The sequence below is a fragment of the Marmota marmota genome, unplaced genomic scaffold (genome assembly GCF_001458135.2).
Source record: "Marmota marmota marmota unplaced genomic scaffold, marMar, whole genome shotgun sequence".
In the NCBI taxonomy this organism is placed as follows: Eukaryota; Metazoa; Chordata; class Mammalia; order Rodentia; family Sciuridae; genus Marmota; species Marmota marmota.
Window position 1 is genome coordinate 17,168,833 of NW_025999960.1, and position 140,185 is coordinate 17,309,017.

At 39.7% G+C, this 140,185-nt stretch overlaps 1 protein-coding gene across 2 annotated transcripts; it reads left to right on the forward strand.

Moving 5' to 3' along the window:
* The first annotated feature begins 20,794 nt into the window (after positions 1-20,794).
* Slc4a8 (solute carrier family 4 member 8) lies at positions 20,795-104,313 on the forward strand. Of its 2 annotated transcripts, none has more exons than XM_015493594.2 (25): positions 20,795-21,009; positions 34,955-35,036; positions 43,351-43,497; positions 43,983-44,118; positions 45,415-45,575; positions 48,870-49,058; positions 50,021-50,112; positions 51,167-51,324; positions 52,238-52,325; positions 55,842-55,988; positions 57,579-57,679; positions 64,134-64,308; positions 64,907-65,040; positions 66,025-66,270; positions 69,893-69,998; positions 70,571-70,732; positions 73,035-73,148; positions 76,034-76,195; positions 77,050-77,301; positions 80,278-80,346; positions 81,456-81,629; positions 83,376-83,513; positions 85,474-85,565; positions 87,148-87,243; positions 88,399-104,313. In XM_015493594.2, the coding sequence occupies exons 1-25, from the start codon at positions 20,965-20,967 to the stop codon at positions 88,409-88,411; spliced, it is 3,279 nt and encodes a 1,092-aa protein (XP_015349080.2). In that variant the 5' UTR covers positions 20,795-20,964; the 3' UTR covers positions 88,412-104,313. The 2 variants fall into 2 exon arrangements, with proteins under 2 accessions (XP_015349080.2, XP_048658707.1); XM_048802750.1 differs by lacking the exon at positions 20,795-21,009 and adding an exon at positions 21,046-21,356.
* The last annotated feature ends 35,872 nt before the right edge of the window (positions 104,314-140,185 follow it).

Below are 140,185 nucleotides of genomic sequence, written 5' to 3' on the forward strand. Positions count from 1 at the left end.
GGAGCGGCTCCTCGCCTTTTCCAGATCTCAGCCCACCCCGGGTGCTGTTTCCGCCGCCAGACTCTCAGCTCCAAAACAGATCGGAAGGTCCTAGACACCCCAAGGGCCACAGTCAGTAGCAGAGCCGTTGGCGGCGCGTGCGGAGAGTCGCGGCGCGCCTGGAGACAGCTGGTTGACAGCGCGGCTGGAGGGTTCAGAGCCCCGAGGCTTGGCGCCAGAGTGAAAAAACGCGGCCTAGCAGGGAGGAGCCCCGAGGCTGTGTCATAGGCTTTGTCCCTTCATTTGCCGCAAGAGTTGGTATTAACTGTGTGCCCTGAGTGGTGCCAGGTCTCAGGTTAAACCAGCCTCAGAAGATACCTACTTATTGTCCGGACTGTACAGGGAGGTGGCTGATCACACAGCTAGTATTTTCTCTAAGTGTGGTCCCTTGACCCTCAGCATCAGCACCTCCAGGAAACTTTTTAGAAATGTGGATTCTAGCCGGAGGCGATGTCGCACGCCTATAATCCTAGCGGGGCTTGAGAGGCTGACGCAGGAGTCCTGATCGCAAGTTCAAAGCCAGCCTCAGCAAAAGCGGGACGCTAAGCAACTCAATGAGACCCTGTCTCTAAATAAAATACAAAATAGGGCTGGGGAGGTGGCTCAGTGGTCGAGTGCCCCTGCGTTCAATCTCTGGTACTCCCCCCCCCCCAAAAAAAATGTAGATTCTAGTGTCCTGCCGCAGAAGACCTAAATCTGAAACTCAGGATGAGACCCAGCGACTTGTATTTTTAAAGTCCTCCAGTTGATTGCGATTCACATTCAACTTTAAGAACTCTTGAACAATAGTGTCAGGGGTGGAATTAGTAACTCAGACTGGAGGTATAGTTTAGTGGTGATAGTGCATGAATGAGAACTTGGGTTTGATTTCTGGCTACACACACACACACACACACACACACACACACACACACGTAAATTCAATTCCTAAACCTATGTTCTGAATCATCCCACCAGGACTACGGGTCTGTTCATGGATGCTCTACAGTTCTAAGATTCTTTTTTTTTTAATTAAATTTTATTGATTTTAATTTGTTTTATATGACAGCAGAATGCACTTCACTTCACATTACATATATGCAGCACAATTTTTCATATTTCTGTGATGTAATATTTTAGGGTCCTTAGTAAGAGAGAGTAGCATGGATGACTCCAAATAGCTGATAATTTGAAAACTTTGTATGGTAGAAACTTGGACTGCTAATCCAAGTTTTTTTTTTTTTAATATTTTATTAGGTATCAACGCACCTTTATTTATTTGTTTATATGCGGTGCTAAGAATCAAACCCAGTGCCTCACATATGTGAGGCAAGCACTCTACCACTGAGCCACAACCTCAGCCCCTCCAAGTTTTGTTTTTTAATGAATTGGTATTTCCAAGTCCCCAAGACCTGGGAGCAGGGTGCATCTAGCAAGAAGTCAGTTCTAAAAGGAACTTGGAAGGGCTGGGGAAGCCACTTGGTGAAGGAAAGTAATCTTGTTTTCTGATCTAATGATAGAGTTGAGCTATTCAGTAGGCCAAAGACATTCCATGACCTCGCCTGGAGAGAAGGACAGCAGAGCTGGGGTTAAGAAGAGCTTGCCCAGCTACACTAGATCAGAGGGATGTTGAAGGATGACATTCCCACAGTTCTAGAGAGGGAGGAGGTGTCACTCAGTATTGGCATGGTCACCCATCTTCCCTAACTCTAAGCAGTGAGGAAACAGTTCTCTCTCCCACCACTCCCTTCCTTTCACACTCTATCTAGGAGGGGATTAATCTTCTAAAGAGATATTTCCCACAGAGCTTCTTTGATCATTCCTTTTAGCTCCTTTCAGACCCTCAGGGTTCATTCTAACTCTGTTCCAGGTGCCACCATTCCCACCCCACCACCCAGGAGTGGTGGTAGTGGTAGAGGGATTTACTGGGGATTTAACCCAAAGATGCTTTGCGCTGAGCTTCATTTCCCAGCTCTTTATTTATTTATTTATTTATTTTTTAATTTTGAGACAGAATTCACTAAGTTGCAAAGGGTCTTGTTAAGTTGCTGAGGCTGGCCTCAAACTTGCAATCCTCCTGCCTCAACCTTTCAAGTTTGTGGTGGCAGCTGCCACATTCTTGTCACTTGCCTTATTCGACTACTGTCTTTCTTAGGATAAGGATGTTTTCTGTTGAAGGTTATGAAATGTTGCCCCTCATTTTTGTCTTCTTGGCAGCCAAATGCTCCCTGTATAGGTATGACCTATCGTCTTTGTTCCATTCTTCTCATTCTGTGCTGTGACCCTCAGGAATTGTGTGATCCTAAATCAGGACCCAACCTGACCTAAGGTAAGTAATCTCAGTTCTTTCCTAGAGTAGGTTCATGACCACTGACTCCAGGCTGGAGCTTGTGAGAGATTCTGCCTAGCTTGCCAAGAAGCAGCATCAGTCTCGGTGTGTATTTCACATTCTAGAAGCAAATTACTCATTCCATCTTACTTCAGCTGACTCTGATTTTAAATGTGACTTTGAGTCCTCAGAATGATTAGCTGCCTAATTTGGAGGCCTATGCAGTAGGCCCACCCATAATGTGTCATGCACTGAGCTGCTCTCTCTTAGCAGGAAGGACAGTCCTGGCTTTCTCCTCTCTGCTCCAAGAAGGTCTGGGGATGAGTCACCTCAGAATGGTGACTGCTACCTTAACCTCCACTGGTGACAGGCCCCTTAATACATATATTTAAATGATATTTTTGTGGTACTTAAATTTAACTCAGGAGTGTTCTACCACTGACCTACATCCCCAGCTCTATTTATCTATCTATATCTATATCTATATCTATTTTTTTAAATCTCACTAAATTCCCAAGGCTGGCCTTGAACTTGTTGTCTTCCTGCCTCAGTCTCCTGGTGGTACCTGGGATTGCAGGCATGTATCACCACACCCAGTTAAAAAGGTTTTCTTTAAATGACAAAGTTTTATACGCATGTGGTTAAAAAGAAAAAAAAAAAAAAACTCAGGCACTACGAAAACGTTTAGAATGAAAGCTACATCTCCTACCTTCCTGGACCTGCAGTCCTTCTCTCCAGAAATCATCCACACATGTTCTGCTTCCACAAGACATGACTGGATTCCCCTAGCTGCAAGAAACCTAAAATGACCCCTTCTCAGGAAGTACTAGGAATTTCATTTTTTCCCTTACAATCTTATTTTTACTTCTGGGCCATTTTAGATTCAGGTTTTGGGTAATCTGAATTTCACTTTTCACATCAGTGTGCTTTCAGGGGGTTTCCCCACCACGGGGCAGGAAACAGATCTGTTGAAACCAGCAAGAGGAGGGCAGCTTTGTAAGGCTGGTGATGTCAGCTCTGTCCCTTATCAGCTGTCTTCTTTCTACCTTCAGTCCCTGGTGAGGAAACACCCATCTCTGGGTGGGGCGGAAGGAACAGAGACCTGCCCTGGGGGAGAGGTGCTGGCCCCACCTACCTGGGAGAGTTTGCAGAAGATGCCACAGAACTTGCCAAGGAGGTCTGGAAGAGCCCAGCTGGCCCGCCTGCCACCACTACCCCTCACCTCACCCCTGGGGGTGGGGCCTGCAGTAGGAATCCAGCAAGTCCCTTTAACCTTCTTGCAGCTTACTTTCTTACCTGTAAAATGGGTTAATGACGCCTAGGGTTGTTGGGAAGCTCAAGTGAGACAACTGATATGAAAGTGTGATGATTCTTCTGAATTCCTTTACCTCTTTTCTTCTGATATTCACACTTCCTCCTTCTCATCTCATTCCTGGGCTCAGAAGAGAAATAGTCAAGCAAGAGATGTTTTAGGAATCAGGCAGAGCTCTTCCAAATTCTGCCATCATCACTCATGCATTATAGTTCACTCAGCTCTGTACTTCAATTTTCTCATTTGTAAAAGAGCATATTATTTTTATTACTCAGCTCTTAGGTAAGTGTTTAGCCCCAAACCTGGTAGACAATAAGCACCCACTAAGGGTCAGAATGTTAGCCATTATCATTAGCTGTTTTCCTTCTTTTATTTTTTTCCTTCAACTAAATGCTGTCTAAGTCAGCCACATGCTAGCTTCTGTGTTAGGTCTAAGATCAGGCAGAGATACAAGGATAGAGAAGTGTCCTCTATCTTTCTATGTCTTCTCTCTCTCTCTCTCTCTCTCTCTCTGGACCCCCATGGTCAATCAGGTGTCACTGATACATGTAAAATGGGTTATGGTAGGGTAGGGCCAGGACTTGAGTGAGTCAAATGAGACATTTGCCTTGGGTGAAAAATTAAAAGGGACACCAAAATATTCAGTAATCGAGATAAATAAGATTTTAATGCAATATTTTAAAAACATCAAAATTAATGCAAAAAATCTATGATGAAAAAAAGATTTAAAAAATCTAAGAAATTGTGGGTGGGGTGCAGTTATGGCTCACTGGTAGAGGTCTTACCTAGCGCGCGTGCGCGCGCGCGCACACACACACACACACACACACACACACACAGAGTGGGCTGGGTGTTATGCTCGAATTCGGGACCCCCAAAAGACCACCAGAGACCAAGATCGATGTAAACAGCAAAGAGGTGTTTATTGCGAGCTAGCTCGGTCCTCCGCGCGCACACACAGCAACTGGTGATGCTGAGAGGCCCTGAGCCCAGGGTTTGCAGCAGTTTTATACATTCTTTGGAGAAGGCAGGGACCCCCACATACATCATAGCATCTCTTAGCAAATCATCACACACCGCGGGAAAATCAAATAACAACTCTAAAACATGATTAGCACATTCACTGGCGGGAACAAGTTGGGTAAGGGTGATTGGTCAGTACAAAAGGGGTATTCATTTGAACTGATTGGTTTAAGCCAAGAGGGGTGTTCATGCTGAATTACATGGTTTCCCAACACGTTATCAACCACCATAAACTACTGGGAGGGTCATCTGGCATCCCAGGTATTTCCCTGTCTCATGCTGATTGGTGGCTGCTAGGGGGTTACTATGGGTCTCCACCTAGCCTGACTGAGTCAGGGACACCTGGCGCAGCAGATCTCTCCTGTTATTTGTAGATAAACAACTTAGCAGGGTGGGAATGTGCCTAGGAGTGCTCTGTGGGTCTTTCCAAGGACAAAGGTCATGTCCCTTCCTTGGACAGGCTTTGCTCTGAGGTAGAGGCTGGTTTTTCACTGGGGATGCAGCTCAGTGATGGGGACATATTTAACATGCCAATCCCTGGAGATGAATAGGAGGAAAGGTAGCTGGAGTGTTTTATCCAAGAGGCCCTTTGTGATAGTTAGTTGATTCTGTGTGTCAACTTGACTGGGCTATGGTACCCAGTTGTTTGGCCTTAAGGGTAAAGACAGGTTTCCTGGGAGAGGATCAATTCTGCCTCAGGATTGCCTGACTTTCCAGCCTGATGCCTGTCTTGAAGATTTTGGACTCAAGATGGCAACATCAACTAACACACACACACACACACACAAATCAATCAATCAATATCTCTCTCTCTCTCTCTCTCTCTCTCCTCCCTCCCTCCTNCTCTCTCTCTCTCTCTCTCTCCCTCCCTCCCTCCCTCCCTCCCACTGAGCTGTGTCCTAGCCCTTTTTGTTTTTTATTTTGAGACAGGTTCTCACTAAGTTGCTTAAGGTCTTGCTAAGTTACTGAGGTTGGCCTTGAACTTGTGATTTTCCCATTTCAGCCTCCTGAGTTGCTGAGATTACAGGCATGTACCACAGCACCAGGCTCAACATTAGCTCTTACATGATTTTCTAGCCTGCTGCACTGCCCTACAAATTTCGGATTTGCCAGTCTCCATGATTCTGTGAGCCAATTTCTTTAAATTACTCCTTATCACTTTTTTTTCAAAACCTGTTGGTTCTGTTTCTCTAGAGAACTCTGACTAAAACAGTACTCCTGCATGAGATAAGACTGTGGACATTGGGACAGATACTCATAGTGGATGTTGCACTAGAAAATGGAGCTTGTTTACAATTTAGGCCCAAATTGTCCAGATCTCTGTCCCATCTGTTGCAGAAAATTCTGATATTTTTATCTTTGATGAAGCCAGGTATAACACAGACTTCATCACAAATTAGTAACTTCCCTTCTCTGGGTAGGACTATGAACTTCTCTTGCTTTCTACTGCAGTGGGTATTCCCATTTTTACAAGTGAGGAGTTTATAAGCACAGCAGTTTCCCATGACAGCAGAGTCTGAGCTCTTGGCCACAATTTTTTTTTTCTTCACGATTCTCCCCATTTATTCAAGTCTCTATTTTATGATCCTCAAAAAAAGTCTTCTCAGATTATCTCTCTCCAATCTGCACATTGAGGAGAGAGAATAATTCTTGTTAAAATCATTCTTTGGGCTTTTATAATACATTTGCTATTGTAAATATTAGACTGGCAATATTGTAAATATTAGACTGACAAAGCAGTCCTCCCAGGTGTGGTAGGAGGAGTGGGCAGAGCCACACAGAGGCACGTCCTTCCCCTTGGTCCTCTCCTAGAATTTTTCCACCTGGACCTATGGATATATCCAGAAGGCTTTGATCTCAAGGATTCCTAACCACCCAAAGATCTAGAGAAGAGGCCAAAAAGGAAGCCCTAAGCTAGAATAACCTTTTCTTTCTCATGGGAAATGAGCTATGTTTGCTGAAAGCTAATTAATATAGATTATAGTGTTTGAAATCAGGGATTTACAGAAACTCTTTGAAAGCCACTAATTATCAGATAGACTCTATAAATTCCCATTGTGGTAGTGGATAAAACAGTTGGGTACAATGGCATGTGTATAGGTGTTCTCAGAGTTGAAACCCATTGCCAGTCAGGGAGTTGGTGGTGTTTGGTGCTGGTGTTGGGTGAGGATTGGCACTAAGAAAACTATGTTTATGAGGTAATCTCCCCCCGTTCCATGAAATTTTATGTTTTAAAGGATGCCCCCAAACATCTCAGGGATTCTGATCCCTTTAACCACTCAATGGAAAAGGTAACTGGGGGTATGGATTATCTAATATGTTTATGACATAACTTTTTTCAGCAGGACCTTAGAGGAGCATAAATAAATTCCTTCACATATTTTTTAAAAATTCCTTTATATCTTATCCTACTAGGAGAAGACAAATCTGAAGTGGTGTCTTGACATATGTGCATTCTGCCAGACTATAGTAAGATATGACAGGCACATATTGTCACAACAAGGGATCTGCATAGTCTTTGAAATGATATTGTCTTTGCTTACTAATGATCATGTCTTGAAATATCCTGGGGTTTAGCTGCCATAAGAGGTTTATGAGAAGCTATTCCAGGCTTGCCAAACTGCTGAGGGACTTATGGGCAGGGAAAGCAAGAATGTCTTGAAAATTCGAGAAGCAAAGCTACACTTTGGTCGCCTTGATATTGGACTTTTGGAATGCTGACAGGCTCTGTCATTAGTTATGCTGTCCTGGCCTTTGCTGCTGTGTTGAACCCACAGGTGCTAAATTGGAAGGTTCCATTGGTCAGGAGGTTGACCCCTTAGCATTTATTGATTCCTTGGTGATTTATAGTCCAACCCAATGATGGGCAAGCAAAGGTCCCTGCTGGGGGTCTCTGGAACAAGTTTTCATTCTATTGAAAGAAACACATATAAGAATAAGGTGGTTCCTCGGGAGCCCCCTGTGATAAAACCCAAAGAGTGAGCAGGGGATGAGAGAATCTAGGCTTTGTTGATATGTTGAGCTGGGGCTCAACATAATGGTCATGAGGTCTACTCCACCTTGGCATCTGTTATGTGAAATAACTCAGTGGGTTGTTTTAGAGCCAAAGGCAGGACCAACGGGGAATGTAGAGTACACCAGCCGAAAAGGACCTGGACCTTCTCCAAGGGCACTGAGACTTTGCTTTGAGTCTGCAAAAACCTAGAAAGCAATAATGAATAATTCTACCTGGGGAGATAAAGAGTCTTGGAGCCATTTCGAACCAACCTTTTTACTCAAGAGGTTGAGAAAGCCATGTCTTGTGGGAGGCTTAGTCTGTTGCCCATAGATGAGCTTCTCTGAGATCTCACAGATGAGGCAAGTCCTGGAGCTTGGATTTGTGCACTTTTTGGCTTTGGAACCAGAACACTAGGGACTGGGGAACATTCTGGAGGTTCCAGTTCACTTCACCTATTCTTCCCAGGGTTATCCCATACTGGATGCTATGGTAGAGGTGTGTCTCGGTATAAGGGTTATGGGACTCTGATAGAACTGACCCCAACCAAAAGAGAAGCTCTGAGAATGACAGTATGAAGTCCCACAGTTAGGTTGCAGTTCCGTAATCATGGGAAAGCTGTTTAACCAGTTTTCTCTTTATTAAAAAAGAGGATATTTGTATTGATCTGTTGTGAAATTTCCATGAGATAATGTATGCAAATCACTCAGAACAGTGCTCTGAACATTATAAATGCTCTCTGTTCAACAATGGTAGCAACAGTAACACAGGCACCCACTCCTTCCTGCCTCCAAGGGGACCCAGGATCATTGAACTACACTAAAGGTGCTGAGATCACTCAAACCTAAATAGAAGCTCAGTAGAGCCAAGGCCTGGCTTGATCTGGGCCTGTAACCCCACCAGAAAGTTTTCCTTACTTATTTTCAATTTGGACAGGTCCCTCCACAGCTCATTCATGAGCTCGGCTAGACCATGAAGTTCAGGGATTGTATGAGAATAGACAAGTATGGCTACTAAGATAGTGCTCAGGGAGCTTTCATTTTAGTTTACTCCCCAAACAGTTGAAAGCAGTGTAAAGAATAGAAATGAGACCAGGAACTATCCAGGTTAGTGGTTGCTGTTCTTCTGGCCTCTGTGTCACGCAAGGAAATGCACTCTTCAGAGCTTGGCCATGTTGGCAATCAGTGGGTGGAACTAGATATCTGCCAGGCTGTTGGAGAGAACCCTAAGTCCAATGTACCACACCCAGACACAATAAGAATACTTAATAAGGCAATAATTCTGTTATTCCAGCCATGTCACCCAGGTGCAAAGCCCAAGCCTTGAAATTCTTCTTTTTTTTTTTTTTAATTGCTTTTATTTTTAAAATACATGACAATAGAATGCATCACAATTCTTGCCTTGGGGCAGTTACCCCTTATCTGTGCCTGTGCTGCAGGCAGGGGGTATTGTTGGCCCATAAGGACACTTGTGTGGCATTACTAAAAGGCACTCTTTGCTCCAGCAAATGCAGATCTATAATCAGGACACTTGGCTTGACCAGCTAAGCTTGTGCAGAGCACAAGTTGCACAACCACATATGGCAGCCATGGGTAGGGCCTTGGAGTTCCCATTTTTGTTTGGGGCCTCTTACAGCAATCTCTGCCTCAGGGTTCATGAGGGAAGTCAGCTTCACACACTTTAGGGAAAAAGTTAGGACCCTTATCATTTAGCCATGGTTGTTCTTTGCTATAACACAAGAGCAAATATATATATGATGCCAGGAGCTATCAAAGGGGATGGATGGATTTGAAACCCTGGGCTGCCTGGTGAACACTGAATTGCCTGTCTGTGGAAACTGACCTATGACCAAATGGAGAAGAGACTGGAGAACTTGACTAGGTACAAAGACAAGGTCAGTCAAGTGTAAAGTACCTGCTTTTTTTCTTTAGCATCTCTTTAGGGAACTTCCTTCCTTCAGTTTTAACTCATCTCACTTCCTAGCACTATGGGTGGACCTATAACCTTTTGGCTATAGTGACTGATTTAGGGGTAGGCATATTATCCAAGCCAGGCACTCAATCATCTCTGAGACAGCCCCTGGAACTAGCAAAATTAAATAAATAAATATAACTCTCTCCCCTGTTCTTCCATCCCATGTCTCCACACAATCACTGATAGAATCATTAGCTGGGAAGGTAGGTGATAGAAGCTTAGAGTGGCTTGTGGCCATCTTTGCTATTACATAAGGAAGGAGAGTCAATTTGAACATTAAGCCAACACTGAGAAAGCAGAGAAGGGGAAAGAGAGGGTGATATCTGTTGGACTCCTGGATCCTTCTGTACCTGAAATCATTTATTTCTAGGTGTCTCCCTTCTTCTATTTCTTTTCCTTCCTTTCTTCCCTTTTCTCTTTTTTCTTCCTTCTTTTTCTTGTTTTGGTTGAAACATGTTTGAGTGTATTTTTGTCACTTTCAACCCAAAGAATCTGACCCATAAATAATAAGATGCACTGAACTAATTTATTGCTATAGGGGAGTTGGTAAAAGGGTTGTCTATATTCTCTTAAACTCAGGTCTGACAGGGAGAAAGCTGAGAGAAACTCCCTGGAAAAACTTAGGAAATGATACTTCTAACTCTCTAGGGAACAAAGAAAGAGAATCAAGGATTTGAATAGAGAAGTGTGGCTTTATCCTGTAAGATGCTCTTGAATCAGGCAATTTCCCAGGTAGGTCTTAAAGCCAGATGGGAGACCAGGAAACTAGAAGAATTTCCATTATGAGAGGAGGTGATACTCAAAATAGAGAGATAAGAGGCTGGTCCAGACTCTGGCCTCCTCTAAGTCCCTCAAGGGCATGCTATACTTCAGTCCCTCCAAACACTGATAAGATCATAATTTCTCTACTCGATTACAACCTTAAGCTCAGGCCTGCTGGTATTCTGTTGCTAACCAAGTCCCTCAGGTTTGCTTTGGAGAGATTGCACCCAATTTCCCCAGTGAGGTCTCTCTCTGTTGTATGTATGTATGTGTATATATATAGTGCCTCTGTAAAACCCCTCTTCACATAACTATGGCCATTTGCTTAGGGTAAACTTATAGAAGCAGAATTTACTGGGTCAAAGACTATGAACATTATTAAGGTTTTTGATTCATATTTGAGGAAGAAATATGATCCTTTTCTAATTAGCTGGGTGTAGTGGTGCATATCTGTGAATCCAGCTGCTGGGGAGGCTGAGGAAAGAGGATTGTGAGTTCAAGGCCAGCCTCAGCAACCCCATCTCAAAATAAAAATAAAAAATAAAATGAGCTGGGATGTGAGTCAGTCAATTGCAGAGTGCCTCTGGGCTAAATCCCTAGTACCAATAAGTAAATAAACAAATATATAAAAATAAAAAAAGAAATATTATCCATATCTCAAACAGAGATGTGAAAAGTTCCAGCTCTTGTCAACTAGAAGAAGGCTGATTGCCAAATAATGGATATAAGAGCTGACCTGTTTTTCAGAAAAACAGAGCCACATCACAATATCTATAATAAATTAAATTAGGACCATAAAATGTGGTGTGAGTGCAGCAGATCATGTGGCATTAAGCAAATTGGATTGCCTGGTTCCCTGGAGACACACAGGACAGAAAGCACTGGAAAGATGATGTAATGGAGTTATCAGGATGCTTCCTTGAGAGTATCCCCAGAGTAAGAAAGTGTGGTGGTAATAGTGGTGGTGGCAATGGTGACAGCAGCAGCTACAGCAGCTATAGTTGCTTTTCTTTCTGAATAAATGGAGTTAGGACGAGGGGAAAGTGAAGAATTTTCATTTCTCTCTCAGGAACTCTTTGTCTAATGAGAGAGATCACTAACTACAAATAAAATTATCCTAAGGGAGAGATTTGGGCCCAGTATAAAAAAGAGCATTTAATAGTTGCAAAGATTAAAGTATTTGAAAGTACTGTAGAGACCATAAAACATTATTGGGGTGGGATAGGACCAGGTACTAGGGAGTCAGACATTATGGACATGGTCCCCATGGCTGGAAGCTCCCTGGACAATCACTCTAGAATGTGGTGAGACCTGTGACAAAGGAGTGTTAATAGACCCAGTAATGGAACTAATAAGAAAGCAGTGTTTAACTTCATCTACTGTTTTAAGAGGATTTAGAAGAGGTAACATGAGCTGGTTCATGAAGAATGAATAGAAGTTCACTGTCAGGTGGGTAATTGGGAGAGACACAAGTAGAGTGAAGGGCAAGCATGGATCATATCAATGGTCCCCACAGTTTGGGGTGTAAATAGCATTTCCCTACTAGTCCCCTGAATTTAGTAGGGCCCCACATAGAGTGACATTAGTCTAGTCTGTGGCCCTCTGAGGTTCTACCAGGATCCTTGGGGTTACTAATGTAGAGGGGAGGAAGTTAGTCTAGCTTGATTTTGGTTTGGAGGAGGGGGTTGAGGATTGGGGTGGGGGGTGTTATTGTAGCAGAGGGCTGTGGCTAGTGAGGAAGAGCCAGTCTAGGCCAGACTGCCCTTGGGGTAGAAGCTGGCAAAGTTTGAAGCCTGAGAAAGGAAATGGCCTTTTATTTCCCAACTTTGGGTTATGAAATTTTTCAGAGAGAGAAGACTAAAAATGAGGATATTTTGTCATATCTGCTTTATTTTATTTCTTTTTGTATCTATCTAGGTGTATCTATTTATATATATATATTGCTGTATAATTCAGAAGTAAGGTGTAGACACCATGATACTCCACCTCCACACTGCAGCATGTATCTCCTGGAACTAAGAATCATCATATAACCTCAATTGCATTATCATCTACAAATGGTGACAGTCTTTTTAAACTCTTCATTCCATTGCTGGAAGTTCTCTTAGTGGCCTAAAGTCATAGAGATGCAAGTATTTGTTGGAGATAGGAATCCTATCCTATCATACCCTGTGCCAGAATAAGGGAGGGTATCAAAACTGGCTGCAAGTATTTGAAGGGCTCTTGTGTGAAAGACTGAGTTGGAATTCCCTTTGGAGCCAGAGGAGTGCAATTGGAAAAAGAATGAAAGTTTCAAGGAGGCAAAATTGAATCTGGATTGGGGCTGCCAGGCCCAATCAGAGTGAGTTCCCTGTCACTGGAGATAACCAGGGAAAATTGGATGGCCCCTTCTCTGGGATGTTGGGGAGTGCCGCAGTCTGGCTGGGCACAAAATCACGAGCCACCACACAGCTTGTAGATTCAAACAGCAACTCTTTTTTTTTTTTAATATTTATTTTTTAGTTTTCCGGTGGACACAACATCTTTGTTTGTATGTGGTGCTGAGGATCGAACCCGGGCTGCACGCATGCCAGGCGAGCACGCTACCGCTTGAGCCACATCCCCAGCCCAAAACAGCAACTCTTTATTCCCGAACTCACACCAGCCGTCTACAATCACGTTCTGGGGAAATCCACGTTCTCTGCCCAAATCCACCCCCACTGGGCTTCTGTCTCCCAAAAAATACTGTCTGAATCCTGTGAGAACTCAAGGGGAACTCAGGCAGCAGGATACGCCCTATTCCCAGCAGGAATAACCTTAAACCTGGATTGTCCTAAACCGGGAACGCCCTAAACCCGGATTATCCTAAACCGGGAACACCCTAAACCCGGATCCGCCCTGGTCCTTGAGCAAGGTCACCTACATGCAATGTCACTGCAAAATGTCCTATTTCCATGAGTTCTTCCACTAAGCAACATGGGGTACGCTGGCAAGGAAATTGTCATACCTACTTGGCTAATGGCTCCCAGCAGGGGAGAGAAATTGTGTTGGGTAGAAACTGATTTATAGGACTTTTAAATCCTTTCCAACAATTCTCAGGAGACAGAAATAAGAATTTCTGGAGAGACCTCCAACTGATATGTAAGTTATAATCTCATTATAACAGTTCTACTCCACTCTGCCTACCCCAATAAAGCTGATTGTTCCTACATGAGTTCTGAGATTGGATTTTTCTCTGCAGTTCATTGACTGACCTTCTTATAGCCTGGTTGATTTTGGTAAATCTGGCAAATGCTCTTTCTTATATTTTCTATTGGCTTGCAGAAAGACTTAGAAAACTCTGCTTTCTTTAGAAAGGAGGCGGCCTTTTCATTTTGGCAAAAGATTAAAGATAGGAAAAGATAAACAAGTGAAATAAATTCACATTCTCTGTCTGTTCTCTTCTGCTCCAACTCAGAGGTCTGAATGGGTCTCTTTTCCTTTTTATTAACTGCCTCAAGGGATGTATCATTAGACGTAAGAGTAGCTTAGATGGAATTTATATCTATGTCGATAATATGCTTCTTAAGAAGCAGCACTAGTTATTTTTAGAACTTCATGGGAGTTTGACTAATGAGTGGGTATCACTGATGAGATAAAACTCAGGTCTGATAGGGTAAGAGGGGAGAAGCCCTGGGCTTTTGCTTGGTGGTGATGGCAGCAGGTATTGTCAGTTCTAAAGGAGGGCCACCTTTTCACTGTTTGATGGAAGTCAATTTAATTTTACTCAGGAAGTGGCTGAAGGGAATTATCTTTCTAAGAAGCCACACATTTCATTGAACTGTGTGTGGCTCTTCTGTTAACTGGCCAGGGCAAGTCCCTATATGTAGCCATTATTTCAGCTTCCTATTCTATAAAAGCTTTGTGTACATTTTACAGACCCATTGAAGACAAATGGGAAAGTGTTAATTCTTTAAAAAGTTGAGTATATAGGATTGGGGCTGGGGCTCAGTAGTAGAACGCTTGCCTAGCATGTGTGAGGCCCCGGGTTTGATCCTTAGCACCATATAAAGAAAAATAAAGGTACTGTGTCCATCTACAACTAAAAAATATTTTTTTAAAAAAGTTGAGTATATAGAATTACACAAATGTGAAGTATGAACTTGCTGCCACCTAAAGGATATCCCAGGCCTACTGGCTAAAAGCAAAGTGAGAACTTCCTACTTGGTATAATAAGCTTGCTTGGGAGGTCTTATCCTCAAGTAGATAAGATGTGAAGCGGAACTACTTTAAACAGACCTGATTTCTAACAAGGGTTTGGATAGAAACAGATTAGATAAATGTATTTAATATAATACAAATGTGTTCAAATCTGGTATCAAACACTTTGGCAAGTGGTCCTTGGTGAACACCTGTTTCAGGTGTTTCAAATTGCTGAATGACTTCCCATCTGGCTTCACGGTCCCCCAGTTCCTTTCCTTTAAGGCCTATTCTTGATTTATACACAGTGATTTTTTTTTTACAGAACGCTTTTCTGTGTTGCTCTGCTCTCTCTGGAAGTCTTTTCCCCTACTTTGGCTTCTGTTAAATATCTTAATTGTGACCATAAAGAAAGCAGGGGCTAGGATTTCTCCTTTTTAATTGTATTCTATCTCAGAGTCTCAGCAAGTGTAAATGAGTGCAGCATAGCCAAGCTCTATGGATGATGGTGGTGGTGGTGAACGAAGGGGGAGTGATTTTTCACACTTAGGAGCTCAGTTCTCAGTTTTTGTGCTGCTTCATATTCTTCCTTGTGATGTGCAGTGTTCCAGGCTGGCAGCATGCTGTGAACAAAGAAAATTGTATTCTATAGCCTCTTTCAATATGCTGGGACTTGGCAAGGGCTGAAAGCTAATCATGCACCTGCATAACCTTTTCATCATGACAAAGAATCATGTCCCTCCCTTCCACAGGAAATGCTCCCAGGTGACAGCATAAACACACCCTAATTAAGTCTTTCCTTGTGTTCCCAGGTCTTTTCCTTCAATCTTTTCTTGGGCTTAGATATGTAATTAAGAGGAAAGTAGAGAAACAAATCAGGTATAAGATTGAGAAGGGGATTGGCTGGGGATGTAGCTCAGTGGTAGAGTACTTGCCTAGTGTGTATGAGGCCCTGGGTTTGATCCCCAGCTGGGAGCAGAAATTTGGGAGCTTGGTAGCTACCTAATTACAAGTAAAGACTACCTATGGTGGCTTTTTTTTTTTTTGGTACCAGGAATTTAACTCAGGGTGCTTAATCTCTAAGCCACATCCTCAGCCCTTTTTATATTTTATTTTGAGACAGGGTCTCGCTAAGTTGTTTAGGGCCTTGCCAAGTTGCTGAGGCTGGCTTTAAATTGGTGATCCTCCTGCCTCAGCCTCCCGAGCTGCTGGGATTAGAGGGATGTGCCACTGTGCCTGATTCTTCAGATGCTGTTGATGAAAAAATCGGTTGCAATTATAGAACATTTTTTCAAATGTTTTAAGTTTCTTGCATTTCTGTCTTTTTGTCTCTGAATAAGGGAATTTCAGTGTCTTTTCAAACAATACAGTCATGCACTGCATAAAGATTTTTTAGTCAAGAACGGATCACATATACATTGGTAGCCTTATAAGATTATATTTTTCTGTGTGGTCTCTGTCTGTATGTCACTGGCGGTGGTCTGAGGACATCTCAGAGAGGGAGACCTCTGCTCAGGACCACTGGGGTCCTTGACCAATTTTACTAAAGTTTCTAGATGCATCAGATATGGAACCACAGAGATTTATTCAGGAAAGCAAGGAATACACATTTAGGGGAGAATGTGGGCTATTTAAAGAGTGAGATGCATGACTGGGGACAGTGGCACATGCTTGTAATCCCAGCGATTTGGGACTCTGAGGAAGGAAGATTGTAAGTTCAAAGCCAGCCAGCCTTAAGCAATTTAGTGAGGCCCTAAACAACTTAAAAGACCCTGTCCCAAAATAAAAAAATTAAAAAAGCTAGTGGGGAGGGGGCGGTGGCAGATGTGGCTCAGTGTTCAAGTGCTCCTGGGTTCAATTATCAGTACCAGAAAAAAAAAAAAAAAGAGTGAGATACAGTTTTGGGTCCTGGGCTCTTCTTTTAAAGGAAATTTGATAAATGATGAAGGGGTGGGCATGGGAAGGTATGTGGGGATGACATGAATATGGTCAAAGCTAAGATGGTTTATGATGGCCTGGCAATTCTCAGTTGACATCGTCTCTTATTATCTGATATTAATAGACAACACTGAGAAAGTACCCTGTGTTATAAGTTTCATATTTCCCTTACTCAATCTATTCTAAAAAATACATGTACTAATGAGATAATTAACATTGCATAGGAAAAAATTTCATAAATGGGTGAATTTCAAGCAACTTTAAGATTGTGAGTGAGGGTCTGTAGATTTTTCAGAAATTTGGGAGTATCAAGCCTGGGAGAGAAAAACAGGCTTGGGGAGTGAAGGTATGAGGAAATTTCACACAAGGCTTTCAGATTAAAGTTAAAGTCTCCTTGTCCTTCTTTTTGTCTTCTTTCCATCTATCTTTTTAATTTCTTCCTTCCTACCTGATCTTATTTTCCTGTCCACTTTCTGCTTCCTTCTAGGCCAAGTGAAGGCCCCAGAAGCTCAGAGTTCAGTAGAGCTGTTTTTTTTTTTTTTTAAATATCTTATTTAGAAAAATAATCCAGTGTGAGATGGTGTCCTTAGCTGAATACTGAATATTTTCTTTCCAGTTCCTGAAGGGGCCCATTTGCTGGACAGACCAAGATTCACACATTTGCACTTTTCTAATCAGAGTAGGGAGCAAAAGAGACCAACAGTCTGGTGGTGCCTGAAAACCCGAGAGTCAGTCTCCTTTGGGAAGGAGAAACCAAATCAGTCCTGGAAAGGGTGGGCCTGTCTCCTGCAATGCCCCAGTTAGCAGCAGCTTCAGGCTGTCGCAGACTGCCTCTATGGCCTACTTCCTTTTGTAATTTGCACAATAGACCAGAAGATGGGGCTCTTGACCCTGGAGTCAAGGGCCAGAGGCTATGTTTTCATATTTGAACTGGAGGAAGGTCAGTTCCAACAGAGCTCATAAAAATCATCTCTATCTCCTCATTTCTCTTACTATACTGTCCACTCCTACTTGGCTGGAACCTATCTTCCAGGGGAATGGGAATGTAGGCATATCTTCCTTTTGGACACCATCCTAGGCACCTCTTGAATTAGTATGTTGCCTGAGTCAGTCTAACTGGGCCCCTTGTCTCAGGTTTCTGCCTCTAATCCATTGTGCCCTCATGGCAGGTTTCAGAGATAGCACTATTTTCATAGAACAGTATAGGACAGTGTAGCATAGGACCAAGAACTCTAGAACTAGGCCCTCAACTCATTTCAATCAGGTGAGGCTTTCCTCATCTCAGAGAAGCTCTCCTTGATCATCTCCCATTCTGGGAGCCCTCTATCACATAACTGTCATTTACTTCTTAGTAGCTATCAAAAATTGTAATAATCTTGTTTGCTTACTTGTTTACTGTCTATCCACCTAACTGGAGTACCCAAGGGGGCAAGAACCCTGTTTGTCTTTTTGCGGTTTCCTCACTACCTAACACAGGGCTGGATACATAAAGTCTCAATAAATGTATTCTGAATTAATAAATGAATGGTCAAATCCTAGCATAATGACTGCCTGAACTTGAGAAAGTTTCTTGACTTCACTAAGCCTTAGTTTTCTTAGAAGTGAATTGGAAAAATAATAAATACAATGACTATTGCAGGAATGTGTTTCCCTAAAACTTTCAGCAGAATTCTACCCCGTGTAAGAAAATAGTCTGAACTGCCAGCTCTCCAAAATTTGACAACAGGCCCCCCCACCCGCTAACTTCATCCTTTTTTTCAAGGTGCTGAGGACTGAACCCAGGGCCATGTGAATGCTAGAAAAGCACTCTGCCACTGAGCCACACCCCAAATCCTAACCATAGCCTTTCTTTACTACAAGTTTGACTTCCTACTGATTTTCTCTTTCTTTATATGTTGACTTTAGCTTATCACAATATCATAAGTTCTTTGATGTTAATGATTATTTTTCTTATTCCTTTCTGTATATTCCACAGAGCTTTGAAGAATGCTGGATACATAGAAAGTAGTTAGCAAATATGCTGGGCACAGTGGACACCTGTAATCTCAAAGACTTAGGAGGAAGGGAGATAGCAAGTTACATACAGGGTTTGGCCCAAATCATAACTAACCTGAATGACCCATATACATTACTACTCTTTAAGTTTTTGCCCAAGACTTGAGATACTTGCCCTTCTTATCTTGGCTCAATTAAATCTTACCCATATTTTTAGACTTAGGTCAAACTCATATCCCCTTCTGAAGTACTCCAAGTCAAAGAACATTTCTGAATTTTCATAATCTTCTAAGTTTTTGTAATCTTTGTTCCCCAAGCACACCTTTCCTTTATCCACCATCCTTGAAAGGAAGTGTTCTTGGAAGAGATGGCTTTTTGACTTAACTTTGAAGGACAGTTATTCATATGGTTCTTATTCTATGTTCTATTTTCTTGTCATTATATTAACATGTCTTCTCTTAGATTGTTAAGCTACTTGGAAATATAGTTTAGATTTCTTTGTATCTTTAGTGCTATATCTACATAGTAGATATTCAATATATTTTTTATTAGATTGAATTAAAAGGACATATATTTGCTAACTACTTTTTTCTCTTGGGGGGGTTACTCGGGATTGAACCAGGGGGGGGTTCTTTATCACTGAGCTACATCCCCAGTCTTTTTAAATTTTTATTTTGATACAGGGTCTCTCTAAATTGCAGAAGCTGCCTGGAACTTGTTATCTCCTTTCCTCCTGAGTCTCTGGGATTACAGGTGTCCACTGTGCCCAGCATATTTGCTAACCACTTTCTATGTATCCAGCATTCTTCAAGGCTCTGTGGAATATACAGAAAGGAATAAGAAAAATAATCATTAACATCAAAGATCTTATGATATTGTAATAAGCTAAAGTCAACATATAAATAATGTACTTAAATAAACACTGCATAGTAACTGTTATGAGAAACATATGAAGTGAGGATTCTGAAGAGGGGGAAATGACATCTGTTAAGGGTGTCAGGGACAATAGCAATTGTCAGGGACAATTCCACCTCTTGGAAGAGGTGGCCTTTGGGACTGACTTTGAAGGATGGTTAAGACTTTTTTAATATTTATTTTTTAGTTTTAGGCAGATAAAATATCTTTATTTTATTTTTATGTGGTGCTGAGGATCTAACCCAGTGCCTCACACATGCTAGGCAAGCCCTTTACCTCTGAGCCACAACTCCAGCCTGACAGTTAAGATTTTTGATAGGCAAAAATGGGGGAATGAAGATGGGATGTGAATTAAGATTCAAGGCATAGGCTTTATGCAGACATGGACAGAGAGTGTGGATATAGACATTAAAACTCAGAAACAGGGCAAGGAGCTTATGCAGGGTTGAGAAATCTGTTGTTTTTTTTGGGGGGGATGGTAAACCCCAACTTTGTTATCAATTTCAGGGCCAGTGTAAAGGATGGTATGCAAATGCTGAACCTTAACATGTTCCCCAAGAGTAGTTTCTTTGGAGGCTGAGAATTATTTGCAATGATTTTTTTCCCTAATAATGTGGACTCATCTACAGTCTGATATGATAAGTGTGTATAAGACAAAAGGCCCCTTTCTTCATCTTAGGGATAGAGAATATGTTGGATTTTAGCCAGCCTTTTCTTTTAAACCCAAATCAAACTGAATACATTCCTCATGATTTTCTAATCTCGTCATAGATATTAGTTCTGTTGTTAAATGATAATTTGCCTTAGATCATTTACTGGAAAAGCTGTGTTGTGTGTGAAACTGCTTCAACAATCATCCCTTAGCCCAACTCTGCTTTTTGAAGCGGACCTGGGAGGGAGAAGACTTAAGATGTAGAGAGCCTGTGGAGCGGGCCTGTTCACTGCCTACCTACTATTCTTTAACGCTTTTAATTTGTCCATTAGCTCAGGGATTAATGATTTTAGAAAGCTGCCTCCCATCATCCTCAATGACTTCCTCCTGTAATCCCGAGGTTCATTTTCTCAGAATTTAAAAACCAACTTTTAAGGAATATAATCAGAATAGACAAAACCGACACTTTCTCAGTTTTCAAGAGTCAGGTGCAGTTGCAAATAGAAGCAGAGATTTTCAATGTCTAGCAAGCAGTTGGAAGGACCTTCAAACCCAGAGGCCCCTGAAGGGAGGGAGGCGGTTTCCACGGCAACCGGGCCCGGGAGCAGACGGCTCCTCCAGTTCCCTCCTCCTCCTGCTCCTGGTAGCCCAGGGTACCGCCGGACAGCGTCCTCCGGTGCTCTGAGCCCTGATTGGCTGCATTGGTCTCTCGCTGATTGGCCGCGGCGGCTGCCTCGCGGGCCGGTGGCTATGGAGGCGGAGGCGGTTGATGGTTGACCGTTGGCTCCAGGGTAGGGGTCGCCGCTCGTGTGATCAGTTCACACACGACCAGGGGGCGAGGGCTGCTGACGTTCTGCCTGGAACCCACTGGGGGGACCTAGTTCCGCTCCGCCATGCCGGCGGGGAGTAACGAGCCGGACGGCGTCCTGAGCTATCAGGTAGGGCTCCGCCTCCCGCCCCTCCCCGGGGCTGGGGCTCAGCCTCCTCATCCTGTGCCCACCCTCCTTTCTTCTGCCCCCAAGCCCGGGCTCCCTGGGCCACTCCCTAAGGACGAGGGGAGGCCAGCTCGGGACAGCAGGGGGCGCTCCGGGCGATTGGGGATCACGCCGTGGCTGCTTGAGAGGATGACCTTGGGCCGAACCCGGAGCCGGCCCATCTCTGCTGCATCCCTTGCACAGCTGAGGAGCCCTGGCGGCTGGCGGGCGGTGACCTCTGTTCTCGGGTCTTCGGGGTGGGAGACGCCCCCTTCTGATCTCTCATTGTCCTGAGGAACATGGACGAAAGGGTATCTAGGGAGCTTGCTCTGGTCTTTGTATTTTTGTTTCTGGGTGCTTTTGGTTTCTCAGTGGCTCAGAGGAAGAGCATAGAAAAGCTGTGGAGGCTGAGAACTGTCCCTGTTAGTATGGCCGGCTTTGTGATTATCCCACCCCATTGCACAGACATTTGACAAGTTCTAGGCAGGGGAAGAACATGGGCTGAGGAAATGTTGAGGGTTCAGAAACAGGTACTTGTTAAATGGAATGAGGAAATCAGGTTTAAGTAATTGATGACAACTGTGGGATGGCTCATGTAATGAAGCATTAGACTAGGTTTTGTGACCTTGTGTAAGTTACTTGCTTCCTTGAGCCTGTTTGATTTCTTAAAATGGAAATGGTGATACTTGCTTTGCTTACCTCATATGGTTGTTTTGAGGATCAAATGAGATGCATTTGTGAAGAGGTTTTGTGAAGTGTTTATAGTGTGATATCCAGTGAGTGGCAGCTTATTGAGTTCTCACTCCTCCTTTCCTGTGCAGTCAGATGGTGTGGTTACTGTTCTGGAGAGAAGGCTCTAAAGGGTGAGGGAAGTCAAAACAAGCGGAGGTCTGTGAAGACGATAATGACCATCTCAGGAAGGATAACAAGTGTTGGAGACAAGTGCCATCTTGATGTGACTCAGGGATAGTTTCTGAAAGGATGAAAGGAAAACATCTCGAATTTGTAGCAAAATGGATATCAGACACTGATTCCTTCCTTTCCTCCTGGTAATAGTTTGCTACTAGAAGATCCATAATTCGTTCTTTGTTCAGTCAAAAAAGGAACAATATCTAGATTTTGAAAAAAATCTTTCAATATCTAATACTTTAGAGGCCTGTTACATGTATTCAACCTCTGTTTGGGATACAATATTGAGCAAAAATAGGCAATGCTCTTGCTTGTCTGGAGATTACCACCATCTTTTGGGAAGCAGGATGAAGTAACCTTTTCTCTTTCTCTGTGTGTGTGTGTGTGTGTGTGTGTGTTTATGGTAATGTGGATTGAACCCTGAATCTTGCACATGCTAGGCAAATGTTCTACCACTGATTTATGTTTCCAGCCCTTTATAATTTTATTTTGAGACAGGGTCTTACCCAGTTGCCCAGACTGGCCTTGAACTTGTAATCCTCCTGCTTTAGCCCCCAACTTGCTAGGATAACAGATGTGCACTATGCCTAGCAGAAATCACCATTTTAAATCAAATAATCACTCAAATGATCATATTATTATAAACTGCGATAAAGGCTTTGGAAAAAAATATAGGAAGTCCCATGAGTGTACATAATGATTTCATTCTCAATCTGAGACTAGAGAAGTTTTGCTATGGAAGAAAATTTAGATAAAGATCTAAAGGATGGGTGAATATCATCTGAGGAAAGAGGGAGATCAAAGGGACTTGGAGACAAAGATAACAGCATATATCAAAGTCCTGTGGCAGAAGGGGTATATACTAAAAGAAGCCTAGTGGTTAGAACCACAAGCAGCAATGAGGGGAATGGTGTAAGATATATTTGGGGGTTATAACCCCTGTTGAGGCTCTTGGTATTTATCTGAGGAACAAGGAGATGCCACTGGCGGAATTTGAGGGGAAGGGGAAGGTTAGGCAGGAGAGAGGCCTCAAGAGAGAAAAAATGAGATCATGATCAGATTTTCCTATTGAAGATTTCTCTGGCTGCAGTGGGTAGAACAGGCTGGAATGAATGTGAGGAGACAGTGTCTTTAACATGCAGAATGTGTGCAGGTTATATTGACAGCATAATAGACCAGGTTTCTGTTAGTGTTCTGAGAAACTGATAATCCTGAGTGTTTCTGGGGTCGGGTAGGTAATAATTATCTCTTTTACAACAGTTTGTGAAACTTTCACAGGTGGTGGAATGAGCAGAGGAAATGGAAAAGAGTGGGAACATTAGGACCCCATAAAGACGAGTTAGGCATTAGGCAAATGGAAACATGAGATACAGTGAGGAAAAGAGAATGAGTGTAGTAAGAGGAAAGGAAGTGGGGTGACTTACGGGGAGAAACAGTCAACCAATTGACAATTACCAATTAAGCCTCCTGTGTGCTAACTAGGTTGTGTGCAGGGGATGGACCTGGCAAAGTGGGTACAAGTTTTATGACTTGTAAACAGAGAGGTTCCAGACATTACTTCTGTGTATCAGAACCTTGTGCTGTTACCTCTGATGTGAACTACTGCCCTAGCCTTCTACCAGTACCCTCTGTTTTCTTTCTTGACCTTCTACAGACCATTCTTCACATGCCAGTTAAGAGGGAACTTTTATTTCTTTTTCTTTTTTCAAGATATTGGGGATTGAACCCAGGACCTTGCACATACTAGGTAAATGCTATATTACTGAGCTATATCCCCAGAGGGAGTTTTTAAAAACAAATCACATCCTATCCTATCCTGAAACCCTTCAGTGGCTTCCTAGTGCATTTTAGAATAAAGTCCAAATCCTTTGTCATGGTTTACCAAACTTTATCATGGTCAGGGTCTTACCCACCCCTGCTCTGGCTTTCTTTCTGTTTTTTTTTTTTTTTAATATGGACAGCTCCTTCAAACCTCAGGAGCTTTGTTATTGTCATTCCTTCTGCCTAGGACACTCTTCTACCCAGGCTTCCTCATGACTTAGTTCACATCTCACTTCCTTGGAGTGGCTTTCCCTGACCTTCATCACTAGCCACTCTCCTTTATATGACACACCTCTCTCTCTGTTTTCTGCTGGGGATTGAACCCAGGGGTGCTTTACCACTGAGCTACATCTCCAGCCCTTTTTATTTTTTATTTTGAGACAGGATCGTACTGAGTTGCTAAGGGCCTTGCTAAATTGTGGAGGTGCCTTCAAACTTTTGATCTTCCTGTCTCAGCCTCCTAAATTTCTGGGATTATAGACATGCACCACTACACCCAGTGCATTTTTAAATTTTCTTACCACATATAACTTATCTGAAATGTTCTTGTTTTGACTTCTTATTTATTATTTTTTCAAATAAAAGCTTCATGAGGGTAAGGACCAGGCAGAAAAATCTTACCAACTAGCACAATGCTTGGAGTAAAATTACTGCTTGGTTGCATGAGTAACTGAGTAATTGTAGTCTCCTGTATCCAAAGCCAAGGTACCTCTCCTTGGGGAGTTTATGGTCTAGACAGGATAGCATAGAGCAATAGATAGCCATTATTGATTACACAAACACTCTCACTTCTTTGCTGCTGTTCCTTTGCTCAGTGTTCAAAGTGAAAAATCTTTCCCTTCCTCTCTACTGAGGAAATTCCATTTGTATTTTAAGGTCTGGTTCCATTTCACTCTATCAGAATTACAGTCTTCTTTACCCACAGAGCTTACCAAGTGCTGTCACCTTCCACAACCACTTGAATATACATGAACATACATGTTTATCTCAGCTGCCCAGTTGACACAGCTCCCTTTGCTTTTGCTGTTGAGTTAATTTTTACTGACTATAGCTAGATGTGGTGGCACACACCTGTAATCCCAGCAATTCAAGAAGCTGAGGTAGGAGAATTACAAGTTTAAGGGCAGCATGGGCATCCCTGGTACTGCAAAAATAAAAATTAATAAATTAATTTTATTGAGTGTTTGCCATGTGCCAGGCACCATGCTAGGTGTTTTCCATGCACTATCCCATTTCCTTTTTCCTCCTTTTTTGCCACATTGGTGAACAAAATCCAGGGTCTTGCACATGCTGGGCAAGTATTTGACCATTTACCATTGAGTTACACTTCCAGTCCCACTATTACATTTAATTCTCTCTGTAACCTTAAAAAGGAATAAAAAAGGGAAAAAAAAGGAATAAAAATAACCCTTTTTATTCTTTTTTTTTTTTTTAACTGGGGATTGAACTCAGGAGAGCTAGTAGAGCTACATCCCCAGCCCTTTTAATGTTTTTTTATTTAGAGACAGGGTTTCCCTAAGTTGCTGAGGCTGGCCTTGAACTTGCCTGTCAGCCCCTTGAATAGCTGGGATTATAATCATGTGCCACTTCACTCGGCTTTACTCCCAATTTTCAAATGAGGAAACTCAAGAGAGGTTAAGTAACTTCTAATAAGTGATGAAGCTGCTTGTGGTTCTGCCAAAACCAGGGCTGCCTCTTTCCAAAGGATGTGTGTTTAATTACTGTGCATTACTGAAGCTTGTGTCTTTGAAATATGGATCAGTACCCGACTCTGAGTGAGTGCTTAAGAAGTATCTGGGGGCTAGGGATATAGCTCAATGGTAGAGTGATTGCCTACTGTGCATTAGGCCCTGGCTTGAATCCCCAGTACTGCCATAAAATAAAATAAAATAAAAAATGTTTGGAAAGATACTGATGGCAAGGTGTACAAAGGCTGTATTAGAGTGGGAGAGGCTGGAATGAGGGAGGCCAGTTAGGGGGCTATTGGTGAAGTTTAGGTTGAGTTAATTAAGGTCTGCATTATTCATTTTGATGAAATATCTGTGTTATTGAAACTTTAAGAGTTGATGAGCTCTTATAAGGAGTAAGTAATAGAGGAAGATGACCAGACAGCTTTAGGGAAAGCCCTTTCTTTAGACTGGAACTGGGAACATCTTGTAGCTTCACATTTCTCCTCCTCATAACTTTCAGAAGTGACCAGATCTGAGGAAGTGCTAAAAGAAGAAGGCTGCAGAATTGAAGGGAGGTTTAGGGAGAGCGGAAGTGGAGGAGGGGGAAAGCAAGTGATTCGGGGCAATTATGAAGGCTTTTATGTGTGCCAGGGCTGCTCAGAATGGAACATTTTGGAGATATCTTCAGAATACCAAACTCTGGTAAATGGTATTAAGATGCATGACTAATGGAAAGAGAGTCACAACCCAGGTCTTATGGTGGATCTGAAAAAATTCCCAGACAGGAGTTTCTGGTGCGTGTTAGCGCTTAGTAAATATTTGCTGAGTGAATGAATGAATGGCTCTGTAGGAAGTGTATCAACTTTTCTGAGGGTCATGCTCAGTTGATGGTAAGCAGTTAGTAAATATTTGCTCAATGTTATTGAATAAAACTTTACCTAGATAGCAGTTTCTCCTCACACCATATTGCAGTGTGCATTTCATGCCCATCCCCCATTCCCAACACAGATGAATTGGTATGTGGGAACTAGGGAGTCTGGGCATTCTCTTTACCAGCCCTGCAGGGAAGCTTCAGGAGAGATGTTGGTTGTCTGTTCTGCCAAGCAGAGACTTGAGCAGAGAATTGGGGGACAATTCAGAATGTAAGTTTACTTCCTTCAAAATCTATAGATAATCATCTTAGCTTTAAGGTTTGCCTTGGCAGTAGTAATCAAGACAAAGAAAAGCAACTGTGCTTGTTGTAAATCTGCTGCTAGGTTACAGTAACAAATCTTAGATAATAGAGTGTTTGGTTGTTTCCCATAAGGTAATAATAACAAGTTTACTCTGGTCTTGGTAGTTAGGAAGTCATAATATTTATAGAGTATCATTTTCCTATTGTTGCCATGACAAATTATCACAAATTTAGTGGCTTAAACAATATAAATTTATCATTTTACAGTTCTGTAGTTCAGAAGTCTTGACACAGGTCTTACTGAACTAAAATCAAGGCGTTGGCGGGGCTTCTTTCTGGAGGTGCCAGGAGGAAATCTGTTTCTTTGCCTTTTTCGTTTTCTAGAAACTGTCCACATTCTTTGGCTCAGAGTTACCTTCCTCCATCCCTTTCTCTATCTACAAAGCCAGAAACCTCATCTTTTAGACCCTAATTTTGTTGTCCCATCTTCCTCTCTGGTTCGACTCTTCTGTCTCCTTCTTCTACTTTTAAGAATCCTTATTATTACATTAAGATTACTTTGTAGTTTACATAATTCATGATCATCTCATTGTAAGATTCCTATCTGCAATCTTAATTCTCCTTCCCCATGGAAGGTAACATATTCATAAATTCCAGGGATTAGGATGTACATATCTTTGGGAGTCATTATTCTCCCTATCATCATGTACTAACCTAGTCATCTATACTAGATAAGAGTGAGTCCAAGTGGGATTCAATAAAAAAAATCACTGAGTGATTTTTTTGGAATTTTAGTTCCTTAACAGGCTGCTGAAGAGTCAAATGGAAAGCTCATGGGTATTTAGGAGCTCATGGCCCTGAGAAGAGGAGGTCTGAAATAGCTGCACAAGTTCTCACAGAAACTTTTTCCTTGCTATTGGGTGTTTGTAGTTAGTAAGGAAGTAACTGAGGGCATTTGAGTTGGTAATCTGAGTTAGATTCAGAGACAGGGTCTATGAGGGGCCAGAAGTCAGATGCTCTGCTGAATGAAGAAGAAGATGGAAATGAATAAGGAGATGGAAAATAATTGGAGTTCTGGTCAGCAAATGCACAATTGGCATATGAGGTTCTGGAGTGCTAAAGATTTAATGAGGTATTAATGTGGATCTTGAACTATTTGTGGGCATTAATCCATGATTCAGCATCCTGAACTCTCTAAAATGACTAGGTTCTTTGCTTTTGACAATATTAGCACATAATAAGAAAGACAGACTTGAGTCTTCCTAGCCCATTCAGCCCTTATGAGAGCTTATTTAGCCTTGACTTAGAATTGTTTCAAGGATTAAGTGAGGTAATACTTGTAGAGAAAATGCTAGGCATATAGTGAGTGCTCAGTAAACATTTCTTCTTAATTCTAATTGTACCAATTTGGTTTGCTGACTTGTAACCCTGGAAGTAGTGCTGAGGATATAGTTCAGTGGTAGAATGCTTGCCTAGAAACCCTGGAAATCATCTTTACATTTGCTGATTTTAAAATGGTTTAATGTATCAGAAGTCAATAAATTTTTTTTCCCTTTGTGTGGGTGTGGATGAGGTTTTTGAGGATGGAAAGGTTATGTAATGTCTGAAAACATTGGATCTTTAGGAGAAAAAAAACAGTGAAAGGGGTCTTTGAGATAAAAAGTCAGAGACAGGGTTCAATTGGACAGGTCCACCATCACAGGTCCAGAGTGGAGCTACAGGGATAATGTGTCAGGGAGAGGGCTGTAGGTGGGCTCTGCCCATGACTTCTTCCTCTCCTGTAGCTTCTGTGGTTGCTTCCAGGAGTTTGGACCATCATATAAGACTCGGCACTGTCCCTGCCTTTTAATTTGTTCATTACTGGAAGTTAGAATCTGTCTGTTACTCAGCCATTAAGTAGCTGTCTGCTACTCAGCTATAATTCATTCATTTTTTAAGACTTATAAGAATGCTTGTAATTTTAGTGTCTTAATATATATTTAACCCTCTTAGTTCTTTTTATTTTATCTAGTCCTTGAAGTAGGCACCCTCAGGTTTACGTAGCCAATCATGTCAGTGAACTAGGAGGAAGCACAAAAAAGAATACTTAGAAATTGGGCTTTTTCTCTATTTAACTCTCCTTTCTGTTTCCCTCTGTCCTTTGTATCCTTTTTCTCCTAAACATATTTAGTATGATTCTCATGATTTTAATCTTTTCTGAGTAACAAGCCCCTTTGAAAATCTGATGAAAGTTATGGAACCTCTGCCCCACAAAATTCACATTCTCGCATGTCACTACAGATCCTCTGAAGCCCATTCATAGGTACCCTAGAAATTTATGGACTCCAGGTTGAGAAATATACTTTGCCATAAATAGTGATGATGTAAGAGGAAATAGTAGCCAACTGGTGAGAAATCTGCAGCAAGCATAAACCAAAGAGACCCAATGTTCCTTTCTTTTCATTTTTAATGATTTCAAACTTTGGATATGCTTGAAATTTACCAAACATTTCAAGCATATATCAAAGTAGAGAGATTTGCATAATGAATCATCATGTACTCATGATTTGGCTTCAGCAATGAGCACACCATCTTGTTTCATCTATGTCTTCATCTATTCTCCAAATACATCAGATCATTTCATCAGTAAAAGTTTGTAACACAAGATTATTACCATAGTTTCAAAAGTAATGATAATTCCTTAATATAATCAAATACCATTTAGTTGTTTAAATTTCTATGAGTGCCCTATAATTATTTTTATTTTTAAATATTTGGTTTATTTAACCATGATTCACACATTCACATTCAACCTAAATACTTTGGCTAATGGTCACTGAAAGTGGCTCTCTTTTCTTTGGCAAGACAAAGAAAGTGGATGAACAATTTATTCAGTGAATTTAGGCTGTGGTCAATCAACCTAAATTAAGAAAACTAACAAAAAACACGTAGTTTTCCAATTCAAATTTTCAGATGATTGACCTTACTCTTCATATTTTGATTTTATAGTCTTGGAGGTAAGAAATTGATCATTTCTTCCCTTCCTCCCTCCAGATTCCAACTATGTCAGCTGTTTGTGGATATACCAAGTATCTGAATCAATTTATCCCTGCCCTTTGAATATTAAAAACAGTGGGAAACCATAATAATTATTCATTTTATAATATTTTAATTCATATACTTGGTTTATGAGAAAATATATGATATCAAATAAAGAATTCATAAAACTAATAAATACTTGTTGAAGTTTATTGGATATTTATTATGTGCTGGGCATTGTACTGGCTGCTAGGTGAACATAAGATACAGTAACCACCCTCCTGGAATTTAAATAGGTGCATAGGCTACTTACAGTGGTAAGCTTTTATTTTGGTTTTTGGGAGAAAAGAAGGATGAAGAACACATTATGGAAACAAAAACATTATGCTGCATTCAGGGAATTCATGATCTAAAAGATAAGCTAGGTGAGCAAATAATAAGTCCAAAATAAAGCCAAGTTTATTTCCACTTAAAAATTATTCCTCAGGGGCTAGGGATTTAGCTCAGTGATAGAGCCTTACCTAGCATGTGTAAAACCCTGAGTTCAATCCCTAATACCATAAACAAACAAACAAAAAACAAAATGCAGGGCTTTCTACATGCTCAGAAAAACAGTATACGAGAGTCTTTACAGCTAAGCTGGAACTAAAACTAATATGCAAAAAATTGTGTTAATTAAATCAAAACACCTATAGTGTTAAAGAAGACATTGAGGTTAAATATTTATCTGTATATTTTGAATATTATTTTTATAAAATTTATAAAATTAATATTTCTAAAGAAATTCTTTTGCATATATAAATTTTCTGTTCATCTGAAAATATTTCAGTATATATCTCCTTTTTCCCCCGGTATATATCTCTGAAAGGATAAATGTATAATGACATTTATCCACCATTATAGTATCATACACAGCATTTTCATTCCCTAAAAATCTGTGTTTACCTATTTATCCCTCCCTCCCCTCTAATCTACCTGATGACCATTGATCTTTTTACTGTCTCCATTGTTTTTCCTCTTCCACAATGTTATATAGTTGGAATTATACAGTATATAACCTTTTTTTTCAATTGGTTTCTTAGTAATATACATTTAAGGTTCCTCTACGTCTTTTTATGGCTTAATGGTTCGTTTTCTTTTAGTACTAATTAATATTCCATTATTTAGATATACCATAGTTTATTTATCTATTCACCTATTGAAGGGACATCTCAGTTACTTCTAAGTTTTCACAATTATGAATAAAAACTGTGTTCAGGTGTTTGTGTAGACATAGGTTTTTGATTATTTTGAGTAAATACCAAGCAGCACAATTGCTAAATCATATAGTAAGAATATCTTTAGTTTTGTAAGAGCATTTTGCTCTTCCATCAGCAATAAATGAGAGTTCTTATTGTTTTACATTCTCTTCAGCATTTGGCATCCTGGATTTTGGCCATCCTAATAAGTGTGTAGATAATTTTTGTGTGTGTGTGGTGCTGGAGATCAAACCCAGTTCTTCTGCATGCTAGGCAAGTGTTCTACCACTGAACCACATCCCCAGCCCTATGTAGATAATTTTTTAGAAAGCTTTTAGTTAGTTGTTTGAATCAGGATCCAAATAAAGCCTACACATAGCAATTGGTTCATTGCTTCTTTTAATTGTTTCTTTTAAAACTGATTCCTTTTAGTAGAGAATGCTATTTTAAGAGACTGCAGTCTAAGCCAGGCATGGTGACTCATACCTATAATGCCTCATAAAACTGAGGCGGGAGGATCTCAAGTTCAAGTCCAGCCTGGACAATTCAGTGAGAACCTATCTCATAATTTAAAAAATTTAAAAAGAACTGGGATATTGCTCAGTGGTAGAGTGCTTCTGGGTTCAATTTGAAAAAATAGATATATAATTTAGGTACTAATGATACTCATTCCTACTGGTTGATTGGTTGTGTTCCTATAGTGTTGTTTTCCATGGAACTCTGTTTTATAGTATTTTCAGTAAGTTGATATTTGAATTTAGAGGATTAATCAGATTCACGGACAATAACTTAAGATTACATCATGGATTTTCTCTCTTGAGACATTAGCAGCCATTGAAAAATCTATGTAGGTCATTAGAGATTGCAAAATGGTGATGTTATATCAATATATCTATATCTATATCTATCTATATATATATTTTAAATCATTCCTTTTTCACTTATTGACTTTTGCCATCTATGATATGGTATAATTTATGTAGAAAATCCCAGATAAATGATCCTTTTGTGTGCACACATGTGCAGGGGTTAAACCTATGGCTTTGCATGAGCTAGGCAAATGCTCTACTGCTGAGCTATATCCTGAGCCCTTTGTTTAATTTTTAAAGTGACATTATAAACTCATGGATCTTAACATATTTGATATATACAATCTGTGGCTATTGATGTTCAATTTTTAAAAACATATTTTTAGTTGTAGTTGGACACAATACCTTTATTTTACTTATTTATTTTTATGTGGTGCTGAGGATCGAACCCAGCACCGTGGTTGGCTAGCATTCTACCGCTGAGCCAAAACCCCAGCCCCTTGATGTTGAATTTTTCCAGTATTTGACAAGGGTTCTCTTTAGATTGGCTTCACAGCTCTTTTGACATGACCCCAGGTGGTCTTTGAGTGCTTTTTAAAACTATTTATTATGACAAGATGTTTTAGACCATCTAAAGTCATTTCCTGACTCAGAACTGTGACCAGCCATTTATCCAAGGAGCTCTGATTCCTTTTAGTAGAAAATTGTATTTTAAGAGACCACAGTCCAGGTGCTAATGATACTCATTACTAGTTCATCATATGTGCTAGACTTTTTGAAGGGATAGAGCTAAAAAGAAATAAACTTATTAACTTAAAAACATTTAAGAATAACCAGGCATGGTAGCCAATGCCTGTAAGTAATCCCAGTGTCTTAGGAGGCTAAAGCAGGAGGATTGCAAGTTTGAGGCCAGCCTGGGCAACTTAGTGAGACCCTGTCTCAAATAAATGATAAAAATCCCTATACTGAAAAAAATTTTTTAAAAGACTGAAATGTACCTCAGCGGTAGATTGTTTGCCTAGCACATGAAAAGCCTTGGATTGAATCCCTCTTTTGGGGAACATGTACAAAGTAGTAACATTGGAATAGTAATCTGGAAATTTGAACAAGATCTGGAAGAAAGGTGAGGACTAGTGTGCTAAAAATTTTAGAGTAAGGGCATATTAGATAACCAGATCTCATACAGTTTGAGCAAAGGTATGAAGGTGGGAATATGCACAGTGCTCTTGGGATCAGTCAGCCTGGCCAAATCACAGATTTGAGAAGGAAAATAGATTGGTTGCCATATCAGTTAAGAGTTTTTTGGAAGCAATTCAGGATTTAATAAGGTAGGTGCTATTTTATTTTTTTAACAAAGATTTACTGAACACCTACTATGTGAAAAAGCTGTGTTACATGCTGGAATAAAATGTTGAGGAAGATAGTTCCTCCCTATAGGAGCAAAAAGAAACATTTCATTACTAAAGAGAATTGTGGTATACTATGAGGACATATAGATGGGGGACTTAACTTAGTTTAGAATTGGGGATAAGTTAGGGACATCTTCCAAGGAAGTGCATATATGATGAGATCTAATAGATGATGACTATGTATTAGCTGCCCATGGTGGGTTGGGAACAACAGGGAGAGAATGGTAGGAATGGTAATTCCAGGCAGAGAAAATAGCCCTCAGGGAAGAAGGTGGGTGTGATTCCAGCACCCCCCCAAAAAACTCTTTCTATGATCTAAAGGACTAAAGAGTGTAGGGTAGAATGAATGAGAAATGAGAGAAAATTTGAGAAAAATTGCAAATAGGGACTTGATAATAAAAGGGAACTAATTCCCTGAAGGCATATGGTAGACATTAAATACATGTAGAATAGATGAATAAATAAGTTTGAAATTTCTAACAAGAACTAAGAAATGATGGTACCTGGGTAGGAATAAATACATCACGACAGGGTACTACTTTTGTGTTTTATCTTTTTTAAAAAAATTTTTATTTGTAATACTGGGGATTGAACCCAGTGCCTCGTGTATGCCAAACAAGTACTCTATCACTGAGCCATATCCCCATCCCAAGGGTACTACTTTTTAAATTTTTTTTTTTAGCTGTAGTTGGACACAATACCTTTATATTATTTATTTTTTTATGTGGTGCTAAGGATTGAACCCAGCACCTGGCACATGTTAGGCGAGCGCTCGACCGCTGAGCCACAACCCCAGCTTCCCCAAGGATACTACTTTTGAAAGGAAGGTTTGTTTGCTTTTAGATACATAGATTTTGAATTGCAGCATCCCAGTGCCTCATCAAGTCCTCAGCAACACAATTTAAGGCTGTGGTTGAAATTGTAAAACTCAAGGAAGAGAAACAAAGAGAAAAGAACTCTTCCTTGGAGCATAAGATGGTGACATATGCCTGTAATCCCATCATCTTGGGAAATGGAGGCAGGATGATTGAAAGTTTGGGGCCAGTTTGGGCAACTTAGCAAGACCCTGTCTCAACATTTAAAAAATAAATAAATAAAAGAGCTGGGAGTATATAGCTCAGTGGCAGAGCACACCTAGGTTCAATCCTCAGTATGGTCAATAAAAAGGAGGGGCTGGGATTGTGGCTCAGCGGTAGAGCACTTACCTAGCATGTGTGAGGCCCTGGGTTCAATCCTCAGCACCACATGAAAATAAATAAATAAAATAAAAGGTATTGTGTCCAACTACAACTAAAAAATAAATATTTTTTTTTTAAAAAAAGGAGAGCTCTTCCTTGGAAATTAAGGTTAGAGGAAGAAGAAGATGAGCCTTTGGATGAGACAGAGAAAGCCTGATCAGGAGCAAGGAGGAGAATTTCAAGGACAGTGTAGCAAACATTCAAATGTTGCAGAAAGGTGAAGGAGACCAGTTTGCACCAAAAGAGACAATATACTTGACAGCATTTGCAAAATGCCAAATCATCATATAGATGCATAGGTGGAGTAGGGTGGTGGAAAAGACACGAGATCTGCAGTCACAAGACCTGGGCTCAGTTCTAGCTCTACCTTTTATCATATTCATGACCTTCAGTCAAAATTATTTAGTGTTCTCTGAGTCTCAGGATGCTTATTTATAAAATGAGAAAAAGGGTGGCTGCCATATTTGCATCTCAAAACTACTGTGAAGTTCAAATTTAAATATTTATGTAAACCACAAGCTCCCCACTCATAATCTCAAAAGGGTCTGGGCTCAAGATACTTTAGTGTTTGAATGAATATATGTGTAGTACTATGACTATTTTTTGTGTTTGTGTTTCAACAGAGACCAGATGAAGAAGCTGTTGTAGATCAGGGTGGGACCAGTACAGTTCTCAACATTCACTATGAGAAAGAAGAACTGGAAGGTAAGAGCTGCTGCTCTTGTTTAATAAGGGAAATTGGCAAGAGGCAGCCTGATGCAGGAAGAACAGACCTGGCTTTCCCTCAGGAGACCTAGGTTTGAGTACTAACTATTTCTCATGCTATAAGACCCTGAGGAAAAATCACTTAATTTATTTTAGCCTCAATGTACTCATCTGTTAAATAAAAGCATAGCTAATAATCCCATCCCATCTGGATAGGGATATCCTTAGGAATTGACAGCATATGATACAGTGTCTTAAGCGCTGTAAGGTTCAATCTAAATACTAATAAATAATCTATTCCTTGAGAATGTGAAGTATTCAGTTCAGAGTTCAATTATTTGATTCTTGACAAATTCCTGGAAGTTATGAGTACATAGAAATTTTTAAAAGAAAATAAAATACAAATAGTTTTTAAAACTCAATTTGGCTATAAAACCCTTTTTTAAAACCCCATTCACAATATTTGCTTTTCCTATTCTAACTATACCCATTTCTACTTGATGTTTCACCTAAACAAGAAAAGAGAAAACAGGAACATACCTGTGACATACTCTCTAGGAGTTCATAGCTCAAAGTTATATAAAAACCTCAGTTGAAAAACTCAACTGACGGGGCTGGGGTTGTGGTTCAGTGGTAGAGCGCTTGCCTAGCATGTATGAGGCACTGGGTTTGATTCTCAGCACCACATAAAAATAAATAAAATAAAGGTCCATTGACAATAAAAAAATGTATAAAAAAATTAAGCCCCAACTGACTCAGAAGGAAGAAAAAGGCACTTTTGCTGACTGGCTCTAATTTACCTTATTAGGACTCTTCTTCCTTTCTCTTCTCTCCTCTCCAGCTCCCCACACATGACCGTCGCGATGTCCTAATGCTTTTCTTTTTTCCATGGAGCCTAGTTGGAACTTTGGCAATCATACGCACATTTAGCCATGATTCCTGATATGTAATGTTCAGTTTTGTTTAGAAGAATCTGTTTTATGTATTCCATAAGTATAGCTTTCTTAAGAAGTCACATTTGGCCCAAAAGTCTTTGTGAAGTATCTGCAGCATCCCCTGCACAGCTGAAAGCTATGATACAGCAACTTTCTGATGCCTTAGACAGCATGTGAAATGTTCTCTCTGTACTGCTTGTTCCTATGATGGGGTTTTTCATCAAAGTTGTGCAACCCTCAGAGAAAGCTTGTCCTTTGGATGGGGAGATAATGAAGGCTGACTCAGCCATGAGAACTTATGTGGGCGGCTCTATGGTGGTCAGTGGTGTTCAGGTATATCAAGGTCAGGTTTTTCAAGTTATTTTGACCATACAGATGAAAAGCCATTGTAGGTTTCAGCAAATGAGAGAAAGTAGGAGAGACAGGGGAAGGGTGTGGAGCGAGAGACTACTATTTATCGAATGCCCTTTAATTTTAGGCATCAGATTAAGCACTTTATGCAAGTTGTCTTTTGCATTTTCTTAGTACTCTAGAACAGGTATCATTATCCAAATTTCACATCTGGGAAAACTGCACCAGGGTCATCTAGTTTAATATCATTGGATAGAGTCCTGCTTCTTTCATTTTGGCACATTGCCTGCAAGGGAGGACAGTATCCAGCATTAAAGATCCAATTTCAGTTTTACTCCATCAGGTAGGTATTTTAATGTTGTGCGTGCCTCTTCTTCTTTGCTGATAATCCTGTTCTCTACCTTCTTATTACACCTTGGGGGACATGTTGCTATTTGTTTAGTTGTCCTCTAGCAAAGGAGGTAAGCATTTATGAATACTTTTGTCTACTTGGGAATAGAATTATAGAATTATAAACCTGGCAGGCATTCAGATCCTGAGGACTAGGCTTCATCCACAGAAGTCAGCTAAGTAATTGGCAGCAGGAACAGCATCTCCAAATGACATCATCTGTTCCTTCTACAATGCTCTATTTTGCTGTAAAGAAGGCCGCATATGATGACAGTGTTTCTAGAGGGTAGTGTATTGGGAAATGGTCCTTTATGCATAGACCTTTCTGAAAGCTAGGATCTTTTCTACGTAAGCATTTTTTTTTTTTTAAAAAGCACTACAGGCAAATAGAGGACAAATGGTACCCACTCCCTAGGCTTGATATGGTTTGAGAGCAGCTCTGAAGAAGAGAGGGAGTTGGGATTTGCTGTAGGATTGGCCATACTGTGGGGGCCACCCTTGGCTCACTACTGAGTGCATTCTTCAGATTCAGTAAGGCTGAACTCAGGGTGGTGGTGTCTCTTGAAGAGATGGAATAAAATCAGTCCTCATTTGATGGAAGACAGAAATAAATTGTGTTGTGACTCAATAAGGACAGAAGAATAAAATTGACATTATTATTGCTGTGGGTAAATACGTGACTGCATGATCAATGTAATTCTGCAACCACTACACTCAGAAAAATGAGAATTATATCCCATCTGATTCAAATGTATGATATGTCAAGATCATTGTACTGTCATGTGTAACTAAGTAAAACAAATTAAAAAATAATAATATACATGCTATGATACAAAGTTCTGGCTGCAGAGAAAGTTACAGATCTTCCTGTCCCTTTATTCAACACCTGCTACCTACATGACATAAACCATTCCCTAACCCCATTTTCAGAACAATTTCTGTGGGTCTTCTTGCACCAACTAATTCTATCAGTAAGAGAATATATACTATATCATGATGTTGCCGTGTGTGTGTGTGTATAATATATACATGTATTATATACCATATATACACACATATATATATACACACACACATATATATATATATTAAAAAGCAAACATTAGAACAGAGTTTCAGAGATAAATGCAAGAAGAGAAATATTCCATGATGTGCTTTATAGTCCCAGGGGAAAACAGGGCAGTTGCTTTAGTTAGAGGAATGTTTTTTCCATTTTTTTTTTGGGCAGGTCATTATTTTTGATTAAATACTAGATTTATAAATCCTGGAACAAGTTTAATGACTTTGTAAGTTTTAGCAGATGTAAGAGCCATTTGATCACAATTATTACTTTTTAAAAAAAGGCTTACATCTGTTCTACACATAGGTTACCCCCTGTGATTTTGAGTCAACCTCTCAACCCAGAGGAGCAGAACATCCTTTAGTATATGCTAATGGTTCTCTGTGAATGTGGGGTAAACAGTGTGAGTGTACTGCATTATATATTGGTCACATGGTAATACCTACGGTTTCTATCCTGCTCCACAAGATTCAGTGCCAGCTTAATAATGCTTGTACTATATATGTGGATATATACTTATTTTAAAAAAATACACACTAAAGTTACATCTTTCTCATAAGTTTTGCTTAATTGGAATACTTTTTTGCACACAGATAGCCACAATAGACTAGTTTTGATACTGAGTAGAAAAAGGAATGAGGAATTAGATGGGAAGAAATGGTTTTTTTGTAAGTTGGTAGGTAGATGAAAGGGAAAAGACTGTGGGTAGAAGAGTAATTGAATGACCAATGAAGTGGCCACAGGATTAGTTTGGTAAAGGACTGCCAGAATCCAGTTAGATGGACTGAACTTTATTAGTGCTATATTTCTTCCTAATAATGTATTTGTCATCTTTTCTGCTAAATTTCATCCAGAAAATACAAATTCCTACTTCAGAATCCCCAGCCTAGAAACTGATATCAAATTTTCCAACAACCATTTGGTCCTTCTTAGCTGTGACCCCTGTTGAGCTTGTTTTCATTTCTGCCCTTCTCTCTAAAGGTTTTTCTAGAGGTAGGCAGAAGGTCTTCCTTTCTCAAGATTTTTGTCTTACTTGCTCCAGAAACTTGCTCCCATTATACTCAGACTCACAGAATGGGAATTTAGATATCAAGCAAAGCCATATATGAATTAGTCAGCAAACATTTACTGAGTGCCTTCTGTGATCCTTCTCTGAAGAGATAAGTAGAGATAGTTAGAACAATTGAACCATTGTGTTATCTCTAAAGAGTGATCTGGCCTGAACCTTTCCTAGAAATTGAATATTAGAATCTGGACTCACCATCATCTGGACAAGATGTAGGAAGTCAATAAGGAGATCTACTCTTTTTGTTTTTACTAATAGTTACAGTGAGCTAATTAACAAACAAAATGTGATCTAATAACATTGATTCTAATACCTAATCACTGCCTTCTCAATTTCTCTTTAGAATATAATTAACATTAAATAATACTAGCAACATTCCAGTGTAAGCCTAGTGGAAGTATTTGGAATGTGCTCAATGAGAAGTGGGGGTCATAGCCTGACTTTGGGGGGCATTTTGAGGAAAGAGGAAGCCCATGGTTGAGGTGGATGAAATGAAAGACTGAATTTCATCCCTCAGTGAGGTGGTTCTTTTCCCAAGTCCAGCTGTACCTACACGAGCCAAACTTTTCAACACCAACATCACCAATTTAAGGGCCATTTGAAGTGGTTTTCTGGGATCTAATTATGTTTTTCGTGGCCTATGGATTTACAATTTGCTCCTGCCAGTCTTTCTGTCCTCTTTGAAATCCTTTCCTTCCTTTTTCTACCTTGCTCTGGCATTACTGGATGTCATTTTACCTTGGAACCAGCCCTGCACATTCTAGCTTAGGGCATGTGCACTTGATCTTCCCTTTCCCTAAAATAATCCTCTCCCAAGTTTTCTTTTGGCTTTACTATCTCATTATCATGACTTTCCCTCCAATCATCTTAGCTAAGGTCTTGCTTCTTGCCAGGCATTGTTGAACATGCCTGTTATCCCAGTTTCTCAGGAGGCTGAGGCAGGAGGATTGCAAGTTCAAGGCCAGCCTGGTTAACTTAGCAAGGCCCTAAGCAACTTAGTGAGACCCTATCTCAAAAAAAAAAAAAAAAAAAAAAAAAAGAACCGTGGATATAGCTTAGTGGTAAAGCTTCCTTTGGTTCAATCACTAATACCAATAATAAATAAATAAATAGTCTTTCTCCTCCATTCTACCCCCTATTACAGACACTTTGGCACTTTACCTTTGATTTTCAATTATTAATATTTGAAGTAACACCTTTTTATTTTTGTGATGTCTGTCTCCCTCAACTAGAAATACCTCCTGAAGACTGTGCCATTCACAACTGTATCCCCTGCCTTTGGGACAGGATTAGATGACTCTAGTCTCCTGTTAATGTTACCTGGATTGATCTCAGTGGTGTACCATAAGGACTTCATTGGTATACTATAGTGGAATATTATTAATTAACAGATGATCTTCAACTTAATCATTTTCATGTTTTATACCCTTTATATTTTATAATGTCAGAGGTCTAGAATCCCGATTCTTAGCAGCTGATCTCCTTTGGCTCTATATTTTTCTCTTTGTGGTACAGGGGTTGAATCCAGGGGTGCTCCATCGATGATCTATATCCCCAGCCTTTTTATTTGTTTATTTTGAGACAGGGTCTTACTAAGTTACTGAGGTTGGCCTTGAACTTGTGATTCTATTATCTTAAGCCTCCTGAGTAGCTGGTATTGCAGTTGTGTGCCAACATTCCTGACTCTCCTTTTCTCTTTCTATGAAGTTGTAAGATGGCCACATTATATTTAGAGATCTATCAGTCAAAAATGTGCTGAGATGTGTATGAGGCAACCTAAGACTATTCTTAGACTGGAGGAGGGTAAAGGTGCAGTTCTATCAGATGCTAAACATTTTATCCTTCTGCCTCTCCACAGTCTAACAAGTCTCTGACCATTTCTCATTTAGTTCTCATTGTTTCTGTTCAATTTTTCTTTATCACTTTGGAATTTAGAAAATAGGAAAGACAAAGAAAGGAGGGGGGAATAGACAAAGGGATATTAGAGCAGTACCCAAGACACTTTATCACCACTTGGAAGTGGGGCGTGCTAGCAAGGAAGCTGAGTGCAGTTTTAGGAAATCCCAGTACTGGGGAAAAATGTATAGTTGGCAACTCTTCTCCTAAAGTCTGCCTTTCTGGGAAGTCTTCCTGATTAAGCTTTCCATTCTCAGGTTGCTAAGGATCTTCTCAATCCCCCATGCTCTGGTTAGTGCGTCATCTACCCTAAACACCCTTACTTTAGTTACAGTTTCCTTTTGTAGCATCTTTCAGATCAGAGACCCTCTTAGGTCAAATGGTATAGTCCTGAGGGAGTCCTAAGGGTTTATACTCCTAGGGGAGGCCCTTAGAAGACATTCCACTTGCTGAATGTTTGTGGAGCACTGACAATGTGTAAGACCCTGTGCTAGGGATTCTGAGAGTCCGTCCTAGGACCTTGAGGAGCTTGTAGATGAATAGTGAGGAGATAAGACACCTGCTAGACTTTAATGCAAGGCAGAAAATAAGTGTATAAGAAAAGTGCTAACCAAGGGATCTGAGTATTTAGAGAAAGGAGACAGCACATCTGATCAGGGAAATCAGAAATAATACTAAGAAGGAAGGTGCATTTGCAATGAATCTTGGATGAGAGAACCAACTCAGTGCCCAGAAAGCATTGGCACATTTGTAGAATAACAATTTGGTTCAGGTAGAGAAGAACTGTATGAGAAGGTAGTACATGGAGGATTTGCCTTTTATGTCTCTTGAGCTGATCTCTTGGAGGTCTTCTTTTTTCACATTGAATGTATAACTTGTCCTAACAGAAGAAAATACTAGAAAGGAGGCTGAGGATTCATCATGAAGAATCGTGAATTCAAAAAGATGAGCTGTGATCAGAGATGTGACCAGGAGGATTAGTTTGTAAGGTTAAATTAGTATGAGAGGCAGGAAGGAGGCCCCCTGCTTTGTTAACTTCTATGGAACATGGAACAAGGAATTGGTGAGGAAAGAGTTCTTGAAAATGGTTTGATGGAAAAGGAAGGAAAAGTGGAAATTTGGGAGAAGTACTGCATTAGGAAGTTTTCCTTTTAAGATCAGGGAGGGGAGGGGGGATAGGAAGGGGATAGGAAAAGCAGCAGAATACAACAGACACTAGTATGGCAGTATATATAAACGTGGATGTATAACCAGTGTGATCCTGCAATCTGTACACATGGTAAAAATAAGAATTCATACCCCACTTGAATCAAGTGTATGAAATATGATATGTCAAGATCATTGTAATGTTTTGAGCAACCAAAAAAAAAAAAAGATCGTCAGAAACCTGTGGAAGGGATGGATAGAAAGGAGAGGCTGAGGATAGCTGAGGCACAGGGACTCCAGAGGGGTGGGCAGCAATGGGATTGAGAGCCTGACAAAGACAAGAGCCAGACTGAGATGGAGAAAGTTCACATGAGAGGCCTTGGTCTTCTGGGTAAAATATAAAGCAAAGTCACCTGATCAGACAGAGGGAATATGGATAAGGTTTCAGATTTGTAGAAATCAGGTAGAAATAAGGGGAAGACCAAGACTCTGTGTTTTGGGGGTGGGAGAAGCTCTGTAGCTAGTGATTCTGAGCTCCAGGTTTGGCAGGAAGGCTGATGAAGCCAGTAGGAGAATCAAAACAAAAAACAGGCTTATTGAAGGAATGAGGGAGTAGGGAGGAACTAGAGTGGAATGTTATGGATCACTTATTTTCTCATGTTCCTCACTCTTTGTACAATATTTAATATTTCTCTTTAAACCCAGCATCATGCTCCTTATGATTTATAACTAGTCTTTTACTACTATTTTAAATTGTGTATTCTATAATTCAAGAAAAAAAATGCTAGCCTATCCTAGAATGTATTGGCTGATGTATTTCGATATTACATTAAGCATTTACATGCATTATCTTATTTACTACTTATGACAAGCTTATGAGTCTAAATAGTAAGCTTTTAGTATTTCTTCTAAAAGATGAATCACAGAGAGATTAGATAACTAGTTCAAGGTGACATGGCTAGCAAATAATGAAATGGAGTCTTGGATCCAGGCAGGCTCTTTTGAGCCTTAATTGTGCTCTTAAACACTTTTCTAAACTGCCTCCCTGCCAAGACTTGCCAGAATCATCATAAGCAAATTGTATTGCATTTTTAAAAGTTAGATTATCATTGTAATAATAATAACTTAAATCATATAGGCCTTTACAATTTGCAAGTCATATTCATGTGTCTTTTTTTACAGGGGTGGGGGAGTTCTAAGCATATACTCTACCACTGAGTTATATTATCAACCCCTAATGCACATTATTTCTTTTATCTTCCTAACATCCCTGTAAGGTTTGCAGCCACATGCAGGACAGAAGAAGACACCTTCATCTCTGAGATTGCTATATCTGTAGTCCTGGAAGTCTTTGAAATTTTTTTTTTTTTTAATCAAAAACTGATTTTTTCTGTGATCCTTTTGCTCTTAACTATGCTAGGCTCCTTTTACTAAAGGAGCTAATTCCACAGACCTTCTGCTTCTTTCCAGGTCACAGAACTCTGTATGTGGGGGTTCGGATGCCACTGGGCCGGCAGAGCCATCGGCACCACCGCACCCATGGCCAGAAGCACCGAAGACGAGGGCGGGGCAAAGGAGCCAGCCAGGGGGAGGAGGGCCTGGAAGCTCTAGCCCATGGTAACAACTTGGGGAGGGAGGGTGGGTATCCAGAAGGCTTGATGAGGCGAGGAGCATGTGAGGGACAGAAGTAGATGCACTTGATTCTCTAGACCTTTGGAACGGTTTTCAGAGCTTGCTTCCAAGTGGAAATCCTCTAAGAACCAAAAGTATCTTCATGAAAACTCAACAGTTTAGCAACTCCTCCCTAGTTTATACAATAACAGGTAAAATCCTTTGCTAGAGAGTTAACCATTCATTTTGATCAAATTTGTCATACTTTAGGGTTTTTATGGGATTTCTGTAAGTGGCCTTAGTTCATAAATTTTCCCTCTCATGAAACTACTTCCAGAGAATAGCTTTTTCTCTGAAAATAAAGGAAAATTTCTGATCTGTACTAGGGATCCTTTTCTATACATTCCTGACGTTGTTAGATAAGGCAGAATGCTATTTTTGTTCTAGTTTTGAGGCTAGATGCAGACCTTTCTCTGTGATTGATTTCATAGACACACCATCTCAGCGTGTTCAATTCATTCTTGGCACTGAGGAAGATGAGGAGCATGTACCTCATGAGCTATTCACAGAGCTGGATGAGATCTGTATGAAAGAGGGAGAAGATGCAGAGTGGAAGGAGACAGCCAGGTAAAGTCCTAAAATAACCTGGATCAAGAACTGCTTGGGCAGGCAAATGAGAGTCCTGCTTGTCTTTTCTTTTTGGGAGAAGTGATAACTGACAATGAGGACTGATGTTCCAGAGTTTTCTATGAGGAATCTTAGTATTGGTCATTTTATGATGTCTCTGGTCATACCTGTTGCTTAGTGAACTTGAACATGGGATTGGTGACATACATATGTAACTTTCAGGGATTCCTCCATTTGTTTGATGGTCAGAGTAAGTTCATGGGCTCTCTTGATACTACAGGCCTTGTTTAGAAGATGCTGAACAGGGCCACCTTGGTTGTGACCTGGCTGAGCAGACAGCAAGCATAGGTTCAGACTTTTTCTGTGGGTAAACCATAGGGTCATTTGGGTTTTAATTCATTGACAGTCCCAGAATTTTTGAGACTTTAATTTCCTCTGGGACAATTTAATCTTACAGAGACCATTGAAATTATAACTAGCTCAATACTATATTTCCTGGAGTTGCTGTAGAGTGGTTCTGTTTGTCTGAGACTCAAGTCCCAGAAGAGTCCTCAGATTAACCAGGGTCATGTCTAGGCTCCTCTAGTAACTGGCCAGTGATCTTGACAGATGATACAAAGCCAACATGCCTGAACTTTGGGAGGCAAGGTGGGTAACTAGCAAAATGTAGCATCAGCTCTCATTGAAATAGCTGTTCCTGGATACCTGCTGTATCATGGACATTTTCTATGGATAGAGAGTGTTAAACAGGACAGTCAACCTGATATCAGGTGAAAAGGCAATTATTCTCCTGCCATTCTGTCTTTGTAGACTCCTAAAGGTCACATAGAACATAGAACTACTAAAGATCATACAGAACACTGATTAAAAAAAGAAAAATATTGATTTATTAATATGATTTGGCAGTTTTGTCCAAGAGATATAAACTAGATCTTTTTTTAATTGTTCAGGTAATGCATGCTTATTATAGAAAGAAAATAAAGATAAGCAAAAAGAAGAAAATGAAAATTATCTATAATCCCACTACCTTAGGAATAACAAAGAATATATTTGGTATCTTATACATGTATATAATTGTATTTTAAATTTTTTCTTTAAATAAAAACAAAATTAAACTATGGTCAATATTGCACTGTTACATTGACAGTGAAAAAAAATTGCTTTTTTCATCGAACAATGTATCCTAAACATATAGATCAGATTTTACAATGTTCAATATGACTATTCAGATGTTTTTCTCTCTTGAAAATTCTTCACTTTCTGTCTTTGGCATCTAGTTATTTGTAATGCTTTTAGGTGGCTGAAGTTTGAAGAAGATGTTGAGGATGGGGGAGAGCGCTGGAGCAAGCCTTATGTGGCAACCCTCTCATTGCACAGTCTCTTTGAGCTAAGGAGCTGCCTCATCAATGGAACTGTCCTTTTGGATATGCGTGCAAATAGCATAGAAGAAATTTCAGGTAAGGTTAGTGAAAAAGGAATGCTTGTGTATGCTTTAGAGGGAAGAATAGTGGTGGTGTGTCCTTAGGCAAGTCATAGCCTTCTTGACCTCCATGTACTCAGCAGGGGGAAGGGTTAGCTACTCTATTTCCCAGGCTTTTATGGGATTCAGATGACACAGCACTTAGTCTTACATTTGCTGGTTCATTTGACAAACATTTATTTTGTATATATTATACACTTCATAATGTGTGAGGCTAGGGTTATACAGGAAAGATTGTTTCTACCTTCAGGGAGCGCATCTTTTAGTCAGGTAGTGGCTATGGAATCAGCAATTAAAGTAAGTGCATCAACGAAGACATGCCTAAGAATAATTAGGTCAGTAGTAAATTGCCCCTGAGTTAAATGCTTAGTACCCTCCTCCAAAAGAATAATTAGAGAAAGAGGCAATGGGAGTTGTGCAGAGAAGAGGGAGTTAAAGAGAATCAAAGGTTTTAAAATATGGCATCTAGAAAAGATATGTAGGAAATCAAGCCATAGTATTCTCACATTTTCAGTAAGATGTGAAGGGGAGATCCATGTCTTATGGAGTTTTCCTGGTGTGATTGGATGTTAATTTACTATGTTTTGGTATCACAGTTGGAGAAACACCTAGGTATTCTCACCTATGGGGACTTTCCCCTCAAATGGGCTTTGTTTAGCAAGACAAGTTAAATAAAGATGTTTTCATGCCTTTCTCCATTTCAAGAATCTAAGTAATTCTGCTTCTCTGCGGTCACATGGGACCCAAGTGAAGGGTCAGCTGTGATGGAATCCTGTGTCTCTCTCCTTTCAAAGGAGTGCCCCAGAAGTACCAATGATTGTGAAAAATGGAACTCTTGTGTTAACCACTGTGTTCACGTCTACATTTTGTTCACTTTTGGTTAATGCCTGAAATACAATGATGGTCCCTTAAAAGGTTGCGTTTATCTTAGGTAGAAGAATCCCTGGGAATTATTGAAGTTATAACTCCATGTAAACAATGGGGATATATTGGAAATATTTTTGGCAGGGTAATGACCTATCAAGTTTTGCATATTAAAGAGATAATGCAATCTATGCTAAGCCTCAGGCTAGCATCATTCTGAATGGAGAAAAATTGAAGGCATTCCCTCTAAAATCTGGAACAAGACAGGGATGCCCTCTCTCACCACTTCTGTTCAACATAGTTCTCGAAACACTGGCCAGAGCGATTAGACAGACGAAAGAAATTAAAGGCATAAAAATAGGAAAAGAAGAACTTAAATTATCACTATTTGCAGATGACATGATTATATACCTAGCAGACCCAAAGGGTCTACAAAGAAACTATTAGAGCTAATAAATGAATTCAGCAAAGTGTCAGGATATAAAATCAACACACATAAATCAAAGGCATTCCTGTATATCAGCGACAAATCCTCTGAAATGGAAATGAGGACAACCACTCCATTCACAATATCCTCAAAAAAAATAAAATACTTGGGAATCAACCTAACAAAAGAGGTGAAAGACTTATACAATGAAAACTACAGAACCCTAAAGAGAGAAATAGAAGAAGATCTTAGAAGATGGAAAAATATACCCTGTTCATGGATAGGCAGAACTAACATCATCAAAATGGAGATATTACCAAAAGTTCTCTATAGGTTTAATGCAATGCCAATCAAAATCCCAACGGCATTTCTTGTAGAAATAGATAAAGCAATCATGAAATTCATATGGAAAAATAAAAGACCCAGAATAGCAAAAACAATGCTAAGGAGGAAGTGTGAATCAGGCGGTATAGCGATACCAGACTTCAAACTATACTACAGAGCAATAGTAACAAAAACAGCATGGTACTGGTACCAAAACAGGCGGGTAGACCAATGGTACAGAATAGAGGACACAGAAACCAATCCACAAAACTACAACTATCTTATATTTGATAAAGGGGCTAAAAGCATGCAATGGAGGAAGGATAGCATCTTCAACAAATGGTGCTGGGAAAACTGGAAATCCATANGTACATACAAGAGGAAGTGAGGGGAAAGGGAAAAATGATACAAGGGGGAGAAATGAAATGGACAGTAGATGGGGTAGAGAGAGAAGAGGGGAGGGGAGGGGGGATAGTAGAGGATAGGAAAGGCAGCAGAATACAACAGACCTAGTATGGCAACATGTAAATCAATGGATGTGTAACTGATATGATTCTGCAATCTGTATACGGGGTAAAAATGGGAGTTCATAACCCACTTGAATCAAAGTGTGAAATATGATATATCAAGAACTATGTAATGTTTTGAACAACCAACAATAAAAAATTTAAAAAAAAGAGATAATGATGATGGCAATATGAAAGGTGAATTGAAGGGAGAAATGCATTAGACTATTATAGTAGTTCAGGTGAGGCTACTACACTATGAGAAATGGTAGTAGGGGAGGAAAAGGAGTGAGACAATTTCTAGTGAAGCTGGGCATGTAGAACTGATGAAACCCATTTGACAGATTAGTTGAGTTCTGAAAGAAAGAGAGTTAAGGATTCTGACTTAGGTGGTTGGGTGACTAGAAAAGAAGCAGGTCTATTGGAAAAGAGAGTGGGTTTGATTTTGTACATATTGATTTCCAGAGGTGTGTGGAACATCTAGATGGAAATGTCTAGTGGGTAATTGGAACTTCAATGTCATGCTTAGGCGAGAGATCTGAACTAGCATATAGTTTTAGGAGTGATAAGTTCATAGGCAGCTGGTGCTTAAAGTCTTAGAGGTGGTTGAGATTATTAAAGGAAAGGAAGATCAGAAACTGGGAACCTTCAATGGGTAGCATAGTGGGCTTGTGGATATTAGAAGAAAAAAGTTTAGCCAAGGAGTCAGAGAAGGAGTGCTCAGAGAAGTGGGAGAAGAATCAGATACTGGCCATAAAATTTGTATTAGTTTCCTAGGATGGCTGTAACAATTTCCACACAAACTTGGTAGATTAAAACAATAGACTTTATTCTTTCACAGTTCTGAATGCCAGAAGCCCAAAAATCAAGATATAGGAAAGGCCATACTCTCTCTGAAGGCTTTTGCAGGGAAATCTCACCTTGAGATCCTTAACTTCATTATATCTGAAAAGACCCTTTTAAAAAATCAAGTAACACTCATAGGTTTGAGTGGGGCAGTTGGGACAGAAATCTTTTGAGGGGCTACCATTCAACCCATAACAAAAACTAAGAGAGGGGAGAGTTTTATATATCCATGTCAAATGCTTTAGAGAGGTCACCCCACCTGATGGCCTCAGTTTGAGTGTTCTTATGAATGCCTACTTTCTAGACCTGATACTGGACCAGCAAGAACTGTTCAGTGACCTAAACGATAGCATGAGGGTTAAAGTGAGGGAAGCCCTTCTCAAAAAGCATCATCATCAGAATGAAAAGAAGAGAAACAACCTTATTCCTATTGTTCGCTCTTTTGCTGAAGTTGGCAAGAAGCAGTCTGATCCACATTCAATGGATAAAAATGGTAAGGTTATTTTGAATGGTTGTTGTTTCTTTTATTAATAAGTGATGGGGAACTCGTTGGAGATGCTGAGTTACTGTACTTGTCAGTATGTTTCCATGCTCACTTAGACACTGTACTTCGGTGACTGGTGAGGTGAGTAGCTGGGACTGGTACTTGTCTCTCTTGCAGCACTTGGTATGCTTGCTTTTGATAGATCTTAGTGGACTCAGGATAAAGGACTTATACCCCAGTGTGGTCTCATAACTGATGTAGCTTTGGGGCCATATAAATATTGGGAGTAATTTGGGGTCAGAGAAGGTAAACTGGAGCCTTTTAGGAGTAAACAAATATCTTAGACTGGGGAGGCAAAATATGATAGTGTAGACCCTTGAGTCAGACTTCTAGGCTTGTGTTTCTGGCTTTATCACTTGCAAAGCATATGACCTACTAAACTTTTTTCTTTCTCTCTGGTAAAATAAAGATAATAATAGGACCTACTCTTTCAGTATATTGTGAGATTTCAATGAGTTAATCTCTATAGAGCCTTTAGCCAGGTACATGGTGGGTTGTAACCACTCATTGAATTTCGGTTGCTGTTTGCCTCATCTATGTTCATTTCTTGGTCTCCTCATTTATTGAATTGCAATGTGCAGAGATATGCCTGGGAATCTGTGTTTTTGAAAAGTTCTTCAAAGGAGTCTCTCCTATATACTTCTGATTAGGAATTACTGCTTTAACAGAGAAAGAAAAGAGAGTCACTAATATGTTTAGAAAGGTACAAAAGTAATAAGACTTCTGTTTCCCTTACCACTAACTAGTAGGTAAGGAGATAGGTATGAGTGGATCCCGGCTTCATGGTCACCTTAACTTTTCTCCATGTAGACTTTGCAGGAGAAGTCCTAACCAACTGGTGATGGATAGGGTGTGTCAGACAAGGAAAAGGGCAGGCACTTAGAGGATTCTATTTGATTTTCTCCAAATAGGTCAAACTTTATCTCCTCAGTCTGTTCCAGCTACAAATCTTGAAGTGAAAAATGGAGTGAATTGTGAACATAGTCCTGTAGATTTAAGCAAGGTAAGCAGAGACATGGGAAGTTGATTTCAAAGCTTAAGGTTATCTCTAGTGGAACCATAGGTCCAACTGCTGGAATCTGGGCAAGCTTTGCTATTTTAATACCCTTTTTGCAAGACCAGTTTCTTCTGTGGAAAAGGAGGCCCATCTGCTCAGGTCTTCTCCCCACTACCTGACCCCCAGGTGGGATTGACTTGTCAGTTTGTTCCTCCAGGTTCAAAATGCTGAAAATTGTGACCAGCTACTGAGAGTCCTCCCCAACCCAGACCTCTTGATTTTTTTCACGTATTTTTTGGTAGCCAGTCTCCTGCAGCTCCTTCTTATATCCAAGAGTTTTGCCAAAACAGTACTTTTGCTACCTCATGGTAGAAACACGTCTTGCAGGCTGTGACTGTGTAATCTGAGGCCTGCAGCAATAGCAGCACCTCACTGCAGTTTCTGGTCTAAACCTTGATCTCCCTGCTTCTAACCTCTCCTTGCTCTGGTCTACCCCTGGCACTATTTTTCTAAAACAAAATAGTGTCATATCACTTTCTCTGCTCGAAGATTCCTGCTTTATTTAGAAAACCTGAAACCTCTGACAATGGATTCAAGTATTTAAAAAGTGAAATTATGTGACCCAGAGTTTCAGAGTCTGGGGAAGCATGGTAGAGTAGAATTCAAACCAGAATACCTGTATTTATGTTTGTTTGTTTGTTTGTTTTGAAGTGCCAAGAATTGAACCCGGAGCATTATACATGCTAGGCATGTGCTCTACCACTTAGCCACACCCCACCCCCAGCCTTCAGAATACCTAAATTTAAATTTGATTCTTTATTTTACAGCCCTTGGCAAGTTAACTTTAGCTCTCTGGATCTCAGTTGCTTTATTTTTTAAATAGTAATATTATTATGGCCTGTCTTATCTATCCATACAGAGTTTTTGTAATGATCAAATAAGACTATGAGAAAATACTTGTTAACCATAAAATCACAATGTGAATTTCAGGTATGAGGAGAGTGGTTTATATTTAAGATGATGGCTCCCAAATTGTCAGAAGGCTCTTTTGCACTTTCAGGTGGACCTTCATTTTATGAAAAAAATTCCCAGTGGGGCAGAGGCCTCAAATGTCCTGGTTGGAGAGGTGGATACTTTGGACCGGCCCATCGTTGCCTTTGTGAGGCTGTCTCCAGCTGTTCTTCTCTCAGGCCTGACAGAAGTGCCAATCCCAACAAGGTAAAGGCAAAGATAAAACTTTCTATCTGGAGTATAAATCTATGTGAACACTGGTAGAAGATAGCTAATACCAAAAGTTAGAACTGATTAATTTAGGAATGGTGTTAAAAAATTTGGCAGCAAGCTCAGAAAACTGGGGTATATTTGATTAACTGCTATGCAAAGAAATTCTGATTTTTAAGGCTATGATTACATGGTACCTACAGCCTTGAAAATGGAAAATGGAGGAGCAATCAGAGGGCATAGCAAAGGCCAGTCACTTGTTATAATAGGAAGCCTAAATCTTACTCTCTCAGTTCTACAGAGCCATATTCAAGGGAGATTCTTTAAGCAAGGGTATTGGTGTCACTTTCCACAATTCTGGAAGGGTTTATGTGCTTTGCATATATGCCTGCATTTGTTCAAAAGGCTATTCATGTGCTCTGAAGGTGGTGATGCCATTGATCCAGAGCCCCACAAATTATAGATAGTATTCAGATGTCCAGAACAGAGGTTAAACTTCTTTATAAGGCTTGATCATTTCAGCTTCCTTATCCCTTTCCTTTTTCTGCATTTTCTTATTAGAACAATGAATAGGAGTCAGATAACCTTGAATTTGTACAACAATGCCATGTTTTGAAAAGATGTCCTTCCTACACCTAGGAATTGTGTCTATGAAAACCCTAAGAAATATAGCCACAGTATTGAATGATGTCATACAAATAGCTTTCAGTGTCCATAGTGGGGCTATTAGGTTAAGGCACCTCGAAATGATCCATCTCTGTTTCTCTGTCTCTCTGTCTCTCTCTCTGAAGGTACAATGATGATTTTTTTTTTTTGATAGGAGAGAGAAATGTTTTACTGTCTAGAGAGGAATAAGATGCTGCTTCTACAGAGTTACTTATGTAATTTCTTCTTCTGTGTGTTTTGCCAGATTTTTGTTTATCTTATTGGGCCCAGTAGGAAAAGGTCAGCAGTACCATGAAATTGGCAGATCCATGGCCACCATCATGACAGATGAGGTATGTGCCATTTCTGCTTTTCACTCATTCATCTCATAAATATTTATTGTTTATTCTGTGCCAAATACTGTGCTAGTGATTGGAGATAAAATAATTACAATTGCATTGTCTGGTGGGAATCAGTTCAGGGCATTTTTCTGAGAGCCTCTTGTAGGAATACCAAGCCCTCTGGGAGATTTAAAATTTTTTTTTTAATTTGTTCTATTTGATTATACATGACAGTAGAATGCATTTTGACACATTGCACACAAATGAACACAACTTCTCATTCCTCTGGCTGTACATGGTACAGAGTCACTCCAGTAGTGTAATCATACATGTATATAGGATAATAATGTCTGTCTCATTCTATCAACCTTTCCATCTCCAGTGCCCTACCCCTCTCCTCACTCCCCTCTGCATAATCCAAAGTTCCTTCATTCTCCCCACACCACTTGATCATGGGTCAGCATCCACTTATCAGAGTGGCCTCTTTTTTGGGGAGGGGGATTGGCTTATTTCACTTAGCATGATATTCTCTAGTTCCATCCATTTACCTACAAATGCCATTCTTCTTTAAGGCTGAGTAATATTCCATTGTGTATATGTACCATATTTTTCTTATCCATTCATCTGTTGAAGGGCATGTAGGTTGGTTCCATAGTTTAGCTATTGTGAATTGAGCTGCTATAAACATTGATGTGGCTGTGTCATTGTAGTATGCTGATTTTAGGTCCTTTGGGTATAAACTGAGGAGTGGGATAACTGTGTCAAATGGTGATTCTAAGTTTTTTGAGGAATCTCCATACTGCTTTCCATAGTGGTTGCACCAAATTGCAGCAATGTATGAGTGTACCTGTTTTCCCACATACTCACCAACACTTATTATTGCTTGTATTCTTCATAATTGCAATTCGGACTAAACTGAAATGAAATCTTAGAGTAGTTTTGATTTTAATTTCTAGAGATGATGAACATTTTTTCATATATTTGTTGATTGATTGTATTTCTTCTTCTGTGAAATGTTTGCTCAGTTCCTTAGCCCATTTATTGATTGGGTTGTTTGTTTTTTTAGTGTTCAGTTTTTTGAGTTCTTTTTTTAAAAATATGTTGAGGGCTGAAATCAAGTCAAGATGGCGCCTGGCACTTTGCCAGGAGGAGTGGTCTGTGAAGCAATGCCAGCAAGCCATTAAGATGATGAGGATTCCTTATTGGTTGACTGCTGTATCTTGTTTATGTTAATTGAGTTAAGCTGTGTGTAATTAGTTAAGTATATATACCTCTGCTGTCCAGCAGAGAAGCGGCTCCTGCTATCTCGGGTGCCCGCTACTTTGAGTTCTCGCTCAGTTCCTGCTGAGTTCACTCACAGTAAAGTAGTTCCTGATTCAACCTTCAAGTTGCTTGTCACCTCTCGGTTATTTAACCCAGCCGGACTAGGGCAAAAATACTCTTATTTATTTATTTATTTTTATGTGGTGCTGAGGATTGAACCCAGTGTCTCACACATGTGAGGCAAGCACGTTGCCACTGAGCCACAATCCCAGCCCACTGAGTTCTTTATATATCCTGGAGATTAGTATTCTGAGGTGCATATGGTAAAGATTTTCTCCCATTCTATAGGCTCTCTCTTCACATTATTGATTGTTTCCTTTGCTGAGAAGAAGCTTTTTAGTTTGATTCCCATTTACTGATTCTAATTTTACTTCTTGCACTTTAGGAGTCTTATTAAGGAATTTAGGTCCTAAGCCGACATGATGAAGATTTGGGCCTACTTTTTCTTCTGTTAGCCACAGAGTCTCTGTTCTAGTGCCTAAATCTTTGATCCACTTTGAATTGATTTTTGTGCAGGGTGAGAGATAGAGGTTTAATTTCATTTTGCTATAGATGGATTTTCACTTTTCCCAGCACCATTTGTTGAATAGCCTATCTTTTCTCCAATGTATGTTTTTGGCACCTTTGTCTAGTATGAGGTAACTATATTTATGTGGGTTTGTCTCTGTATCTTCTGTTTTGTATCATCGGTCTACATGTCTATTTCGGTGCCAATATCATGCCATTTTTATTATTATTACTCTGTAGTATAGTTTGAGGTCTGGTGTTGTGATGCCTCTGGCTTCACTATTCTTGCTAAGGATTGCTTTGGCTATTCTGGGTCTCTTATTTTTCCAGACTAATTTTCTAGTTCTATGAAGAATGTCATTGGATTTTTTAAAATATATTTTTTATTTGTAGATGGTCACAATATCTTTATTTTATTTATTTATTTTTATGTGGTGCTGAGGGTCGAACCTAGTGCCTTTACCACTGAGCCACAATCCCAGCCCCATGTCATTGGGATTTTAATGGGAAGTGTATTATATCTGCATAACGCTTTTGGCAATATGCTTTTGACAATATTAATTCTACATATCCAAAAGCATGGGAGATCTTTCTATTGTCTAAGGTCTCTTCAATTTCTTTCTTTAGTGTTCTGTAGTTTTTTCATTGTTGAGGTCTCTCACTTTTTTTGTTGCATTGGTTCCCAAGTGTTTTTTTTTGTTTGTTTGTTTATTTGTTTATTTTTTGTTTTTTAACTATAGTGAATGGGTAGTTTTTCTAATTTCTCTTGTAGTGGATTCATCACTTATATATAGAAATGCGTTTGATTTATGGGTATTGATTTTATATCCTGCTACTTTGCTGAATTCATTTAGTTAAAGCTAATTTATTTATTTATTTAATTCTAGAAGTTTCTGGTGAAATTTTTTTATCTTCTAAATTTAGAATCATGTTGTCAGCAAATAGTGATAGTTTGAGTTCATCTTTTCCTATTTGTATCTGGGGATTTTTCTTCCTATGTTATCTCTCCCTTTTTGGTTAATTAAGGATGAGGAGAAATCCTTTTCTGGGAAAATTATTATTTCCAAGTAATATATGGAGAGAAATACACTTAAAGCTGACTTAATTTCCTAGAGAATATGGTTAATTAAATATATCTAAGCTATTTGCGTAAAATCTTCACTCCCACATAAATGAGACCAGTTTGTATAAGGTCAGGTGTACGATCTTAGCCAGTGTCATGTGAATGTTCTTGTTTGGCATTGTATGATCCACAGTGCCAAACCCTGGAGAGGACCATGTTGCACATATGAACTGCAAAGCTGAGCTTTCAAGCATATGTTGTAGTAGGCAAAGGGAGGTATGGGCTATTTTTTCAGCTCTCTTTGGGAGGCTTATTTCAACTTCCTTAGTAATTCCATCCAGTTTTTCTAAACATTATAATCAAAAAAATTTCCATACATCATTTTTCCCCATCCTTTGAGAATATAATAGCTTTGTATATCTTTAGAGTCATATCTATTTCTTCTTATACTAGCAGATATTTATTAATTCTTTTTGACCCAACTCATCTCTAAAGGTTCATTTTTTAAATATTTTATCTTTGCACTTGTCTAAGTGCTAAATTTTCTTCTTCTCAGGTCCCTATGACAGAGATAAATATCAATAATTTGAGTAGAGTAACTTTCAACTTTCATAAGAGTTTTTCCTTTTTTGTAGATTTTTCATGATGTGGCATATAAGGCAAAAGAGCGAGATGATCTCCTAGCAGGGATTGATGAGTTCCTAGACCAGGTGACGGTGCTTCCTCCAGGGGAATGGGACCCCTCCATTAGAATTGAACCACCTAAAAATGTCCCTTCACAGGTAATGTATGCACATTAGCCAGTGGTGGCTAGTGTCACTGAGTGCCCACCATGAATAAAGCAAAGGCCATGTGGACATATACTAAATAAATTGAGATGTGGTTCTATTTTGGGGCTCCTAGAATGTCAGAATAATAATAAAAAATTAATATTCCGTAATATTGATTGTTTTAGATGCGATGAGATAGCAGGGTTACATGGGAATGAAGTCTTTAAAATTTTTTATTTGTTCTTTTTAGTTATACGTGACAGTGGAATGTAATTTGACATGTTATATGTACATGGAGTATAACTTCCATTCTTGTGGTTGTACATAATGTAAGAGTTACACTGGTTATGTGTTCATATATAAACATAGGGAAGCTATGTACTACACATTCTACTGTCTTTCCTATTCCCAACTCTTTCCCTTCCCTTTATTCCCCTTTTTCTAATCCAGAGTACTTCTATGCTTCCCTTCCCCCCTCCCCTTATTGTTTGTTAGCATCTGTATATTACAGACAACATTCAGCCTTTGGTTTTTTGGGATTGGCATAGTTCACTTAGCATGATAGTCTTCAGTTTCATCCAATTACCAGCAAATACCATAATTTCATTCTTCTTTATGGCTGAATAATATTCCATTGTGTATATATACCACATTTTCTATTTTTATTCATCTATTGAAGGCACCTAGGTTGGTTCCATAGCTTAGCTATTGTAAATCAAGCTGCTATAAATTGATGTGGCTGCATCACTCTAGTATGTTGATTTTAAGTCCTTTGGGTATATACCAAGGAGTGGGATAACTGGGTCAAATGATGGCTCTATACCCAGTTTTCTGAGGAATCTCCATACAGCTTTCCAGAGTGGTTACACCAATTTTCAGTCTGGGCATGAATTTTCAGCCAAATTTTGAAGGCATTGATGTAGAATGGCAGAGAGGAGAAGGGAGAACATTTCTTGACAGTATATTATGTTTAAAGTTATCAAGTGAAAAAAAGACAACAAGCTGTATGGAGAGAACAAATAGGATTTCTTTACCTTTCTGACATATTAAGAGTGGGAAGAAAACTTCTGCTATGTACTAGGTACTAGGGCAGATGCTTCATACATGTGAATTCAACTTTCCCAGCAATATTTCCTCCAAAAGGTATTGTTATCTTTAGTTTACACATGAGAAATAAAATGATCTTAGGGCAAGGTTTTATGGTAAAATAAGATTATACAGAAGCAGATCTGAAACTGAAACTCTGATGCCAAAGCCTCCATTTTTTGTTTCTGGGCAAGATACAGTTAGGAGTCAGGTTCTATTGCAGAGGAAAAGAAATTTTATTTTTATATATATATATACATATATATATACATATATATATATATATATGTGTGTGTGTGTGTGTGTGTGTGTGTGTGTGTGTGTGTATAAATTCACACACACTTTTTTCTTCCCCAGGAAAGTCAGTAAATTGCATCAACTCAGTAAATGCATTTGAAAACTACAAACATTTGAGCATTTGGGTTGCTTTTGGGTTATCCCATCACCACACCCCACTGTTAGCAGGAACTACAGATAAATACTGATTTTACTAACTTTACGGTCTTCTGTTAAAAGGAGAAAAGGAAAATGCCTGGTGTTCCAAATGGAAATGTTTGCCACATAGAACCAGAACCACACGGGGGTCATAGTGGACCAGAACTGCAGCGTACTGGGCGGTAAGTTCTGGGTTATTTCACAGCTGATGCTGCTTACTGTGCAGAAGTTGTGTGAAGGAAAGAAGCATCCTTTTTTGTTTTTAATCTTCTTCTCTGTAGTGGGACTTTATTGTCTGGAAATAACTTTTCAGATGGAATTACCAAGTATAGGTATTATAAATATATCAAATGTATTCATTCATTCAAGTTTCTGAAACCACCTATCATGTTCTGTCTCGTGTCCAATCCTTTCCACACATTGTTCCCTCTGATTTGAACACTCTCCACCTTCCTCATCTCCTGGCTAACTCAGCTCAACTCAGGTGTCCCTTCCTTTGGAAAGCTTTCTTGTGTTCTCCATAGTCAAAGGTAGGTTTTCCTGGGGTGTAATGCCTCAGCATTAAGTTAGAGGGAAAAGGTACTATCTTAGGTTTGTATGTCTCAGAATAGGCAATCTAATCTTCTAGGCCAATATTTTTAAGAACAGATGTCCAAGGAAAAGGGCTTTTATGGTAGGTGAGAGCAACAATCTCCAGATTAGGAGGTTTTATTTCCCAGCCAGGAAGGTGGTAAAAGAGGGGATGATATTTGGCATTGGTGTGACATCCAGTGGTGTTCTCAGATTAGAGAATGTTACGACTCTGACTCTGGCTCTGTATTTTTGTGCTGAGAAGAATGTACTGGATGGAGATTCACATATCATAAAAAAAAGCTTTTATGGCTTCTATTTCTTTTTTTTTTTAATCCTTTTTTTCCTATCTTGCTTGAGATTGCTTTCCTTTCGTCTTTTATCCTTAGTATTCTACCCAGTGGAAAGTCAGATTTTTGTTTGTTTTGTTTTGAAATTATGGACAGTGATTTACTTTTTCACTCATGAAATTTCAGGGAGAAACTAGGAGAAACAAGAGAATGGCACTTATCTAATAGTATCCTGATAAAGTAATATGTTCTAGTTGAAGGAGTGCATTCAAGAAGATAGCTATGCTCTGAGAGGGAGCCTTGGCACAAAGGAGGAGCCTTTGAAAGGAAAGAGTCACTGAGAAGAGGTCTGAATGGCAGGGAGGCCTGATCCTGAGAGGCAATAAGGGAATGACTGTCCTTAGAATTGGCTCCAGGATTGGGACTGTCTTAGAAGAAATGGGGTTTGTAGTTGTTGTTGTTTGTTTAAGGAAAGGGTCTTGAGTATGGATTTGATAATTTCAGAATTATGACTTTTTTTAATAATAAAAAGGGTGTCCACACCCTAGGACTTAAAGTTAGAAAATAATGGAATCAAGAGCAACAGGTTTTCCTCAAACAGGTATCTGTACAGAGGTATGATTTCAGAAAAAAAAAAAGATTTCAGTTTTCTTTCCCTGCCAAAGAAAATAAATAATAATAATAAAATAATAAACAAGATAGCCATGTTTATAATTAATTCTACATGAGGATTTGGGAAACCATTTGATTGCATCTCAACCATTTTGAGATCTCAGAAAAGGTACCTAATGTATCCACAGAAAATTTCATATCAATAGGTCTATCACATGCTTAATCAAAAGCCCCAAGTATTTTTTACGTATGTATGTATGTATTTTGGTGCCAGGGATCGAACCCGGGGGCACTTAACCACTGAGCTACATCCCCAGCCTTTTTTATTTGTTTAAATATATTTTTTTTAGTTGTAGTTGGACACAATACCTTTATTATTTATTTTTTTATGTGGTGCTGAAGATCGAACCCAGTGCCCTGCATGTGCTAGGCGAGCACTCTACTGCTGAGACACAACCCCAGTGCCCCCATTTTATTTTTTATTTAGAGACAGGGTCTTGCTAAGTTGCTTAGGTCCTAACTAAGTTGTGGAAGCTGGCTTTGAACTTGTGATCTTCCTGCCCCAAGTACTTTAACATATAAATTCAGATAGAGTTTGATAATGTCACATCAGGAAATTCTGAAATTAACAAAGCTAAAAACTGGGCTCAGAGCTTAGTTTTGCTTTAGACCTCTTCCTTTAGACCTTTCCTTCTGAGCACTTAAGTAAAGGGCCTCAGACCCATGACTTTCTTCTTAGACCAGGTGACTTACTGCCTGTATTGGTATCAGAGATCCCAGTTTCAGTCCATCTCTGGCCCCTTCTCCGTTTCAAGTTATGTGGGAAAGAAATGTGAGACATTTGCTGTAGATGGACATCCAGACATTTCTGGACCTTCCCGGACTGCACAATCTGAAAACACATTAGTAGCCAGGCACAGTTGTACATGCTTTTAATTCCATTAGCTCAGGAGGCTGAGGCAGGAGGATCTTAACTTCAAAGCCAGCCTCAACAACTTAGTGATGCCCTAAACAATTTAGTGAGACCCTGTATCTAAATTAAAAAATTAAAAGGGCTGGAGATGTGGCTCAGTGATAGTGGTTAAGAACCCCTGGATTCAATCTCTAGTACCAAAATAATAATAATAATAATACATTGTTAAATAAAGATTTAAAAAACTCATTAACTTGGGTTTTTCAGTTATACCACTCCTTAGTTTTTATCCTATTGAATTAAAGTCAGCATACTATAGCAATACATATATACCCATGTTTATAGCAGCATAGTTCACAATAGCCAAATTATGGAACTAGCCTAGATGTTGGTCAATGGATGATGGATAAATAAACTATGGTATATATACACAATGAAGTTTTATTTAGTCACATAGAAGAATTAAATTATGTCATTTTCAGGAAAATGGAAGGAACTTGAGAGCTTTATGTTAAGTGAAATATGCCAAACTCAGAAAGTTAAAGATCATAAGTTATTTTTTTATCATATGTGGAAGTTAGAGAGAAAAGGGACAAAAAAACGGTAGGGGGAATCTCATGAAAATAGAAGGGAGATCAGTAGAATAGAGGGAGGAGAAGAGAGAAATGGGAAGGTACTGGGAAATGAAATGGGCCAAATTATACTATTATATTTCATGCATGTATGCATATGTAACAATGAATCCCAATTTTATGTATAATTATAATGCACCAATAAAACATGTGGTAAACACATTATCTTGGGTTTTATAATTCTTCAAACCATTAGTTAAGTTTCTTTGTAAGCAAAGCCTGCTTTGTGCATATCATGTTATACAACGTTGAGGCAAAACTTGAAGACATAAGGGACGTTATTCTTGTTGGACTAAGAGGTATTTGAAAACGGAGTAGAGTAGACTCTAAGAAGCTGGGAAAGGAGTCAGAGTTGAAAATAGTACTGTGATTTCTGTTTTATCTGACCCTCCAAGCCAGGGCTATGACAGTGTTTTGAACCTCCCTGATGTCATCACAGACAGGGACACCATATGTTGCAAGAAAGTATGTCTAGAGTCTTCCTTGTCCAGAAGATCCACAGCAAGAAAGATACTCTGGAAAGGGGTTTTCCAGGGTAGATTTATATCCTTTATCGGAGGTGCCAGTTTGGGGGAAGGGTTAATGTAAAAAAAAGAATCAGGAGCTGCTATCTCGATGATACCCCCACACTTCAAACAGGTTTCTTCCAAAGCACACCAGACAAATGGATGACTGGCCTGTCCCTAAAGCCCTCCAGGAAAGGGCTCCCTAAGTCAGTGCTCCAGATCCTAGTGACCCTCTACACGGGTAAGTTCTTTCTTACGTCAAGCTTAAATTCATATTCCTCTGTGCCTCCTGCCCCCCAAAACTTGAACATCAAGAACAGTGTTGAAAGGGAAAGGAAGTCTCAAATATGAAAAGAAGCATTGAGGCCTAAGTTAATATCTGTGGTAGATGTGAAATTATCATCTGGTTTTATGCATGAATGAGGTATTAACAGTATTCAGAAATTATTTTATTAAATGTTATACCATCAGTACGAGCCTCAAATCTCCCTCTTCTGTTTAATCATTGCTAGACAAACAGATTTCTTCCCTTTTTGTGGCTTTTCATAAGCACATGTCACATCAATCTTTTGTCTGTTGCTCACAGACTCTCCTCTCCAAAGATGCCTCCTGTGTCCAGGGATAGGCTAATCATGGCAGTGTTTCTGGTGGCCTCAGTGGGAGGTCAGAAGGAAGTTCTTTTTCGAAGATAATGCCCTTCAGAGGAAGGTTGCTTGTGATGAGGAGGTGACAGTCACTGGATGCTATGGTAGCTAAGTACCCAGAAACACTTGAATCTTATCCCCAGACTAATCACTGCTGCCTGTGAGATCCTTGAAGGGTTATTTATCCAGAGAAGAGAGCAAGACAAAGCAACAATCAAAATTTGAGGCTGAAGGCTCCCGATCTATGTTGAACCCTCTAGATACTTCTTTACCTGAGCTAGGTTTGCCAGACAGTCTAAAATTAAAGGCAGGTCATAAGACTGGCTTTGCCTCTCTTCTCTAAGCCTACACTCAGATGTCATGTTACTACTATAGATGGAGCAAAGGTGAATCCCAACTACACCCACCCAGAGAAATAGAGCAAGTGGGCATTATAGAACAGTGTCTGCCCTGTGAACACCTGCATACCCATTGTGCAGCTAGATAAGAAAGAGTGAGTGGAGAAAGAACTGGCTGGGCTTTCTCCCCTGGCATGTGGGTCCTAGACCTCACCATACTTTTCCAGGCTCCTAGAAGAGAGAAGGGAAGAAAGAGCTGGCAAGCCTCCTTTCGTGAGAGAGTGACTTTTTTTTTAATAGTTATAGATGGACAGCATGCCTTTATTTGTTTATTTTTTTATGCGGTGCTGAGGATCGAACCCAGTGACTCACACATGCTTAGGCAAGCGCTCTGCCACTGAGCTACAGACCCGGCCCAACTTTTTTGTTTTTTATTTAGTTTTAGCTCTTTATTACGGAAAATTTCAAATGTAAAAAAAGGAAGAGAAGCAACTGTTATCAACATTTTTCCAATCTTGTTTTATCTATTTCTTCCCACTTATTTTTCTGCTTTCTAGGTTATTTTAAACCAAATCACAAAATATATTTTTTCCTATAAATACCTCAGTATGTATCATGTTTGATAAGGACATTTTAAAAAATAATTATGCCATTATCAAATGTAACAAATCTAATAATAATTCTTTAAATCATCTAATACTTAAGTGCACTTTAAATTTTTTGTGATTGTCACCATCATCTTTTTAGGGTTCATTTGTTTGATGTAGGATCCAGTCCATTTTGCATTTGGTTACTATGTTCTCATCCTACAATAGTCCCTCTTCCTTTCCTTTTTCTCTATGCTGTTGATTTGTAGAAGAAACCAAGTGATGTGTCCTGTGAGATACAGTGTGGCTCTTTTTGTTACTCACTAGGCAGTTTCCCCCCTGGTACAGTGACTCCATTCTTAGAAAAAAATGACTGAGTCTGGGAGCAAGATCTCCTCCTTGGCTCTCCAAGGTCTTGCTCCTCATCTGTCTCATCCATGGGAAGTGGAGAGGACTCTGAAGTCCTGCCACTGAGTCCTATTGATTCTACTTCCTGATTAAACCTTAAATCCATCCACTTTTCTCCTCATCCCAATTTACACTGCCTTCATCACACTGCCACAAGAGTGTTGGTCAATGGATGATGGATAAATAAACTATGGGATATATACATAATGAAGTTTTATTTAGTCACAAAGAAGAATTATGTCATTTGCAGAAAAATGGAAGGAATTTGAGAGCTTTATGCTTGTTGGATTATAAAGCTCCACTGTGTTTACAGTCCTTGAGTAGCTTGACTTAAAACTGTCATAAGGCCTTTCGTGACTCAGCTTCTTCAGCCTTGTCTGTTGGTGTTTGCCCCTTGCACTGTATTGTCTAGTCATAAATCTTCCAGCACCTTGAACCACTGTGTAGTCTCAACTCTAGGTGTCACCCATGCTGGTTCCTCTGCCTCATCTGGCTATCTTCCAGTCCATCCTTTGAGTCCCTGCTGAAATTCCCCTCCTTGTTCTGTGCTACCACAGTGCCTGTCTCCTGTACTAGAGGAGAGCAAAGGCTGTGTTTGTCTTGCTCACTGCTGCATCTCCAGTACCTTGGCACAGTGCCTAACACCAAGTATCTGCTACTACTTGTCAATGGCATGCACGAACGATTATGCTAATTCTCAAGAGGAAGGTAGGTAGTTGTTCAGAGTAAGAAAGTACGTGTGATGGGGCATTTCATTTGGAAAATGTGTAATAAAACTAACAATTTTATATCTCGAGTCAGTTTTGTATATTTCCTCCAAACAGATCAGAATTTGAAGTTTGAAGCCAATACTTGCTTCCTTATTAACTTTTTGAACCTTTTATTAAATGGGTAATATGATACCCAAATTAATTTTTTTGAATTGAATAAATCATTCAGATTTATAGTAAGCTATGCCTTGATGGCACATAGAATCTGTGCTGACCCCAGAGAGATCTGCTATACTTGAGGTCAAATTGAAGCCAAAATACTACTTTAGTACAGAGTACATTTAAAATGTTTTCAAATGTGTGCCATTCATTATGCATTTGTGAAAGAGGGGCTGTGTTAGAGGCCTGTCTGCTATGTTTCTGCAGGCTATTTGGGGGCTTGGTGCTGGACATCAAGCGGAAGGCCCCCTGGTACTGGAGCGACTACCGGGATGCACTCAGCTTACAGTGTCTAGCCTCCTTTCTGTTCCTGTATTGTGCCTGCATGTCACCTGTCATCACCTTTGGGGGATTGCTTGGAGAAGCCACTGAGGGACGCATAGTAAGAACTTTCAATCACTTTTAATGGTCCTAAACACAACTTAAAAATATTATGGTGGCAGCCAACTCCATTGGGAGGAAATTACCTGGACTAGGACTGAGGAAATTGGATTCTTTCTCTTGAATAACTGAGGACTTCTGTCTTCATATAAGAAAAACCTTCTCCCTCTTGAGCAGACTATCTTCTGCTCCAATGTCAGTTACAATAGCTGGTTGCCTAGTTGAATTGCTCATTGGCCCAAGAATGGAAAATGGATATATTGATGTCATTTGAAAATAAGATTTTAAGTGATTGTATGACAACTTGTAGTGTGAATAGCATCATCGTGCCTTTAATGTATTTTTGAATACTGAATTGAATCACCGAAGGACAAGAACTTAGTTAAGGAATCATATGTAAATGGATTTGGATACCTGAATTATTAAAGTGGGATCTGTTTACAAGAGTATTAGATGGTGTGTACACATCACCCTTGCTAAGAAATACAAGCAAATAACTGTCAAGGCACATATTAGGGCTAAGTCGGGAGTATATATAAGCCAACATTACTCTTTACTGATGGACTACGTGAACTTAAGTGATTTCTTTTCCTTCTCAGAGTGCAATTGAATCCTTATTTGGAGCCTCCATGACCGGGATTGCCTATTCCTTATTTGCAGGACAGCCCCTTACCATCTTAGGAAGTACGGGGCCCGTTCTTGTGTTTGAAAAGATTTTATTCAAATTCTGCAAGTAAGATATTTGTTTTTCTGAAAACTGTTATTGGCTGTGGTTATTGTGATGCCAGGGTTGAATAACAGGATTCTACACAAATTTAAAAGTAAGCAAATATTCTGAATTATAAGAAACCTGAAGAAAGAACATCATTTGGTCTATAATTCTGCCCCCAGGCAACACGTACCTAAAATTGTAGATCCTCTATTTTTTAAATTTATTTTTTAGTTGTTGATGGACCTTTATTTTATTCATTTATTTATATACAGTGCTGAGGATCAAACCCAGTGACTCACACATGCTAGGCAAGCGCTTTACTGCTGAGCCACAGCCCCAGAACCCCCCATTCTTTAAAATTTTTTTTTTTAGTTGTGAATGGATCTTTATTTTATTTATTTATTTATATATGGTGCTGAGGATCAAACCCAGTGCCTCACCCATGCCAGGTGAGTACTGTACCACTGAGCCGCAACCCAGGCCTGAAATCTTGACTTTTTAATCTTTAAAAAAACTTTCCCTAGCTAACCCCAAGTCTTCCATGTCCATTTCAAGTCAATTTATAATTTTTCCTGCTATCCCTCCTTAATGTTCTGGTGGCTGGTGGTAGTAGGGGCTCTGCAATGTCTTAGATTTCCTATTTTTTCTATAAAGTCTTTTTTTCCATTTTGTACTAGAATTAGGAGAATATGGGACTAGAACCAGCTCTTTTTTCTTATTGCATGAACAATCTCTTAATTACATTGAATTTTAGTGGCAAAAATGTGTTCAAAAGGATTCCTTCCTTCTCCACTTTCTATATAGCTTCACAGGCGAATAGCACTTGGGAAACAAATCTGTAACATACCTGTCCCAGGGCACTATTTAGAACTGAAGTTCAGTCAGAATTAAGTATCAGCTGGGTTGCAATGGTGGTGTAGCTGACATGAGATGAATTAACCATATTTGACCCTTTTGTGTCTTCGTGCCATTCATGCTTTTTGATGAACTTTGGTCTTGTTTCAGAGATTACACCCTTTCATACCTCTCCCTTCGAGCTTGTATCGGACTGTGGACCGCCTTCCTGTGTATTGTCCTTGTGGCAACTGATGCCAGTTCTCTTGTCTGCTACATTACCCGCTTCACTGAAGAAGCATTTGCCTCCCTGATTTGCATTATTTTCATCTATGAAGCTATAGAAAAGCTGATTCATCTGGCAGAGACCTACCCTATCCACATGCACAGCCAGCTGGACCACCTTAGCCTCTATTAGTAAGTATGCTTTCTGCTTGTCTTTTTTTTTTCTTCTTCTTCTTTTAATGGACAAAGGGGCCCAAGTTTAATAGCTTGTGTAGTGTGCCAGGCAGCGCTTGTAGCTTCTGTTGAGGAAGCGTCTTGGCCTTCTGGGAAACAGAACTTAGATATGTATGAGGAAGCTTGGAGGACCGCCAGAGAAGAACAATCAAAAGTGATGACAAAGGATGGACTGAGAATGAAGCCCAGAGCAGACTTGAGAAGTTCTTTCTAGAGAATGTCTTTTGGGTCTAGGCCTTGAAACAAAAATAGGCTGCAAATGTAGCAGAGAAAATTTGAGTTAGTTATTGAAAAGATCTTCTTTTTGTAAGGACTTGTGAGCCCCTGGGACCACATCATCAAGTGAGAGAATGGACTCTTTCTCTGAAGGTGTATAGGCAACGTGTAGGAAATGTTAGGTAGAGATGGTTTAATAATTCCTTTCAGATCACAAGTCACTCCCACTGTATCATAAAGATCTAGAAACCTCTTTCTTTACTTCTAGATTTCAACTCAAGAGAGTGTTTTCTTCATGTGTTTGACATTATTTGGACCAATTAGAAAATAAACACCATATCTAGCTGTATTATCAACCATCTAGGAAAATCTAGTCCTACATATCATTTCTTCTCTGGAATAGTATTTTCCAAATTATGATTAAAGATCCTCTTCCTCTGGCTCTGTACATTATTCCCTCCTTTCTGACTATATAGTTCTCATGTGGAGAATCTGATTGGAAGCATCTGCCAACCAGCCACAAATATACTTTCATCTATTCTAGTTATCCATTCATTAACTTTTATTAAAAAAATTTAAAGTATTTTAAGACAAAGTATTTTAATACAAAATAAAGTATATATATATATATATTTTTTTTTTAATATTTATTTTTCAATTTTAGGTGGACACAATATCTTTATTTTATTTTTATGTGGTGCCGAGAATTGAACCCAGTACCTCACGCACACCAGGCGAGCTCACTACCACTTGAGCCATATCCCCAGCCCCTAAAATAAAGTATTTTAATAACAATGATTAAGGACTATCATCTCCAAAGCCTAATGAATTGGGACCTATTGTCATTGAAGTTCTTACTTTTGTAAAGTTAATTTTTTGACCTCTTTTTAATCATTCATTTATTTAAAAAATGTTTGTCAAACACCTGTTATGCACCAGGTACTGTTTTAGGCCTTGGAAACAGTAGTAAACACAATAGTCAAACAGATCCCACTTTAATAATTCAGGTATCCAAATCCATTTACATATGATTCCTTAATTAAGTTCTTGTTCTTCGAAGACTCAATTCAGTATTCAAAAATACATAAAAGGCACAATGGTGCTATTCACATTACAAGTTGTCATACAGTTACTTAAAATCTTATTTTCAAATGACATCAATATATCCATTTTCCGTTCTTGGGGCAATGAGCAATTCAACTGGGCAACTTAGGATGCTTATATTGTAGTGGGAGAAGACAGACAAAAGTGACCAGCCCTGGATTAAGTTTAGACTTCGTATCTGGAAGCTGAAATCTTTTTTTGTTAATAAAACTGAAGATGGGGGACTGAGGCTCTGTAGCTCAGTGGTAAAGTGCTTGCCTTACATGTATAAGGCACTGGGTTGAATCCTCAGCACCACATAAAAATAAATTAATATACTATGTGTTCATTTATAACTAAATAAATATTTTTTTAAAAACTGAAGATGGTATTTTTTCTTAGTTACATTTGACTTTTGTTTCATATGGAATTGATATGAAATTAGAAACCTCCACTCTTTAAATGATTTTATGTTAATGTCCACAAAATTGATTTTTTAAAAATACTTTATTGCTGGGTGTGGTGGCTCACATCTGTAAACCTAGATACTTGGGAGGCGGAGGCAAGAAGATTGCAGGAAGATAGCAAGTTCAAGGCCAGCCTGGGTAACTTAGCAAGACCCTGTCTCAGTATAAAAAATAAAAAATGCTGGGGGTGTAGCTCAAGTGGTAAAGTGTTTCTGGGTTCAATCACCAGTCTTAGGGGGAAGAAAGACTTTATTTTTTAGAACAGTTTTAGGTTGACAGCAAAGTTGAGCAGAAAGTACAAGAGTTCTCCTAGACTCCCTGCCCACCTGCTGCTGTGTATGCATACCCTCCCCCATTCTCAACATCTCCACCAGAAAAGTGCATTTGTTATAATCAATGAATTTATACTGATACATCAGTATCACCCAAAGTTGACAATTTACATTAGAGTTAACTTTTGTGTTGTATATTCCATGGATTTTGACAAATGTATAGATACATCTACCATCATATTATTATTATTTTTGTATTACTGGGGATTGAACCCAGGGATTTGTGCACTGAGCTACGTTCCCAATCCTTCCCCCCACCCCCGCCAATCCTTTTTATTTTTATTTTGAGACAAGGTATCACTAACTTATCCAGGTGAGGCTGGCTTCAAACTTGCAATCCTCCAGTCTTAGCCTCCCAAGTTGCTGGGATTACAGGTGTGCACCACCATATCCAGCTAATTTATTTATTTTTGAGACAGGGTCTTGCTATGTTTTCTAGGCTGGCCTCAAACTCCTGGGCTTAAGTGATTCTTCTGCCTCAGGCTCCTGAGTAGCTGGGTCTACAGATGCATGCCACCAAACTCAGCTTATTTTTATTTTTAATTAACACATAGTAATTTTTATACATATTTATGGAATACAGTGTAACATTTCAATACATATGTATAATATGTAATTATCAAACTAGAGTAATTGGCATATCTATGGAATTTATTTTTTAACCTAAATGTAGAACTTTTATAGCTTTCCCCATTACTTTTTGTTTTGTTGGTTTCTTCCAATTATTTTGACCTGTTGGGAACTTTCTGAATTTTAGTTCTGTCATAGAAGGCATGTTTATTAAATTCACAGGTGAAACAAAGGTGGTGGGGACAGCTATGTCAATTGATCATACTGGGAGCCAGTTCAGGCAAGAAGCATGCTGGGATTGGGAGGCAACATGGTAGAACAGGTATGGTATAGTTTGGTTTGGATGAAAGAAGAGGCCTGAGGAAGCTATTGGAGCTGCTAGGCCTGGCTTCAGCATAAATATCCAGGAAATGACCAAGGATTATTAATGATAATGCAGTGTGAGGAAGAGCTTGCATCACAATTAAGGAATCTCTGGTTTTTAGAACAGGAGCAGTATAGGAATAAAATTATCCAGACTTGGAGGAAATTGTTGAGAACTGAGTGGTGTATCAGAACCTCCTTGCCAAGTAGATTGAATTTCATAGCTAGAACCTAAGAGATAGAAGCAGGAAAGGAAACCACCAGGGCTTATTTATTCTGGGAAAATCATATGCCAAGTGTGGTTGTCAGCACATTTTTATCCAAGACCCACCTGCTGATTTGAATCTATCTTTAATAATGGCCAGTGAAAACTCAGGGTTTGGTTGGCCTTATTGGTCCTTGGCCCAAACTAGACCCATCTCACAGATCTGAAGTAGGCAAAAGAGAAAGAAGATAGGCTTTGTAGAGCCTTTAATCCAGTCATGTCTAAAAATACTTAACTGACTCTCTTACTGCTTTCCTCAGGAATCTTTTTTCCTTTCCCCCCAGCTGTAGGTGTACTCTCCCAGAGAATCCAAACAATCATACCCTGCAGTACTGGAAGGACCACAACATTGTGACAGCAGAAGTGCACTGGGATAACCTGACTGTCAGTGTAAGTCTGGGAGCTGCCTAACACCATGGCTACCAGGTTTAGGAGGGACTTCTCAGTGAAAGGCCAGTAGCCTTTTGGAGAATTCTAGCATTTAAGAAAGAAAGCTCTTAAAAAAAAACAATAAATTAATTAAAAAACAAACAAAAAATTGTTCTTACTTTTTTTCCCTTTCAAAAATTTTCTTGTACATAAAAGTAGATCACCCTTCTCTTTTATACCATATGCACCCTACCCTGTGATTCTGCATCAAGGACATGTGGAGATGAAACCACATAGGGTAGGATCCAAGTTTGTGGAGTTTGAAGGATAGTAAGTTTGGAGGTCCTCTGTAATAAAAACAATTCAGATTGCTAAGGCCTTCCCAAAGCCTTGAAAGTACTGTTTGTTCAGGACATTTATAGCTTTATTCTTAAAACTTAGTTATAACTGTAGTAGTGCCCCATTTGAAAAAGACCTGCAGGTGAGGGCCTCTCATAAGGTCAAGTAGATATTGCTGGCAGCCTATTCTGATAGGCAGCATCTATTTATTTCCTTGTGCCTAACTTTTGTCACCAGACTGCTTGTTCTTCCAGGAATGCCAAGAAATGCATGGAGAGTTCATGGGATCTGCATGTGGCCATCATGGACCCTACACTCCTGATGTGCTCTTTTGGTCCTGTATTCTCTTCTTCACCACCTTCATCCTCTCAAGCACCTTAAAGACATTTAAGACAAGCCGCTATTTTCCAACCAGAGTAGGTAGCATATTCATGCATTACTTTTGTGTTAGGATTCTAATATACTCAGCCTCCATACTTTCTGGAGTAGATTGTCAGTGGGGAAAGCTCCAGATGTCCCCATGAGGTACACTGCGGCAGTCAGTTCTAGTGTCTGGCAGCCTCTTTCATAGATCTTGCTTTCATAGATCTGTAGTATTGAATGAGGATACTTAAAACCTTTTTTATTTAAAAGTGCTGGGTAAGTTTAAGGTGGTAGTAACGTTCTTTAAAAGCTATTAAGTCTCATTTCTAGAATGCTGTTAAGTGTCATTTCCAGAATTCTGGGAGACTTAGCATTAGTAGTTGGAGCTGGCTTGTGATGATGGTAATTGGGGTGACTGTCTTGGATACTTTAGTACTTAGATACTCTAGCTACTAAGTCCCCTCCCAGGAATGGCTTCTATAATAACTTATGAAATCATTGCCCACATTGACTATAGCAGCCCGCATGCTCTTGTCTTGGTTTGCATGATGGAAGCCTCAACAGCTTTCTCTGACACAGATAGCATGTCAGGAGCAGTACTCCTGCAGGGCAGAATTAGAGGCTGAGTGTGGGCAGCTAAGGGGGCTATTTATTTAAAAGGGAGCTAGACTCAGGAGGAAATGTTTTTTTTCTGTGAGGTTTCAATCAGGTACATTCACAGAATAGAGATATGAATGGGTAGGGGCACAGTTTATTAGATATTTATTATATACACATACATAACTAAAAAATATTCTTGGGCTTCATTGAACCTGCATAATAGTTAAGGGAAGCATGTCTTAAATAAGTTCTAAGTCTTTGTTTCCTATCTGGAAAAATACATTAACCTAAGTGACTGTTGGATACTGACTATGCTCAGACCCGGGGGCGCATAAACAAAGTTTAAAAGATGCTGTCTGCCATCAGAGAAGAAGAGGAGCACATGAAACAAGTAGGTGCCATATGCTACAGTAGTAAGTGTTGCAAGAGCTGGTGGTAAGCCGGAGATGTAAGTGCCACAGAAGTTCAGAAGAGAGAAGGGGCACTGAGCCCTACGATGGTCAAGCAGGGTTTCATAATTAGAAAGGGGTGATTGCTTCAGAGAATTAATATAACATTCAGGGAAGAACTAACAAAACCATGAAGAGGATGCTGGTTTAGTTACTAGTTAGTCAGGTTAAGTTACTAATGATGTTACGCATGGCTAAGAAATATTTTATTCTGTCTCTGTTGGAATTGCAGATTAAGACAGACAACAGGTCACTGCATTTTATTAAAGTGACACTAAGCTATAAAGTGAGACAGTTCTCTTGGGGCAGGTCTTCAATTGGAGAGAATCCACAACAAAATGGAAATAAGTGTTGTTGAAAATAATAAAGCAGGGAAGGGTGGCTTCTGATGAATGAGGATCTCATGAAGAAGATAGTATTTGAGTTAGCCTAAAGGAGGTGAGGGAACTACCCAAGAGGTTAATTGTAGGTAACATTTTAGGTAGACTCTGAAGTTGGAGTGAGCTTGATTTATTTAAAAAGCAGCAAGGAGACCTGTGTGGCTGAAGTAGAGTGGGTTAGCAGGAGAACGTTAGGAGTTGGGACTGGAAAGGAGATGACACCAGTTGTATGGGCTTCAGAAACCAATGGGGCCTTTTAGGTTTTTAACTCAGACAAGGAACCATTTCAGGGTGTTGGCAGAGGAGTGATAATGATCCAATTTTTAAATTAGTACTCCAGCAGCTATATTTAAAGAAAATTGTGGAGGGCAGAGGCAGAAGCAAATGTGGAGATGGCTGCCATTAACCCAGCAAGAGCTGGTGTAACTTTGATCTGGGCAGGAGCAGTGGAGGTATGAGAAGTGATGATTCTGGATATGTTCTAAAGATAGGGCCTATGAACTTGAGATGAACTGGATGTAGGGTTTGAGGGAGAAGCACAGTTGGCCCTGATGCTAAGGTTCTGGGCTAGCATAATGGACTATGGCTGGTTTCAAAAAATTGTATTCCAAGTTTTTAGAACTAGAACCCGAACCTGGTTCTAAATACCCTAAAAAGAACTCTTCAGAGTTACATTAGAGTTTGTCAGAGACTTTTTCTCCTTCATCATATCCACACTTTGTCAGCATTAATTTGGTTAGTTGAAAGGGGTTTCATGATTGGGGGGAGGAAATGCTAATATATTCCTATGGTTTAAATATGCTTGTATTAGTTTAAATGTAAAATAAGGGAATTTTTTTGAGAATTTCTAAACCTTTTGCAAGACTAAATTCTTTTCTACTATATTTAACCTGCAAAAACATTGTTCTAATCCTTTCTCACGTCAGGTACGCTCCATGGTGAGTGACTTTGCCGTTTTCCTCACAATCTTCACAATGGTGATTATTGATTTTTTGATTGGAGTCCCATCACCAAAGCTTCAAGTTCCCAGTGTGTTCAAGGTAAAAAAGTCTCAGGATGCGTGGTGCCTCATGTAGTTTCATAGAATCTGATCCCAAGTTGATTTCAAAGGCCTTTTCACATCACAATCATAAGAGGAGTCTTGTAGTCCTCTAAATCTGAACCTTGTTCCTCATACCTGGCCATTCAGAAAAGCAAACTCTTTAGATCTGGTAGAGTTCAAGTTGGAAAAGTGAGAGAACAGAAAATGTAAAGTTGTTTAAATTTAATGAATGAAAAGTATTATTTATTATCATAAATACTATTGTTAAGATTTAAAATAGTGCAATGTGCCCATTTACATATATATATATATATATATATATATATATATATATATATATATATATATATATATATNATATATATATATATATATTTGGGGATACTGTGGAAATGTGGGTTCCTGGAAAAAGTCTGGTTACCAGTACCTTTATTGAGCAGCAGCTGTTTAAGGACACTGGGAAGGATGAGTAAGGTAAAGGTCTTTGCCCCTCCTCTCAAGGATCTTGCAGGGTAGGAGGAGGATGGACATAAGAGGGACTTTGTCTGGACTCTAGAGCCCTAGGATATTTATAGGATAGTCCTTTAACACTATTTTATTGTTTGTTTGTATAACTCTATAATCTATAGTATTTTTCAAAAGGCCTACACAATAAATGAAATAAATGATCAATACAAAGTCTTTCAGGTTCGGGTTGCTAAATAGACAAAGAAGATAAAAAAGCTAAGTTAAGTTTCAAAGATTCCCATTGGGTAGAGAGGAGAAAGACTGAGCATGCTCAGTGACTTCAGAAGAGTAATAGAATGATGGGAGAGGATGTGAGGAGAAAACGGAAGGTAGACAGTCCCTGACTTATAAAGGCCCTGGTTTTGGCTTCCCTTTGTTTCTCTCCCTGAAAAAGACCTGGTTGAAAGTGTCTTTTTCCTTATTTTCAAAACATGTTTAATTTTATTAAATTTGCTGAACTTCTATCAGTTAGAAATTTATTTATTATTATTTTTTAGTTGTTGATGGACACAATATCTTCATTTTTATTTTTTTTTATGTGGGCCTGAGGATCGAACCCAGGGCCCCATATATTTGAGGCAAGCACTCCACCATTGAGCTACAACCCCAGCCCTCAGTTAGAAATTTGTGGGTTAACAAGCAAACACCCTTTTCTTTTCTAAGCATAACATCTCTGAGAATCTGGCATTCTCATCTTTGTGTGAATGAGCACACTCAGCTTTCTCTCTAATACCTAGATGAGGTCAGCCCTGCAGGAGGAATGGATTTTGTATAAAAATAGGTAATTTGGGAGCATTAAGCAGTCCTTGGAAAAATTCCCTGATGGTTAGGCTTAAGAGCATCAGAAGGTGCTGAATTTCTGGGACATCTGTGAAGAAAACCTCTGCGAAGTAGGAGAGAATTGAGAAAGGGAAATGGGAGAATGTCCAAGAAAATGTTGCTCATGGTATCCAGGCTTCACCTTCAGGAAGCAGAGAGAAAGTTTTCTTCTACTCTTCCTTCTTTCCTTCCTTTGTAATCCACATGACCCCCAAGTCCCAAGACCCAATATGAAGGCAGGTGCAAGTGTCTCTTTCTACCCATGGGATATTGGTTCCAGGATACTCTGGGGATGCAGATGCTCAGGTCCCTTCAATTAAGTTGTGTAGTATTTGCCTATAACCTACATAATCCTCTATATACTTTTAGTCATCTGTAGGTTACTTATAATACCTAATATAATGTAAATGCTATGTAAGTGGTTGTTATACTGTAGTGTTTAGGGAATAATGACAATTTTAAAAGTCTGTATGTGTTAACACAAAAGTATTTTTTTTCTGAATATCTTCAATCTGTGGTTGGTGGAATCTGAAGATGTAAAACCCACAGATAAGGCGAGCCAGCTATACTTTTACTAGGGGTTATAATGTCATTAAGGTTTTGATAGGTTTTTGTTTTGGTCTGAAAACTTAATGCCAGTTAGAACACTATTACTAAGGAAACAGGTTCTGTAAGCTTTTAGAATCTAATTCATAATTTGGGACTTGCTAATGTTATTGAAGTTTTTTTAATCCAAGAATCACAACTAATGTTTCAGATAGAATAGTCTTTGTTTATTGAGTTTGGGTCAATTCTGGGACAATTGAATCTCTGGGCTTTTATCCTCTAGCTCCACTTGCCAAAAAGGTGAACTTGTCTTCCCCAGAGTACCCTAGGAGTGGGGGTTGAGGACCTAGGAAAGTTTAGGTATGTCATGAACACCTCAATAAAATTTGTGAACAGTTGTCTTATAGGGGCATTGGAGAGGGTCCTAGGTCAAAAAGTTGCCAAGTTTAGCAGTCTTAAGCCTTGTGTCAAATCTCTGGTGCCTAGGCCTCCATTCCTCTGCTGATGGGAGAAGGACATTGGAACTTCCAATCTAAACCCAAGAGATTCATGCAACTGACTATATTTTGCTTTTATTTATGTTATAGACACACATTATATGGCTTCTGAGGAAAAGCAGTGATGAAGATAGTCTAAGATATTTATATTTGTCTTTGAGAGTCATTTTTTTTCTTCAACAACAGATTTAGCTGTTAACTATATTTTACTTGTGCTGATATTGAGATAAAGTTGCTTTTTCTATACACTGGAGCTTAGGGAGTAAATAAGAGGAAGAATAGGACTAGTGAATATTCCATAGGAGGCTGATAATGGAGGACTATTTCAAAGCGGATTTGGAGAAAGGTTATAGATTTCCAAGAAGTTGCTATATTTTGTGCTTTTTTTTTTAAAGATTCTCATTCAAATGAGAATAAAAAGAAATGTGGAACTGTGGTTCAGTTTGATCTCTTGTGCTCTAATGACAATAGTTAACTTAAAATATAAAAATAATGTCTTGTTTTTTCCTCTTAGCCTACAAGGGATGATAGAGGATGGTTTATCAGTCCCATTGGCCCTAATCCCTGGTGGACTGTGATAGCTGCCATTATCCCAGCTCTTCTCTGCACTATCTTGATATTCATGGACCAGCAGATCACAGCTGTCATCATTAACAGGAAGGAACATAAGCTCAAGGTAACAAGAAATTTTGACCTAGAAGACTTCTTTGGTGGCTTGCTACGTTTTTTATTTTAGGGTAAGCCCTTCCATACCAGGAACTGAATAACCTGGATAAAAAGTCACAGAAGGGGCCTATAAGGAGTATTCATTCTCTACTTGTTAGTTGGCGATGAGACTAAAGTGAAACGTTGTGGTATAATGTGAAAGAAACTTGGATTCCATTTCTCTTCTCTCAAACCTGTGGGTTTGTGGCAGACAGAGTTCCTGGTGGTCCCTATTCAGCTACTTGTTTTGAGTTGGCTACCATTCAGCTTGTCTTCCTCAGGTTCAGGCTGGATCTTAGACTGCAATGTCCTAGAGGCAGTATTCTCTCATATTAAACCTGAGACCAAGGTTTACCAGGTACTAGGAACAGTTCTAATACATGTATTAGTGGGATGTTTCATACCTTCCATCTCTATGCTTTCCTTACTCAGAACAGGCAACATCCAAATCTGGCAAGGATCTGGAAGTGTGTTGTAGGAATTAACATTTATCTCCAACTTCTATAGTGTCTACTAGAATGGTCAAGATGCAGCTTGGTCTCTAGTTATTTTTCCAGAGAAGGATGGATTTTTGAATGTGTGGGACTCAGAGGAAGCTGAGGTTACTTAGATAAAGAATGGATATTGACATATAGGATAGGCTAATATTTCCCTTCTCTGTTCTCTCCTATCTAGGAAGATTGTAAAACTCCTCTGGGATCCTTGGATTCCTTCCTCCTTACCCATATATCCCTTCCTGCCTTAGGCATGAGACTCTTAGCTCACTGTTATATGCCCCACTATAGCCAGCCCACTGATGGTGATAGATATTCTGTTTCTCCACAGAAAGGCTGCGGCTACCACCTGGATCTGCTGATGGTGGCCATAATGCTGGGTGTCTGCTCCATCATGGGCCTACCCTGGTTTGTGGCTGCAACTGTCCTGTCCATCACACATGTGAACAGCCTCAAGCTGGAATCTGAGTGCTCTGCTCCGGGAGAACAGCCCAAGTTCTTGGGCATCCGAGAACAGAGAGTGACAGGCCTTATGATCTTTGTGCTGATGGGCTGCTCCGTCTTCATGACCACTGTCTTAAAGGTAATCATTTACTCACTTGTTAGGCATATACATAGTGCCTTTGTGCCAGGAATCCTGCTAGGTTCTGGGAATACAGTGGCACACCAAACAGATACACATACAAACTACTGCTGCCCTGGAAAAGCTTATTCTACCTGAGTAAGATAATGTGTAATTAAGAAAATAAACATGATAATTATAGAATTTAATAAGTGATATAAGGAAATATATAGAGAGAGTTCTTTGATGCTATAGGGAATTAAAAGGTTCTCTTTTAGTTAGGATAGTCAAAAACAGCCTCTCTGAGAAGGTAATTTTTTTAAAAAAACTTTATTTATTTATTATTTTTATGTGGTGCTGAGGATTGAACCCAGTGCCTCACACTTGCTAATCAAGCACTCTACCACTGAGCTACAACTCCAACCCCTGAGAAGGTAATATTTAAAATAAAATGGAGCTAGCCTTGCCATGGATGGTGGAAGATAGCATGGAGGGAGGGGAGTAAAGCAGTCAAGTTAGGTCCTGAGAAAGAAAAGACTAATATGTGTTGTGGAAAATATCAGGGTCATGTGGCTTAAGGGTACTGAGTTACAGCAAGAGCTCAGTGGGATGAGATGGAAGAGTAGACAGAGCCAGATCTCAGAGGGCCTTGTTCATACTAGTAAAGATTACTTTTGAGGGCTTTTAACAGGAGATAGACGTGACTCACTTAATATTTTTAAAAGATCATTCTGGCTGATGTCTAGAAGACAAGTTTTTAGGGTAGGGGAAGAAGAGAAGCAGAGAGACAAGTGAGAATAATACAGGTGAGGGAAGAAATTGATTTTTGATAAGAAAGTTGGTAGTAGGGATAAGAAAAAAGGCAAGGCTCTGCACATCTTAGATGCAGATCCAAAGGTCTTGCTGATTAACTGGTTGTGGAATGGAGTGAGGGAAATGGGAAAATCAAAGATGACTATTAGGTTTTTGACTTAGCCATCTAGTGGAAATATGACATTTATTATGGAGAAGATAGCATTTTGATTTTGTGAGGAGTGAGGCTATGATCAGCACTTGAGTAAGAAATCAGGAATTATCTAAGTGAAGAGAGTAGAGGAGGGTTTTGGGTCAGTAATACAAACTTGGGAGCCAGTAGCACCTGGTTGGGTTGAACCAAAGAAGTAAATGAGCTCACTTGGGAGATGGGTGGATATAAAAGAGAAGAGAGGTTAGACAGAAGAGCAGAGGTTAGAGGATGGGCTGAGAAAGAGATAGCACAGTCTCAGAAGGAGCTGCCAGAGAGGTAGGAAGGAAAACAGGAAGGTGTGATGTCAGGAGCCAAGCTGGGAGAGTGTTTCAAGGAAGGATTGGTTAGAAGCTGTCTGGAAAGATGAAGACTACGCCAAAGCCATTGGATTTAACAATATGGTGACTTAACATGACTAGACAAGAGCAGATTCAGTGGATTAGTTTCTTCTGCTTTTACATAATTTAGAAGTAGAAGCAAAAGCAGAAGCTGACTATGGTAAAAGTCTTTTTGTTCTAAAATGGAATGATCACCTGTAAGTTAAATCATAGGCCTCACATCTCAACCCTGTCTGGCTCTTCCTTTTCCCTGAGGATAGATAGATGGGGAGACACACACACACACACACACACACACACACACACACACCTCTTCTACAGAATTAATGCTTTTTAAATCTTCTGTAATCAAAATTATCTCATCAGAGATTTGATGTATTTTGACATGGACTTTAAAACAAAATTTTCTTTTACTGGCCAGAAACTTGTGGGCAAGAGTTGGGGGAGGTATCTTATCAGAGCGCAAACTTTGTGGAATGATAAGGCAGAAGCCTAATTGCAGGTTTCTGAAGAGTGAATAAGAGATGAAGGAAGTAGAGTATGGATGCAGACAACTCTTTCAAGAGGTTGTTTGTGAAGTGAAACAGAAAAACAGCAGCTGGCTAAAAGAGGGTGTTTTTATAAAGGTGAAAGATGAGAAAAAACTTTATGGTGGGGAGCGGGGTATAAGCACTGCATCTGGGAAAGTGGAATGAAAGAAAAAGCTATCTAGCTATGTTGCCAAGGTCCCAACCATCTGGACCACTTTCCTGATTCTATTCTCCCTCTTTTTGATTTTTAACCACCCCAGCCTACCCTGCAAATGCCCTTCAAGGGTGAGAATTGAGAGAATGATGAAGTATTTTGAAATCATCTTCGTGTCCCTTTCCTTTCCACTCAACTTCACTACCTGCTTTTCCTCATACTCCTTATCCATCTACTCTCTGTCTATAGCGCTCTTTTCACTTCCTCTCCTGATCTAGGTGCCATTATTAGGGACCCCAAAGTTACTGTTCCCCCAAGAATATAACCACAAGGGCCTAGTGGTAGATATCACCAAAAAAATTCTTTTAGGATCCTATCAAATAGCTCTACAAACAAGGTCATCGCTGAATTGGGTTGTCTACAAAAGGGGAACGATGTGAAACCCAATGTGGATTTTCTAATACTGAAGAATTACATTTGAGATTGTTCTTTGGAATGTTTTTGGAATGCTCCCAAAATAATAACAAACTGAATTTAGTCTTCAGGGATGAAAGTTTTCTTACCTTGATTCTATAAGTCCCATTCTCTTGTCCCAGAGTTTCTCAGAAGATTATCTAGGTTGATAGATATGATGTGATGGGAAATTCATATTCAAGTACCATGTGGATATTCAAGTACAAAATAAAAACATTAATATGTTCCCCCAAATCATTCTTTCTGATAAGATATCTCCCCATTCATGCCCTCAAATCTCTGTTCAGTAAAAGATAAACTTTTTTAGTCTATGTCAGAGTACACCAAATGCTTTTGCTTCTACTTCAAAATTATGTAAACACAACAGAAACTAACACAATGTTTATGAAGGCATTTTGTGATTTTGTTTTGTTCTTGGAGATTTAAAAGTTACATATCCTTGAACATGCTATGATACCAAACTTAATTCTGGCCTTTCTGCCCTTTTGTCTGCAGTTTATTCCAATGCCTGTACTCTATGGAGTTTTTCTCTACATGGGTGTTTCTTCACTACAAGGAATTCAGGTATTGTATAGTTCAGCCAGGCCAGTGTCCTCTCACTGAGTTCACCTGTCCTCACCAGGGAGGGGCAGCTCCCAAAGGGAAGCACAATTCTTGAGAAATTATTTCCTAGTTTTTCTGGTTGAGCTGTTTCAGAAATTTGTTCAGATGTACAGTCATATAGGCACAAAAGTTCACAGACTTCCAGAGTAGCCTGGCTTAATATCATGGTTCCAGTCATTCATTCACTGATTATTCAAAATTTAGCACATATTAAACACAAAATGCTTTGCCAAATGCTGGTAAAACAAGACCTGAAATTTTGGTCAAGAACCAGACTGGTTTCCACATCTGTACAGCTTGAAATTTAGTGTCAGGTTAAAGTGTAAGAGAAGAAAGTTCAACTTTGAGAAGTAATAGGAGTTGCCCCAGGTAAGCAAATGCACTTTCTGTTATACTGTATCTTCTCCCATCTATCAACTCATTCCTCCAAGACTTTCAAACAGAGACAATTGAGAGCCATCATCAATAACTTGATGTAATAACTCAACTTTTTCTCTGGGTGGCCAATTCTTCTTGTATGGAATGTCTTGTGGTCATTCTTACATACTGAGTTCTAATGTGACTTTGGGCAGGTTGCTTAATTTCTGGGTCTCTGTTTTCCTTTTTTATACTATAAGAATTATCATATTTTCTATATCCAGAATGTTAATGAGGTTTCATTTTAAATAATAAACAAATAGCTCCTAACTTCACAAAGAACAAGTAAGAGATTTGGTTTAATAGTAAGCCAAAAGATGCAATTCACTTATTTTCTACTTTCCCTGAGAAAGAACTCTCTTAGGAGCCTCAGTGTGGGATAGGAGAAAAAAAGTTTGAACCTAGAATTAGAAAAGATTGAGTCAAAACTCAACTGAAATTTCCCAGTTTTGACCATATTTCCTGTTCTCTTGAGATTTAAGTTTCCATTTCTGTAAAAGTACCTGTAATATAAAATTCTGCATTTTAACTGTCCCGTGGAGATGGTGTTACTTACTTTTCAGAGCAGGAGATATAAGAGACATGAATGGGTCTAACACAGCTTCTGACCCAGCGAAGCCTCCTGAAAATAAATGCCAGTTCCCTCCTTTCAGTTCTTTGATCGTCTGAAGCTCTTTGGGATGCCCGCAAAGCACCAGCCAGATTTTATTTACCTGCGTCATGTGCCACTGCGCAAAGTGCACCTCTTCACCCTCATCCAGCTGACCTGCCTCGTCCTGCTCTGGGTCATCAAGGCATCACCAGCTGCCATTGTTTTCCCAATGATGGTGAGGTTTTCTGGAATATATATTATTACTGTTATTGTTAAAGTTGTGGTAAAGTACCTATAACATAAAATTCTGCATTTTAACTCTTTCTAAGTATGCAGTTCAGTTGCATTAAGTACATTCACATTGTTATATCACCATGCATCTCCAGAACTTTTTTCATCTTGTAAAACTGAAATTCCACACCCATTCAATCCTGCCTCCCATTATCTCCTTCCTACCAACCCCTAGGAAAACACAATTCTACTTTCTGTCTTTATGAATTTTATTATTCTAGGTAATTCATGTAAGTGGACTCATATATAGTATTTTTTCTTTTGTGACTGGCCTATTTCACTTAATATCTTCAGGGTTCATCCATGTTGTAGCATGTGTCACAATTTCCTTTCTTTCTAAGGTTGGATAATATTCCATTGTATATCTAAATCACCTAAAATCACATTTTGTTTTTCTATTCATTTGTCAGTGGGCACCTTGTTTGCTTCCACCTTTTGAATATTGCTATTGTGAATAATGTTGCTACAAACTTGGGTATACAAATATCTGTTTTTGTAACTGCTTTCAGTTTTTGGGGAGGAATACAGCTAGGAATGGAATTGCTGAACCATATGGTAATTCCATTTTTAATTTTTTTTATCTAAACTTCTAGATCAATATCCTCCTGGTTTCTTTCTTTTTTCAGTTTTGTCAGAATACATGTAGAGCTCTGCATTTGTATATTATATTCAGGGATTAAGTGTTTAGTTAAAAACATATCAAATTCCTGGGAACATCTGGAAGGAATCCTATCAATTTTAAATTTATTTAAAATGTAGTCATTAAAATTAGAAATATGGGGCTGGGGTTGGAGCTCAGTGGCACAGTGCTAGCCTAGTATGTGTGAGGCACTGGGTTTGATCCTCAGCACCACATAAAAATGAAATAAAGTTATTGTGTGTTCACCTACAACTAAAAAATAAATATTTTAAAAAATAAATAAATAAAATTAGAAATATGATAGAATTTAATGAGCCAAATTTGCCTCATTCCTCATCCTACCAAGAGATATAATTGATGAAAACCCAAGGGACCCAGGTACATCCTTATGGGTTATGTGGTCTTCTTGAAAAGAAAGTGGAGCAGTAGTTGAGATACCCTGGACTTGCCTCTGTTGGAGAGATTAGCTGCCAGATTCTAGCCAAGACACTTCCTCTTTCTGGGCTTCAGTTTCCTCACCTATAAAGTGAACATCAGCCTAGGCCAAAGGGCAGAGATAAAAACCCTACAGATACACAATGCAGGCATAGAGCAAGGATTTTGGATAGAAATGTACAAAGGATTAGAGGGAAAAAAGATGGTCTTCCAAGGTCCCATCATCCCTGATGAGGCAGGCTTATTCTGAGTGCAGCTGGCCTACTTTGATCCAGCCCTGCAGAGGTTCTCCACTCCCATGCTGCCCTGTAGCCCTTCCTGATGACTGCAAACTAGGGGAAGGCAGTTGTCAGGGCCATCTGCAGATGATAGGTTTGTTTTTTCAGTGAGGAAATTAAATTAGTTTCTCTGTAATTTGTGGGGTTGTTGTAGTGATGGTTAAAATATTCTAGTACCTGGTACAAAGAACACATTCAAAATATGGCAACTATTGTGATTATTAAAAATTGGATTTTTCTTGAAATGTTCTCCTAATTGGCTATGAAAATGAGACTTTACTTTTCATTCCAGGAAGAAAATTGGCCCCTTTAACTCACTTCCTTTATTTTTCTTCAGGTTTTGGCCTTGGTCTTTGTCAGGAAAGTCATGGATCTCTGCTTCTCTAAGCGAGAGCTGAGCTGGTTAGATGATCTCATGCCTGAAAGCAAAAAGAAGAAGTTGGATGATGCCAAAAAGAAGGCCAAGGAGGAAGAGGTCACAGTCCTTGTACCAGCTTTGGGGCCTCAAGTTACAGAACATAGGAAAGGGCACATGAAAAGTCAGCATGTCTGGAATCCCAGGGGTTATATTTAGGAGCTGGGAAGATTACCCCATAATGTTCTCAGCTGAGAGTGGATTCAGGATTCATGTTCTTGTCTGCCCTTCATTTTTGGATTTAATAATCAGTAGTTTTTCCCTTTGTTTTCTAGAGTCTATCCACCAGGCTACCATCTAGAATATGAACATAGAATCTGTTATTATCAGATCTGATGGCTCATGTTCTTCCCAAAGACCTAATTAACAAGGATATTTTCAGAGAGTATTTGTTATGTACCCCATTGCTGACAGTATTGTGGTTGGCACAATGCAGAGATAACTTGCATAGGACTTTGTGTCCTTCATTTCCCTTAGCACTTAGCATCTTGTCTTCTATACAGTGGAACTTCAATAATTGGCTTACACATGCAAAAAAAGGATGTACAGCAAAATGAAAATACCAGACCAAGAGATGAATGCACTTGGAAGTGATTCCAAATACAGTTAGGGCCCCAGATAGTATTCTTTAAATATATTTCAACGTGCATTTTTTCTAATATCTTGAATTTTTAAGACCTTGTATAATTAAATAAGCTTTAGAAATTTTAAAAACAAAAGCAATGGAAGAAAACTTTAAATGGAATATTGACAGAATTTACTACCTTAAATGTGAAGCTTTCAGGTATCCAAAATTCTATAAACAAAATTTTTAAATAATGTTAAGACATTTGTCAAAATCCTTTCTATTCAAATAATTATCTCTAATAAATCAATAATAGAATGAAAATGAGCAGTGGACATAGATAATTTACAAAAGAAGAATACAAATGACTAATTACTTCATGACTGAGTTCATTCTCACAAATAAGCAAAGAAATGGAAATTTCAAATACATTTTTTACTTAACAAAGATTTTGAAAAAAAAATGTTGGTAACACTATTATTAAAATGGGTTTCTCCTACAATAAAAGTAGGAGTAGTATAAATTGGATATATCTCTTTTAGAGGGCAGCTTAAAGGAGAGTCTTAAAAATGTATAAGCCCAAACCAAGCACAGTGATATATACCTGTAGTCCCAGCACTTGGAGACTGAGATGGGAAGATTGCTTCAGCCCAGAGCCCAGGAATTTGAGACCAGCCTATTTGAGACCCTATATCCAAAAAAAAGTGAAAAAGTATATGCTTTTTAGCCCAGTAACTCCTAATTTTAAAATTTATCCTTAAGGATATGTAGGCAATGTTGACAAAAGATTTTAATTATGTCTACAAGAAAGAAAATTTAGAGTCTAGCCTAAGGCTAGCCTCAAACTTGGGAACCTCCTACCTTAGGCCCCCATAGCTGGGATTACAGGCAGGTGTCACTGCACCTGGCGAAATTAAAGAAAACACTTTATTATGGGAGATTTTAAACATTAGAAAGAAAAGTCAATATTCATATTTTCCCAATTACCTTATTATTTTTAACAATGTTTATTTGAATCAGGATCTAAAGAAGATTGCTATATTTCAATTGATATCTTTCTTCAATTTTTTTAGGGATTTCCTTTCCAGTTTTTTCTTTTTATTGACAAACTGGGTCCCTATAAGCTTTCTCATGATGCAGATTTTGCCAAATGTCTTCTTTGGTGTCATTTAACATCATCTTATATCCATGGTGTTTCCAGTCAAATTGGTCATTGAATCTAGAAGCTTACTCAGATTCAGATATTTTGTTTTGTTTTTTCCCAATACTATTCCATGTGTAGTAATATCAGATTGTCTCTTTTTGCAGTGACTCAAACCTATAAAAGACTTAATTATATTTTATAATGAATGTGAGAGAAAAATAAAAATTATGATAGTAGAAGAATGAGTGGTGAAAAAATTCATGATCTTACTTTGTCGAAGATATAATAATATCTCTTTTTTTTTTCCCCAGGAGGCTGAGAAAATGTTAGAAATTGGGGGAGAAAAGTTTCCTCTTGAAAGCAGGAAGTTACTAAGTAGTCCTGCAAAGAACAACAGTTTCAGGTAAAGCTCCCCAAATACGAAGGAGTTTACTATTTGGGATATTCTGTAAACATTCTGACTTCGTAGTAGGGTGTTATCAAAATGCAGCTGCTGGTATATAGAGCTAAACATCCAGTCTCCCAGGTTCATCCTATGAAAATACCTTTTCCTTTTCTTTGTGGACTGAATGCATACTCTGTGCCCAGCACTGTACTAGGTGAAGAGGCGGGCAGTGTCCCTAGTGCCTTCCTCCATAATACAACTGTGCAGGAAGGTTTCCTTATATGTTCTCTGTTAGTCTTTACAACCATTCTCTGAGAAAGTCTCATTTATCTACTTCTGTACTTGTGAGAAAACTGAGGATTATAGGAGTTTAGGTAATTTGCCCAAAGTTACAGTGCTACTGAGTAGAAAGATCAATTTTCAAACCTGGTCTCAAATCAGTACTCCTTATGCTTTTCTTTGTTACCTTCCAAAGATGAATAGGATGTGTTTTTTTAATTTCTAGAGAGTTCTCAGCCTGGTGTGCATGACTTTCCTACGCTTAGGCCTGCCTTTGGGTTGGAATAGTCCATTCCAACCTGGGTCATGGCATCTATAGTTCAGGGACCCAGGGGGAACAAGCTGGGATCTTAAAAATGCCTTAGTTCTGCCACTGATTTTATTCCTTTCTCTACCAAACCTATTGGTCTCCACAAATTACAAGAAGCTAAATTGGTCCATGTGTGGTTTTGCTCCCGTCATCTTGTTTCTGTTTTGAAAGGGGCACACACAGCGTGAAGGAGCTTAGAGGTCGAGAGGGACAGAGAAGAAAGAAAGAAAGGGCATCTGGGGCATCTGGATCTGGGGAAATTGACTGCTGAATCATTGGGTTCGTTGTGGTTTACACTGTGAGGTAAATTAGGAAAGTCTTTGGTTCCTAATAAATTTTCTATAAGTTATTATAGAAGAAGCCGTAGACTTTGAATTCTCTGTTTCTTCTCAAGTGGGATGCTGTCTTCACTCTTGGCATTTTAAGAGACCTCCTGGTGTATAGAAGACTTTAGAGTACTCTTGGGCTCTAGAGGACCAAAGACTGGGTTTAGAGTCTTGATTCCACTTATTGTCATAAGTGGACAAGCACTTAGCCCTATGATCTTTGGTCTCTGCACCTTCAAATGAGAATGTTATTAATCTCTGTTGCTATGATAGTTAATATGGTGAGAAAGTTCTTTGTTAACTATCAATGGACAAGATTTAGCCATGTAAATAAGAAAATGAATGAAGAGTGCCTGGAACCCAGCAAGCAAATAGTAGTTCCTGATTCTGTGCTCTTGGCATCATAACATGGTCAGCATTTCCAGTGAGGTCTTTCAGAGGACTAGCCATCACTTGGGACAAAAGCTCAGCCTGCAGAATCATCTCATAGGCAGCCTACCTTTTTCTGTTCTGACCTCAATGGCTGCAGGAGGAATGACCAGACTCCATCTGCATTCCCAGAGCTACTGAGAACTGTTAGCTAGTCTTCCAGTCTTTTCACTTCTAGTGGAGTGGCAATCATTATAAAGTAAGATATGTTTTTATCCATATGTTTGACATTCACTGTACCAAGCATTGATTTCAGATGTGACCCCTCTGAGATTAATATATCTGATGAAATGCCTAAAACCACGGTCTGGAAAGCTCTCAGTATGAATTCTGGAACCACAAAGGAAAAAAGGTAAAGAGATCTATAATTAAGGTTTTTATTTATTTTTGGCTTTTGGAAATGGTAATAATGCTAAAGGTAAAATATATATAGTTGTAAGATTGAATTTGTCTAATAAATAGCATGTCTAGGACTGTTGCTAACTCTACAAGAATAGATTTAAGCATAAGAAAAAATTAAGTAAAAATGGTTTCTAAATATTTGAAGAGAGGCTGTTTTGAGCTGTCCTTTTATATAGGTCCAGTCGGGATTAAATTATTTAAGATGTAAATTTGCTTTATCTGTTTTGTAACTTAATCCTCTTCTTAGTTCTCATTTCAAATTCTAAAGGATATCTTTCCTGTTACCTAACCACACAAACTGGAAAATTGCTACAGGTATATATTAATACTGTTAATACAAACAAATAGTATTTATAACAGACTTGAACCTATTTAACTTGTTCCATAATGAGAATTATTGCCATGAACAGATTTTGAAATGTTAAATTATAACTGTTTTCTTATTTTGCATTAAAGTATGTTCTGTATATCATTTGCTAATACCATAGCTCAGTTTTAATCAGGTTAATGAAGAAAATGAAAGGACTTAAGACATCTTTGCCTACATTGAGGTAGGCTGCACATCCAAATTGCTTAAATAATTTAGTCCAAACACTATTTAAGTTTATATAGATAACTGAAGGGCAAAATCTAAGTCCTTATTAAAGATACCTTTTCTAGTTAAAAAAAAAAAAAAAGCCTAGGAAACCTGGTCCTGCTCTTAACCCTGCTGTGCAATTTGGCCCATCCCTGTTTCTGGTACTCAGTTTACTTAGCAGGAAAATGGACATAATGATAAGTTTGCTCTGAGGAGAAACTGAAGTGCTTTGAAAAGTCACAGCCACCAGTGGGTGGTAGTGGTGGGTTTTTTCATCTTCGAATGGGTTAAAATAAATCTGTGCTGAATGTGAGTGAAATATAGAATCTTATTTCCTTCAGAGGAAAATCCAGGCAGCTGTCGAACTGTATAACGCACACAGTTATTTTTAGTTGAGAACTAGTCTACTTGTAAATGAACTTAAAATATAGCCAGATCCAAATTGTGGTGACATCTTCAAAGTATTGTGTTAAAAGCAGGAATGAATCATGTGTTCCCTTTTTGTCTCATTGTAACACTTTTATTCAGTCTCTTCAACTAAGAGTCTTTGCTGGGATAGAAGATTTGGGCCATGAGGTGCCTCAGGGAAGTTCTGGTTACAGAGAAAATGGTGAGTCCCTCAGAGAAGAAGCAAGACCAAGTCTGGCCCTATCCTTGGTCATCTCAAAGCCATGCTGAAGCATTCAGTTATTCTTGGTGTGCATTGGAGGCCATCCAGCCATCCCCATACCAGCAGCCAGTCACCAGATGTGAACGTGGAAGCAGAAGGCCACCTCCTGTTGGTAGTCCTCTTTCTTCTTTCTCTTCAGAACTGCCACTATTAAAGACCCAGCTTCTCATTTTTCAGACATTTTCTCTGAAACTCTCTGCTGGCCTGCTGAGCCACGTGGATCCATTCTGCCATTGAGGAGTTGTGCATTGAGGTCCCTCTTCCTAAAGGGTGAGGTGGGGGAGTAGCAGGAGAACAGAGAGAAAGGGGAAACTTCCTTAGTCATGTTGGTATCTGCAGGCTCCTAGGAAGCCCTGGGCCTTAGTTTGATTGCGTACCCTGGGTAGGGGGGATGCTGGTCATACCCAGTCAAGAGGTCTGCTACTAGGACGGTCAGCGCCCTAGATATTGGCCGTACTCACCACTTCAGTCAGGAAGACATTTCTGTCCTGGGGGGGATCAACTCAGTGAGACCCTTGGAAGATACAAAAGCCAAGGGGGATATTAGAGTTGCTTAGCTTATTTAGGTAAAGATTTAGGGGAAAATCAGTAATAACAAGTAAGAATGAGAATCTTCTCTTGGTTTTCATTGAGGATAGAGTAAGAGAATGAGTTGAATTGCTACGAAAGAAATTAGTGTAGATGCCAGGAAGGACTTCCAATTCTGAAGATTGGTCAGTGTCTCCCTTCTAGATATCTAGGAAAGATTTGATAACAGTTGTTTGTGAGTAGAAAAGGAGGTATGATGTTTTTATTGGCCATTTTGTGATTCTATTTGACATCTCTTGAGGATACATTCTGATTCCATCCTGGAGAGATCCAAGTGCTTTTGTACTGTCTTCTTAGCTGCCTTAGTAGTGAACCATCATCAGCTCAATGGACAAAATCCACCTTCAGCCACGTGGTTTCTTCATCCATGGGTATCTTTCAGTTGACAAAAAGTTATGACTCTCAGACATAAAAAGCTACACTGGGAAATGAACTATAAGTGAAGTTAGTTTTAGAATGTAGTTTAAACTACTTTTGCATTTTTTCTCTTCTTTGTTGCAATGAATGTCAAGGGTCTAAGTGCCCGTGCATATAGACCTTCCCTGCCTTTGTGCACAGAATGTGACCAGCCAGCCCATTAGCACCCAGAAAACCCAAGCCTCTCAGTTTTCCATCCTGGAAAATCTTTGTACAGTGGGAAGATCCCCTAGTGTGCTGTCCTTTTATAGGTGAGGAGTTGGCTGCATCACTTTGTTGAATGTTGCATTCTTTAGACTCTTAAAATATATTAAGGTATTCTAGTCTTACTGTAATGACCTTTGATTGATGTCAAAGGAACCCTGCATTTTCCCCATATTTCCCTATCTCTTAAGACCACAGTTATTTTAATGCAGAGACGATTTTCAAGATATTTAACAACTGTTACAGGACAGACACCAACCACTCGGAACAGGTACCTGCTATGAACAAACACTATGATTGCACCAGTGCCTATTGGCTGAATGTCACACTGCTTTCAAATATTAAAATGGCATCCCACTAAATTGTAGAGTTCCTAGTTTGTCTGATTTGTATTCACAAGGCTGTTCTAGGACAGCCTTGGCTTTCTTTCACGTGGTGCAGACAGGATCAGGCATGTTTCTTTAAAATATATGGGCATTAAAATCTTTGTGAGCCAAAGCTTCACATTTTATTACTTTAGGACAAATCTAATCATTGTACCCCCTTTTCCCATTTCTTACCAACTTTCCCATATCACTCTTTGGCTACTTTCTTGCATTTCTCTTTTCCATTGTTTTAGTTCCTTGAGAATGTGCACCTTTTCTTGCTCCATCTTGCCCACCCCCCACGTTATTCAGCCACACTTTTGCATAGGAGGTTGGCAACTTCTGTTTCCTTAGCCTCAGTGCACCCATTGCACTGGGAAGAACCCATTGTGGAACAAAACCAGTGACAGTGTCATCAGAAAAATGTGTTTCCTAACACATTGATACCTTGTGTATGCTAAGTTGCCTGAGGATAAGGAGACCTGCCTTTGTTAACCCTGTGCAGTGCAGTTTCAGGATCACATGTAGGCTTTGAGTTCTCCCCAGTCAGAGTCTCCCAGATCATTATACCTTAGGAACATTAGGCACTTTGGAAGGCTGTGCCCACCCTTTTAGGTCATTAGATTTTTCTTCTCAAACAGTAGTCAGCCTCATTTCTGTTGTACCCAATGGTAGGAACCACTCCCTACTCTTACTCTCTCCACTCTCCCAGGTCTCACCACTCAGCCCCAGTCCTGGCTGCTTTAAGGGTGCTTGAAAGCTGAGATAGTAAAAGGGGGAAGAACTTGAATGATATCTTTCTTGGCCTAAGTTTGTGGTTGGTGATCATGGTAGCAATAGTCATACTGGCAGCATTTAGGGGCAAGAAACTGGGAGAGGCGGTGAAACAGCAGCAGTGTGTATGCATGTGTACATAGTGACAAACGGGACGGACTGTAGCTGCAGGTTTTCATCGCTACTCTTAAGCATTTTGTGCACCTGGCTGTTAGAACATTGAAAAAATGCGGTCATTCTCCCATCTAGGGAATTCTCATCTGAGCTTCTTTGATAAAATAGCTTAAGGACAAATACAGGCAGATTAATATATGAAGAAAGGTGTTTGAAGTTCAATAAAGGAGAAACTGATTTAGAAGTAGAAAGAAAGACAGGTTGTTAGGTGTTTCTCAGGCCCACAGTTGCTTTCATGATGAGAGGAAAATTCAAGAACGGTTGAAATTGTTGGCACACCCTGACAGGCTAGTGGTGTTGTAGGAAGGGAAGGAGGCCAGGGATTTAAGAAAATGATGGTAAGTGGAATTTGGTTCTAAGTGGGCAATTTGCTTTCTAGTCATGACTCTTAAGGAAGAGTTGGTCTACAGAGAGGGCGAAGACCAGCAGAAATGTACTGTAAAATTGCCAAATATGTTTGATTGATAAAACACAGACTGACTCTTTGTGGCTAGATATGATTTCCAACTTCTGAAGGATTGTTGAGAGATAATGGTCTTTACAACATGCAGCTCCTCTCCTCAACTCTTGCTCTTAAAAACTTGGGGGGTAGAGGGCAAGTGAACCATATTGTTCCAAAAGACAATGTGAATAGTCATTATTTCTCTTTGTCTGGGTTGTGACTGGCTTGTAAGTTAGTTATTAGTGTTTGATAAAAATCTGGCATATGCTAAGAATTCAGCTTGGTTGCTAGCTCAGGTTATGAGAGCTGTGACCTTCAAGAGGTCTCTAGTGTTGGGGAATCTGTGGTTTCTGGTCATCCAAAAAGGACAGTTTCTAATTCTACTTTATTTTCTGCCTACTCAACTCTCCACACTTCCCTCTTAGTAGAGGAATCAATAATCTTCCCTGCATCTGCTCTGTTGATTTTGTTATCCATGTTCTGTATCTCAAGTTTTCCTGAAGCATAGGAACAGGTTTGATGCCAGAACCCCCTTTTTTAAAAAATCAGAATCAGAAACACTACCCACTTTGCTCTCTCTGCCACTTTATCAAAGTCTCTGAAGTTCTTTTGCAAGAGAGACAGCTCCTCCTCCTAGGACTTTTAAACAATCATTTTTGCAAGTTTGTCACTACATTTTTCCTCACATTTCTCAGGTTCCTAAGCTACATCCTAGCAGGCCAACCAGGAACCCTGCATTGAATGTTCCCAGCTTTCTTGACTTTTTTCTGGTGGTAGCCTTTGGGCCTCCTTTGAGCAGGCCCTGGCTAGCCAAGAAAGATGTCATTCAAGTTCTTCCCCCTTTTACTGTCTCAGCTTTCAAGCACCCTTAACTCTTCCTCCTACCTTTTCCTCAGTATTTCAAGTTCTCTTGGGAGGGAAGAAGTTCTTGATCAAAAGTCCCAAAACCACTACCAGTTTGGGGTAGATAGAGGAATAAGGAGGTCAATCAGTGCTGGGCTTCTTGGAAAGGGGACTGTATGGTTATGTTCTTATTTTTGGTGAGGGACTGAGGACTCTCAAGCCCTCAGGCTCATCCATATTTTAGTGTAAAAAGAAAAAAACATTCCAAAGCCAAGTAGAAGTGATTTTTCTACTAAATCTATTCTTTATGACTCTTGCTGTCCCTGGTCTCCTAACATTAATTATAGAGAATGGGTGGTTGACTCAGTTACATTTTTTTTTTTTGTCAGAAAGGAAGGTAATTTTCATAACCAAAAGAAGTGTGAAGTAACTATATCACTGCTTGAAGTGTGAAAAGAGGAAAGGAGTGTTACGTGAACCTTTCCAGTAGAAAATTCAGGAAGTTGAATGATTCATCCATAGGCATAATTCTTTTAGAAGATTCTGTGCTCAAAGGGAATGGAATGGTTTCTGACCCTTCTGAAGAGATAAAGAATAACATTTTTTCTTAAATTTAACCCACTTTCAGCATGGGGAATACAGAACTTTTTCTTCTAGCTGATGACATTAATATTTCTTGAGAAGAGGGAGAACCCACCCACGGCACATTTCTGAGCCCAGCAGAAATCAGCAAGCTTGGGCTTCTCTTAGCAGGTTTGCGGATGACTTCAACATGCAGGTTTTTCACATGTGCAATAACGCTGGAAACAGAAGCACCAAACTGAATGTGCAACTACTCCTTTTGTATAAGAAGCCAAAATCCTCCTCTTCCCCTTCTCCCATATTCATTCCTCTGGGATAATAAGTCTCCCTCTTGTTTCTCTGTGTCTGTCTGTCTGATTGATTAGAAACGGCTGCCCTTCCAAGCTAAATAGGGTCGGGTGGAGAGTAGAGCAACCTTCCCTTGCAAGGGGACAACTTGAGGTGCTGGTACATTTCTCTTGTTTTCTATGTTGTTCTTTCTAGTAGGTCCCATGTAGAGATAGAGCTATTTTTGTTTTAGAGATTCCAAAGTATATATTTTTAGTGTAAGAAATGTACCCTCTCCACACTCCATGGTGTAAATAGAACTGGGAATAAATGTGTCATTGTGATAATCCCGTAGCAATTTGTGGTAGGAACAAGACTCCTTTTCCAATCTGTGTCTGTGACCTAGGGCAGGTAATTGTGACACTGCATCTCCTAGACCTCTGCCTGCCCAGGCTTGTGTATACTCACCTCAACGGTGAAAATAAAATCTGTAGAAACTGTGTACCTGTAGTGTTCTTTGAGCCTGAATCAAGGGGCTGAGCCACTGTTGAGCAATTGCAGAACTTGTGAAGAATTACGAAGATGGGTGAAACAAAGGTGTGGTGGTATTGCTGAGATGCTTTGAGAGGATATATGCCTCCTCTGTGCAGGTTCTGACTAGTCCTTGGGGCAGAGCCATGAAGGAGGCCATCCGGGCCTTTTCCTAGGGAGCTGCTCAGGCAGAGGCAATCAGGACAGCAGAAAAAGAAAGCCAATTATGAAGATAAAACCAGGCCATTGAGAGCAATTGCTAATATTTAGAAACTCTCCACTGTCCTGAAACTTAGATTTTAAAATCTGCTGTCACCTGGGTTGTTTTTGTGAGTGTTGTTTCATCTTTTCTCTCAAATCCCATTGCTATAGGGTTGGCGAAAAGGGGATGAGGGAAGCAATGGAGGAAGAGCAGAGAGACCAGTGAGGGAGTGACAAGATAAATGGTCGGGGAGCCAGTCAGGAGGCTTTATTGATTGACAAGAAAGGCATCACCTTATTTATTTGTTTATACATATGAGGGATTGAGCCCAGGGGCTCTCAACCACTGAGCCACATCCCCAGCCCTTTTTAATATTTTATTTAGAGACAGGATCTCACTGAGTTGCTCAGGGCCTTGCTGAGGCTGGCTTTGAACTGGTGATCCTCTTGCCTCAGCCTCCCTAGCCACAGGCTTACACCACTGCACCCAGCCACTGAAAGCCTCTGTCAAAGAGGGTGAGGTGAGCATTTTATGAAGTGAGAGAAGTACAAGCTGGGCCTGTAGTCTGTAGACACAGAACTCCCTGGTTGTGAGGGCTTTTGCTGTCTTTTGGCTGTTTTTAAAATGCCTCAGGAGCATATACATCATGCCCTTTGCCTCACAAAGAGACATGCTTTAATTTCACTGCGTGGCATGTAGCATGTGAGAAGGCTACTATTAGAGGAAACAGCCAGTTCTGATGGCTCAGGCTGTGGCCTGGTGGGGGTGCTGGTGCAGAAAGACGGCCCTTATCATCTAGCAACATCAGGGTTGTTAAGGATTCTGTAGTACATGAAAAGGGCTTAGGACAGCATCTGGCTCATAGTGAGCAATAAAAAATTTCGAAGTTGGGCTGGGATTGTGGCTCAGTGGTAGAGCACTTGCCTAGCACATGTGAGGCACTGGCTTCGATCCTCAGCACCACACACAAAAAATAAAAAATAAATTTATTATGTCCATCTACAACTAAAAATATTTTTAAAAAATTTTGAAAGCACATGGCTCCTGGGTTAGTTAATTGAGCAGTAATCACATAGGGATGGAATTATGTTTGGCTCGCTTGATTAGGCTTTACCCTCTGGGACTGAGCCCATCTTTCTAGAACCATATTGCTGCCCCAGTACCTGTACAAAATCAGGATTCTGTTAGTAAGGAACAAGGCAGGAGTTATAAGTGATTCAATATTTGAAAGTGCCTGCCAGTGAAAGGAAGAGAGCCTGAACCCTGGGCCTCCTGCTGAGCTCTAGCAGGCTGTGGAGAGCCATGAACCTTGGCAACAGGAGCTTCTCTGAAGGTCAGCATTCTCCACCCTTGCTTTGCCTTCTGGTAGATTCACCTGAGTGATTTGTAATCTAATGCCCAGTTCCTTCTCTACCCCAGTTAAACAGAATCTCTGCTGTGAGCACCAGTATTTGCTAAATGCTCTCCAGATGATTCCTAGATGCATACTGGGTGGAACACCAACTGCTGTGATCCTCACGCTGCCTTGGCTCAGCTCTTCTGTGTCTGCCTCACTTCCACCCAGCTCATTCTCACCCCCAACTCTATGATGTTCTCCTACGTTGTAGCTCTGCTGCAATGTCAGTTTCCTTGGCCTCTGTTCCCACAGCCTTAACCACCTCCAGATTCTTTCAGTTTCAACCCCCACTGCTCACAGCTTCACTCTCTTTGTATTTCCCCAATGATTCCCAAGACTGAGAATATATTTGGTCCCTGCTCATCATTTCTTAACAGGCCACACTGAAGGCCCTTAGTTTATAGCTCAGCCTATAGCTCTGAGACCTTTAGGCCTGGAGCCATTCTTGGGCTAACTGGGAAAGAGTAAGGACCACTGGTAAAGAATATGGCAGTTGAGGGAATGTTCCTCATCCCTTAGGGGCGGCTTAGAAGGAGACAAGGGCCAGCGCAATACAGTAAAGATGTGTCTAGTTATCTTAGTGATGATCAAAGTCTGTTCTCCAAGTTACAAACCTGGACACAAATTTGCCCCTTTCACCTTTTGGTTGTGTTTAATACTGGGACACACAGGCACATACTTGTAAGAAAATCATACAGGTTATTGCCTGCTCCCTCACTAGAACACTCCCTGTGAGCTTGCTTGTCTTATGCTGTCAGTGCTCGTAAATGGAGAGAGGTTCAGATGAGAACTTCCAGGAGGCTGAGGGCACAAAATAGAGTCCCTTAGAAGAGGCAGGGTATAAAACAGGCAAATCAGAAATAAGTCTGCCTGAGTTCAAGTCCCAGTTCTGACCACAGCTGGATGACCTTGGGCAGTTTGCTTCAGTAATGCCTCAGTTTCTTCATCTTCAAAATGAGAGAGATAATACCACCTACTTTAAAGGGTCAGTAGAGGAGACTCAATGAATTCACAAGCATGCTAAGGCTGCTGCTCGCCATGTGCCCTTGATGTGTCCTCTAGTTGCAGCATGTTCTCCTCCTATCCACCTGTCTTTGGGTTCATAGCTGTGTGGAGCAGTAGACTCCAGAGCCCAGGGGAAAGGAGTCATGGTCACCATAACCCTTGAGTCACTTTTAGGTATTAACTCACAGGAAGAAAGACCTTGGGCCTACTAACCCAAGCATGTTCTCCATCTCCACTTCTACCTGCACCTTTCATGTGGGGTTATGGAGCGCTTACTTTGCTCTAATATCATCAATACTTTGGCCATTGATCTTTGGTGTATACAGTAGGGAGAGAAGAGGTGAGTAGGTTTCCAAGCCTCTAAAGTTTAATGACCATTCTCTTCTTACCGTAGACCCCAAAGCCCCTTCATCCTCTCAGACTTACACATCACCTGATTTCCCCAAGAATCACAGTGGATAAGGAAGAAGTGCCAGGCTTGTCTACCCAGGCAAAGTGGTAGTATAACAGTTCTCTAGTAATTTTGAGCTGTGTGATTCCATGCTGGACTTTTTTGTCATCACTATCACTGTTGTCAGAGGTCTGCCTTGGGCATTTCCTAACTCACTGTGCAGGGCTGAAGCACTTGACCTGGAGAATCACTGAGAGTAGTGGGCAGTATCTGTTGTGTCATGTGTACTTCACAGAGATGTTCTCTGATCAAATCCTCATGGCTTCTCATGGCACAGGCAGTGGGTACTGTCCTTCTAACAGATGAGGACAACTGGAGCTAAAGATGGAATAAGTTGCTGAAGTTCTTACAGCTGGTGAGTAGCAGCAAAGCCAAGAGTGAAGCCCTATTTATTTTTCCTGATATGTGCTCTCAGCTGACCCCTTCAAGTTCCTGCCTATAATGAGGACAGAGTTTAAAGCTCACGCCTGATATGTATAGAAAAATCAAAGGTTATATTGAAAAACACTAGAGAAATGTGAAATTGGAGAACATACCAAGTTAAGTCACTGGTAAATAGCAGAAGAAGTCAAGAAAATTAATAACTCAAATTCTTATTCTGGAATAATCCAACAAATTCAAATTAAGAAATACATTCCAGAAAGAACCCATACATGAAAACAATATTTTCTTAACTAAATGACCAAGGGCAGTAGTGACGACTCCTGAGAAGTCCTGGGCGGCTTGACTAACATCCAAAATAAAATAGCAGGTGTAAAGCACAGTAGTGAGGACTATATTCTACAGGGTGAGGAGAGGATCATTTCAGAGCCAGTGAAGCCTCCAAAGGGGAAAGAGAAGCATGGCTTGGAACCCAGAGGCAGGAGTGCTATGGAATGTTCTGGTAAGAGTGCAGTCACTGGTTTACTTGCATTTGAGGGTTTGTGTACATAAAATTGGAGACAGACCATAAACATCAGTCTAAGGGGTGAGGACTATCCTATAAGCTGCAAGGTCCCATCATGGGGGGAAATGGATGCTTTGAATGTTTTTGAAAAATCCATCTTCTAGCTGATCCAGTGAGTGCCTGGACATGGGGAACTCAGGTGACATGAAACAGTGCTCCAGCATCACATGTCTGAGACAAAAGCTGTCATGGAAAATAATGAGTGAACTCATTTGACAGAACCCCAGGAGACGTACCAGGACCAGCTTGTCTCCTGGGAGGCAGATTTGACTTGTACAATAATGGAATTAGCTGCCTTGGGACTGGCCATGTCCAGCACTGGGGATGCCAGGCACCTGCAGATGTGAGAGGAAGGTCTTGAGGGTCTGTGACTCTGTGACAGGGGACAGGGGTAGGGAGGATGCTGCAGACAGACAGCATCACCTAGGAGCAGGCTGAGAGATGGGAGGGTGGTGATGAAAGAGTGGGTGGGGAACAGATGTCTGAGCTGAGAGCAGGGAGCAAATGGGTGTGGGGAAGAAAAGAGTAGGACGAGGTTGTCTGTGTCTGAGGCGGAGCGGGTGGGTGAGGGCTCAGAACTTGGAAGGCCCACTACTCTGTGCTGGGTCTTTGGGTTACATGGGACCCAGGTTTTGTGGGTTTAGGTTAAAAATAATAAGGTGCTATAAGATCATAGGAGTGTATGTATATTCTTATCCCTGCCCCCCCACTGATATAGTAGGGCCTCCAGACCCTCTTTTAAAAGGGGGGGGGGGGCGGGGCTGAATCATGTTTGCTCATGAGCACGATGACCTCAACAACAGCCCTCCATCAGAGGCTCCAGTGCCAGCTCTCTCTGTCATGCCCACTGTTGAGCAAGCCCCTGCTGCTGTCACCACCCCCACTACCCGTGGCAAACATAGTATGCCAGTTCCCTCTGCGCTGGGCCAACACCCCTATGTGCTGATGGCATTGGCTCCCAAGGGCTCTCAGGGCAATAATACTCTGCCATGGCATTGGGGCACCTTCTGCCAATGGATTCCCACAGCTAAATTGCCTTGGCTCCTCCAGTGGGCCCAAAGCAGAGATCATTTCAATTTGAAGGCCCATGTCCCAAGGAAAGGACTGAACAGGCTGACCCTATTGCCAGTGTTGGGGGTCATGTGGACTGCAGGCTGTGAGTAGGGGCTGCTCCTAGAAGGAGTTGTGGGGAGGGACCAGCAATGAGCAGCATCACTAATGCAGAAAGCCGAAGAAAGCCGCTAGCCTTTGAGAACTCAGCTGTGCCAAATGCATGTCCAAGTACTTTAAATTCACCATTTAACTCTCACAATGACTTTTTTTTTAGTTGTAGATGGACACAATACCTTTATTTTATTTATACATATTTTATGTGGTTCTGAGGATCAAACCCAGTGCCTCACACATGCTAGGCAAGTGCTCTGCCACTGAGCCACAACCCCAGTCCTCACAATGACTCTTTGAGGTCGGCATTGTGATTATTACAGATCTGGAAGCTGAAGTTAAAAGTTAAGCAATTTGCCTGATGATGAACAGCCAGTAGATGGCAGAACTAGGATTCAAATCTAAGTTTTTGAGTCCAAAGCACTTGCATGCTCAAGTTCACATTATTATATTCTGATACGGTATTTCAACTATCCAGTTTTCTAGGCCCCAAAGATCACTTTGAAAGCTGGGTCATTTGACTTGGTCCTATCTACATTGATTTGGTTAGTAAATCAATAAACACATGATAGAGTGCTTACTCGGTACCATGCAGTGTCCCCATGCCTAGGAAATGCTGGTCAGCAACTCATAGGGCTTCCATCTGGAAGGGGCAATATAAGAGAATATAAATTGAGGAGGAGGCTGATCTTACTGATAGGCAGATAAGAAAACCTTCCTAAGGGACCCCTTCCTTGTCCTAAGGGACCTCTTATCTCATGGTGGCCACATGGCCCTAGATAGGGAAAAGTCAGGAGATACCATCCTGGTTCTGGTCCTGATTTCACTCATTACTATCTTCAGTTCCTTCTCTAGGTTCCAGTGTCTTCATCAGTATAGATAAGGGATCGTGTTTAGATGTCTTCTAAGCCCTTTTTCAATTCTGACATTTCCTGAATCAAAATGAGGGCTTTAAATATGGTGAGTCAGGAGCCACAGAGGTGTGGCAGTTCTAGAGAAATGGATAGGAGTGAGTTCAGGGGAGCAGAGATATCTGGACTGGTCCAGGCAAACTGGAGTTTGGAATCCATCAGGTGAGTGCTTGAGGTGGTGGTAGAGGGTGAAGAAGTTCTTCATAGGACCTGGACCTGCAGGAACTCTGTTAGAGGTGGTCTGATGCCTGTGTCCCTGTGCTGTCTCCTGGTTCTGACATACTGACATCAATAAAAGTCCAAAGTAAGGAGTTCATGGCCTTCAATCTCTTGCCTGGAGAGCACAGTTTCACTCATATCCTCCCTGGGTTGTAGACTCAGCTTTGCATGGCCTTTGATTTGTGATTGGAAAAGTCTAACCAGAAGGAGCCTCATTATGGTACTGAAAAGAGAGCCTCCCCCACCTGACAACACTGTGACCCTGCAAACCAAATAAATCTCTGGAACTAGACTCTTCATACCATGGCAAGGTCCCAACCAGGAAGGGTAGAAATGAACACGTAGAGACGGCCCTTTCTAGTCCTCCTCATCAGCCTTCCCTCATCTCCATGACAAATATCCCACTACTGATAGACACTGGTTACCTCCACCACCAGCTGCAGAGAGATAATGAAAGAGGTTATCCATCTGCCTCTGGGTCCCCCACTTCCCACCAGTTACTCCTCTGGTGTCAACCCTTCACACATCTTCAACTGCTGGTTCCTTCTTGTCCACATCTCCCCTTGCACAGGGCAACTATCCCAAGATGTTTCATATATCAGAGAACATTCTGGGGCCTCATTCACCAACCCCCAGCTCCTGGTTTCTGCTCACATCTACCCCCTCACAGTGCATGCCCGGCAGGGCCTGGAGCCTCATGTACCTTCTGCCTACTGCTCCTGCCTCTCCAGATAATTAGAATCAGATGAAGTATATGGATGCTTGAGTTAGACATGATTTTAAATAAAGCATAACTTTCAGCAGTATTGTGTAATAGGAATAATTATATTTTATAGATGAAGAAAGTGAGGCTCAGAGATGCTAAGTAATTTTCTCAAGATCACATAGCTTTTAAGAAGCAGACCTGTCTTCAAAGTTCTTTTTCTACATTAGTTTACCTCCCATCATCCTTAGAGAAGGCTTTCTTGAGCTTTTTAAACTCCTGTCCCACTAGCCAACAAGATTTTGTCTAGCTTCAATTTCTGTATCTTATATTAGGAAAATAGGCAATTTTTTCTCATTATCCAAATACACGATTATTTCGTAATATTAAATGTGCTTTCCCCCCACTCTGTGTCCTGCTCCTTCCCTGCCTCCTGCCAAGCAGTCTGCTGTGCATTCACAGGAAGAGATTCTCACCACCCCCACTCCAGCTCTGAGGGCCATGAGCTGCCTCAGAGTGGTGTGATTCCCTCTGGGGAGATTCCAGAATTCCCCTGTACTTAGCCAAAAGAGCATACCCAGAAAGAAAGGTGAGAACCCGTGCCTTTAGAATGAAAAGCACGAGTGTCTTTGAGCTGGAACGACAAAGCTCAAGGCACAGACTTTTTCAGGACTCCAGGATGGGATCCAGGAGTCTGCCCTTCCTCTCTCCTCTGTGTGGGCCGTCTGGGTCAGAAAGTACCCACTCTCCCTGGAAAGCAGTTCCCCTTGCATTCAAGCTGTCCTGAGCCGGAGGGCAGTGGTAGAGCTGAGTGGCTTTCTTCACAACAGCCTTTCTGCAAACAGCATCTTTCTTGATCCTTGAAACTGAGGGCAGTTCTGTTGTTTCCTTTATAGAGATAAGAACACTCAGGGCCAGAGGACTGGTTAATGCTGTCCCTCCTGTCCCTCAAGCCTCCCGTCTAGGTTTGTACATTCTCACACCTTTTCCTTTCAATGTGGACATCTACCTGCAGTTTGCTTAATAAGTCAGATTTTTAAAAATTACCCTAAAAATAAATTTTAGAACTGTGATGCCCAATATGCTATCCACTAGCAGTGTGTGACTATTTCAACTTAATTAAAGTCTAAAACAATTCAGTTCCTGGGTTTTACCAGCCCCGTTTCAAGTGTTTCTGTGTGGCCTCATGTAGCTCTTAGCTAGCCTAACGGATGGCACCAAATAGACCATGTCCACCATGGCAGACAGCTTGACAGTGCGGCTATCAAATATTTAGAACGAACAGAAAATTATAAAGTTATGTGGGAGTATAAGTGCTTTTGTTTTCTATTGCTGTGTAACAAATTACCACAACCTTCGAGACTAATACACATTGGGGCTGGAGATGTGGTTCAGTGGTCAGGGCTTGCCTAGCATGTTTGATCATCAGTACCTTAAAAAAAACAAAACTCATTACAAAAAACATCATTATTAATGACTGGATAACATCAAAAGATATATTATGACTTATTAAACTAATTCCCTATTGTTGACATCTGTGCTGTTTCTAATTCTTTGCCTACTATTATCAACATTGTGACTAATATCTTCGCACATAAAGGTTTTTCTATATGTCACATTATTTCCTTATAATAGATTTTTAAAATTTTTCAGTTGTAGATGGACACAATACCTTTATTTAATTTAGTTTTATTTTTTTAATGAGGTGCTAAGGATCAAACCCAGTGCCTCACATGTGCTAGGCAAGGGCTCTACCACTGAGCCACAACCCCAGCCCAGGATAGATTCTTAATGGAAGTTATTGGCTTAAAAGATATAATAAATTCTTAATACAACTAACTAATCGCTTTCCCCAAAAGTGCCATTGACAATCTCCCAGCTGTGTATGAGCAGGACTTGCAGCTCTTCACCAGACAGCCCAGCCTCCTCCTCCTCATCCTCCAGGACTTGAAAAGAACCTTTACCGAGAGGCACAGCTTTTCCCCAGGCTGGAGAGAACGACAAGGGCAGACTGGGCTAGGGCCTCCCCTAGACATCCTAACATCAAGGAAAGAAAGAGTGGGTTCCCTACTCTTGGGGGCTCACTTGCTATTTGTGCATCCCAGTTAATACAGTGCACTTTAAGAGAAACAGAAACTTTAAGAAATATTTTGAAATTTAGAAAACTTATGTCCAGATTCTGGGGAAGATTCTCCCACAATACACCGTCAGTTTATTATTGAGAGCAGCATGCCCCTTCCCTGAGGTTCTCATTATGGGGGGAGGGATTCCCTGCCATTACTGAGCATGCTTAGGACTCCCCTTCTGCTTCAACCTCCCAGATGAGGAGCAAAAGCAAGGCCTAGTGCACAAGCACTGGTGAGCCTTCCCCGGGGGCCAGCTACCCTCCCCATCTGGCTATTATTTTAGCTCTTCATCCCAGCTCTGCCACTTGCTAGCTGTTGTGACCCACCCTGAAAGACATTGCCCTATGCCAGCATTGGTTTCATTCTCTGCAAAAAGAGGATGTTGAATTCATCTTATCTCTATCACTTATGATATATTTGAAATGACTCTGCTACAAAGTAATGTACACATTATATGTTTATTGTTATTTTATGGTACATAAATATCATCCAGTTGGCATTCATGGAGGGGATGGTTCTCTGTGTTTAATCCACAGGCATCTCTATTGCATGTGAGCAGAGCTGATGCTGAGCTAAGGGACACAGAAATGGTATAAAGGATCAGAATCTGAGATGCTGGCACAGCCAAAGGAGGATGGGGAGAGGGTGGGTTCAGAAAGCAAGGACAAAAATGTTGATTTGTCTTGCTCCCTTGTTCTGGAAACTACCTTAGGATGGAGACCTGCCCGCCCTCATTCCTGCCCCTTCTGAGATATGTTTCTGAGGTCTTTTCTTCCTGGCCTCACTCAGATTGCTACAAGACTCTGGAAACCACTGCAGCCAGGTGCCACAGCTGGGTCCATACTGCACCTTTGATGAGAATGCTTACAGTGGCTCAGCTTTGCCAGAGCCTCTCTGGACTTGTTCCGCTGGCTTCACGTAGGTTGGAGACTGCAGGCAGGGCTGCCTCTTCTGCCTTGGGGTTTCCCAGGGCCACTGTGTACCCAGGTGCAAGTTGTGCCCTGAAAGGCGAGAATGGGAGCTGGAACCCAGGCCACACACACTCTACTTGCCATGCTGTGTGCCTGATACACCTGTATTTGGTCGGAGGGAGGGACACCTTTTTGGGATTTACACAGAGGTGCCCTAGGGCTGTGTGATCCTGGGTTTCCCAAGTTCCCATCTGTCACCCTCTTAGCCCATCCGCCCTTGCCTTGTCTTAGAGTTCCTAATCTCTTCTTACCCACTGAAATGTGACTCTGAGACCTCTTGATCTGCCCTTGGGTGTGTCCTCTTGAGCTCCTGCTTCTATCCTTGTTTCTGCCCTAGCCTGCTTCTCAGAGGACACCAGACTCATCTGTCACCAGCTCATTGATTACTTGAGCCTAGCATCAGCATGTCCTGGGGAAAGTCTAGCTTCAGTGAAAGCAAAATGCCAGGAGCATTAGCAGGAAAGTCCATGAATATAGAGGAGTATGCTCAAACAAGAAAGGGGGTCCCTAAGGATATAAGGAAAGGGACTATTAGGAAGAGGCCAAGAACATGAGCCTGGGATGGAGGGCTAGGCTGATGGGCATGTGAGAATAAGATAGCACCAGAGCTGGAAGGGGCTCTGGGATGGTGACATCTGCCACCCCTAAATCATACAGCCCATTGAACACCGGAAATGAGTCAGGAGCTACAGGATGGGCTTGGCACAGCAGTTAATGCCCATAGGATGCCAGGAACAGGGTCTGGGATATAGTAGGTTCCATGTAAGTGTTTGACATAAGTATGTAGCACATGTTGATACGTCCTGGGGACTCCCTGTCTCAGAGGATAGCCTTGCTCCAAGCAAAGCTCCTCAGACCAGTGCCTCAGACCAGCCACAGGAACTTTAAGGACTGCTGGTTACAGGTTCAAAAGTCAGGGCTAATCATAGAGAGGGAAAGGAACTTTCTAATCCACATCTTTACCATCCTCACTCTTCCCCTGCCTGCCCTTGATATAGATTGTTATCTCAGAAGAATCCTTTACAGGACCAGGTCTATGAACTGGCCCACAACTAGACTAGACTCTCAACCTCTTGAAGACAGGAATTATGTCTATCACATTCATATTTGCTTTCTTTTTTTTTTCCAGTAAAGTACTGCATCTAGCACACAGTACATGTTTTTAAACTTTTTGTTAAATGAACATATGGCCCTCTGAGGCAGAATTAGCCTGCAAGTATATCCTAATTAGGAACAATGATATTTAGGGAGAAGTCAGATCAGAACCATATATTGATGCAGAACAGGCTCAGCTGGGTCCATGTTGAGAGTCTGTAGATGTCAGTGCAGGAAAGGGTTAATCCAGCAGGCCCGGGTTGCTCTAACCTTGCACATTCCAAACAAAGGCCTCCAGTCCTGGCAATTGCCTCGCTGCTAGAATGACTTTTGAGTCTGTGGAATAGCCTGCTCAATAAGAATTGTTGTTGTTTCTCCTCCTCCTCCTCCTCCTTCTTTTTGAGCTGAAGACCTTAAGCCAACTGTTAAGCTTAAGGCTTAACAGACCTTAAGCCAGTCTGATCAGATAGCTCATATGAACCATATGAATTATGGTGAATGCCTATTTTTGTATGTGTGAGGTCCTAGGCCTTACTCTATCAGTATGGCCCCAATAAAAACACTGGACCACAAGGCTTGAAGGCACACCTCACACTGGCCATACTTTGCACAACACTGTCACACATAATTTCTGGGGGAATTAAGTGTGTCCCTAGAGGAGGAGCCTGGTTTCTCCTGGGTTTCACCATCTACTTTCCCTTTGCTGATTTTCATCGGTAACCCTTTTGCTAGAATAAACCACCGCTGTGAGAATATTGGCTGAGGCAGTCTCAGTAATTAAAGATGATCAGAAGTAGCCGGATGCAATGGCACACACCTATAATCCCAATGACTCGGGAGGCTGAGGCAGGAGGATCGTGAGTTAACTTAGACTGTCTCAAAAAAAAAAAAAAAATAGAAGAAGAAGATCAGAAGTAGGTAGTTGATTTCTAATAATCTTTGTTGTTAGCTGGATTGATGCTTCTCCACAGAGGTGCTTCTTCATGCCTGATGCATTCATTCATGCTACAAATATTTCTTGAACACCTACAATGTACAATATTGCATTCCAGTCACTGGAGCATACTAGTCAGTGAACAGAGACCTCTGACCCTCATGGAGCTCACATTCTACAGGGGCTGGGGGAGAAGCTAGAAGCAATAAGTATAATAAATAATGTGATAAATTCTGTGCTAAAAAGAAGCAGAACAGGTACAAGGGATCAAGAGCATGGGGTTAGGGTGGGGCGCATTGCAAGGGTGAGACATGACTTGGTGGAGGGGAGAGAGCTGGCATGTGGGTCTGTGCATCAGTTCTTGGAGGACTGCCCTGTGTCTTGAGTGTTGGGCAGTAGTTCTCATTCTTAATGAACACAGAATAACTTAGGGAGCTTGTGATAAAGCAGAGTTTTTGCACCCTATTTTTGGTGGTGATGGGGAGGAGTTGGGGGACTAGAGATGTCCTGCAGATGTGGGGGAGGAGTTCATTAATACTGTATCAATAGAGAGGGTACACGGGAGCAGGAAAAATGGTGGAATGAGATGGACATCATTACCCTAGGTACAAGCATGACTGCACATAGGATGTGATGCTACATCGTGTACAACCATAGAAATGTGAAGTCTTGCTGCAATTGTGTACAATGAATCAAAATGCATTCTGCTGTCATATATACCTGATTAAAATAAATAAATTAATTTTAAACTACTGTATCAAGCAGTTTCAGTGAGTTGATGTTGGACTTTGGAACTACAGTTAGACACACTCCATTAGGCAGCCGAGGACCAAGGGACACAGCCCTAACTCTCAAAGAACCTCCTCTTCAGCAATCATCCAGGGGGCATCGGAGTACATGGCAAGGCTTTTGGGATCACGTTTCTGCCATTAATACATCCATGGGGAAAGTCAATTTCTGAATGATGATCAGCTGAGAAAAGAGAACCCTGAAGGGACATACTTTGAGGAGACAGGGTAGGAGGTTAGGGGACAGAGGTGAGGACTCCTGCAATAAAAATCTATTTTTTTATTGGGGCTGGAGTTGTGGTTCAGTGGTAGAGAACTTGCCTGGCATGTGGGAGGCCCTGGGTTCGATCCTCAGCACTGCATATAAACAAACAAACAAACAGCTAGGTTCCTAGGAGCAGGGAAGTGCTTAGAGGCCAGAAATGGCCTCTGATGGAAAAATTTTAAAAAAAAAGCATTGAATCTTCCTAGGCCCCATCCCCTAGGTGGCTCTGCCTGAGGGACAAAGTCTTCAGTGATGGGGAGTCTGGATAGATAGGAGGGGCTGCAAGGTCCAGACCTCCCCACAGGACCCCAGCTGAGGCTGGGACTCCCTCCCTGTTCTGTGTTACCCACTCCATTTTAGGATTTTCCTGAGGATAATTTCCTTAGTGAACCTCTTGCACATGTCTCGTCTGACCTAAGACACAGAAATAATTCAAGCACCAAACAACCTGGACTCTGACACACAGTTATTTAAGAAGTAGGGGGAAATTAGCTGAACCTGTTCCCATGGCAACCCAGAAAGGCATTTCTCTCCCTTTCCTAGCCTGGACCTCCCAAACCTGCCTGGCTTGGCTTCTCTGGAAAGGGCATGTTAATGCCCATGGAGAGGTGGCTTCCAGACAGGTGGCACCATGCTTCAGATTGCCCTGAACCACAGGAAACATGGAAAAGGCAAATTGACTGCCAATTTCAGGCAAAACTAAAGGAATAAATCTGGAGTCCAACATTGGGGTAATCAACTTCAAAGATCATAGAGTTCGTTCTCATCCTTCTTAGTAAGCCCAGAAATCTGTTCAAAGAGCTGAAGATGTGCAGAGATCCACGTGAAACTTGGCCAAAGAGGCCGACTGCCCTTTGGGTCTTTGCTCTGCCTGCCCTCTGCTGGAACAACTCGTGAACAGCAGCTGGTCAGAAAGGAAGGAACCCCAACAGAGAGGTCTTCAAAACCCCACTGCAATTGTGCTCATCCTTTAGGGTTCACTTAAAAGTCACCCCCTCCAGGAAGCCTCCTCTGATCCCTGCCTCTGGAAGCAAGTTTTTTTTTGCTATGAGAGCTCGCAGCCCTTCCTTTACACTTCCGTAATGGCACTGCCTACCTTATGCCATGGCTAAATATTACATATGTTGCCTTCCCAACTAACTCGAGAACTCCCAGGAGAAAAGGATTTTTTTTTTTAAAAAATTGACTCCTGAGGGATTTTGCACCTGCCTAGAAATGTCTGCTACAACTAAGCCTTAAGTTTGCATTATTAAACAGAGTCCTTGAATTAAGATGTTGTATCTCCAAAAAGGCCCAATTTAAAAATAACTATTAAAAGATGTAAACAAGTTGCCTGGCTGCTGAGTCATTAACTGTTTAAGGCATTAGCACATTAGCAGAGCCCAGAGCTCAGAGAATCATGGTATTTTGAGAAATGATTTTAGGTGGAAAAAAAAAAGATAAGAAAAGGAAGAGGGTAAAAAATAAAGAGGGAGACGGTTGAGCCTAAGGAACTTCTGAGACGAGTGACTGACAAGGTTGGTGGGTTGGAGAGAGGCAATAAGGTACTAAATACTTACCCTTGGGTAGGGAATCCAGAAGGACAGGTGGGGGGCACAAACCAACAGGATCGTTTATCTTGTAGTACTCGGAAAGGAATTATTAGGTCCAGATGAAAAAAAAAAAAAAAACCTTCAGTAAAGTGGAATTAGTAAGTGCTTAATTAAATGTCAGCAAAACATAACACTATGTCAACTTCATTAAATGCTAAATTTGGCATTTATAAATATTCATTACATTTGAAAAGAATTTGTGGGTTAGATTTTCTCACTTCATAAGAATTCCCGGGTAGAGACTGTGACTCCTGGGAAATCGGAGCCAATTGTAAATTAAATATTACTCATAGCCAAATAACTTCCAAAGAAAAATTATAAAACTCCTTTCAAATTTACAGGGCAAATTATATTTAATGTAGGATGTGAGTACATTTTAATATAGTTAATATAATAAAATTGGGTGTCCCTGGGACCTACAACATTTTATAAAATGGCCCTGAGAATCAAGGACCAGTTTCCTCTATCCACTTTGTAATTTCATCCTGTATGATACCACAGCCTTCACCTTCCAAGTCAGACAAGCACCGAGGTGAGCTGCTTCAAACACAATCTGACTTCATCTTCTTGTCCAGCTGCATAAGCAATTAATTGATTAAGTACTTGGAACAGGTAACCATGAAGTTTTCCCACTTCCAAGGGACCCTCCAGTTAATAACCAATGTTGTTGGCTGGATATAGTGGTGCCCCTGTAATCCAGGGGCTTGGGAGGCGGAGGCAGGAGGATCATGAGTTCAAAGCCAGCTTCAGCGACTTTAGCAAGGCCCTAAGCAACTCGGCAAGACCCTAAAATAAAAAAAGGGCTGGGGATATGGCTCAGTGGTTGAGTGCCCCTAGGTTCAATTACCGGTACCAAAACCACAAACAAAAACAAAACACTAATGTTGTTCATTTGTTATATATATTTTCTGAGTATTTTATGCACTTATTAGCAAAAACTGAATATTTATATTCCATCTTCCCCTTGAACACAGACATTAATATTCTGTGTACATGACTCACACTCCTACATTCCTTGCCTTTTCTATGTAACAATCAAATCCCCTCTTTTAAGTCCATAATTATAAGGAAACTATTAGTAAGTTTATTTATTACTTCTGACCTGAAAATGGTCAGAAGGGGGAGAAAAATACAGTCTTCAAGGTAGCAGCTGTTTGCATTCAGTCAGAAAACACTGAGCTACAGAATGTAGCCTATGAGAACTCTAAGTCATTTATGCAGAAATAATTTAGATGCCAGTAGAGCAAGTCAAGGTCAGAGGATACGGAATAGATGTGCTCTGAAGAAGCCTGATGGCCAAGAGTGATATATGTTTTTTTCTTCCAAGAGAAATCATGATGGGGAGGAACAGTGTATCATCTTTCTTCTCCCCCACCTCACCTCCTCTTCTAATTCCTCTCATTCTTTCTGGAAATAAAACAAGTAGCCATAAGTCTGGAGGAATAGCCACTTGCAAGGGAAGAGAGGCCTGTCCCTCAGTAAAAGTTGAACACCCTGGTGGTGGTGGTGTGGGTTTACAGATGGGGCACCTGGGCACAGCAGGGCTGCCAAGCGGAGAACACGGCATGGATACCAGGGACCAGCAAAGCTGAATTGGGCCCATAGTTCAGAGGAGAAAGGAAGAAAGTCTAAGTTTAGTCATGTTTTCTTTACTTGAATCTAGAAATTTCGAGAATACAAAAAAGTGATATATGTACCCAAGTGATACGCTGCTGGGTACCAGGTGGCAGGTCACAGCAGTGAGCAAAACAGATAAAGTCCTTTTCACACACTGACTTTCTAGTCAGGGAGAAAGACAATACGTGAACATGTGGCAAATATATGTGACATAATATCAGGCTGTGATCGGTGGGTGCTACAATAAAGAAAGCAGGGTAAGGGGACAGAGAGGGCTGGGGCTACAAGGGGGGTGACTTTGGACAGGAAAGTCAAGGGAGGCTTCAGTGAGGGCAGAGACCCCCAAAAAGTGAAGGACTAAACTATCCCAGTGTCTAGGTAAAGAGTGCTCCAGGAGGTAGCAAGGGCAGGTGTAGAAGCCTGGCCCTGGCTTGGGGAGTGGGTCAGGTGGAGCAGAGTCCCAGGGAGAAAGAAGCTCATCAGTGGGCTGGGACCAGCCCTTCAAATGAAATGGAGCCAGTGCAGTGGCACATACCCACAACTCCAGTGACCAGAGAGGCTGGCACAGGAGAACTCACCAGTTTGAGGTCACCCAGGACAACTCAGCAAGACCCTGTCTCAAAATTTTAAAAGGGCTGGGGATGTGGCTCAGTGGTAAAGTGTCCCTGGGTTCAATACCCAGTACCAAAAGAGGACTGGAGATGTGTTCTGCAAGACTCTGCTAGTCTAGCAACTAGCCTAGGCTGCTACTTGAGGAGCATCAGGAAGCATGGGAGCTCTGGCACACAGATGCCATCACTTCTTATTTCTCTGACATTAAGAAGTACAGGTGTGGTGTTTTATAGAAAGTTCCCCAGTTTAGGTGTATGTAATGTTTTTTCTCACACTGAGAATGGGCTCATGGGTTGGGGGGAGGATTAGCCCAGGAGCAAGAGCCCCCAGCATCACTTCTGAACAGGCAGATGTGACATCAACATGACTCACCACTGCTGATGTTAATCTTGATTGTTTGGTTTAGACAGTGTTTGCCAAGGGTCACCTCTGGACAGTCACTATCTCCCCCATTTCCACACGAGATTTAGATGTGAGTTTAGCCCACACACAAGGGAGACAAGAATTAAGCTCCACTTCCCACAGAGGGATGGTCTACTATTTGGAATTCATCTGTAAGGAAGATTTGTCCCTTTTTCCCACCTATCTATTGAATCACTAATGTATATCAATATAAATTTATTTATATTCACTATCTGGGTTGTAGTCTGATATCACACTATTTTGTTGCTCAAATTATTCCAGCTTTGGCCACTATGAGCTCTTTTAGTCAGTTTCTATATTTCTTTGACATTCTACATTAATCCATTTCCCATTGCTATAATCAAATACCTGATTATAAAGAAAAGGGGTTTATTTAGCATATAAATTCAGAGAGTAAATGTCCAAACAGCATATTGCAGGCTCTGAAAAGGGCTCTCCTTGGCCGTGTGGCCTCATGGCAGATAGTAGTGGCAGGAGCATATATGGGAGCAAGTGATCACATTGTCAGGAAGTCAGGGTGGGGCCAGGTTTAGGCCTTTTAACCCTGCTTTCTGTTAGAGCTCCCACAGGGTCACATGAGAACTGCCTTAACCCATCCTAAGGCAGCTCCCCACTTGACCTAAGGACCTCCCACTAGGCCCCACCTCCTCCTAGAGGTTCACCACCTCCCTGAGGACTAAGCTTCAACAAATGAGACTTTGTGGGGACAAAAGACAACCAATCCACAGCGCATTCCTTAGTGGTTTTTTGGTTTGTTTTTTGTTTTAAGCACTTCCTTGCTCTTTGGTACTATAAGTCACTGCTCTTTATTTATTTTATTTGTTTATTTATTATTTTTGGCATTGCTGGACATAGAGCCCAGGCCCTCTGGCATGCTAGGCAAGTGCTCTGCCACTAAGCTACATGCGCAGCCCTCATCTTTATGTTTGAAATCTTGCCCTGCAGTGACTGCTTTTATTCCATAGCAAAAATGTACATTTTTGTAGTGTTATATTAGATGCGAGCAGGAAGGGGTGAAACAAGAAGGTCTCTACAATATCTATTGCCTTTTAATATCTATTCTCCCCTTCCTCTAAGATTATAAAATTTTATCTGGAGAGGAAGTCGCAGGAAGTCATTTCCTAGTCTATCTGCTGCTGTATGTATCTAATGAAATTTAGGCCAATGGTTTGTAAGCAGAAATGATACAAACGAATTCCAAGTTCTTGTTCTTAAAAAGACTAAGCAAGCTGAGTGCAGTGGTGCATGCCTATAATTCTAGCGACTCAGGAGGCTGAGGAAGGAGTTTGGCAAGTTCAAGGCCAGCCTCAGCAACTGAGCAAGATCCTAAGCAACTTAGTGAAACCCCATTTTAAAAAAAAAAAAATTTGTTTTTGTTTTGAAGAGCTGGGGAAGTAGCTTAGTGGTAGAGTGCCCCTGAGTTCAATCCCCAGGGCCAAGGGGGTTGGGAAAGTCTATTGATGTGAATGAGCACCCTAGATCTGTCCCTTCCTCCCTGCTGCTGGCAGATGGTGAGATCCATAGCAGCCATTTCCTATTAGCTGCAGCAGCAAGAGGCTAAACTCTTAGTTGGGTAGTGCTTCTCCAGCTGCTGAACAGAGGGAGTCCCCCAACCTGCTCTCTAGCTCTAACAATCTTCTTAATACCATCACATAGGCAAGAGAAACTGACAAACAACACTCTCAGAGAGTGGACGTCACCATTGAGAGTGCACAGCTGGTGACCTTCTGGAAACAGGTCTAGGAAGGTGCACCAGGAAAGAGATGTGTCCCCCGAGCAGGAGCAGCCTGTGAGCTGAAGTGATTTCATCAAGTGCTTTTGCTTCACAAATTCACTCTGAAGGGTTTTTCCGTCTTGCAAAAGTGAAATATTTATCTGCAGACTGTCCCCAGCTGAGGTTCCCCTGCCATGAAAGGGGAGATTCCAGCTACCTCATGGTACCAGCAGTCAAGCCACTACTGAGAATGCACTCCAGCTTGGGAATAAGTCATCCAAGCCAGGAAACTAGACCCCTGTTTCAAATGACAGTTTTCTTAGCAAAACAGGATGTCTGAAACTGACACCAAAGAATAGTGTGTTCTTCAGTGGTTGGTACCTCACTGCCTGGTATTGGGAGGCAGGAAGTTAGCAAGCCAAAGGAAGCACAATGGCAGATGGAAGAGGCCAAGTGGCAGCCTCTCCGTAGAGTTGTGAAAGGAACAGAATCACTTCCATTTCCAAGGCTTTTTGAAAAATATCTTTTTGGGTCTTTGGATTCCAAGGTAGTGAGGCATTAACAGAGTTATAGAAATCAATTCATTCCAACAGTGGGCTCTGAGCACCTGTTAAGGAACACGCCCTGGAGATGCAGAGAGAACACAGTGTCTGCCCTCAGGTGACCATTGCAGAGCTGTTAAGTGCAGACACCTTGGGTGCAAGTGGCCTTGAATGTGACTGTCATGATACCTGAAGTAGTTGTGATGTGATATAGCAATATTTGTGGGTTTTATTGAGAACAAAGTTACAAGCACTGCTAATTCTACTGTAGTTTTTTTTTTTTGCCTATATCCATAATTGAAGAAAACGCTAATTTTAATTTAGCAATCAGAAAAAAATAAAGATTTTTTTTCCATTCACATTCATAAGCTCACTAAATTCTATCCATAGATGTTTGGTGTCATGGCTTAGATATGAAGTATCCCCCCCCCCCAAAAAAAAAAAAACTCTTTGGTAAAACAATGCAAGAATGTCTAGAGGTGAAATTAGATTATGAGAGTTGTAATCTAATCAGTGGATTTAATCCACTGATATGGACTAACTTGGTGGTAACTCTAGGCACTCAGTTGTGGTTGGAGGAAGTAGCTCACTGGGGGTGTGACTTTGGGGCTTGTGTTTAGTCCCTGGTGAGCAGAGTTCTCTCTGCTTCCTGGTTGTCATGTCCTGACCTGCTTTTCCCAGGACCCCTTCTGCCATGATGTGCTGCCTCACCTCAGGCACAGAGCTCTGGAGTCGGCCATCTATGGACTGAACCTCTGAAGCCAGGAGCCAAAATAAACTTTTCCTCCTCTACATTGTTCTTGTCAGGAATATTGGTCTTAACAATGAAACAGATAACTAAAGCAACTGACTCAGACCCCTGTGTCTAGTACAACAACAAAAATGAGAAAACATTATTGTAGCCCAGGTGCTCAGGGAAGTAAAAACTGGGCCCAGTGGGAACATGGGGAGAGAGGCCCAGTGGAAGGCTGGGAGGATGCCTTTAAGAACTGGGTGGTAATCCCAGCGGCTCCGGAGGCTGAGACAGGAGAATCACAAATTCAAACCCAGCCTCAGCAATGGGGTGGCGGGGGGCACTAAGCAACTCAGTGAGACCGTGTCTCCAAATAAAATACAAAATAGGGCTGAGGATTGGCTCAGTGGTCAAGTGCCTCTGAGTTCAATCCTTGGTACTCCCCAAAAACCGTGGGTGGTGCTCAGGCCTTGCTGTCCTCTGTGCCCCTTGATGAGTTCACACTAGTGTCCTGCACTCCTCTGACAGAGCTCTCCTCTGGCCTAACTCCGGTTCCTTTATAAATGTGATCCACAGTGGATTTGGTTGCCATGGTGTTTTAATTTTGAATTTTTAAGAAACTTTTTTTTTGAAATAATTTCAAACTTACAGAGAAGGTGCACAAATGGTACAAAAAACTCAGTACGCACTTTTTGCATGTTTATCAATTTTAAGCATTTATCATTCCCTCGACCCCTATGCATGTATAGATTATACGCATATTTGCATTCAAATACTCTATGGAGACACAAATTTTCTAAACAATTTGAGAGTAAGTTGCACATATCATGTCTTCTTACTCTTAAATACTTCAGTGTACATTTTCACTCTACTGTGACTAATTAGGAAAACTTAGTAATATATTACTTTTGTATTTATCTATCTGTTTATCTATTTTTATTACTATGGGTTTTTGTTTAATTCAAATAGGTTATATATAATTCTCCTTAATTATTTTGATATTTAATTTTCCAAGGAACTTGATGTGGTGGCTTGCACCTGTAGTCTCAGCTACTTGGGTAGATGAAATGGGAGGATCACTTGAATCCAGGAGTTCAGGACCAGCCTGAGTAACACAGTGAGACCCCCATCGCTAAACAAACAAACAAAATTTCCATGGCCCAAATTTTGCCAATGGAAATCCCGTAAAACTAATTCCCACATCTCTTTTACATAGTCCCATCATATTTTTAAATTACTTCCTTACTCTCTGGCATAACAATCCTCTGAAATAAGTAATTTTTTTCAAGAAAAATGTTTCACCAAAAAATATACTCTTGGCCAATAAGCACATAAAAAAATGTTAACTTCATGAATCATCAGGAAATTCATACTAAAACCACAACCACTATACACTCATTAGCATGACAATTAAGAAGCATTGACAAAGACATATGTTGCAGGTTTAGATCTGGAACATCCCCCAAAGGCTCATGTGTTGAAGGCTTGGTGTCCAATACAGCAATGGTCAGAGATGGAGCTTTGGGGAAAAAATTGTATCACAAATGTTCTGACCTCATCTATGGATCAATCCATGAATGGATTCTTTTCTTTTCTCTTTTTCTTTTTCTTTTTTTTTTCTTTTCTAGTACCACAGGGACGCTGAACCACTTAGCACCCTTCCCATCCCTTCTTATTTTTTTTTTTTTTTCTAATTTAGAAACAGGGTCTTGCTAAATTGTTGAGGCTGGCCTCAAACTTGTGATCCTCCTGCCTCAGCCTCCTCAGCCGCTGGGATTACAAGCAAGTGTGACTGCACCTGGCAGATTCTTAATTTGACAACAGTATTCTGAGGTGGTAAAAACTGTTGGAGGTGGGGCCTAGTTGGAGGAAGTAGGTTCCTGAGGGCATGCCCAAGAAGGACTTTTCTTATCCCCCTCTTTTCCTCTCCCTGCTTTCCAGCTGCCATGAAGTGAGCAGCTTTCCTCCACCACATCCTTTCTGCCATGATGTTTCTGCCTTGCCACATGGTTAAAAAAAAAGCTATGGGCAATGGAATCAGCTAACCATGGACTGTAAGCCCTGAAATCATGAGCCAAGTTTCATCTTTTTTCCTTTGAGTTGTTTTTCTCAGGTATTTTGTCACAGTGCTGAAAGGTTGACTACACAATATGGATGACAAAAATGTCTACACTGCTGTTGGAACCACTTTGTTAAAAAAAAAAATAGCAATTTAGGGCCAGGCATGGTAGGCCCATCGGCTTGGGAGTCTGAGGCAGGAGGATTACAAATTCAAAGCCAGCCTCAGCAATTTAGTGAGGTGCTAAACAACTCAGTGACACCCTGTCTCTAAATAAAATACAAAACAGGGCTGGGGATGTGGCTCAGTGGTTGAGTGCTTATGAGTTCAATCCCTGGTACAAAAAAAAAAAAAGCAATTTACGGGCTGCAGATATAGCTCAGTTGGTAGAATGCTTGCCTTGCAACAAGGCCCTGGGTTCAATCCCCAGCACCACCACCAAAAAAAAANGCATTCTGAAGGGCCTCAACTATTCTATAAATTATATATGTGTGTGTGTATGTATAGCAATAGCAATTTATTTTTTTTAAAGAGAGAGAGAGAGAGAGAGTGAGAAAGAAAGAATTTTTTTTAATATTTATTTTTTAGTTTTCGGCGGACACAACATCTCTGTTTGTATGTGATGCTGAGGATCGAACCCGGGCCGCACGCATGCCAGGCAAACACGCTACCGCTTGAGCCACATCCCCAACCCATATAGCAATTTAAAAAAATAAAATTACACTTAAAAAATCTTTATACTTATCATATGACTTAGAAATTTTAATCCCAGCCTAGCATGGTGGCCCAAGCCTGTAAATTCCCTGTAATCCCGGTAATTTGGGCAGCTGAGGCAGGATGATCACAAGTTCAAGGCCAGCCTCAGCAACTTAGTGAGTCCCTGTCTCAAAATTAAAAAAAAAACCATGAAAAAGGACTGGGGATATAACTCAGTGGTAAAGTGCCCCTGGTTCAAGCCCCAGTATCAAAAATGAAAAAGAAAGAAAATTTAATTCCTTATATAAATAGTCTAAGAAACGAAAATTTATGTTTGTACAAAGACTTGAACATTCATAGTCACTTTATTCATAATAGTAACAGCCTGGAAATAACTTAAATGTCCACTCATAGATGATTGTATCAATAAATTGTGGTGTATCCGGACAATTAACTGCTGCTCTAGGATATAAACAGAAATGAGCAACTGATACACAAGACAACAAGGAATCTCAAAAGCATTATATGAATCCGAAGAAGCCAGATACAGAAGAATATCTACTATATGATTCCGTTTGCATAAAACTCCAAAGACAACAAATCTACCCTGTGGTGATAAAAGCAGATAAGTGGTTGCCTGAGCTGTTGGTAGGTGTGGGGCTTGACTGGAAAGAAACATCATAAGGAGATCTTTCAGGGTAAAGAAATGTTTTATATTTTGATTGTGGGGCAGTGATTACAAAGGTGCATGCGTTCGTCAAAACTCATCAAACTGTGTACTTGGAATGGGTTCAGTTTGTTGTATATGTTCCATTTTAATAAAGTTAATGAAAACCTATTTAAAAAAAATTATGCTCAAAGAAGTGCCACTTCCTTCCCTATGCCTGCTACCTGGTGTTGTGCTGGAGCCAGCTTGCACTTGTTTGCAAAAGGAAATCTGTGCGTCTTTTTTTTTTTTTTTTTGCAGGGAGCTAGAAATTGACCACAGTGGAAGCATTTACAACTAGGAAATGCAAAAATGTTATAAAACAGGGCTTTTGCAGAGTTTTTTTGGGGGCTTTTTAGAGAGCTGATTTCCCAACCTACCATTGCCTCTACCTTATCTACTTCCTGTCCCTTCAGGGGACTTATTTCACTGGTTTCTGATTGCTCTGCCTGTATCTTTTGTACAAATAAGCAGATATATGTGTCTTATTTCCTCTTCTTAAACAAAAGGTGGCATACTATCTATGGTCTTTTGCACTTTGCAGTCCTGATCATAGACATCATCTCCATTCTCTATAGTTGCAGAACATTCTGATGTATGACTATACCTTATGTTATTCAATCAGTCTCCTCCTTTTGGGAATTTAAGTTTTTTCTAGTATCTTGCAACTACATGTAATACTGCAATAAATAACTAGTGCCTGGGTAGTTTTGTATGGCCAGAGGGTCTCTTGAATTTAAATTCTTTTTTTTTATTTATATATGACAGTGGAATGCATTACAATTCATATTACACATATAGAGCACAGAGTTTTCATATCTCTGGTTGTATACAAAGTATATTTGCACCAATTCGTGTCTTCATACATGTACTTTGGATAATGATGTCCATCACATTCCACCATCATTTCTAACCCCATGCCCCCTCCTTTCCCCTCTCACCCTTTGCCCTATCTAGAGTTTGACTATTCCCATGCTCCCCCTCCCTACCCCACTCTGAATCAGCCTCCTTATATCAGAGAAAACATTCGGCATTTGGTTTTTTGGGATTGGCTAGGGGGATTGTGGGATCTAACGGAAAATGTTGACATAGTTCTGTTAGGTATTGCCAACAGCCTCTTTTAGGGGTTGTAATATTTTTATAGTGGTGTATTTTTACCAAAAATGTATATGAATACTTGTATCCTCATGACCTTGCCAAATACGTATGTTGTTAAACTTTCACATTTCTGCTAACCTTATGGGTGAGCAATGATATCTCAGTGTAGTTTCATGTGCATTTCTCTTATAATGAATGAAGTTGAACATCTTTTCATGTAAAAGGGTGTGGTGTAAACTCTTTCCCTGGCTATATGAAAACTTTCCTTTGTAGAGTCCATTCCTATCTGACCAAATCTTATTCTTTCTCTTGGAGAGAAATCCAATTGGCTTATCTGTTTGTAAATGAGTTGCTGTCCCTGGCGGTGTCTAGGCTTGTCCCTTGGTAGGGGACTGATGGCTCAGGGAATTCTCAAAAGAGGGTGTGGCTTGAACAGTCTGATAGCATTTGAGTGAAATCAATAGTGAGAATATATTAGAGCCAAGATGCTCTACTAAGGCTGTTATCTGTCAATGTCTTCATTCAATGGATACTGTTGAGTACCTACTATGTGTAAAGTACTGATAGAGGCCCCAAGGAAGAAGCATTTTTTAAAATTAAAAACTCATGTTGGTGTTGGAGTGTTGCTCAGTGGTAGAGTTTGCCTAGCAAGCCTAAAAAGAAAAGATAAAGAAAAACATTATGGGAACATTTCAAACATATACCTGAGTAAATAAATAAATAAATAAACTGAAACTCCATGGACCCCAGCACAATAATTACTCATTTTCATTTTTTTGATCTTTGTGCCACATGCCTCCCTTACCTCTTGATTTTATCCGTAAATATTATAGCATAAATCTAAAAAAAGACATAATTATAATATCATTTTCAAATCTTAAAAATTAACAATAATTGCTTAATATCAATTATTCACTTAATTCAGATTTTCATGTTTGTTTTTACAGTTTGTTCAAATAAAATATCCAAGTAAACTTCATATATTGCAATTGATTAACATGTCTCTAAAGTTCTTTCAACCTATAGCTTCTCTCCTGTCTTTCTCTTTCCCCTACAATTTGTATATTGGGGAAACCAGTTCATTAGTCCTACCAGGATTTTGCTGATTGCACCTGTGTTATTATTTATAAATTCCTCCATTCCCTGTATTTCTTATCAGTTAATATTTGACTTGGTGGGGGTAAGGACTCTTCCAGACAGACAAAACATATATAGTTGTCTGTCCTTTCAGGATGTCAGATGCATGTTCAATCTATTACTAACTTTTTTGGGGATACAAAATGGTGATATTTTAATCCTATCATTCCTTCTTTCTTAGATGGCATATTTCCATAAAGAGAAACTTCTCATTACCATTTGGTTATTCATATTCACGGTTCCCATAGAAAAGACAGGATAAATGCTTGAATCTTCTTCTTCTTCTTTTTTTAACCCGTTTTCAAAACAAACATTGGTTCCTTAGCATGGAAAATACAAATTGAGTCAGGTAGGCAGACAGGATGAGAGAAGCCATCGTTCCTAAGAGGCAGAGCTGGGTTCTGAGTCAGTCCTTCCACATGAAGGTGGTAGCACTTGAGCTGTGCCTTGAAGGACAGAGTGGTTCCCCAACATCAGTTTAGTCCTCACCACAATCCCCCCTTTTTTCAGTTGGGATCTAACTGTGTGGCCCAGGTGAGTCTCGAACTCCTGGATCAGGTGATTCTCACACCTCATTCTCCTGAATAGCTGGGAGTACCACATACCCAGCCTATTCTCCCTCCTTCAATGCTTAGGTTATTGGTCTTCTGGAAATAAGATGATTCTTTTTATTCTCCCTTCCACTTTGGTGTGGCCATATGACTGAGTTTTGCTATGAGAAGAAGCCATTTGTTCAATTCCCAGGTTGTATCTTTAAAGACAGTGGGCAGGCCCTTCCCTCCCCTTCCCCCATCCTACTGCTTACAAAGCAGATGTTGTGCACCATCTTGGAACATGAGCATGAGGCAGCACCTGAAGATGACAGAGCAACAGATAGAAGGAAACTGCTGGGTTCCCGACGTCTCCTGTTACAAGCCACCAATACCAGCCCTGGAATGCTACCCAAACCACTATAAGAACAAGGAATAAACCTCTTCTCTGGGGAGCAGCGCTGGGGAAGGGTGTGCTGTCTGGGTCCTCCCTGCAAGAAGTAGTGTCCTGCTGAGGCTGTGAAGCGGCAGGGAAGGGAATCCAACTTCATGTAAGAAAGGAAAGTTTACGTTAGAAAAAGTGCAAGACAAGGTAAGTGTTCTCACTAGTTTTACTCATTGAGGAAGAAGAGGAGAGAACAATAAAAATAACCAGTCTGGGACTGAGGTTGTAGCTCAGGTAGAGCGCTTGCCTAGCATGTGTGAGGCAGTGGATTCGATTCTCAGCACCACATATAAATAAATAAAATAAAGGTCCATTGACAACTAGAAAAAAAAATATTAAAAACCCCATCTGTTAAGGGTAGGGTTAGTGGAATTTGAGAAATGAACTGATTCTCCCTCTTCACTCTTGGGGTGTTTAAATTAGGCTCACTCTGTTACAATAATGGTTGGAAGGCCTGAGGAATCATTCCTGTGCCTTAAAAAAGCCATATGGGGCTGGGCGTGAGACAGAGGTGGAGGGATTGCAGAAAGCAATGTCCCAGGTTCGATCCTTGCAGTGAAACAGCAATGACAATACAAACCAGTGGGGTGCTTTCTCAAATGTTTTCTATGTATTCTCCTAAGTTATCTCTTGGAAGATTTAGTATTTTTTTTTTCACACTTAGATTTGAAATCCTCTTGGAATTGATTTTTACATATGATATGAGGTAAGGACAAAGTTTCAGTTGTTTTAAAAAATTATTTTCCTACTGCTGTACAATGGTACCTTTGTCATACAATAAAGGCCCTTGGCAATATCTATTAAAATTGAACATACTCATACCCTCTGGTTCACTAATGCCACTTCTAGATATATACCTATCAGAAATGCATTTATATATGCACAAAAAGATTCAAGAATGGTTATTGCAGCTATTAAATTAGCTCTAAAATGGAAATGATTCAACTATTTATAAATAATAGAATATACAAAGGAATTGGGTTATATTTGCTGTAAGTTAATCTAGATTGTTCCCAAAGTCTTGATCACCAGGTTGGTACTATTGGGAAGTGGTGGAAACTCTAAAATTCCGGACCTAGTGGGAGGTCTTTCAGTCATTGAGGATGTACCCTTAATGGAAATGAGGGAATTGGGGACCCCTCATCTCTTCCTCCTCTTCTTTCTTTCACACTCAGCCATGAGGTGAACAGATTTCCTCTGCTATGCGCTCCTCCATGAGGTACTGTGCTACTATAGGCCCAAAACAATGGAGCCAAGCAGTCAAAGACCAAAGATTCCAGAACTATCCGCCAAAATAAACCTTTCCTCTTTGTTAAGTTTATCAGCTCAGGTATTTTGTTATGGTAATGAAAAGCTGACTAAAACAATATTTGTGCAATAAAATAATACAAAAACTGAAAACCAGTGAGTTAAAGCTACACACAAAAACTGAAAAAATTCACCACATATTATTGAATGAAATAAGTCCAAAGTAAGATGGCACCTTTGGGGAGCAGAGTAAATTAGTGACTGGGAGGATCCTGCAGGGGATTTCTGTGGTGTATGCCACTAATGTTCTATTTTTTAAATGTGGGTGGTAATCACTTTGTGATAATTCACTGAATGTACATTTATAGTGTTTTGCATTTTTTGTACGTATGTCATACATCAATCTTGAAATTATTTTTAAAAGTTGGATCTTATGTTGTATTCTTAAGAAAGTAAAATTGCAGAAAGGCATGATGAAGTTAGGACAGATCAAATGTGGAGGATCATTTGGTTTCAAATTATCTGTTGGGTTTCTTGAGTGAAGCATCAAAACATATGAGATATTTGATATACATGCAAAGCAATGTAGTGTATTTGATATACAATGGTGGCTAGAAGAGGAAAATAAGACTAGTAAAATTTAAGCAAATCTCAAATATTTCTGGCCATAAAATGCACTTTATTTTATAAATGATTAAGAAAGAAACAACTGCTGCCAACTGGATATGAAATAATGCCTTAACAATGGTCCCAAGTGATGCATGAATTGGTCATATCAGCTTCTCGTTCCTTTGGTTTCTATGATTTATTCCAAGGGATTTGGCAGTTTTTCCTGTCTTCAGTTGCTTTGTTTACTTGGCTTGTGATAGACCTGCTTTTGAATATACTTCAGGAACAAAATGGAGTACAGCTTCGTCTCATTGTGGGTCTCTTCCTTTCTTTGGCCTGTAAAGCTCTTGGTTGATTTTTTTTTTTTAGAAGAACATTTAGAATTTTGGCAATTCCTCCAAAGTGAAATGTTTGCTTTATTACTCTTGATTCCCCCTGCTGCTCCGTTTTCCTGCCTTTCTATGACCACAGTAACCTTTCATTACAATGAACAATCTTTTTTAAAAGATATTTTAAATGTCAATCAAACTCCTCAACAGTGACGCCAATAAATCAGCTCTGGCCAAGCTCATGCTCGTGAGGGCAGTGACACAGCTGCTGCCTGGCCATCAGTGACTGGAAGAGGCTCCTTGATTTCAGAGATGTTAAAATGTGACAAAATATGCATCTTAGAATTGATGAATCAGTATGTTGAAGGGAAAAGCAAAGTCAGAAAATTACTATTTACAGAGTTAGAGGAAGTCTTACATACTTGCATAATTTGGGCTGAAAATAAGCAGTGCTGTATTTCAAGGACCTAGAACAAAAATCAGGGAATAGGTCAGATGAAAATAACATATACTATGCCTAAAATAAATATACTATGCTTGTTGAGGTTGGTGTTCATTAACCTGATACAGAGAAGCACGGCCAGCCTCACTTTCCACTTGGAGACAAGGTGATCGATATCTTAGAACAGTGCAGTGCTGATAAATGTTTAGTAAAGATGCAGAGCTACATTTTTTTCCCCAGGGAGTCAGATTGTTTGTTTATTATGAACTTTTCCCAAAGAACTAGCTTAATATATATTTCTTATAAATTTTACTTATACGAAAGATGTCAGGCACTCATTTATAAACAGTATTAAATATATAATATTCTATATATAGATATCTATATATCTATAGCCTGATGATTCTCACAGAATGCTTTTGTTGATTTTTCCTGGACTCTGTATCCATAACCAACTTAGGGTTGCAACTGAGAAATTAGTACATTTCTGACGTGAATGTTGGTTGATATATTTATTTACTTTCATTAATAAGATCAAAGTGAGTTAGGAAAGACATGTTGGAACTTTATTCACTGTCAATGACCTAAGTGGCTTTGCTGTACTGGATAATGGTTTTCTAATACTGGGAGAAATATTTCCTCAGTATTTTTGTGTTATGAAAATGTAACAGCTATAGACATGACACATTTCTAAGTTTAGTCTATATTATTAACATTTCCTACCACTTCCTTAACTCTAGATAATCAACAAAATGATAAATCGAGGCCTGATTTGTAGCAAGTTCTAATTGCTTTGTTGTAAATCTTCCCATCTTGGCCAATTTCTTTTATTTTTTTATTTTTTTATAAAAAGAGAGAGAGAGAGAATTTTTTTTTGGTTTTCGGCGGACACAACACCTTGTTTGTATGTGGTGCTGAGGATCGAACTTGGGCTGCACGCATGCCAGGCGAGCGCACTACCGCTTGAGCCACATCCCCAGCCCAACCATCTTGGCTAATTTCAAATTGGGGTTGGGAAGAGACAAGCAGGAGCACAGCATTGTACAGTGTTTTCATTGTACACATAGAAACAAGGGAGGTAAATAACTTTAAAAGCATAGATGATAGTAAGATGCATTAATAATAATTAGAAAGGGATGACTTTTGAGTATTTATTATCTTGTTTTAATTAGTTATTTTTGCCATGCTGGGGTCAAGCCAGGCCTTATGCATGTTAGGCAAGCACTTTCCCACTTAGCTGTACTCCAGCCCTATCTTGATCTAGTGTGTTTAATTATAAGTTTATATTATTTAATTTTCCATAACAGCTGTTTAACAAATGCTCACAAAATTCCTGAAATTTTAACTATCAGCTCTTGTAAGCCTTTATGAATCAACATGCCTGTGTTTATATGCTTTAACATAGCACCATCTCTTTGAAGACATTTATAAAATGCCTTCCCTATGTATCAGGTACATACTAAGCATTGAGGATAGAGGACTAGGCCTTGGATAAAGACATGATAAAACACTTAGATAGTGGAATCTATGCGCCTCGAACACAGAATGAGGAGGCCATGTAGGGACCTGGGAAGATTTCTGAGATCCTTTGTTAAATGAACAAAACTAAGTCATACAGGACTTTGTATATGATACCACCCTTTATGTAAAACATGAGGGAAGGTTAGAATTTTGGCATTTTTAAAAAATATTTTTAGTTGTAGGTGGACACAATATCTTTATTTTTTATTTATTTTTATTAATTATTATTTCAATTAATTTATTATTATTATTTTTATGTGGTGCTGAGGAGCAAACCCAGTGTCTCACATGTGCAAAAAGAATGCTCTACCACTGAGCAAAACCTTAACCCCCTTGTGTGTGTTTTACTTGTTTAAAAAGACCCAGTCCTTATCATCGTGAAGTTTATAGTCTAGGCAGTATACAATAGTAAGTGCACAATTGATGTACAATGGATTTTGTTCTTAAAAAATATATATTCTAAAACCTTCAAAACTCCCCTGAAATGATAACCACCACCGTGGCAGAGAGGTCTGCCACAAGAGAAGCCTCTTGCTCCCTTCTCAAGTGTAGAGTACAGGAAATGGCTTTGAGCAAAGGACCGTGTTTCCCAACCTTCCTCACATGTCGGGCAACAGGACTGAGTTCTGGCAGAGGAAATGTGGGCAGCAGTGATGTGACCACTTCTAGTCCCAACAATAGAGACCTCCGGGGTGGGGGGGTCCGTGGGCTCCCTCTTCCCCTGCCTCTTCAGGCTGGATGTCAATGTCCAGAATTTTCCTGAATGACTGGGGAGTGAAGCTCCTTCCACCCTCTCCCTGGTATTGCCCAGTGGGCCTCTTATGGGAAATGGAATTCTATTGCGTTTAGCCAGTGGGTCACAGCTATTGCAGTTGGTGTTGCCTTTGTTGATGCACCATTCCAGTATACAATTCTCTCAGGGTAAAATGTTGATTCCTTCAGACTCTTTAATAATTTATCTCCTTTGATAAGCCATTTTTTTTTGTACTGGCTGGAGCACCCACTGAAAGAGTTCTACAAATTGCTTTTTTATATTTTCACCTAATGCTATGGTATTATGATCCTCCAAAACACAAAGCTCTGCCACAAGCATATGTGATATCTCACTGTGCAAGTGATCCAAAATTTCTATTTTATTGCAAGCACTGTATTTTCTTAGACCTTTTAACTTCTGTCTCTAGAGTTAACAGCTGCCAGCTTTCCTCTTCTCTCTTCTTTGTAAAATTTTATTTTATTATGAGATGCATAATACATACAGAAGAGTGCACAAAACAGAGAATAGAGTTTTCAAGAAAAAGTGCAAAATAGACTTGGTAATCACTGCACAAGTCAAGAAACAGAACATTATCCAGCCCCCAAGAAGCCCTTAAGTTGTCCCTTCCCAGTTACAATTTCTTTCCTTCCCCCACAGAGGTAGCCATATCCTGACCTTTCGTGATAATGATTTTCTTGCTTTTAGTTACAATTTTTACTACTAATGTATGATCCATAAGTTATACAATGTAGTGCATCTGTTTTGGAACTTTATGTGAAGGGAGTAATCGACTTTATTTATTTTATGTCTAGTTTCTGTGTTCAACATATTCATGAGACTCATTCACGTTGCTTTGTGTAGCTTTGATATATTTTCATAGTGTTTATTCTTTCTGTGACTATACTCCATTTCACTTATGCATTCTGCTGTTGAAGGGCATTTGGTTATTGTGAACATCGCTTTTTAAAATATATATATATTATATTATATATATATTATATTATATCTATATATATAGATGGACACAATACCTTTATTTCTATGTGGTGCTGAGGATCAAACCCAGTACCTCACACATGCAAGGCAAGTGCTCTACCACTGAGCCACAACTCCAGCACCCCCGCCATGATCATTGCTTTTTATCACCCCTTTTTCTCATGTATCCTCATGCTGTGGCACATGCATTAGGATGTGGAATATTCCTATCTTTGCTTTTGCCAGATAATGCAATACTGTTTTACAAATGGTTGTGCCTCTCTGTGTGCCCACCAGTGGTGGATGAAAGTTCCCCTTGTTCTTCATCTATACCAACATTTGGTGTTGTTGGACTTGAAGTTTTTGTGTCAACCTGGTAGGCATTTCATTATGTTATTGCTTTGACATTTTTTTATGATTATTAAAGTTGAATATCTCTTTATAAGTTTATTAACTATTGGATTTACTTTTCTGTGTGGTGCCTATTTAAGTATTTTTCCCCACATTTTTATTGGTACATTATAGTGTACATAATGATGAGATTTGTTGTTACATATTACTACATACATACAATATAACAATATAATTTGGCCAATGTCATCCCAGCACTTCCCCCTTCATCCTGGTTTCCCAATCCTTGGTCCCTTTCCTCTACTGATCTCTCTTTGGTTTTCATGAGACCTGCCCCACCTTTCTTTTCCTTCTTTCTTCCTAGCTTCTGTATATGAGAAAAAAACATATAACTCTTAATCTTCTGAGCTTGACTTATTTCATTTAACATAATGGGTCTCTGCTTCCTTTCATTTTCCTGAAAACAACATAATTTCATTTTTCTTTATGGCTGAATAAAATTTCATTGTGTATATATACCACATTTTATTTATCCATTCATCCATTGATGGACACCTAAGCTGGTTTCATAGGTTCACTATTGTGAATTGTGCTGCTACAAACATGGGCATGCATATATCACTAATAATTCTAATAATATGCATATATCACTAATTCTTAGGATAAATACCCAGGAGTGGTATGGCTGGGTCAAATGGTGGTTCCATGCCTAGTCTTTGGAGGAACCTCCATACTGATTTCCCATAGTGTTTGTTTAATTGACAATCCCCTCAATAGTGTAAAATGTTCTTTTTTCTCCACACCCTCTCCAGAATTTATTAATATTTGTGTTCTTGATGACTGTCATTCTGACTAGTGTGAGATGAAATCTCAGTGTAGTTTTGATTTGCATTTCCTTAATTGATACTGATGTTGAACATTTTTTCATGTATTTTTTGGCCATTTGTATTTCTTCTTTTGAGAAGTGTCTGTTTAATTCATTTGCCCATTTATTAATTGGGTCATTTGACTTTTTGGTGTAAAGTTTTTTTAGTTATCTAAATCTTCTAGATGCTAATTCTTTGTCAGAGGAGTAGCTAGCAAAGATTTTCTCCCATTCTGTAGGTTATCTCTTTACATTCCTAATTGTTTCCTTTGCTGTGCAGAAGCTTTTTAATGTGATACTATCCCATTTATTAGCACTTCTTTGCCCATTTTTAATATTTGTTTTAATTATGATTGCAGGAGTCTTAATCCTAGACCTGGGCCTGATCTATGCTTTTTAAACATGCTCCCTACTTTATTTTTTTCTCTCGAAGAAATATTTTTAATTGATTTTTAAAAAATGACAGTGGAATGCATTCCAATTCTTATTACACATATATACCACAATTTTTCATACCTCTGTTTGTATATAAAGTATGTTCACATCAATTCGTGTCTTCATACCTGTACTTTGGATAGTGATGTTCATCACATTCCACCATCCTTTCTAATCTCCTGCCTCCTCCCTTCCCCTCCCACCACTCTTCTCTATCTAAAACTTATCTATTCCTCCCATGCTCCCTCTCCCTACCCCACTATGCGTGTTCCCTACTTTATACTTTGTCTTTTTTACTCTCTTTATGGTATCTTTTGGAAAACAGACACTCTTAATTTTATCTGGTTTGAATTTACGTTTTCCTTTATAGATAGCGCTTTTTGTGTTTTATTTAAGAAATTCTATTTCCTGAGGTTATGAAGTTATTTTCCAGTATTATAGTATAAAATTGTCATAGTTCTGATATTCACATTTAGATCTTTATTTTGCCTAGAACTAGGGTTCTCATTTCATTGTTTTCTATGTGGTTACCCACTTTCCCTAGCACTTTTACTGAAAAATCTGTCATTTCCCCACTGATCTGCAATGTCACGTGACATCACACATCAAGGATTTATATACATGGGAGTCTACTTCTGATATTTCCATCCTGTTCCATTGGCCTGTTTGCCTAACTCTGTGCCGAAATCATGCTATTTCCCATTTCAGTGTTCTTTTTGTCATTCAACACATTTATTTTGGGTGCCTAGTAGACATTACTGTAAGTATGGAGGATGAAGCTGTGGATAAAGCAAGCACAAATCTCTGCCCTCCCAGAGTTTATGTTCTAATAGGTGAGTCAGACAACAATCAAGATAAAGATCTAAAATACCTAGATGTTAGATAATGATACTTGCTAAGGAGAAAAAGAAAGGGAAGTGGAATAAGTAGTGCTGGAGGTGGGGCTGAAATTTTGGAAAGGATGGCTGGGAAAAGCCCTGTTGAGAAGGAGATTCTAGTGATAATATCTGAAGATAACAACTGAGCAAGCACCACATGGCTCACAGGAGGAAAAGATCTCTATGAAGAAATTTAGCAAGTGCAAAATCCAGGAGGCTGGACTATCCCGGATGCGTGAGGAATGGGTGCAGCGGGCGGGGAGCATGCACAGTGTGAGAAGTGCAATGAAGTCAAGAGTTAACGCACCTGTCATCCCCAATAAGGATCCCAATAAGGAGCCCTCTGAATGTTGAGTTGAGAAAAGACTGGAGAGAGGCAGCATATGGAATATATCAACGAAGAGACTCTTCAAACAAGTCAGTTGAAAGATAATAGTGACTTGGATGGCAGTGTGTGTGTGTGTGGGGGGGGGCATGTCAGAGTTGATTCTGGATTTGCTGACAGATAGGTTGTGAGGTTGGAGGAAAAAACAGCAGTCAAATATGACTCCCGGGTTTCTTCTTAGAGACATTATCCATAAAAGAGCTTAGTTTTTGTTATTTGATGAACATTACTATGCACAGAATGCTGACAAACAGAACAGGAACTTCACTGTGAAGCAGGTGCTGAGCCAAACTCATGCACCATCACCACCTCCATTTGTAAAAGTGAAAGACTTCTTCAGGGAGGCTGAATCCAAACTGGTCTTTTTGAAGGACAGATCTGAGTTTGCCAGGTGAGCCCTAGGCATTTCAAGCATGGCTCTGCATGGGTAAATGTCTAGATGGGTGAAATGGTGTGGGGCAAACATTCCCAAACTCTCAGTTTCTCTGTGACTTTTTCATGGCATCCCTAGGCTAAAAGTAATGTCTTATCATCCCATTATTGATTGACTAGATCCAAAAAACTTAATAAGCTGTTAAGTAACTGCTTTAAATTTAAATAAAACAACATTTAAAATTTATTCTTAAATAATAACAATAATATACTAATGGGATATATGTATCTGTTGGGCACTACAAAGATTCTCTGACATGAGGATCATACTGCACACCCCCATGCTAATTTCCTTTTCCACAATGATTTTCATATACTATTGCTTTTTATTCTAGAAACCTTAAAAATCCAACTTTGCAAAGAGATAATGTCATTTAAAGGAATTCTTGCTATCTAATGTTGAAATTGTGAACTACCTCAAGTTAAAGTTTGTGTAGTGTCTGACAGATGTTGAGTATCAGTGTATTTCCCTTGAAAAGTTAAAATATCTTCCAAAGGCCGTGGGAGTTAGGTATTCTGGGGTGCCTTGGTGCACAGTTCAGATCTGCAGGACTTGGACATTTATGGGGACTAAAAGCATTATGGTGCAAGGAGATAGTATTTATGTGTAAGAAAGAATGAAAATAGAGAAAGCTAAACTATTAGGGAGCAATGTGCACAAGATATTGTCTGCCAGGTTAAGTTTTATCCAGACCAACAGAGCACCAGGAATGCATCATCTTAGTCTCTGGAAAAAGCACATTATAGCTAGGAGGAGATAGATACATAGCTAGACAGCTAGATAACTCTACACACGCACACACATATGTGCACACATATGTGCAACACATTGCAATTATTCTTCTAACAAATACATATACTAAATAATTTTTACTCGGGAGGAAATTAGAGAAAGTTTAGCTTCATAAAGCACAATATATACAGGTTGGCCCTTGAAGAACAAAGAACAATTGACCAGGGGGGAAAAAACAGAAAAAACTGCTTGAGCAAATGTACAGATGTGATATTGCATGGCATATCTGTGAACTGCACAGGGCTGGTGTAGCCAATGAATTAAAATCACAGGACATAAGAATGGAAAGGCAATCTAGAAACTGTGAATATCTTTGAATGCAGTGCTGTGGAATTTAGACTTTATTATGAGAAGTATAAGGAGCTGTCAAAGGTTTCTAAGAGGTGACTGATTTGATTACTTTTATGTTTCAGAAACACAAATCTGGCAGCACAAAGATAGACTGGAATAGGGAGAGATGAGAGGTAGGGAAGCTAGCAAGAAAGATGGTTGCATTAGTCAGCTATCACTGCATTAATACTGCATATCAAACCACTCCCAGAGTGTTTCTTACTCAAGCATTTCTCACTCATGAGCCTGTGGGTTGGCTGCAATTCAGCTAGTGGAGGCTGATCCAGGCTCAGGCTTCAGGGTGGGTCCAGGTTTATTCCATGTGTCTGCACATTAGTTTTGGACCAGGGAATAGCTGGGGGCATGCTGTTCTCACAGTTGATCTTTGTACAAGAGATTAAGCCAAATAGTGCAAAGGCGCCTGTAAAGCTTCTGTTCGTATCATGACTGTTAACTTTCTATTGAACTAAGCAAGTCACGGAGCTAAATCCAAAGTCACCAAGGCAGGGAAATATGTTCTGCCTACACCAGGATGCTATAAGAGGAAGGAAGGAAGAATTAACAATACTCCAGCCACTGTAGTAGTCACAAAGAGAAATAGGACATAACAGTTGGAAGGGAGGATATAGAATCAAAGGTATTAAAGACCAGGAGCTCCCAGGACTTAAGGTCCAATACAAGTGAGGTCTCTACCTTGAACATATGAATAATAAACTAAGTTTACAAGGTGCATAGTAGGTGTAAGGCACCATATTAAGTGTTTTTGTACACTGACTAATATAATCCTGTCAAACGACCCTATGAGATTAGAACTAATATTATCTCTATCTTACAGACAAGGAAAACCTATCTCAATAGTTATGTGACAGACTAAGATTAAATGGCTAATACAAGGTGAAGGGTGGATTTGAATCCATGATGTCTGGCTCTACAGGCCACACGACAGCTGATTTTCATGTTTGTTAGAATATTAGAGAGAGGACACAGAACTCTTTCCTCACTCACTGTTTGGCAAATAATGCTGAATGATAGCTCCAAAGTTATGAACACTATCTAAATTATACCTATGAAAGAGTATACTTACCACATAGGATGTCTAGCAGTGTCATTAATGAGGTGGATGCTGACCTAGAGGCATAAGGTATGCTCTTATAGATGTAGTTTGCCCAGATTGGTAAATTATTTGCAAAGCAACAGCAGTTCTAAAATAGGATGTGACAAGAAAACTCCACAGGCTAACATGAAGCATATTGTCAGAGGGGATTTCACAATGGTTGCAGTGGAAAGGAAGGCTTGAGTATCTTCTACATTACCAGTATTTCTGCAGGGCCTGCAGTTGTGGGAAGAGATTAGAGGTAATCTCAGAGATAAACTCTTCAGACTGGAGTCCGCTGGCATTACCCAAAACTAAGGGATTAAAATCTGTCTCCATTGAAGGGAACAGTAAATTTAGAGGAAGCAATAATGTCTGGAATGAGAGATAGAAGATTAAGTAAATTATTGCTGGGTAAAAAGGCAGAAAGAAGTGAGGCAGAACATTCAAAGAAGGAAAGTACCTCTGCTGGACTTTTAGGAAACCTTAGATGACCTCTAAAAGTAGAGTTGAAGATGGGAATGAATCCTAGAGGGTCATAGGCTCTCAGAGGAGGAAAGTTCAGGGTCCTACTTCACCCTTAAAACATCTGTATATGCCAGGCATTGTTAACCTGGGCTTCAAGAATAAGTTTCACAGTTGAATGCAAAATTGTGCGGTGTGTGTGTATGTGTATGTGTGTGTGTGTTTACATGGAGGTATATGTGAATGGATCTGATCATTATTCTGGCAAGAAAAAAGAACCATGATTTTGATCAGATTTCCAAAAGGGTGCTTGATCCTAAAAATGTTCAGAACAGCTGATTTTACTGTTTTTCCCTGGACAAACACTTCAGGTGCCTTCCCTTGGAAGCAGCCCATTTTGTCACTGCATTGTTAGAGCATCTTTCCTCAAACTGAGCTGGCATCCGTCCTCTCAGAACTCCCATCCCTGCTCCTGGCTGTGCACTCTGGAGCAACACTGGGTAAATCTAATCCCTCTTTTATCTTTCTAAACAGAAACTCATTTCTCAGTGCATTGAATCCTGCCCCTCCCAATATAAGAATAGTTTTTTAAAAGAAATCCTTGATATTTTTGATGCTTTCAAAGATCCTCATGTAGTCAGCAAATGTTCTCATATTTTGAAAAATTTGTAAATTCAGCTACCTGGAGCTTAAATGTAACAGATTCTATTACTTGAATCCCATATAATCTCATGGAGCAGAATTTCCATGTTTGTTAAAATATTAGAGAGAGGACACAGAACTCTTTCCTCACTCACTGTTTGGCAAATAATGCTGAATGATAGCTCCAAAGGATCTGATTTTCTTTATGAAGAAAGACATGCATTCTGATAGTTACAACCATAGAGTTTCATAAAATGCAAAATAAAAGCTACTTACAAAGACAAGTCTATTAAAAAGAAAGACTTTCTCTATATAATGGTGGGCTTTCTTTTTTACAGGTGCTAGGGATTGAAGCTAGAGCTTCATGAAAGCACTACACTGAGCTACACCCTGGCCTCCATTTTGTTGGTATTGAATTTTTATAAAATAAATTGGTGATCTCAAACTCCTCATTCTAACTTCTTTACACACTGGCCTTCTTATAAATTATATGACACAAAACCTTTAGTCATTCTATTTAAATCACTTTTGTGGATTCCTCTTCCTTTACTTCTGTTTACAATCACCTTCATTGAAGAACCCTTAGCAGGTAATCACAAAATGTTTGCTGATATGAAGAGAATAAACAAATGCCTATTCACTGAGTATGCACTGAAAGCCTATTATGTACAAAATACATTAGTTCAAGGAGTCAGGGAACTTACAGGTTAGTTTTGTTAGAGTTAAGGCAAATATTTAAATTTATGTATTGCTAAAATAACAAAGAGTTTAGCTAATAAGCCAACAATGCAAATAAAATGGAATCATAAAATATATTCCAATTAATTAAAATAAGACAGGTATACAGAAGAGGAAACAACACATGGGAACAAATAAAAAACAATACAAGTTTAGATTTAAACCCAATCATATTAATAATCACATGGACTATAACTTGTCTATCCACCCCAATTTAAAACCATGTGCAGTAGTGGATGCCTGATACTCCACTTAGGAGAGAAAGAATGATTGCAAATCCGAGACAGCCTGGGCAACTTAGCAAGGCTCTGTCTCAGAAGAAAAAATAAAATAAAAAGTGCTGAGGATGTAACTCACTGGTAGAGTGCTTGCCTAGCAAGTGCAAGGCCCTGGGTTCAATCCCCAGTATCACCAAACAAACAAACAAAAATAAATAAATAAAACCAGATTTGTCAATCTGGAAAATAAAACAAGACCTAATCATATATTAACTACAAGAAACTCACTTTTGGGTTTTTTTTAAATTGATAAATAAAAATAAATTTTATAATTGATACATTTTATAATTGACAAATAATAAATAAAATAAAAATAAAATTTATAATTGATAATTTTTATACTTGAAAAGTAAAAATAAATTTTATAATCTATATATTTATGGAAAATAACATGATATTGTGATATACATTGTGGAATGGCTAAATATAGCCAATTAACATATGCACACTTTTTGTTGTGGAGAAAACATACTCTCTTAACAATTTTCAAGTGTAAAATGTGTCATTATTAACTATAGTCACCATTCTGTACAACAGATCTTTTGAACTTATTCCTCCCATCTAACTGAAATTTTGTGTCCTTTGACCAACATCTCCCCATCATCCCCAGCCTCTGGCATCACCATTTTACTCTGGTTCTGTGATTTCTACTTTATCAGAATCTACATATAAGTGAGACCATGTAGTATTTTTCTTCTATGCCTCGTTTATTTCACTCAACACAATGTCCTAAGGTTCATCCATGTTGTCACAAGTAACAGAATTTCCTTTTGTGTTAAGACTGGATAATTTTCTATTGGGTATATATATCACATTTTCTTTATCCAGTCATCCAGTGCTAGATATTTAGGTTGATTCCATATCTTGGTGATTGTGAATAATAATGCAATGAGCATAGGATCACAGCTATCTCTTTGGCATATTGATTTAATTTCCCTTGGATATATATCTAGTACTGGTTTTGTTGGATCATATTTTTTAAATTTGAGCAACTTTTATACTGTTTTCCATAATGGCTATACTAATTTATATTCCTACCAATGGTATACAAGGATTTCCTTTATAAAATATATATATTTTTTAGTTGTAGGTGGACACACAATCTTTATTTCATTTCTATGTGGTGCTGAGGATAGAACCCAGTGCCACTGAGCCACAACCCCAGCCCCCAGGATTCCTTCTTTTTCTCCCCATCCTTGGCAACACTTATTTTTCATCTTTTTTTTTAATGGCCATTCTAATAGGCATGATGTGATAGGTCATTATGGTTTTAATTTGCATTTCCTGATGATTTGTGATGTTAAGCATTTTTCCACGTCTTTCTTGGCCATTTATATATCTTTTTTTTTTTTTTTTGAGATGTCTATTCAGGTCTTTGTCCATTTTTAAATCATATCATTTGTTTCATTACTATTGAGTTGTCTGAATTCCTTATATATTTTGGATATTAACCACTTATCAGATATATATAGTTTGCAAATATTTTCTCCCATTACATTGGGTTTTCTCTTCTTTATTCTGTTGATTGTTAATCAATCCACTTTAAATATAAAGACCAAAAACAGGCTAAAATTAAAACAATGAAAAAAAGAAACACTATGCCACAATTACCTGCAGAAATATCTTTCTCAATAAATAATAAAAAAGTAGAAAGAAAATCCATAAGTATATGGAATACTTGAACATCAGTATCCATCACTTCAACCTGATTATCATTATTTAAAATATTTTTTTAGTTGTAGATGAACACAACACCTCTATTTATTTATTTTTATGTGGTGCTGAGGATCGAACTCAGTGCTTCACACATGCTGAGTAAGCACTCTACCACTGAGCCCCAACCGCAGCCCCAACGTGATTATTATTTATAGACACTCCATCCAATAACAGCAGAGGACACTCTCCTCAAGTGCACATGGAACACTAAGATCATATTCTGAGTCATGAAATAAGTCAAAAATTTAAAGGCATTTAAGTCATATAAATCACTGACCGATCACATGCAAAACTAACAGAAAGTAGTCTGGAAAAAAAAATCTCTGAATATTTGAATATAAGATAATCTATTTCTAAATAACCCATGATACAAAGGTGAAATCAAATAGAAAATTAGAAAGCATTTTTAAACTGAATTAAACTGAAAATTCAACATATCAAAAGTTTTGGGTGTAGCTCAAGCAGGACTTAGAAATTTTTAGCATTAAATGCTTATTTTGGAAAAGAAAAAAGATCTGGGATCAATTACCTCAGCTTTTACTTTAAGAAACCGGAGTGTGTTTGGGGGGACAAATGAAACTCTAAAAGAGCAGAAGAAAGCAAAAAAAATTAATAAAACAAAACATAAAACCAGTTTAAAAAAAATCAATGAAACCAGAAAAGTGTTTACCAGGAAAAAGATAGATGGAGCTGGGGTTGGGAGGCTGGTGGTGGTAAGGGGATGAACAATCATCAGTAACAGCAATGAGAGAGTATTACAAAGGTTATACCATCTATAGGTACTTAAAAAATGATATGGATGATACAAACAACTTTATGTACATAAATTTAACAACTTACATAAAATAGACAAACTCCTTGGGAGACACAGCTTCCAAAGTTCACTCAATAAGAAATAAAAGTCTCAAGTATCCTTATATATTTTTAAAAATATTTCTTTAGTTATAAATGGACACAATACCTTTATTTTTATTTGTTAATTTGTATGTGGTGCTGGGGATCTAACTCAGTGCCTCACACATAACTAGGCAAATGCTCTATCACTGAGCCATAACCCTGCCCCCTTATATTTTTTAAGTAAATTAAACTTGCATTTACAAACGTTCCCTCAAAGAAAACTCTAGGTCCAGATGATTTAACTTGGCAATTCTATCAAATATTTAGGGGAAAAAATAATATAAATTTTATACAAACTTTCCCAGAAAATAGAAGAGGAAGGAATCTATTCTATGGGCCAGCATTACTGTGATACCAGAAATAGACAAGGGATTACAAGAAAACTACAAACTGATTAACTTCATGAACACAGAAGCAAGCATTCTTAACAAAAGTTAGCTAATCAAAACCAACAGTTTGTAAAAGGGATACTATGTCATGATCAATACATTATCCCAGGAAGGTGAGTTTAGTTTAAATTAAAAAATCAGTATAATCCACTATATTAACAGACTAAAAAAAAATGCAGATGCATTGACAAAATTCAATATCCATTCCTGATAAAAACCCTCAGCAGAGTAGAAATAGAAGCCTTCCTTAAGACTTCCTCATTATAATAAAGAGTATCTAGGAAAAATCTATAGTCAATATCACACTTAATGGTGAAAGGTTGAATTTTTCCAAGATGTGGTACAAAACAAAAATATCTGTCCTTATCACCTCTATTCAACATTGTATTAGTGGGTCTAGCTAGTATCATAAGGCAAGAAAACAAATACATCCACATTGGAAAGGAAGAAATACTATTTTTTATTCACAGATAACATGTTTATTGGTAGACTGTACAAAGAAAATCTAGAGTTAATAACATAAAATATAAGATATAAGCTCAACATACAAAAATTAATGTATTCCTATAGAATATCAATCATAAATCAAAATATACTTTTAAATATAAATATAAAATATTTATGAATATAAATATAAAATATATATTATATATATTTATGAATATAAAATATTTATGAATAAATTCAAGAGGTCAGCAAGACTTTTTTCCTGAAAACTACAAAACACTGAGAGATGTTCATGAAGACTGAAATTAATGAAATGTTTATGAAATTGAAGATATAATTCTAATATGTTTTCTCCAAATTGATCTATATATTCAATTTTTTTGGGGGGGGTACTGGGAATTAAACCCAGGGATGCTTTATACTGAGCCACATCTCAACTCCTTTATCTTTTTATTTCTAGACAAGATTTTGTTAAGTTCCTGAGGGTCTCTTTAAAGTTGCTGAGGCCAGCCTCAAATTTGCAATTCTCCTGCTTCAGTTTTCCAAATCCCTGGGATTATATTTTATGCACCATTGCACTCAGCTTCAATGTACTCTTGATAAAAATCCCTGTGAATTTTTTGTTTACGTAGAATTTGATAAGTTAATTCTAAAATTCATATGGAAATACAAAGGACCCAGAATTGCAAAATCAATATTTAAAAAAGGAAGGTCAAAGTGAGAGTTTGTGAGCTACCTGATTTCAAGATTTATTATAAGGCTAGAATAATCAAGAGAGAGTATTTGTAGTGTCAAGAGAGACATATATATCAATGAAACAGAATAAAGTGTCCAGAGCTAGACCTTACATACCTGATTAAAACATGATCCATGGAAGGAGAAAAATAAATAAATTTGACACTACAGAAATGAAGAACTACTTCTGCTTTTTTGAGTGGGTTGGGAAGGGTAGGGCTGGAGATTGAATCCAAGTCTTATGCATGCTAGGCAAACATCTCCAGTATGCAAAAATAAAAAATAAAAAAACAGCTAAGTTGGGTTGGGGTTGTAGCTCAGTGGTAGAGCACTTACCACCATGTGTGAGGCACTGGGTTCCATCCTCACCACCAAATAAATAAATAAATAAATAAATGTATTGTGTCCATCTAAAGACTTGCACACAAATGCTCTTAGCAGCCTTTTTTTTTTCTTGTAATAAGCAAAAAGAAACTAAATGTCACCAATAGGTGACTGGATAAATAATTGTGGTGTATTTGCATAATGGTTCCTCTTCAGCAATTAGAGGGAATGAGCTTTTGATAGGCAACAACAGAATAATCTCAAAATAATTATGCTGAGTGGAAGATGCCATATAAAAAAGAGTTCATACTGTATGATTCCATTTCTTTAAAATTCCAGAAAATGCAAACTAATGTACAGTAATAGAAAGAAGATCGGTGGTTGCTTAGAGAGGGTGTATGGGGGCGGGAGATGCAGGGAAGGATTACAAAGAAGTACAAGAAAATTTGGAAGGTGATGTACGTGTTCATTACCTTGGTGGTGATGATTTAATGTATGTATACATACGTCAAAATGTATACTCTAAACATGCAGTTTATTGCTTTATTAAGCAATAAAATTACTTTAAAATGCATATAGTGAGGCACACTAGGCGGTAGGCATACTGTGTGCCAGTTTGTTAGAAGTGTGCCAAATGCATTCTTCCCATTTTGTCCTTACAATAAATCTGAGATTAGTACTGAGACTGATTGTTCCCTTTCACAGATGGAGAACACTGAGGTTTAGAGAAGTTGTTTAGAGGCATCCCAGTTAGTAAGTGGCAGTCTGAGCATGCTTTTTCACTCTCAACTGTGAATTTGTGGTAGAAAGATCTATTTTGCAGTAAAGAGGCAAAATAAAGTGCTAAAAGTTCTCGCATTCATTATGTAAATCCTCAGAAATGGGGAGAAAGCAGTTCAAATGCTCATGCCTACTTCACAGAGGGACACATTGAGGTTCAGCAAGAATGATGACTTGGACACAGTTTCAGACTTGGGGGCTGTGTCTTCCCACTACTTATACCAGGCCCCTGGCTGCGGAAACACAAGCCTCCACGTGCTGTCGGTAGACCTCGAGTCTCATCAGTTGGCCAAAGATGATGTAAATCGAGTCCTTGGGTTTATAGATCAGAAACTTCAACAACTGAGCGCTGTACTACTACCAGACAAATTCCAGAGAAAGGTACGACTTGACATTGACAGGGGCCGCGGAGCGCGAGTCAACACCACACCTTTCGGGTTTCCACTCCAGTGTCTGCGGGGAAGCGGTTCCGCGGCCGGTGCGGCCTTCCGCTTGGCCCCTCCCGCGACTCGGCGGGGGCGTCGTGG

Excerpts from the sequence above, each read along its gene's own strand:
- Slc4a8 (XM_015493594.2), top strand. The coding sequence starts at position 20,965 with ATGCCGGCGGGGAGTAACGAGCCGGACGGCGTCCTGAGCTATCAG. Across the intron at positions 44,119-45,414 it reads GAGTGGAAGGAGACAGCCAG|GTGGCTGAAGTTTGAAGAAG; the intron begins GTAAAGTCCTAA and ends TAATGCTTTTAG. Across the intron at positions 55,989-57,578 it reads CTAAAAATGTCCCTTCACAG|GAGAAAAGGAAAATGCCTGG; the intron begins GTAATGTATGCA and ends TTCTGTTAAAAG.